At 46.2% G+C, this 140,573-nt stretch overlaps 7 protein-coding genes across 16 annotated transcripts; 4 read left to right on the top strand and 3 right to left on the bottom strand.

Annotated features, from left to right (window-relative positions):
• The first annotated feature begins 8,166 nt into the window (after window positions 1-8,166).
• On the top strand, window positions 8,167-12,290 carry LOC128418383 (C3a anaphylatoxin chemotactic receptor-like). Its single transcript, XM_053398001.1, has 2 exons — window positions 8,167-8,625; window positions 10,851-12,290. Exon 2 carries the CDS (start codon window positions 10,859-10,861, stop codon window positions 11,900-11,902), a length of 1,044 nt encoding a protein of 347 aa, XP_053253976.1. The 5' UTR covers window positions 8,167-8,625; window positions 10,851-10,858; the 3' UTR covers window positions 11,903-12,290.
• Window positions 12,291-15,779: 3,489 nt separating this feature from the next.
• PHLDB3 (pleckstrin homology like domain family B member 3) lies at window positions 15,780-53,230 on the bottom strand. Of its 3 annotated transcripts, none has more exons than XM_053397990.1 (16): window positions 52,862-53,230; window positions 40,548-40,819; window positions 38,302-38,442; window positions 37,754-37,894; window positions 35,138-35,266; window positions 34,255-34,410; window positions 33,336-33,446; window positions 32,325-32,411; window positions 30,382-30,480; window positions 28,234-28,327; window positions 26,901-27,069; window positions 25,410-25,497; window positions 23,679-23,735; window positions 20,893-21,112; window positions 18,411-18,496; window positions 15,780-16,849 (listed from the first exon to the last, which is right to left on the bottom strand). In XM_053397990.1, exons 2-16 carry the CDS (start codon window positions 40,770-40,772, stop codon window positions 16,715-16,717), a joined length of 1,938 nt encoding a protein of 645 aa, XP_053253965.1. In that variant the 5' UTR covers window positions 40,773-40,819; window positions 52,862-53,230; the 3' UTR covers window positions 15,780-16,714. The 3 variants fall into 3 exon arrangements, with proteins under 3 accessions (XP_053253965.1, XP_053253966.1, XP_053253967.1); XM_053397991.1 differs by having other exon boundaries at window positions 37,754-37,891; window positions 52,862-53,229; XM_053397992.1 differs by lacking the exon at window positions 30,382-30,480.
• Window positions 53,231-71,749: 18,519 nt separating this feature from the next.
• On the bottom strand, window positions 71,750-83,787 carry ETHE1 (ETHE1 persulfide dioxygenase). Its single transcript, XM_053398012.1, has 7 exons — window positions 83,518-83,787; window positions 78,948-79,092; window positions 77,382-77,530; window positions 76,987-77,116; window positions 75,559-75,648; window positions 73,223-73,339; window positions 71,750-72,249 (listed from the first exon to the last, which is right to left on the bottom strand). The coding sequence occupies exons 1-7, from the start codon at window positions 83,653-83,655 to the stop codon at window positions 72,197-72,199; spliced, it is 822 nt and encodes a 273-aa protein (XP_053253987.1). The 5' UTR covers window positions 83,656-83,787; the 3' UTR covers window positions 71,750-72,196.
• Window positions 83,788-86,239: 2,452 nt separating this feature from the next.
• On the top strand, window positions 86,240-95,378 carry ZNF575 (zinc finger protein 575). Of its 5 annotated transcripts, none has more exons than XM_053398004.1 (3): window positions 86,240-86,357; window positions 91,889-92,002; window positions 92,984-95,378. In XM_053398004.1, exons 1-3 carry the CDS (start codon window positions 86,279-86,281, stop codon window positions 93,679-93,681), a joined length of 891 nt encoding a protein of 296 aa, XP_053253979.1. In that variant the 5' UTR covers window positions 86,240-86,278; the 3' UTR covers window positions 93,682-95,378. The 5 variants fall into 5 exon arrangements, with proteins under 5 accessions (XP_053253979.1, XP_053253980.1, XP_053253982.1 ...); XM_053398005.1 differs by lacking the exon at window positions 86,240-86,357 and adding an exon at window positions 88,412-88,596; XM_053398007.1 differs by lacking the exon at window positions 86,240-86,357 and adding an exon at window positions 88,678-88,750.
• Window positions 95,379-96,490: 1,112 nt separating this feature from the next.
• On the bottom strand, window positions 96,491-115,517 carry XRCC1 (X-ray repair cross complementing 1). Of its 2 annotated transcripts, XM_053397988.1 has the most exons (17): window positions 115,413-115,517; window positions 114,632-114,724; window positions 111,164-111,271; window positions 110,362-110,520; window positions 109,262-109,342; window positions 109,052-109,163; window positions 107,346-107,467; window positions 105,722-105,845; window positions 104,710-104,935; window positions 103,667-103,783; window positions 103,327-103,426; window positions 102,422-102,614; window positions 101,540-101,594; window positions 101,041-101,186; window positions 100,011-100,101; window positions 99,035-99,110; window positions 96,491-98,426 (listed from the first exon to the last, which is right to left on the bottom strand). In XM_053397988.1, the coding sequence occupies exons 1-17, from the start codon at window positions 115,461-115,463 to the stop codon at window positions 98,313-98,315; spliced, it is 1,968 nt and encodes a 655-aa protein (XP_053253963.1). In that variant the 5' UTR covers window positions 115,464-115,517; the 3' UTR covers window positions 96,491-98,312. The 2 variants fall into 2 exon arrangements, with proteins under 2 accessions (XP_053253963.1, XP_053253964.1); XM_053397989.1 differs by lacking the exon at window positions 99,035-99,110 and having other exon boundaries at window positions 98,316-98,426.
• Window positions 115,448-125,827, top strand: LOC128418390 (phospholipase A2 inhibitor and Ly6/PLAUR domain-containing protein-like). Of its 2 annotated transcripts, XM_053398016.1 has the most exons (6): window positions 115,448-115,555; window positions 121,992-122,080; window positions 123,185-123,301; window positions 124,369-124,521; window positions 125,013-125,156; window positions 125,467-125,827. In XM_053398016.1, the coding sequence occupies exons 2-6, from the start codon at window positions 122,029-122,031 to the stop codon at window positions 125,616-125,618; spliced, it is 618 nt and encodes a 205-aa protein (XP_053253991.1). In that variant the 5' UTR covers window positions 115,448-115,555; window positions 121,992-122,028; the 3' UTR covers window positions 125,619-125,827. The 2 variants fall into 2 exon arrangements, with proteins under 2 accessions (XP_053253991.1, XP_053253992.1); XM_053398017.1 differs by lacking the exon at window positions 121,992-122,080 and having other exon boundaries at window positions 115,473-115,555.
• A 4,141-nt stretch (window positions 125,828-129,968) lies between these two features.
• LOC128418391 (phospholipase A2 inhibitor and Ly6/PLAUR domain-containing protein-like) lies at window positions 129,969-138,927 on the top strand. Of its 2 annotated transcripts, XM_053398018.1 has the most exons (6): window positions 129,969-130,091; window positions 133,287-133,407; window positions 134,825-134,935; window positions 135,387-135,539; window positions 137,135-137,278; window positions 138,674-138,927. In XM_053398018.1, exons 2-6 carry the CDS (start codon window positions 133,362-133,364, stop codon window positions 138,823-138,825), a joined length of 606 nt encoding a protein of 201 aa, XP_053253993.1. In that variant the 5' UTR covers window positions 129,969-130,091; window positions 133,287-133,361; the 3' UTR covers window positions 138,826-138,927. The 2 variants fall into 2 exon arrangements, with proteins under 2 accessions (XP_053253993.1, XP_053253994.1); XM_053398019.1 differs by lacking the exon at window positions 135,387-135,539.
• The last annotated feature ends 1,646 nt before the right edge of the window (window positions 138,928-140,573 follow it).

Here is a 140,573-nt window from a genome sequence, read left to right as displayed (position 1 = left end):
GTATGCGGTAGGCAACATCCCTTGGTCACCATCCCCGTCACTCTCCAATTTGTAGAGGGCAAAGGTCAAGAAGGGCTGTAGCTTGGTTGGAGACCATCTGCTCTGCATGTACATCTCAGGTTCAGTTTTCAGAAATTTCAGGTATGGATGGGTGACTCCAACCAATTCTGTTTCTCTCTGTTTCTCATTTCCCCCATCTTAAGTCCAGTTCTCCACATTTCCACCTCAGATTGTGGCAACTCCAAAAAGGGGGTTTTACAGTGATGGCTCCCTGCTTATGAAATGCTCTCTCCAGGGAGACACACTTGGCTCCATCACTTCCAACTTTGAGTCACCAGGCAAAAACATTTCTATTCAGCCAAACATTTGGATAATTTTAGATAGTGCAGCCTCCTTTAATGGGTTGCATGTGTTAAATCGGCTTTTATGTACATGAATGTTCTGAGATTATAGTTGTTTTAATTTTTGTATTGTTTACTGTTTGTAAAAAGAGAAAGAGACTAATAAGTGTAATAAATCATAATCTATGACTTGGGCGGGCTCCCCTTTTTATCAATTTACTCTTATGGGTGTAGGTTTTTCATGTGAGCAGAAAGCTCATGTAGGACTGAAGCCAGCAACCAAACCCACATGTCTGACTGACACCCCCCTCATCTCTGTTCTCCATTAGTAGAAAGAGCTGAGCAGTCTCCTTGCTATTTTGGGATGGGGCGGCCAAGGGAGGATGTCACGCTGAGTTCACAGCATCTCTCTGTGAGGCGCAACTGTAGGGTAGCTAGGAGCTTTCGTCTCAGGACATGAAAAAGGAAGTAACTACGAAACCGCTTCCTGGATGGTGAAGGTTTCACAGAGTGAGATGGAGCAACCAGACTTCCTTTTTCTTTACCTGGAAAGTTTGCGGAACCACAGAAAAAGATAGCAAAAATATGTTGGTATTGCATGAGTAGGGTACGAGAGGTAACCTTCCAGAAAAAAACCCAACCCTCAGTCTTGGGATCAAGTTACAGGTAGGTATCCGTGTTGGTCTGCCGTAGTCGAAACAAACAAACAAAAATTCCTTCCAGTAGCACCTAAGAGACCAACTAAGTTTGTTATTGGTATGCACTATCTGAAGAAGTGTGCATGCACATGAAAGCTCATACCAATAACAAACTTAGTGCTACTTAAGGTGCTACTGGAAGGATTTTTATTTATTTATTTATCTTGGGATCAAGCTTTGCATGCACACCAGTCTGGGGTTAATTCAAGCCAATGCTTGACCCTATGACCTGTTTTCCAGGCCAACAAAAGCCCTGTCCAATGAGAGTACTCCTGAGGACAAGCGGAGTGACTTTCTGTCTTCGCTGGCTGCCTCCAACCTGCCCCATCACTTCTGTGATGAGGGACAAAGGATCTGCAGGTGAACTTAAACCCAGAGCGCTTCTTGCTTAGGTGTTTCATTTCCTACTGAGCTTTAGCTCTCCAGGAGCAATGTGAGCCTGGAAGTGTGTATGAGAAAGAGCAATGCATGCTGGGAATCTTCTCTCCACAGGGCTGCCCTAGAGCAGGGCATGCTGGGAATTATCTTACTTAGCTCTGGCAGAGCAATAAATTTTGGGTTCTCTCTCTGTACAAGTTCCAATGATCAGGCAGCCATTACCACTGCCTTCCGGTGAGGTGGAGCCATTTACAAATATTACCTGCTGCTGCCAAGTACCAGCAGTTTTGACCCCATTTTACTGCCCTGCTCTTTCCCCCTGCCAAGATGCACAGGCTGATGCTGTTTGGATGCCCACGAAATGAGACATCTCATTTCTTCTTGAGCGTCTCTCTAAAGACCTGAGAGAACTTTCAGAGAGCGCCGCCACCTCCTTCCTTCCACATCACTGGAGGTTGTTTTGAGTTTCCAGGTCTGGTATTTATTGTCTATTCTGACTGGCAGCAGTCCCACACGGTCTCAGAAAGAGAAGGGTATTTTCCAACAGCTCCTATCTGATCCCTCCAACTGAAGGCAGAGCTGTCCTTAGGCAGAGGGAGGTGGCTGCCTCAGGTGGCAACTGTAAAGGGGCTGGGCAACAGAAGCAAAGCCTTGAAGGAGAGGGCTGTCACTCAGTCTGCCCAGCAACCTTCTAAACTAGCCTGTCACCTTCAGGCACAATGAAGGATGTTTCCTCATTGCCAGTATTGAAGAAGTATTTAACTGTCAGTCGAGCCAGTTTCTGTACGTGAAAGTTGTTGTGCCCTTTCCTCAGGCAGCTAAATGTCTTGGGCTAGCCCTTTGGAGATTTTATCTTCAAGGTTTTAAAAGGCACATGCTCCCCACCCCTTTGTAGTTTGATGCTTTGCTCTGGATCATGAACAATAGGTTAAAAGGTAAGTAAAGGACCCCTGGATGGTTAAGTCCAGTCAAAAGCAACTATGGGGTTGCAGCGCTCATCTCACTTACAGGCCGAGGGAGCCGGCATTTGTCCACAGACAGCTTTCCGGGTCATGTGACCAGCATGACTAAGCCACTTCTGGTGCAATGGGACACCGTGACAGAAAGAAGAGCCCACAGAAACACCTTTTAGCTTCCCGTCACAAAGGTACCTATTTATCTACTTGCACTGGCATGCTTTCAAACTGCTAGATTGGCAGGAGCTGGGACAGAACAATGGGAACTCACCCTGTCATGGGGATTCAAACTGCCAACCTTCCGATCGGCAAGCCCAAGAGGCTCAGTGGTTTAGACCACAGTGCCACCCACATCCTCATGAACAATACAATCAAGGTGAATCACATATTCATGGCAAGTCTGCCTGTCAGTCACAGACACCCGCAAACACATGCCATTCAGCTCCAGCTCCAAAAGTTGGCATTTCATGGGAATGCTGGGGCGGGGGACCTCTGAGTAATCTTGTTTTAATTTGCTTGTGGCGAAACATCCTAAAAGTAAACAGCTGCAGTTTTTTTGGCATCAGCCCTCTATGCAATGACACTTTCTTATAAACAGTGAGAGACCCTAGGAAAGCTTTCTCTTGTGCACTAGCTGTCTTCCCCCTTCCCTTCCATAACAGCTGGATGGGGCTCCGAACTTTGCTCAGGCAGCTGCACCAAAGCTTTCCTAGCTTTAAATATCACCCTTATTTATCATTGCATTTATATCCCACCAGGAGCTCAAAGTCGCATGCACAGTTCTCCCTCCCTACTCTTTTTTTCCCTACACAACAACCCTGTGAGGTAGGTTAGGCTGAGAGACTGTGACAGGCCCAAGGTCATCCAGTGAGCTTTATGCCACACTAAGGTGTTAGGGACTGTTCCCATGTCCTTCCATGTGCAAAATGTGCCGTGTGTTGTTCTAAGACCCCTTATTCCGCTCACAGAGCTACAATTTCCAGAGTGGTTTAATAGTCAATCCTTCTTCCCAGGGAACTCTAGCTCCATGAGGCTAATAGGACTCTCCTTATGACTCTCAGCACCCTTAACAAATCACAGCTGCCAGAATTCTTTGGGGGGAAGCCCTGGCTGCTTAAAAGTGGTATCATAGTGCTTTATATGGATTGTGTGAATGTGACCTTAGACAATCTCCATTACCGTTTACTCCAGCTCCAGTGTGTTGCTGATTGTAATAATAAAATTAAGGTCTTATATATATATAATAAATGTTCATAGATGTACCAACCAAGCACGTACATAGATCAGCACAGGAAGACCAACCTGAAACCATTTTGACTCCCAAACTGACCAAATGTTTTCTCTGCAAGGAGGGAGGGGGTCAGGGAGCCTTCCCATTGTCTCAGGAATTGGGAAATCACTATCTCAAAGGAATGGGCAGACTACCAGGAAAGGCAATCAGATAAGGCATTATCAGATAACCTGACAGACAGGAAAAACAACAACATTCAAATGTCTGTTGTAGACCACCTTTTCTGTGATGTAGGTATGATGTTTGTGGGGGGTGGTCTTGAGCTCCAGGGCCGGGAATTTAAAATGTCTATATAAGGGCAGGCACACCTTTGTTCTGGGTCCTCCTCCCTTCCTGCATGTGAGGGGAGCACCCTGTTGCAACAGATCAATAAAGATCAGGCTTACTAGCTGCTTTGCTTCTCAATATTCTCTGGTTGGCCTCTGTTATTTTCTCCAACCAATGGAGAACCTACAAAGGACTCTGTAAGGGCTCTTGTGTCCCCCATAAGAAAATAAGGGCAGATTTTTGTTTATTACACTGATGATGATGTCTGAACACACATGGCACTGACCCCAACCCATGTGCATCCTGTAGTTTGCTTAGAAATACTCTATATCACAGAATCATTGAGTTGGAAGGGACCCCGAGGATCATCTAAGTCTAACCCCCTGCAATGCAGGAATATGCAGTTGTCGCATACGGATGATCGAACCTGCAACCTTGGTGTTATTGTTGTAAATAAAAATATGCCCTTTTCCCTTATGGGGTATCCAAGAGCCCATATAGAGTCCTTACATAGGTTCCCTATTGGTAGGAGAAAATAACAGAGGCCAACCAGAGAATATTGAGAAGCAAAGCAGCTAGTAAGCTTGATCTTTATTGATCTGTTGCAACAGGGTACTCCCCTCACACGCAGGAGAGGAGGAGGACCCCCCAAAATGCTGTGCAAGGGCTTATAAAGACTTTTGAAATTCCCATCCTCTAGATCCAGACCACCCCCAGAAACATTATGCATTCATCACAGAAGGGGTGTAACCTAAGACGCCCCCTCAGCTAAGGCGGTCTAAAACAGAACATTTGCATGTTGTTTTCTCCTGTCGCTTTGTTTATTTCCTGTCTGGCAGGTTACTTGATTGGATTTCTTGGGGAGCCTGGGCAGTCTTTTGTAATGATAAGGCTCACACCCTTATTCAAACACAGATTAAGACAGGAGATGCAAGTAATCGACTATGATGCAAGTAATCGACTATATGGAAATGGCTGAGATGACTGGCAGAATCCGAGACCAGGGAGAAGAGTTGGTGGAAGAAGATTGGAGGAAATTTAAAATTTATTTACAGAAGTATTGTAAAATGTATGCATGCTGATGACATTGAAATAAAATGAAGGGGTTCTAGAAATAAGAGATAAAAATTTGAAATTTGGGAGGTAAAATATATAAGGATAAAGTAGTAGGATACGAATTTGCTGAACTAATTGTTAAAAAGGGATATAAAAAAGGGAGGCGTGAGGAAGTCAGGAAAATAAGTTAATTGAAGATGAATAATTAGAAAAGAGTGATTTGTGTTTTTCTTATTCTATTTTGTGTGTGTTGATTGTTCTTTTTTTCCTCTTGTTAAATGTTTGTATTTTATGTATTGTGAAAGTTTGTATTGTTGTGTTTTATATTTTTTGTGTTTTTATTGTCCTATTTTTCTATTGTTAAACTTAATAAAATATTATTTTTTAAAAAAACACAGATTAAGACAGGATTTGTGAAGGAAGAGACAATGGGGAGGCTTTTCCATTTTGACCATGCAGAGAAACATTTGCTCAGTTTAGGAATCAAAATGGTTCCAGGTTGGCTTTCCTGTGCTGATCTATGTACGTGTGGTTATGAACATTGACATATATCTAAGACCATAAAATTCCTATCACATTATCCCCCCTCTGGGGCTAGAATTTTTCTTAAAAAATTTTGCCCCACAAAAAATAACATCGTATATTGTAAATGGATGCCTTTGTATAAATATATCATATAAAAATAACACATGTTGTGTTTTGTTACTAAATTACTTGTGGCATTCTAACACTTTGGGAGATACCATTTACTCAATAGTGTTCTATGCTTTACACCTAGCAGGAAGGTACACTAATGACTGAAAAATGTAGTTGGTGTTTTGTCCTTCGCCATTTCTGTGTGTTTCTCAGGTGTCAAGCTAGCTTTTCTGTGGTTTCACACTGGCATAGTGCTACAGCAACACATCCTGTTGAATCCCCTCGAGGCTTTCATTTAACCATGTTGCCTGGCATTCACCAGAGCTGGCACAGGTTTGGACATCTCATGAGAGAGATGTCTTTGCCTTGGCCTTTCTATGTTATAAGCACCATGCTCTAACCAACCAAGCTATCCAGGCTGACTCGTGTCTGATGTGTTTTCCCTCACACCAGCTTCCATCTGATTTGAAAAAATCAGGCACAGTTAAGCTAAGGTGTGAACATTTGAAACAGCCAATGAACAAGCGCCGAGGACAACTTCAATGAATGAATGAATGACAAAACAAATTAGGTAATGCACAGTGAGTGAAGACATACTTGACTTTCTCTCTGGTGCATATAGCAACATTAAAAATAGAAACTCAAAAGGCAGTGAGGGGAAACAGAGAGTTATGTTTTAAGCTACAAATGTGTACATAGCCTCAGACTGCAAGCAGACCTCATGGCTCTAACATGCAGCCTAATCTTCAGCTATTACAGCAACAGGAAAGAGGAGCTGTTATCTAGTTTGACTGCCTATTCAATTTAGCTGCATTATCAGTCAAACTAGATAGCGGCTTCGGTTTCCTGTGAAAGCTGTCAAAAGGAGGTTTGTTTTTTTAGGGTCGTCCTTATCTGTGTTGCATTACATCTGACAGTTTATACCTGTAAATCTGTAATGCTTGAAATGACAGTGTGTTTGTGACACGCTCCTTGAAATAAATTTTAAAATTGAAATGTTAAAATGTTAAAATAAAAATAATAAGCACTCTAGCAGAGAGCCCGAGTCCGCTCTCTCCGATGCATTCATTATGGAACGGAACAGCAGCATCACCTCTTCCACAAAGTATTCCTAACAGTGGCTAAGGCTGAACAACCTCCGAAAGGACAAAGGAGCTGCTGGATCAATGGAACATACCAAACATTACTAACACAGAGACACACCTGTCCTGGTTGTTCATTTGGTGTATGTTGCATTTGTTGAATCTACAACTGCTGCCCTGGGTTGTAACCATAGTTTTAGTAAAATTACCATGTGTTTCTTTGGCCCCATCTGCCCAACATACTGAAAACAGTGTCATACTACTTTTAAGAGACATAGCTTCTCCCCAGAGAATCCTGGGAACTGTAATTTATTCTGGATAGTAGTAGTAGTATAATTATAATTAGTGGGATTATTATTGTTGTTGTTATTATTATTTATTACTCATACCCCGCCCATCTCGCTGGGCCTCCCCAGCCACATTGGGCAGCCCCCAACAGAATATTAAAAACACAATAAAACATCAAACATTAAAAACTTCCCTAATCAGGGCTGCCTTCAGATGCCTTCTAAAAGTCAGACAGTTGTTTATTTCCTTGACATCTGATGGGAGGGTGTTCCAGAAAATGGGCGCCACTGCCCAGAAGGCCCTCTGCCTAGTTCCCTGTAGCTTCACTTCTCGCAGGGAGGGAACTGCCAGAAGACTCTCAGAGCTGGACCTCAGTGTCCAGGCTGAACGATGCGGGTGGAGACTCTCCTTCAGATATACTGGTGTTGAGAGTTGCTAGGAAGCTCCTATTCAGAAAGCTGCAACCCCCAACGTTTTCCAGGGAACTGTTAAACTGTTCTGAGAACTGTAGCTCTGTGAGGGAAATAAAGTCTCCTAACATCTGTCAGCACCCTTAAGAAACTCCAGAACCCAGAATTCTTTGAGGGAAGCTAGGACTGTTTAGAATGATGCTCCTTTTAATGTATAGTGCAGAGGGGGGTTGTATTATTTCTTTCAGACAGCTTTGCTTCCTTAGAGGCCTGATTGCCATAGAATCGTAGAGTTGGAAGGAACCCCAAGGGTCATCTAGTCCAACCCCCTGCAACTCAGGAGTTTCCTTACAGGATATGTGCAATGCAGACACATTCAGCAACATTTGCTATGTGGATGGGTGCTTATGGGGAGGGGTGAACTAAAATGAAACATGCAAGAATTGTCTCTGTATGTGTGATATCTGGAGGGTCAGACCTTCCCCAGCCCCGTAACTAAGAGCAGCTAGGGGAAATTTTGCAAAAATGTTTTTTTTATAAAAAAAACGATTACAGAATAAATCAGGCAAATGTGCTTTCATTCAAGTTGCAGAATCCATCTTTTCCTCGTTGCAGAAGGAAAAAGCCACATGAAATAAATCAGGCAAATGTGCTCACATTCCGGTTGCAGAATTCAGCTGTTTCTTGTAGCAGAACTTGGCTGAACTTTTGCAAAGAGTGCACATCCAGCCCTGCCCACTGTCGACACTGCAAATCCGCTCTCTACTACAAAAGGAACAGCTCACTCCTGAGAGAAAGAATTCCTCTTCAAGACAAGCATCGGGTGAAATCTCTGTCTCCCATGAATCATTACACCCTGCAGCTTTAGGAGAGCAATTGGATTTTTTCTTTCTTTTTATTGATGCCTCGCCTTGCTTCCACAGAACTTTTCATTAGAGGGCTTCCTGCCTTTCCTGGTGCTTCAATTGGCCGCTGTTATCTCGGTCTACAAGCAGAGCTTCCCAAACACACACCAGCCTCTGTGTTCCCCCCTCTTCCACGCAAAATGAAGTAAACATATCACCAAGTTCCCCTTTTCATCAGGAGCTAATCTTTGTCTTGGCCAGAGACCAAGGTCTTAGCCAGGCGAGGAAGACAAGCAGCAACCAAGAAGTCTCCAGTTTCATGCACAAGGACACCAACGAAGGACCATAGAAGATCAGAGTCCTGCAACCTCTGACAGGTAAGGGTTGGGTCCAAGATGCTTCATCTCCTTGGACATTGTCCTGCTAGAGCTTACCTTTTCAAATCAGATGGAAGCTGGTGTGAGGGAAAACACACCACAATGGTCTTTCTCGTCTCTGTTCCAGTTGCTTTGGTCTTTTGAAGCAAGGTAAATGTGCTTTTATCGTCCATCTGGCAAGATTGTTTCTTCCCTGCATAGATTGCACCTCTGTTGTGGTCTGTGGCCACCAACATTGTGCTCTGTCTGCATTGTGGTTTGCATCGCAATGTGTGTCATAATGGCATCCCAATGTGATTTAGGTGTGTGGCCTCAGCGGCGTGCTTAGAATGGAGTGTTTGCCTCTCACTTTCCCTGTATGTGGTTCATACTTTCGTGTAAAGAAAGCTCAGCTGCGTGGAGGCAGCAACAAGGTCCCGGGTTCCAATCCTGACATTCCCGATTAAAAACAACCTCATATGGCAGAGCTGGGAAGGATCTGTGCCAGAGACAGTGGGGAGCCATAGGCTGAATGAACACCATACATTTAAAGCACTGCACCACCAAAGAATCCTGGGAATTGTAGTGTTTGAAGGGTGCTGAGAATTCCAGCTCTGTCAGGGTTAAACTACAGCTTCCAGGGCTATAGGGGAGGTGTTTTAAATGTACTTTAAATGTATGATGTGTATGCAGCCTAAGTCAATCAAAGCAGATGGATATTTCCCACTGTTCTAATAACAGAGGGACTCCCTTTTTCTGGGAAAAGAAAGATACCATTTGGCAAGGTGAGACAGCCACTTCAGGTGGCAGATTTTTTCCTCCAATTTTCTTCCTGAGGCCCCTCCCTCCCAGTCAGTTCCCTCTGTTATCATGAGTTCTCCACATTTCCACATCGGTATGTGATTAAAACAAAAAACTTGCAAAAATCCAACAGCATTTTAGTGTGAATTTCTCTCAATAGATCCTTTCCCCCCCTAACAAAGTCATTTTGCCTACTATAATGGATTTTGGTATTTGGTGTTCACTGATCTCTGCATTTGCACACACACCCTTATCCTAGCATATGCATTTCTGTACGCATTACTTGCCTGAAAAACTGCATTGCAAAATTCAGATAAATTTCAAAGGATGGTAGTGTTTGGGTTTGTATGTTGTTTATGAAAATGCAGATTAGGTAGGCTCATCTTGAAATGTGACCTGAATTGGTTTTCTAGGTGACGACGTAAGTTCAGTTCACATTTATAGGCAAATTGTATCAAATTTGCACATTCCGAAACAATACGAAAAACAAAATGCAGCTCTCCTTCTAGATATGCACTTATATGAATTTTGCAATGCAGTTTTTCAGCCAAGTAATGTGTACAGAAATCACCCGCTCTAGATCGCACAGCTAATTCTCCCCTGGTCTTCTCACTGGCCCAAATAGGACTAATTTAGCCAGGTAGCCCTGATGATCATCTAATGTTTATTGGATGAATTTCCCCCCTAAATTGATTTTTGAATTCTGAATTTATTGTTATTCACGTTTTATACTGTATTTTATGCTGTTTTTTGTTGCATCAATTAAGTGTTTTAAATTTGTTGTTAGCTGCTCTGAGCCCAGTTTTCTGAACTGGGAAGGGCGGGGTATAAATAAATAAATTTATTATTATTATTATTATTATTATTATTATTATTATTATTATTTTCATCCAACTTCCTTTTCTGGTCCCTGGGGTTTGCTGCTTTTTGGAGTATCAGACTGCATACAGTCCCTGGGAAATGCAGAAGCCCTTTAGATGATAGATGGCAGGGGAGGGGAGACCTTCCTCCTTCTTGCCGTGATTTGTTCCTGCTCCTCAAAGTGCCTACCTAATGCAGAGAGGGGTTGAGGAATTGGCAAGTGGCGGGGGGGAGGCAATTTTGAGAAATGAATCTGAGGCGTGGGCTGCATTTTGATTGGCTTTCATAGCTTGACAGGCAGGGTTACTTCCAAGTCAATCCGGCTTGAATCCGTGAAGAGTTCACTCAGCATTCGTTTGCAAGGATAATTTTTTCTTTCTTTCTGCTTCTCTCTTCTTTTTTTCCATCATTTTTTTATATATATAAAAAAACCATTTTTAAAAAGTCTCTTTCTCAAGTCACCTACAGCAGGGGCAGCTAATCTGTGGCCCTGCAGATATTGCTGGGGCACAAGTCCTCTCCTTTCGAGGTTCACATACCTGCCTCAGGAACACCTGACTTCCCATTTCTCTCTCTTTTCAAAGGTTCCATCATGGATGTCAACGCCACTGCCCTGTGGCCTACCAGTGTCTCCTTGCAGCTGCCTTCCAAAGCTAGAAGCGAAGAGAGCAAAATAATGGACACGATCCAGATCTTCTTCTACAGCATCGTTTTCCTGCTTGGCTCCCTTGGCAACGGGACTGTGATCTGGATCACAGCGCGCCAGGTCTTACGTACTGTCAATTGTGTTTGGTTCTTCCACCTAGCCCTGGCCGACTTTCTGTTCTCAGTCAGCCGGATAGTGCCACTGCTGAAGAACGCCTTCTACGAGGGGTGGCCCTTCGGGAGCTTCCTGTGCCAAGCCAACAGCTTCATCAAGTACCTCAACATGTTCTGCAGCGTCTTCCTCCTGGCTGCTATCAGCTTGGACCGAGCAATTTCCGTGTCCTACCCGGTGTGGTTCAAAAACCACCGGGGCCCCCGCATGGCGTGGCTGGCTGCTGCTGGGGCCTGGTTTGTGGCTACTGCCGCAAGCCTCCCTTTCTATCTTTACCGAAGAGTGGTAGCAGAGAAAGGTAGCACCAAGTGTTCCCTTGCCCTGGGGGACCAGGTTTCAGTGAAGTGGGCCTTGTATCTTCTGAGGTTGATCTGTGGGTTCCTGGCTCCCTTTGCCATCATTGTGGTCTGCTATGGGATCATCACAGTGAAATTGAGGAAGCGACAGACCACCTTTCGCTCCAACAAGCCTTTCAAGGTCATATTGGCTATTGTGGTCACCTTCTTTCTCTGCTGGGCACCGTACCACATATTCCTCATCCTCAAGCTGGTGGAAGTGAAGGGTCAAGGGATGTCTATTGGCCTTCCCCTCACGTCCTCTCTGGCCTACCTCAACAGCTGTGCCAACCCCATCCTTTACTTCTTCCTGGGCCTGGACTTCCGCAGGAAGCTGAGCCGTTTCAACTTGGTTGGGGCTTTCAGGAGAACTTTGCTCGAAGAGAGCGGCTACTCCTTCAGAAGGCCTAGCAGATACCAGAAGGAAGCTGCTTCATCCGTCGCTGAGCCGGTCCAATCCACAGTGGTTGATAGAGTGTTGTGAGCAAATTCAAGGTTCTGGAGACTTGTTGGCTTGTAAGGTCCATAAGTCGTTGTTTGCTAAAACAGTATTAATCCATCACATTCCTTACCAAATCAAATTTTGGACTGCCCGTTTCTGCCCCCAAATTGCGGAGTAGAATGAAATTTAACCTTGTGGTACATAGCAATGTTTTCTGAACATTTTCAACTGGGGATAGCAGGTGTGAGGTTCATGGCAGATCCATTTCTTTATCCAGGTCAGGTTTTTCATAATGCCCCGGACTAAGGACAGATAAGTCCACCCCAGGATTTATACTAGACTGACAGGGCAAGGGCAGTTCTGGAAAGAAGAATGAGAGTGCACCCTGGGGCAAGGAAGGAACTCTAGAATAAATCCCTATACCTACTAAGCTTAGTCTGAATGCTGATTCTTACAGTCTCAGGTCTCTGAACATAACTTGTGTGTGTGGTTGTTTGTGGTCTTTTGTCCTATCATTGGGTCTGAAAGCAAATGTGGAGTCACTTGAGGGACAAACAGAGTTCTGCTTTTGAGAACCAGGCTCTGGAAATGGATTGAGGAAAAGTTTCCATAGTTCAGCTTAGCAAAGCGGGAAAACCAAGACCCTTAAAAACCTGGGGAGAATGTTTGCATGGTATTGCAGATTCCCCCCCCCCTTCCCTGAGCAGTGAGACTATCCAGGGAACCAGGGCTTCCTGGGTTTAGGTGAGTCAGCATTGGAGACTTAAGGTGTTTTTGCAATAGATGCCTGCAACAACAGCCCTGCAGAATCAAAGAGTTGGAAGACCTGCTCTGGTTGACAGAAGCATGTGTGGTCTGTACCTGTGATGTACCTGTGATGGTGCAAAAAATTATTAAATACAGTCATCAAACACTGACAAACTGGAACGTGTCCAGAGGAGGGCAACCAAAATGGTCAAAAGGCTGGAAACGATGCCTTATGAGGAACGGCTAAGGGAGCTGGGCATGTTTAGCCTGGAGAAGAGGAGGTTAAGGGGTGATATGATAGCCATGTTCAAATATATAAAAGGATGTCACATAGAGGAGGGAGAAAGGTTGTTTTCTGCTGCTCCAGAGAAGCGGACACGGAGCAATGGATCCAAACTACAAGGAAGAAGATTCCACCTAAACATTAGGAAGAACTTCCTGACAGTAAGAGCTGTTCGACAGTGGAATTTGCTGCCAAGGAGTGTGGTGGAGTCTTTGGAGGTCTTTAAGCAGAGGCTTGACAACCATATGTCAGGAGTGCTCTGATGGTGTTTCCTGCTTGGCAGGGGGTTGGACTCGATGGCCCTTGTGGTCTCTTCCAACTCTATGATTCTATGATTCTAGGCTTCCTAATCCTGGGATTGTAGAAGTTGCTCAAAAGAGACACACCTCTCCCGAGGATTAAGCGACGGCTTTGCTCAACGTTTCCTAGTGCACAAAACAAGTTATTCATCCAGCTTCCGCAGCCCAAATAGGAGACAGGCAGTCTTAATCATGCAGGCTCTATTTCTGAGCTGTTTTGTTGTAGGTGTTGCTGTCTCAAGGAGTGCTGCTGGGTCACATCTAATCCAGCATTTTGTTCTCACAGTGGCCATCCGGATGCTTATTAAGGAAAGCCTGCAACAAGGATGCAAGGACAGTAGCCCTAGTACACCATTGTTTCACAGTGATATATAGGCAGTATAACCTGGCTGCAATATAACCACCATGTCTGATAACCTATTTGACCGTCTTAATCGCCTACTGAAGCTACCCAGCTGGTGGCTGGGTACCCACCACACCCTGTATCAGAAAATTCCATATTTTAACTAGGTGCTATATATGGAGCTTCCTTTAGTCTGTTCTGAATCTCCCAACATTCAGCTTCATTGGACAGGCCTGGGTTCAAGTCCCACAGCAATGGGTTACTGGAGAGGAAAAACTAGTCGAGTGACCAGGGTCACCCTCACACCAAGCCAGATACCACCTTAAACAGTCATGGCTTCCCCCCAAAAATAATGGGAGCTGGAAATTGTTAAGGGTGCTGAGAGTTGCTAGGAGGAACCTAATCCCCTCTCAGAATTACCAATTCTCACGCGCGGCTTAACATTCAATCCAACTTCACAGGGAACTCTGGGGACTGAAGTTCTGTGAGAAGAGACTCGGGGACCTTAACAAAGTACAGCTCCCATAATGCTTTGGGGAGTTCATAACTGCTTAAAGTGGTATCATAGTGCTTTAACTTGGTGTGAATGCAGCCTAGGACTAAACCAGGCATAGGCAAACTCGGCCCTCTAGATGTTTTGGGACTACAGTTTCCATCATCCCTGACCACTGGTCCTGCTAGCTAGGGATCATGGGAGTTGTAGGCCAAAAACATCTGGAGGGCCAGAGTTTGCCTATGCCTGGGCTAAACCATCCCCATTTCTCGGCACTATATGTAGGTGGTGATATTGTATGTGCTGGGTATATGCATTTCACTGAATATTCTTCAGAGGTGGACGAAAATTCTTTGACAGTTCAGGGAAAAGACAATTTTCACCTCCCAGAAATTTTCACCTTTCAGAATTTTGAAGGAAGCTGTTTTGCTGGCTCATATTGGGGGATGAAGGGAGTTGTGATCGAAGAGAGGGCAGGAAGGAAAAGGGGCAAAGTCTGTTGAGCAAAAGCAAATTGCCTATAAACAAGGCTGTTTGGGGTCAGTTAAAGATGTGACTGAGCCAAAGGGGGTTTGCAGGTCCTCTGTGCAGTGCAATGCAAGGGCCAACAATCAGCTGTTTGTCAGGGCTTGCGACATGCTATCTGTGGACCTTGCAAACAGTGACAATCAGCTGATTGCTGAGGCTTGCACAGTGACATGTGGCGTTTCACAAGCTGCAGCATCATCCGCATGGGCAGGAAAAAGGCATCACTCAGACATCTGGCAATTGACAGGTATGAGAGGAGCCATGGGACACTCACAGGAATGTGGGAAGCTGTCTTATAAACTGCTTTGAGGTTCTTTTTCAAGAGGTGTACTACTTTTATGAAATAAATAAATATTGAATGAGGCTGTTGGTCCATCCATCTCAGTACTGCTGCCACTCCAACACTTAGGAAGGCGTTTCTCCCACTCCTACCTGGAGATTGGACCTTGTACATGCAAAGTTGATGCTCTGCCACTGAGCTACGCTCCTTCCTCAGCTGCTGCTGCTCCTTCTACTTGTCACTGTGCTTGGAGAAAGCAGCTGACCAGGCACCAGAAAAGACTGAAGAGGAGCAAAACTAGCAGCCCACTGTTGGGGAGTGGGCCTGGGCAGGTGTCTCATGATTCCGAGCCCTGATGACATCAACCTTGATATCAGTCACTTGTGCACGGCAGATACGTAGTCATGGGAACAACTGGATATTCCATATAAAGTAAAGGTAAAGGGACCCCTGACCATTAGGTCCAGTCGTGACCGACTCTGGGGTTGCGGCGCTCATCTCGCTTTATTGGCCGGGGGAGCCAGCGTACAGTTTCCGGGTCATGTAGCCAGCATGACTAAGCCACTTATGGCGAACCAGAGCAGCGCACGGAAACGCCGTTTACCTTCCCGCCGGAGCGGTACCTATTTATCTACTTGCACTTTGACGTGCTTTCGAACTGCTAGGTTGGCAGGAGCAGGGACCGAGCAACGGGAGCTCACCCCATCGCGGGGATTCAAACCGCCCACCTTCTGATTGGCAAGTCCTAGGCTCTGTGGTTTAACGCCCAGCGCCACGTGGGTACCAAAATAGGCTCTAGCTAGTGCCTGGTGTACTTCCAGGCAGATGCAGGAGAAGAGCAGGATTTGACACAGAGAAGTTTGCAGGGGGAGGGAGGGTGGTCAACTTAATTATCACGAGTGAAACCTCCTTATTGCAGGAGAGAATAACTTGAGTGACATTCAGATCTGTTTCCACTTTAAAGGTTGACACAATAAATAGCCCACAGTTTTATACATAGTTGCCCCTTTAAGCAGTGTCCCAGGTATTCCAACAAAAGAAAGACCGACCGAAGCACACAATAAATACAAGGAGGTCTATACAGCGTGGGCAAGATGCCTTGCTTTTCCGCATAGGGGGTGCAGCAGTTTTTTACCCCCCAAACACACATATTAAGAACCAATTCCACAATCCAGTCAAACCCACGTGAATGCAGTGTGACAAAAACACTACTGGGGAAGGGTGGAAATGCCACATGGTTGAGCGAGTCTAAACAAGTAGCAATGATGGAAATAAGATGTACTCCTAAGGGTTCCAACCAGGACCAAATCTCAGCTGGTTGGGGCTAGTGCAAGTCATGACTTCTATAAAACCAGCAGGAGTCTACTTGTGACTCATGGAACGTCCAGCCAACTCATAAAATCCACATGAAGTCCAGATGATTTGCTTTGTTCGGCAGGAGCTACAAGTTCCAGAGAAGTTGGTTTTTATCCTTCGGAATGGAAGTCACTTTTATTTATAGAAGAGTTTCCATCTGCCAAGACATCGCCCTAAGTCTTTTCTGATAGAGGGGATACTCAAAACTCTCTTTGGAGCTGGTCCATTAAAAAACAAACATCAGTATTCAGGCAATTTGTATGAACAAAACAGGCACGGCCAACCATTCTTATTGACTGATTATCCTGTTATAAGGTACTTGGATTCCACCCTGTTGTTCCAAAGATCAGACAGGCCGCACGGCCTTCTGACCGAACATGAAAACACTTGGCCTCTCCTGTCTTGCCATCAGTCTCTGTACTGGGGAGGAGCCATATTTTACAGCAGAAGAGTCCTCCTTGGAAAGAAGTGCCAGGCCCCATAGTCAAGCATGGGGAGCCACGTGTCCACAGCAATCAAGGCCCATCAGTAGCGAACATTCTCCTCTGCCGCTGTGACAATCGCATCCATCCAGATACGCATCGCCTCCGGGCTAGGCGCCACCATGCAGAAAAGGCGGTCATAAGTCTTGACACAGAAGGTCATCTTGGGGCTGGGGCTCTGGTGGAGAGGAGAGTCAAAAGAACAATGGAAACACAAAACTTTCTCATGATGCGCTTTTTAGAAATCCAACCCTTCCTCCTCCAAGGACCTCGCGGCAGGGCACGTGGTGCTCTTTCAACACCTCCCCCCCACTTTCATTTTATCCTCATTGCCATTTTGTGGGGGGGGGGGCTCAATTATAGGAGAGCAGCTTTGCAAAGCCACCACATCTCAGTGGTTAGAGCAGGTGCTTTGCACAAACCCAATTTCTGTAGACTCCATGAAAAAAAAAATGGATCTAATATATTTGCATTTGTTAATATCATCCACTCTTTAAGCCATACTATGCATGCTGCCTCATAATACAATTTGAGATCTGGTAGTGCAAACCTTTCTCTTTCTTTTATTTCCGTTAGCAGTTTGTACTTTATCCTCGGTTTTTTGCCCTGCCGTAGAAATCTTGCCAAATCTGTCTGCCATTCTTTAAAGCAATTTAGTCCACTTATTATTGGGATTGTTTGAAAAAGAAACAACATTTTTGGTAGCACAGTCATCTTCATTGTAGCTATCCTTCCCCATAGTGACATATTTAGCCTACTCCAGATTACACTGGGGTAGATAAGGGGCAGGGAACTGAAAGCGGATCACCTAGCTTCTCTTATTTCACCCCAGGATTCTCCCTAGGTCACCCTCACCCCCATTTGCCCTGCTTCACACTGTCCTCGGGTGGTTTTTGCTTAGCTGGAATGTGGCAATTTGTTTGGTTAGTTGTTTATTATCCTGCCCAAAGGAACCAAGGGTGGCAAAGGACAACTCTTCCCAGTTTACAAACCCTTCACCCCCAGATCTACACTCCTCAATGACCGCTGCTCTGTGGCTTCCTGACATGCTTTTGGCTGCCATTTGCTTGAATGGAGAGAGGCCACCGGCTACTGTATGCAAAGATTAAGGGTCACACCTGTGGCTCCACCCACTTTTGCCCTCCTGGTCCTGCTCAACGCTGGCATATGGGCCCCAGAATTTTGCCCCTGATGTAACTTAGTAACGTAAGAACCTGCAGCCCACGTGGTCCAGCGTCCTATTCTCACAAGGGCCAGCCTGATTCCCCCAAGCACAAAAACACTCTCCCCTCTGCTGTTTCCAGAAGTGTTACTGCCTTCAAATGGGAGAGCCAGTGTGGTGTAGTGGTTAAGAGCGGTAGTCACGTAATCTGGGGAACCGGGTTCGCGTCTCCGCTCCTCCACATGCAGCTGCTGGGTGACCTTGGGCCAGTCACACTTCTTTGAAGTCTCTCAGCCCCACTCACCTCACAGAGTGTTTGTTGTGGGGGAGGAAGGGAAAGGAGATTGTTAGCCGCTTTGAGACTCCTGAAGGGGAGTGAAAGGCGGGATATCAAATCCAAACTCTTCTAGTAAAGCCAACGATAGCCCTCTCTTCCACAAATTTGTCTAATCCCCTTTTAAAGCCACCGGAGCTGGTGGCTATCGCTACTTCCTGTGGCAGCTAGTTACAACTATACTCTGCATCAGGGGATTTCACGGCGAAGAGAGTTTTAAGGGTGGTCTGTGCTTTTAGGTACCTTGAAAGCACTACGGAGATGGTCGTAGTACACCTCTTCGATGGCCTGGAAGTAAATGACGCCCTTAAGCTTGGTCTCCTCTTTGTCTGCAACGAGAAAGAAGCAGAGGGGCACATTAGGGAGCTGAGAGCGGCGTGGTAAATACCAAACAGAGGACCGGCATGAATTTCTAGGGCACATCACATTGACCCCTCCACAACACAAGCATAGAGGCATTCTCTAAGGGAATCTCGGACATTCCAGGATTGGGTGCCAGCTGCAATTCCTTAGGGAAAATAGTACTGGGTTGCAGACTGCAAAACTTTAATTTCTTCGTTTTTATTTTTTTATTTTAAAGAGAGAGTTTCTAGTCCTTATGGATGTGAAACAAGTGAATGGCTATGGCTTAAGAGAGGAAGCCTGGTGGAATTCAAGAGCCTGAGAGGGAGATGAATATGCTTTCCAGTATATTTCACTTTTGTTAGCAACTTGCTTTCCCCATGGATGATGATGATGATTTTCATTTTTTATGCTTATATGCAAATTCTCACATGCAAATAAGAAATATGCAAACAGACTTGATTTGTATGTTCTACACATACCAGCGGTTTGAGCTTCAATCGGCATGGGGAGATTAATGCCGTGGACAGACTTTTGGGATCAAAGGAAGGTGCTTTGTTGCAATAAATGGATGCTTCTGCCACCCCACCCCACCCTGCAACACAAATTGCAGGGATGTGCGCAGGATCTGGATCAGTGCTGTGGCAGAGTCAAAGGGATAAAGCCTACCCCAAGGTCCTGATCCAGATTGGAGCCATGCACTGTCAATTTCTGAAAGAAGAAAAGGCTGCTCATATGATTAACACCACATGCAGTTTGGCTCTAAGTCTGCCCATTGAGCCTAAAACTTTCTGCACTGGATGGCAACAGCTCTCTTTCCTGTTTCTGCTGCCTGAGACCCCTTTGACTGGAGATGCAAGGGAGGAATTAAAACAGGGACCTTCTACAGGCAGAGCAACTGTACTCCAACAGTACATAGCTTTCAGAACTGGGGGAGGCAAGAGCCATCCCAAGCAGCAGGTTCCGATAACAGGTGAGCACCCAAGTAGCTAATCGGGGGATAAGCAGGCTCACCCTACTGTAATCAAAACCCCAAATTACCCCATCCTCTAAAAGGTGCCAGTCTTTTAAATCTCAACAACAAACCCATGATTACATGAAACACACTCAGTAAACACACAAGACGTAACCGGCTGTACTTTTGAATAAATAAGGTATTCTGTTCATTGTATCAAATTGTAGATTTCAACGGAAGTCTCATAAAGTTCAACAAAAAAAGCAGAAGACCCAGTGGATCAGTTCATTCTCTAGTCTGTTCATGCATAAGGTCCATACAGGTATAAGTGTCTATTCCACCTGTCTGTTCATAGAGTCCAATAATCCACATGAAGGGTAATATTACAGGATAGTGGATCTTATAGCATAGTAGTGGTTACATATGAGCTTGTTCTTCTGATGGATAGCGAAACAACGCTAATATTCCGGAAAGCCTTGCCTTAGACTCTGTGAAAGGATTCTGTGGAACTGTAACAAAAGCTCTTCTGCTTTTGAACTTTATGAGACTTCCGTTGAAATCTACAATTTGATACCTTATTCATTCAAAAGTACAGCTGGTTACGTCTTGTGTGTTTATTGAGTCTTTTAAACCTCTGCATGCAAATGAAATAAAGGTAAAGGGACCCCTGATCGTTAGGTCCAGTCGCGGACGACTCTGGGGTTGTGCGCTCATCTTGCTCTATAGGCCGAGGGAGCCGGCGTTTGTCTGGGTCATGTGGCCAGCATGACTAAGCCGCTTCTGGCAAACCAGAGCAGCACACGGAAACGCTTTTTACCTTCCCTCCGGAGCGGTACCTATTTATCTACTTGCACTTTGACGTGCTTTCAAACTGCTAGGTGGGCAGCTGGGACCGAGCAACAGGAGCTCACCCTGTTGCAGGGATTCAAACCGTCGACCTTCCGATCGGCAAGCCCTAGGCTTTAGACCACAGCGCCACCCGCGTCCCATTGCAAATGAAATAAATACATCCAATTTTTTTTTAGCTTTTCATTTCTCCAGAGAACATTTATTTCAAGTTGGACAGCTCCGTAAATGCAACATAAGACAGGGTCATGGGTTCAAGTCCCACACTGGGCAAAAGATTCCTGTATTGCAGGGGGTCAGACTAGATGAATCCTCATGGCCCCTTCAATTCTCTACAATTCTGACTCTATGGACATTTTTGCATGCACTTCATGCATGTTTGGGAGTTTTGCTCCCAGGTCAGAAAGCCTTTCTTCCACCCCACTTCAAGCCATAAAAAGTGGGAGCAACCTCACAGGACCAGCCTGTTGGATCAGGCCACTGTGAGAACAGGATGCTGATCTAGGTGGGCCTCTGGCATGATCCAGCAGGGCTACTCTTACATTTTTTACATGGCGGTCGGTCGTGGACTCTCCTTCTCACCTGCATAGTAGGCCAGGACACGTTTCTGACGGTCAAAGGTGAACCACCGCTTCTTCCAGGTCTTGATCCTGCCACCCATCTTGACCAGGTAGCCTTTGCAGGACTTGTTGGTCACCCGCACCTGGGAGCAGGTGTCTACGCTGTGCCCCGATGCCTCCAGGTGTTTGCGCAGGTCGAATGTGGCTTGTTTTTGCTCCCGGATCTCGGCTGGGTTAGGATCCTGCAGGACAACAAGCATGGCAAGGGTTAAATTTGGAAGTGGGTTTTTTTTTGGGGGGTGCGTGCGTTCAGAGCAGCCTGTACTCTGCGACTGCACCATGTAAGCACAAGAAGCCAAACCGGGCACAGAATTCAGTTTCCTAAGGTTATCGGCTTTATGCTTTTGCCAAAGCAAGTTTCTAGTCCTTATGGAGGCAAAGAGCAGCTTGAAATACATGTGAGGGAAGAACACCCAGGGAGTTATACCAGCGACGCTGGGACAAAAAGAACAGGAGAGGACTGTTGTCTTCAAATCCAGCACGCCAGCTTACTCTAAGTATCTGATCTGGTGACTGTGGGAAACCGGCTAGATGGACTTTTGGCAAAGCTGTTCTTGCAATCTTATAATGAAGCCTCACGTTCTCAGGCTAGTGGGTGGGAGCTGAGCAGAATTTGCTTTTGAAGCTTGACTGCCTTGTAGAACACATCTCTCCCCACTTCCTACATGCAAATGGCGTTTCTGGTGCGGAATGGGGATGTTACTTTGGGTATGAAATTCTGGCATTAAGTGAAACATTACAGATATAATCACCAGCTTTCTTTTGGAGTTAGCCCACCTGACCGAGCATTGCCTACCTTGACTGACAGCACCTTTCAAAGCAGAGATATGTACTTAACAACGAACGAGCATAAGAACAGCGTGGCTGCCGGATCAGGCCCATCTAGTCCAGCATCCTGTTCTCACAGCAGCCAACCAGATGCCTGTGACAGACCCGGAAGCTGGACCAAAGGAAAAGAGCACTCTCCCCTCTAGCATCTGGTGGTTCCCTCGCTGCGAGAAGCCAAGTTACAGGGAACCAGGCAGAGGGCCTTCTTGGTAGTGGCACCCGCCCTGTGGAACGTCTTCCCACCAGATGTCAAAGAGAAAAACAACTATCTGACTTTTAGAAGACATCTGAAGGCAGCCCTGTTTATGGAAGCTTTTAATGTTTAACAGACCATTGTATTTTAATATTTTGTTGGAAGCCGCCCAGTGTGGCTGCGGAAACCCAGCCAGATGGGCAGGGTATGTATGTATGTATGTATGTATGTATGTATGTATGTATGTATAAATAAATATATTATTATTATTATTATTATTATTATTATTATTATTATTATTATTATTAGCATTACTGCCTCCAACCAGGGAGGCAGAACACAGCCATCATGGCTAGCAGCCATTGATAGCCTTCTCCCTCAAGAATTTCATCACTGCCTCCTGTGGAAGAGAGTTCCCCAGATTAACTATGTGCTTCACGAAGAAGTACTTTTGTTTATCTCTCTATAACAGAATTCAAATTGTAATACAATAAAAGAAACAAAGGGAGCAATATAATTACTATTGTTATTATTATTATTTATTGATTGACATACCGCTTACATGCCAAATGGCTTCTAAGTCATATCTAACTACATAGCCATTAGAAGACATCTGGAGACAACCTGGTTTAGGGAAGCATTTTATAGTTTTATTATGTTTTTATATATGTTGGAAGCCACCCAGAGTGGCTGGGGCAACTATTATTATTATTATTATTATTATTATTATTATTCTATAAATTCAATAAATAATTAAAGTACACAGTCATAGTTCCATTGGGGCATTACAACATTCTTAATTAAAATATCTCCGCTTCTGGCATCTTCAAGCAGGACTGGGAAACAGACTCTCAACTAAACCTCTGGACAGGAGCTACTTAAATAAAAAGCCAATTAAGATATTTTAAAAAATAAATAAAATAAAATAAAGCATCTGCCACAGAAACATTGCTTCCGCAGAATTCAAATTGCAATGCCATGAAATACAGTGTAAGAAATGAAAGAAGCAATAGTGAAAAATCAATGTGAGCGTTTAATGAGGGCATGCCACGGACCACTTGAAGGATGCTTGTGGGCCACTCATGGTCCACGGACCACAGTTTGGGAACCCCTGACATAAGCTAAGGCTATCAATGGCTACGATCCCATGATCTCTATTTGCTAACTGCAGCTCGGCTCTGAATACCAGCTGCAAGGCAGCAAGAATGAAAGTGTGTTATTTACACTCCTGTCCTCCTTGTGAGTTTCCCGTAAGCGCCTGCTTGGGCACTGAAGGAAACAGAATGCCAAAGAGCAGATCAGCCTTTGGTTTGACTCAGCTCTTAGGAAGAAGCACGGGCTTGCTCACATGTTCACAGAAGCTACCTCCTCTGGTCAAAAAGCTGAATTGTCGTGCAACAAGCACACAGAGTGCAATGAGACAGTGTTTGCGGGAGGGAGGCTTGATTAATTTCATTGTACACAGGTTGTACAATGACAATAAAGGTATCATTATTCTTAAATCATTTCCCCATCCCCCTCAGGTGTATGGTGGCTGTCCGGAATGCGCTCTGTGCATGCTCAAAGTCCTTCCCAGTTCACAAGATGCATACCAGAAGCAAATTTGCAACAGGCTCCAGGCTTAGTCTTGGCAAAGCCTGTTTGAGCTCAAGCCACCTTCCCGCTGGGATCCAAAGATGAAAAGGGATCGTAAAAGCTCGTTTTTGATTTTGCAGAAGTTCTCCTACCTTGGTGGACGGGGGCACCTCCATGCGTTTTGCCTCCTCGGCGGCTTTCTTGGCCTCCTGCAAGGAAAGGGAGAGAGCGGGCGATAAGCAGCGAAGCGCCAGCAGCCACAGGCATACCCCAAAAAAGACAAACATCACACGGGCACATGCACACAACCCCAAACCGCAAAAGATAAAAACCAAACGGACTCCCAGACTCCTCCCCTCACGCTCTCTCTCCGTGAAGACCAGGCGAGCAGAGAGCTGACATAGTGAAACCTGCTACTTCCTTGTCATCGGAGGCACATGGCAGGCAACTGAGGTTACTCTGATTTATGTTCGCTTTCCCCCACCGCCTGCCCACCGGCTAGACCTCACTACTAACAAAATGTTGCGGTGTTCCGTCTCAAGCAAAGAAAAGGGAGTTGAGCAAAGCAATGATGCTGTTAGTTAATGTTAGATTCTGGACTTGGCGGTCTATCGCCAAGGCTTCCTGCAGCTGTTACTGGGGAGTTTTGTGTTATGTTTGTTTTGTTTTCATGGCACAATATATTTATAGTCCTATTCTTCTTCTTTTTTAATGTGCTGCAAGTTGCTTAGAGCTTTTCTGGTAACAAGTAGCTAACAGGCCTATTGATTCATTCATTAGCTAATGAAGAGAAACCAATATGCAACTCCTAGTCATTTTTTAAACAATGCTTTGACATTCCTGTTTTCCAGGGGGTTGGGCTAGATGTCCCTTGGCAGTCCCTTCCAACTCTGCAATTCTATGATTTCCTCATCCTCCTGCGATGAGGCTATGTTTTAATATTTTAATGTTTCAATATTTTAATGTTGTATTTTAATTTTGTTTTTAAGTTGTAATCATTCAACTTGTTTTTATTATTGCTTGCAAGCCGCTCTGAGCCCGGCCTTGGCTGGGCAGGGCGGGGTATAAATAAAAATTATTATTATTATTATTATTACATTGAAACGAATAGCAGAGAAAGCATTACATCATTAAATATGTTAAATTTGTAAAGTCATGTAGCTTAGCATAAATAATTCCCCAGATTACATGAAACAGCAGGCTATGAGAGCCGCATTTGGCGGAAACCGAACTGCAGCAGAACAGAAAGGGCGTCTCTTGCGACAGAGACAGGTTGGAAGGGAAACTGCTACCTTCTTCTCTTCCCAACTTCAACACCCATTAGCATACCCAGATCTAGTGGTAGTTGAGCAGTCTGATTCCCTCTGAGCTTCATGGCTAAGTGAGGATTTGAACCCTGATCTCTCCAGCCCTGGCCTGATGCTCTGCCACTCTACAACTCTGAATTGCATTTAGGTGCTTTAGCATTTATGGCCTCATATGCAAAGAGTATATGGGTGATATTGTGCGACGGAATCCCATAATGCTGCTAATAGGGGAATCAGGTCCAATAGATTTCCTGGACCTCAGTATGCATGTCAGTTTATTAACCCACCGACCCCACTGCCTTGGCCCCTATCAAATTCTGTCTCACTCCCAAGATCTTTTTACATCAGAGAAAAATGCAGGCAATGCACATAATGTTTAGCTTGGTCCTCATGCTCTTACACTTTGGGGAATGTGTGTGTGTGTTTATGTTTGTGTTTGTGTTGGGAGAGCTGGAGAGACTTGTGGTATGTATACATGGGTGACATCTTCCCACCCACCCCAAATACCAGGGATTATTCTGAAACCAGAGGAAGGCCAACAATCTTGGCCTGGAATTCGTTGATCTGACTTCTCACCCTTTCCTGCAGCAGCCGCTCTCTCTCGGCCATGGCCTCCCGCACCCTCCGTTCCATCTCGGCCAACTGGGTGACACAGTTCCCAAGGCTGTCGGGAGACATTTCTGGTTAGTGATGGTGGAAGTGAACAAGCAAATATCAGGGTGTCGGCCTGAGCCTGTAGTTCAGGACTGGCTGACATGCTTAGTCCCTCCAGATGTCGCTAGACTACAATTCCCATGAGCCCTAGAGAGCACAGCCAATGTTGTAGCTGTAGTCAGAAACATCTGGAGGGGACCACATTGGCTGCCCTGTGGTGGTGCATCAACATCTGGAGGGCCACACACAGTTCTAAGTATTTCAAGAGACACAGCGCCTCTCTCCACCTCTCTCTCTTCCGCAGGAGGGAAAGTGGGAGATCTCATGAGTCCTGCTGGATCTGGTCAAAGGACCGTCTAGTCCAGCATCCTGTCCTCACAGTGACCAACCAAATGAGAAACCCACAAGCAGGACATGAGTGTGACAGCTCTTCCCCCTCCTGCGATTCTCAACAATTGGTATTAGAGGCATACTGCCTCAAACGATGGCGGGAAGAACATATTCACTGATCAAGCCAAGTAGACTTGCTAAGATGTATAAGACTGAATCAGATAAGTGTTGGAGATGCAATGAGGTTAAGGGTATGTTCTTTCATATGTGTTGGACCTGTAAAAGGGTAAAAGAGTATTGGGAAATAATTCATAATGAATTGAAAAAAATGTTGAAAAGCACTTCCCCCCCAAAAAAAAACAACAACCCCAGTGTCCTTTTCATTGGGGATAATTCAGACGGAATTTCCCAGGTGCCCAAAAAAGTTATTTATATATGCCACCACTGCGGCCCCTGTTTTGTCAGCCCCCAAATGGAAAATGAGCAGGGTGCCAACTAAAGAAGAATGGCAACTTAAACTGATGGAATATGCGCAGCTTGCGGAACTAACAAATAGAATAAGAGAACAAGAAGAACTTACGTTTAAAGAAGATTGGAAAATGCTTGTTGAATATATGGGGGGGGATAGTGTACACTTGAAAACGTTGGCAGCATTAAGATAAATTCAACAGTGTAAATAAGTTTCAATGGATGTAATAATGGAATACTGAATGGTTTAGTTTATGTAAAATATGCAGGGATTTATGTTATGCAAAATGAACCATGGAAAAAGAAGAAGGGAAGTCATTGATATTTTAAGGTTGTTCAAATGAATATTCTAAATTGTAAAACAGAAAATTTAATAAAAATTATTTTTAAAAAAGAACATAGCCACTGACGTTCTCCACAAATTTGTTCAATCCTCTTTTAAAGCCATCTAAGTCTGGGGCCATCACTGCCTCATGTGGACTCCCATGGTTTAATGTACTAATGGAATGGCACCTGCCGAGTGGAGAAGGCCGGAGTGCCAAGGAAAAGGCAGCTGTCAACTGGGGAGGTGTTTGTTGGGACAGGCTGAGATTAAGGAAAAACGGATGTGCTCACCTATAGGGTCCTTGGCCGGACCCTCCTAGCTGCCCCACAGCTCCTTGGCCGGCCAGCAGCTGGTAGAGGGGGTTGTTGAGACGTGAATATTGCAGGTTTGGGCTGCCTAAGTAGGGCCTGTTGCCCCCACCTGAGAGCTGTGCTGCCAGCATGCTGGGATCCAGAGCGCCTGGAGGGAGAGAGGAGGAAAGTGATTGGTTCAGCAGCTCCCAAAAGACATAGGGCACATGGTCCTCATCAGAAGACAGTGAAACAGACCATTGGTCCTCTAGCTCAGTACAACAATTGGCAGTGACTTGAACCAGGGAAATTCTGCATGCAGGGCGGATGCTCTCTCTCTCTGAGCTATGGCCCAATAACCTCCCCCCCCCCCAGAAAACCCTCTCTGGAAATCTTAATTTTTGATATAATTGGTCAACATAGGGTTCAAATCCCCACCCAGCCAGGATGTTCCCTGGGGAGCCTTGGACCAGTCACTATCTCTCAACCTGACCTACCTCACAGGGTTGTTGTGAGCTTAAAATGAGAGGGGAGAACCATGCGCACACCACACTGAGCTCCTTGGAGGAACAGTGGAGTATAAATGTACCAAACAAATAACAGGTCCATTTGTTTTCCTGCCACACCATTTAGATAAAAGAGACCGAGTTCCTGTAAAATATCTTATTTCAAACCTCTTGGTTCACTGCTTAGGTGTGGTTTGTTTGTGTTTTTGCCAGCCACCATGAAGTTCAAACCATGCCATCAGTGAAAGAATGGCTGGTGAAAGGCTAAGGAGTTGCCTCCCCCTGGAAAAATCGTGGCTTTAGGTTGTTTTGGATTACAATTCCCATCATCCCTACCAAGGATCATGCTGGCTGGGGCTGATAGGAGTTGTATTCTAAAATGCCTGGAGGGCAGAGATGGGTTTACCACTGGCTCATACTTTTTGGAGGTGAAAGGGGCTTTTCGCATCAATGGGTAAGGTGGATAGCATTCACTGTTTACTGGAATGGGTGTTGTACTTTTCACTGGATAGAAGTCAGTTTTTTGTGCTAAAGTGATAACAACAACCTCTGCAACCAAAATGTCATGTATATGAACCTTACCCACCCACCTCCAAAAACAGTATTCCTTGAATTTTCCCCTTTTTCTTGTCTCATGCTTTACGCCCACTCCAAATAACTGGTTGCTAGCTCATTTCTGGGCCCAATCCAAGCTGCTCACATTCATGTTTAAAGCTGTAATTGACTTAGGCCCCAAATACCTGAAAGACCACCTCCTTCTTTGATTGTTGTAACCCACCCTAGAACCTTAGGGTGAAGGGTAGGTAATTAATAATAATAATCTGTACCATGCATAGAAAGGGGGCGCTGTGCAGTCCTGGTCATGAGGCGTTCTCCTCTCCTACGGGGGAGACTTGCGGTCCTCTGCAATCCAATTGATCCCTGGGCAGAGAAAACAAGAAGGTAAAAATTAGGGTCGAAGCTCCCACTCCACTTCTCCCCTCATGCTTTGCAAAGAGCCAGGTTTTCATTTGTTCGTTTGTCTGTCTGTTTGTCTGGTAATTTCTTAGGCAACTTTATGAGAATTACACCCAGTAAAATCCATCACACATAAGCAACAGCACTTACCTCTTGAGCACCAGAAATAGAGGGAATGATTCAACAATGTGGAGGAAGGGTCTATTAGCCACAAGTGGCATCTAACTTAACTTCTTCCTTCAATGGAAGGATTTAGAGCAAAATATACTGTGCATCAGGAGGCTTGGTTTGGTAATCACTTCTGCTAAATGAGCCACCACAGCTGCTAGAAGGCCATGAAAATTTGTGCCCTGGGCTTTTTAGATTTGTCTGCCCACATACTACCTGGAACTAAGGGGATGCATTGGAAGCCAGATGTGAAATATATTGGCATTATTTTCAGCTCTCCTACCCCACTGGGTGCCCTTGCTCCAAATCCTTTACAGGGGCTTCCACAGCAGCTAAACCAATGTTTACAAATTGTTTCCCCAAGGCAGTGCCTTCGAAAAGAACCCCTTGTTTCTACTTTTCTTGTTGTTTGGTTAATGATTCCTTGCCAGAAGGAGGTGCTGGAACTTGGTGTGTGAAGTTCCCCATAGAATGATCCATTTAAACCCCATTTTGACTCCACCTACCCTGGTTGACCACTGGATTCCTCTGGCCAGGGAGAGAGTTTCCTGTGCTGGCTGAGACTCACAAGAGCTCCTTGGGGCCTGAGCAATAGCATATTCCTGAATTACGGATTATTTGTTGATCCTAGCTTGCTCCTTGCACCTTACTCTGGTTCGCCCTCTGGCTGCAATTTGCTCTTTGGTCTTGACTGACTGACTGATCTCATGGCTCCTGGTTCACCTCCTACTGCCTTGCAAGGCTCAGCCCCAATTTTCCCCTAGCAAAGGGCAATCTCATATTCCCAAGTCTCTGTCCTTTTGCCCCTTGAGTCACTGCCATGTCTACTAGCCACGATGACAATGCACTACCCCCAGTTGGAGACAGTAATGTTTCTGAACATCAGCAGCTGGAAACCACAGGAGGGGAGAGTGCTCTTGCGCTCAGTTCCTGTTTGCAGGTTTTGGCCACTGCAAGAACAGGAAGGTGGGCTGGATCCAGCCTCATCCAGCAGGTTCTACTTGTGTTCTTATGCCAACATGCCATCTTTGTTCCAGAATCTACCTTGCAGTGGTGGCTGGTGCCCATTGGAACTGGTAGGGCAGGAGGGCAACAGTGGAACCACAGCCAGAAGGCAGGCATGTGAGGACTGGATAAGGGCAGGCTGAGGTTGCTGAATGTGTCCTATTTGCCCTCACAGACCTCCACTGCAGCAGTTAAGCCATTGGATATCTGCTGCCTCTACTGCTGGGACGTGGGTGGCGCTGTGGGTTAAACCACAGAACCTAGGGCTTGCTGATCAGAAGGTTGGTGGTTCAAATCCCCGCGACGGGGTGAGCTCCCGTTGCTCAGTCCCTGCTCCTGCCAACCTAGCAGTTCAAAAGCATGTCAAAGTGCAAGTAGATAAATAGGTACCGCTCCGGCGGGAAGGCAAACGGTGTTTCCGTGCGCTGCTCTGGTTCGCCAGAAGCGGCCTAGTCATGCTGGCCACATGACCCGGAAGCTGTATGCCGGCTCCTTTGGCCAATAAAGCGAGATGAGCGCCGCAACCCCAGAGTTGGCCACAACTGGACCTAATGGTCAGGGGTCCCTTTATCTTTACCTTACTGCTGGTCCATGATTCAAAGCACCCTGAAAAGATGCAGATGCCCCATCCTCTCCCATCAAAGACAATGCAGATGCAAAGGAGCTATAGCAAACATCTCACATAACCTGGTTGCCCTATGGATGTTTGGGAGTTGTAGTCTGCTAACATCCAGAGGGCACTAGGTTGGGTGGGTGGGGGAAGCACAGCTGCAGAATCACGTCTGTACACATAAAAGGAAGATAAGACACTGAAAATCAGCACAGACCAACAGGACAAGACAGACCTTGACAGAACTGCGGACGGAGAAGACACAGGAGGAGGAGTCTGATTGGTCGGAACCCAACACAATGACCTTCCGGTCCGTCTTTTGGGTGAAAGTGAGCTGCAGGGAGAGACAGACACAGATAAAAGGAAGGAAGCGGTGTTTCTCCTCCCCCGCCCCCCCCAAAAACCTGAAATACTAAATCAATCCTCTGTTGCTTTTACCACCAGAACCAATCAAAAAGGTGTGAGATTTTTCAGCACAGTCCCAGCAAGCTTTTCACATGTGGTCTGGTAGCATACACAAAATTTAACCTGGTTAAACTTCCCTAAACTGGGCTGCCTTCAGATATCTTCTAAAAGTCAGGTAGTTGTTTATCTCTTTGACATCTGATGGGAGGGCATTCCACAGGGCGGGTGCCACTACCGAGAAGGCCCTCTGTCTGGTTCCCTGTAACCTCACTTCTCCCAGGGAGGGAACCACCAGAAGACCCTCAGCGCTGGACCTCCTCAGTGTCCGGGATGGACAATGGAGACGCTCCTTCTGGTATACTGGGCTGAGGCCGTTTAGGGCTTTGAAGGTCAGCACCAACACTTTGAATTGTGCTCAGAAACGTGCTGGGAGCCAATGTAGGTCTTTCAGGACCAGTGTTATATGGTCTCAGCAGCCACTCCCAGTCACCAGTCTAGCTGCCGCATTCTGGATTAGTTGTAGTTTCTGGGTCATCCATAGCCCTTGAATATAGGTTTTGCTTGGTGCCCACACAACACACTCCTCAAAATGATGTTCCATTGTATATTCCTGTTTAACTGGGATTTACCATTTCTGTAGAAAATCAGATCAGCACATAGAAATGGTGAATCCAGATTGAACAGGGAATAAGACTATAAGGATGGCATTTTGGGGAGTACTAAAGAAAATGAGCATGCCAGAGCAGCACCAAGTCTTAAATTTCAGAAGGCTGCCCCCCTCTCCATGACACTTGTGTTTGGTTCATGCACTAAAGGGGCTAACTAGGAGTGGGACCTTTTCTCTTGCCCTGGTTTCTGTGAAATTCAGAAATTCAACAGGCACAGCCTCCCTTAGATTTGCACCATTCGTTTATTCAAGTTATTTATATGCCACTTCTTTCAAAATGTTTCCAGATTGTTTTGAATACATTCTATTCTATTCTATTCTATTCTATTCTATTCTATTCTATTCTATTCTATTTTACACTGCATTGTTTTACTGCGTGGTTGCTTGCAGCCTTGGGCTTCTTTGAGGATGTTGGGTGCACAGATAGATAATGAATAAATAAGTAACTTTGAATAAATAATAATATTCATCCTGGCGTAGTTTATAATGCAATCTAAAACACAGCAATAATAAAAATGTAAGATCAGATCAATTAAAAGAAATACATTAACACAATGCACAGATTAAAGCAGGAATTAAAACAGCCACGCAAATACTTCAATGGCAATGTTTTAAAATGTGGGATCATTTCTGCCTGTTATACAGCAGCAACTTTAAAGCTGAGATCTGGGGTCCCCCTCTGCCACCCCTGTGAATTTGCACAAAAACACACACACAATCCTGGTTGATGGGAAACTTGGGTCACTCTCATACTGTCACTAATTTGCAGGTGGGATCCCATCACCAGTTGCACTATTAAAATAGATTTGGAGCTCTTGTAAAACAAACCCTTTTCCAAAAACAACTGGACTTTTTACAGTAAGGAAAGTGATGAAGAAATGCACCAAAAGGTGGGGAATAAATAACATTTGCTCAAGGTAATGTTGCAAAACATCCCTGTAAAAAAAATCAGAACGAATGCTCAATAAACCCCATAACCTCCCCACAAAACTTTATGCACACAAATCAGGATGACAACTCAATAAGCAGGCCATCTGGAAGCGGATTTGGTCTTGGATGGACACTGGCGGATGGAGAGACAAAAGGGAGCACCTGAAAGGGCTTACCTGAGTGACACCCTGCTTACTTTCAGAGGAGTCCTCTCCCCCATCCTCCGAATACTCCGGGTCCATGTCCATTAGGCGATTTTTCTCCTACACCGAGAACGACAAGTCATATATAAGGGTCTGGTGACTTCTGTTTCAGCGTATTTGAAGAAGTGTGCATGCACACAAAAGCTCATACCAATAACAAACTTAGTTGGTCTCTAAGGTGCTACTGGATGGAATTTTTTTATTTTGTTTCGACAACAAGTCAGTTTTGTAGACAGGCAAAGTCCAGTTGCAAATGTTGCTTCAGGTCAGCTTGACCCATAAATGGATCTGGTGCCCCATTCATTTCCCCTCCTCCCACCACCCCACGTCTTCCTACTGTCTGTTCACCCACAAAGAATAGGTACTCTTCAACTGTCCCAGTAAAACTGGAATACCCCAAAAATTTTGTGTGAGAACACAGTGCTTGTTTTGGGTGCCATAATCTTGCAACGCTTTTGGGGGGGCCATGATCTCACTCAGCACCCCAAAATACGCATTTTTGGGCACTGTGCTTCCATGCAGGAGCACAGCCCTGGGAAAACTGTGTCTTTCAGGGACCCAATCTCATGTACGTAACGTGACTTCACATGGACACACACCCTGGTTTTTCACCTTGACGTGTTGGAAGGCATGAGAATAGCTTCACGGTGTATTTAGTGCCCTCCCTCCTCACAATAAAACCCCTGGTCTCTTCCATTGCCATTGGGTCTAGCGCCACCTGCTGTTGGGTTTCCTTGTCTTCTGCCCCACTGAGTCCCAATGGGAACCAGCCACCACTGAAGCCTAGGAGCTAAAGCCTCTGGTTTACATGCCCAGTAAGAAGCTTAGTGGCAGGGAACTGAAAGCAAGACTTTGCATTAGTTGTTATCGTTGGGCATGAGAAGTGGACTGGTGTGGGAGAACAGGGAACCTGGGATCCTGGGTGTTTTCCTGGCTTTCAGCCAGAAATTCCTTGCTGCGCCAAGATTCCTGGGAATTCCTTACCGCGTTGAGATTCCTGACGGCCTCGCCTTTCTCTTGCGCAAATCGCTGGCTCTCGCCCACCATTTGCTCCTGTGTCAAACGGGCCTGTCCTTCCAGCCTCTGCACCGTCCTCTGGATACGGGGGAGAGAACCTGGTTAGAATCCTCAGACTTCAGGGCAACACAGAGCTCTATTGCACCTCGGATAATTATACACAGGGAGCCCCTCTTGTGTCGTGGTCAGGTGCAGTAGTAGCAAAAACACAACCCCAAGGTTACTGACTAATTAAATAACACTTAGCTGATGACTCATCTGCCTTTTCACAGACTTAACTATCACGTGTGCAGAATACCCCAAGCTAAACATGAATCTTTTTTAGAAAGCCAAAGGTGAACAGGTGAATTGTGAGCTAACCAACAGTTTAACAATGCTTCTTTATTGAAAGGAAAGGCCATGTTGTTTTTCATCCTTTATTTTATACATATCACAGTAGGAGAAAAAAGACAAATAACACCCTTCAAAAATATACTTAAGAGCCTCTAAGTCTTGATCCCTCTGATTAAAAGTTGGCACCACTAGTTCAAAGGTGACTCCTGCATCAATTGAGCAACTAAAATTTCAGTTGGTTGATCTACTGATTGGACCAGATTTAAGTGTGCAGTCAAAAGAAAACAAAAGGAAAACAGAAGTACCAGATCCGTTTGTCGTTGCCTTGGCAAAGCAGCCTGGAGCACACAAAAAACCACCCATGCTACTTTTTAAAGAATAAATGTGTAAGAAATAAATGCTGCACACATGAAAATGGCAGGATAGGAATGTCCCTCCTCATCCTGAAAAGAAAAACACTACAGCACTGTAAGGGCCCCAGGTCAGAGAAGGCTACTATAGAGTGAGACAAACCCTGGAACTCTATTTATGGGTCATCAGGACTGCCACTTACCTTCCTTTGGTTGATGCTGTTCTGCAGCTGAGTGATCTCTTGGGCCAGAGCCTGGCAGATGGCCTCCTTCTCCTCTTCCCACCGGCTTTCCCGCTCCAATTGCTGGAACTCCAGATCTTCATAGCATCTCAGGGCTCCATCTAGCATCTCAGATGTCTGGGTAGAGAACCAGAGTCAAGATAGACTTCTGGGTCCCATCGCTTATTGCCAGAAGGACCCAGTGGTCAGGGAACTTATGCTACCTGCCAGATTCCCACAATTTGCAAGCCAGTAGAAGTTTCTTCCTGGCTTGGATTTTTTTAGGCCTGCATTGTGGAGACCAGCCTTCCCCAACCTCCTGGTGCCTTCCAGATGTTTTGGACCACAACTCCCACCCAACCCAGCTGTGGTATTGGGGGCTGATAGCAATTCAAAGCCCCCTAATTAGGGAAGCCTGTCCTAGATTTCACCACTTGAGATCGTAGGTTGGGAGAAACCACATTTTGAAATGCACACCGCACAGAGAACCCTATTAGAAACATGCAAACACAAGGAGCTGCTGCCTTATACATCAAGCTCAGCACGACCCACACTGACTGGCAGCAACTCCCCAAGGCAGGAGGTGTCTCCCAACTGTACCTGGAGACACTGGGGGTTGAACCTGTGATCTTTTGCACGCATGTGTTCTGCCAGTGAACCACTGCCCTTCCCTAAAAGTCTAGGCTACAGCCCTTCTCTCCCTGATGCCTATCTTCCTATAAGCAGAGAGTTTGATGCATGCCTTCAAATCGCACCATCTGCCCCACTTGCAATCTGAAGTGGTAGCAACCAAAGAGAGAAATCACACAATCTGAACTGCCGCCATACCAGACCTGTTTCTGGCAGCTCCTTGATGCACACTCACCTCCTGAAGCTGCTTCTGCATCCGTTCCCGCATGGATTCGGGCTGGTTGTCCAGGTGGATCTGTGATTCAGCATGCTGCCGCTGCAGCTCCTCTACCTTGTGACGCTCTCTCTGCAGCCGCGCCTTCTCCTGCCGAAAAAGAGGGCAGGGAGAGCATTACTACATCTCCATGGGCAGCAAATATCCAGCCACTTTTGCTCCACCTAGCAAGTTACCAGATTAGGCGTTCCTTTCCCAACTGTGATCGGCGCTGTGATAAGTGCCGCTTGGGAGGCCAAGTTCTCACTGATGAAATAAAGGCGAAGTCCAGGCTGCAACACTTCAGAGTGCAGGCAGGAGTGCAGTTCAGGGTAGGGTCACCTGGATTCAGTCTACCCATCACTTTTGCCAGCATGGGAAGATTTGAAGCTGCCTTGTGCAAAGTCAGACACAGTGGTCCATCACATTGGTGACACCGCCCAGCAGTGGTTTTCCAGGTGTCCCTCCCAGTCCTACCTGAAGGTGCTGGGATTCGAACCTGAGACCTTCTGCATGCAAAGCAGATGCTCTACCACTGAGCTATGGCCCTTCCTCTTCTCCCACTGGGGAATGGAAAGATATAACTAGTCGCTAAGTAATCAACATTTTCCTCCTTCCCTGTGTTCTCTTCCTTCTTGTTGTGCTGTTATTCCTCACTGCTTCAGGCACTTTGACCTCCCAGCCCATCACCAAGGTGTTGTGCTCTGCTAGGAGCAGACTTTGGACATCAAGGTGGAGATTTAGCACCCTCCTGTGTGTCAGCTACCTGTTAAGTTCCTTGCACTATTTAATTACAGGTACTTATGAAGATTTCAGAAGGACAGCTTTTTACGCATATATATTCCTGGAGACAGCTTGTTGTTGTTATGCAGAAGTCCTGTGATGTGGGGTACTTGATGACAGCATTGCGTATTTATTTATATAGGAAGAAAATATCTATTGCACCTGTCATCATAAATGATCTCAGGGCAGGATGCAACCATTTGCCATTTCTTCCCCCTACCACACACACAAAAAGCTGAGAGACCTAAGACAAGCCGGGAGACAGTGGGGATGGCCTGCGTTGCAAAGGGCTGAGCTACATGACCCCTGGGTTCCCTTCCTACTTTAAGTTCTCTGAGTCTAGGACAAGAAAAAACATAAGGAGGAATATAGACAGCTGCCTTACACTGGTTTATCTAGCCCAGTATTGTCTTCACTGATTGGTAGTGGCTCTCTAGGCTTTCAGGCAGGAGTTTTGCCAGCCCTACCTAGAGATGCCAGGAATTGAACCCGGGACTTTGTGCCTATAAGGCAAATGTTCTACTAATGGGCTACAGTCCTTCCTCCATTCTGTGTGTAGGTGTGGTGGGGTTTTGTTTTCGTTTGACCAAACACCGCTTTTCTGTCAACTTAAGCTTTGCTTTACTGTATTATATAACACTAAAAGGCCAAAGTAGTGAACAATAATAGGGATGATGAGAAAGCCTTTGAATTTCAGATTCAGTCTCAAAATACAGACAAAGAGCCTCATGGCACTTTAAAGGCTAACAAATTTATTATGGCATAAGCTTTCCTGGACGACAGTGCACTTCATCAGATGTATAAACAGTTACCTTGAGTGGAAGGTATATATATCCATAACATGCGTGTGCGTGTTTTAAAGGGAATGTGCACTGAGAGGTTAATGTGCATAGCAACTGGCCATTGTGCACATTCACCAGGCCTCATGGGGAATGTGCATATAATCTTTCCAGGAAGAGAGAATAATGTACATTTCCATCAACAGACATACTCGCCAACTGCCCTTGGGGAATTTGCATATGTCGACTACATTTTGCACATTCTCTGATCAGAGGTGTGCAATCGGTCCACTGCCCGGGCTGCTTCCGGACCAGTGCCTGATCTTACATGACCCACAACGTACCCTCCCACTGATCAGCAGAGCAGTAAGAAGGACAGGAAGCTCCAGATACAGGTTAACTTTTTTCTGCAGTCCATCCTCCACCACCTTTTTTCACCTGTTCACCAATCAACTGAGCAGCAGAAGGGGGATTGGAGGGAGATGAAGAATGCAAAACTTCCCCTCCCCTTCCCACAGTCCTGATGGACCTTCCTACCATCACATGGGAGGGAAGATTCATCCAACTGGAAGAGTTACCCAGCAGGGCAAACAGAGCTGGCAGAGAAAGGGTGTGATCCTACCCATCCTACCTGTGCCATTCATCATCAGGTCAGGATAATGCTATGTGGGCGACCACACATGATCTGACTTTCAATACTGTTTGCACTCGCAGTTTTGTTTCCAATCAGTGCATACCCTGCAACTTCCTACTGAAATCACATAACAAATGTTCCTGCATTGCAGGAGGGGTTGGGCTAGATGACCCTCAGGGTCCCTTCCAACTCTGCAATCCTATGTCCCGGCTGATTTTTGCCCCACTTTTGTTGCACTTCCACCCTTCTGGACAGCAATCATGTGGAGGCATCCAAGGAGCACCTCAGAACAAACAAAAGCAGGAGAAATCCACATGTTGCAAAACACACCCACAATAAATCACCAGCCTGAAGAGGCTCCTGGAGGCTGAGGAGAGAAAGACTTAAGAGAGGAGGCCTCACCTTCTCTCTTTCGGCGTGGCACCTGCGCTCCGTCTCCACGAGGCGCCTCTGCAGCTCCAGCAGCTTCTCCTCTTCCCTTCTCAGCTCCTGCCTCTCCTCCTTCAGTTCTCCTTGCAGCAAGGCTCCTTCCAGGTCCATCTGCTGGGGAAGGGGGCCATGTCAGAGGCGAGGTGCCCAAACATCCTGACTGGCGGCCGGCCAACCTCTACACAACCACCAGGGGGCAGACGGGCAAGCGGAATCATGGGATAAGAGCAATCAAGGAATGCAGGGGAAGTTCTAACTTCCAGGCTCCCCTGATCTGATCTGACCATTAGAGAACGCTCCTGAGAGCACCTTGGGAACTAAAGACCGTGCGGCGAGGGATGCCCCGTTCTGTGGAACCAGCAGGTCCTGCTCTCTATGTATCTGTGACGTGCCTCAAGCCTTTCCCCACCTGCCTGGGTGTGGTGCCTCCACCATACCGGTTTTACAGGTGCCAATTGTCACCCATCAGACACCCCTTTCCTCGCGAAACAGGGAGGGGATTGTAGGAGACTGAGGCGTACCTCAATGTTCACCTCCTTCTTCCGGTGATGCAGCTCCTTGATCCGATTCTCAAGAGCCGAGATCTTGCTCAAAGTGTGAGTCGACCGCAACTGCTTCTCCTTCGTGCTGCAGCCAATTCTTCCTGTTTGGGGACTCTCGTACTGGAAAGGGAAACATGATATATAAATCAGGGTTTGTGTGTACACGTGCAGGCTGCGTTCGCACAAACAAAACCCTGTGGGTGGTTCTGAACCCCTCACCGTAAGAGCTTAAGAAAGGCCTATATCTAGCTGCTGGAGATGTGGCAAGGATAATGCTTCAGCTAAAACATACATTTGTACAACGTCCTACATTGAAAAAATTCTGGCAGGAGGTTATAGAGCCAATCAGCATGACTGTATGGAGCAATCTTTAATTTGCAGAGGAAAATACCCTTTTGAATTATATACGGAAGACGTGGAATCTAACTAAGGAACTCCGTACCCCTACTACGGCAAAAAGACTGGTATTGATGAACTGGGGGGGGGGGATGCAGCTCCCTTTAATAATTGAAGATATGTACAAACTTGCTGCACGTGAGCAAGTTGTGTACAAACACAGATTTGCCATGGACAAATTTAATGATATTTGTTATATAGAGAGCCAGTGTGGTGTAGTGGTTAAGAGCGGTAGACTCCTAATCTGGGGAACCGGGTTCGCGTCTCCGCTCCTCCACATGCAGCTGCTGGGTGACCTTGGGCCAGTCACACTTTTCTGAAGTCTCTCAGCCCCGCTCACCTCACAGAGTGTTTGTTGTGGGGGAGGAAGGGAAAGGAGATTGTTAGCCGCTTTGAGACTCCTTAAAGGGAGTGAAAGGCGGGATATCAAATCCAAATCCAAATGCCATATTAGATGAAGGTCTGGTTAACTACAATAACAACCCCCCCTTTTTTGTAATGTACACAATATCTTTTGTTGTTGCTGTTCTGTTTTGTTTCCTACATGGGTACTATTTCTTGTCTCTTCTTTTTGTGTCTTCTTTTACTTTGAGCACCTGTAATTTTGTACTTTTTTATTTTTCAATAAAGAATATGAAATAAATAAAGAACTTAAGAAGAAGTTGGGAAGCTGCAAGCAGGATCTGAGCACAAGAGCATCTTTCCCCTCCTGTGTTTCCCAGCAACTGGTATTCAAAGCATTGCTGCTGCATCTAACCATGGACTTCCTTTTCACTGGAGGTACCAGGTGCAAATCAAAACAGTGACCATCTTTGTTCAAATGAGGTGCTCCAGCACTGAGCTACGGTGTGTCCCAATAACTGTGCTAAAAGGTGTGGCTGAGTTTCCCTAGCGGGGTTGCAAAACTGAAACTGAAAATGTCATCTTGGAAGGCAAGAGATTAACACTAGTCCCTTCGCAAGAGGAGAGATTTTGTTCTGTCTGAACTCTTCCTCCCCGCCCTGCTCCCATCCTTTACCCCTTTGTTCAATTGGTACTTAACTAAGAGCTATGAAGACCTAAGCGTACCTGAAAACCAAAACTTCTGTCTTGGGAATCCTTCCAGTGACTACATACAGTTGTACCTTGGTTCTTGAACGCCTTGCAACTTGAACGTTTTGGTTCCCGGGCGCTGCAAACTCGGAAGTGAGTGTTCCGGTTTGCAAACGTTTTTTGGAAGCCAAACGTCCAACATGGCTTGTGGGCCCAACTCCCTTCTAGTTGGGGTTGGCAGGCCTCATCCCTGTTGATCTTCCGGCATCTACTCAAGACTTTCCCCCCATTAGCTGAAGTCTGATTGTGTCGTTTTAGTAAAAGGCAAAAGATTTGTATGATCTGAAGAGAAACCAGAGTATCTGATTGTGTGGTTTTAACTACCTTTTCTGTATTGCATTTCTTGTGCTCCGCTTAGAGACGATTGCACTTCTCTACCCGTTGTTTGATTAAAAGAAAAACATTGGGAGCTGCCTTGTCCCAAGGAGGCCCATTTGTCCGTCTATAGCTCAGTTTTGTCAACACTGACTGGCAACAGCTGTCCAAGTTTTTGAGCAGGGCACATTCCCAGCCCTGCCTGGGGATATCAGGGGTTGAACCTGGGACCTTCCGCTTGCAAAGCATATGGGGCTGGCGACCAGAGAAAGCAGAGGAAGCAACCCTAGCAAATACATATGCATATTTACCCCTGTCATTTCTGTTAAAAACACCCCTCTCCCACTTGATGAAGGAAAAGGCTCAAAATCCAATTAAGCCTCAGATGAGAAATGAGACCCTAGACATTTGCTGCCACTCACCCCATTCTGGGCACTCTCTGTGCTGCTGGCTTCATCCTCCTCCATCCCGTCACAGGAGTTTCCACCTGGACTGGAGCCGCCTTCCAAAGAAAGGGCATCTTCTATGCTACACTGGGCTGGGGACCCCTCCTTGTCTGGTGACTGGCACTTGGGCATATCCTCCAGGCGATCCTTCTCCGATTTGGTTGAAAAGGGGCACAGCTCCGCTTGGCTCAGCACCCCCATTGCATCCGAGTTCTGGAGCACCGTCACTCAACAAGGCATGATATCCGCTGCGAGGATAAACGATAATAACAAAGACCCCTTGTTATTTAGTCACCAGCATCGTCTATTTCTTTACTGACTTATGATTCTGTTTGGGAATCGTTTCCCGTGGTTTTGTAGCAGGAAAGAGTCACGCTAAAAATAATCCCGCATGTGAAAAGCAACAGAGAAACAGTTCCGTGTATATAAAAACAACAACTCATGCATGGAAACAATTTCAAATCCAATACAGGCACAGACAGGGATAAAGATCTCCGCTTGAAATGATCTTCAACAGGTGCCAGAAAGACCACAGAGGTGGTTTTTGCTTGATATATAACTGCCAAAGGATTGGTGTCACCAAGGGCTGCATTTAATGTAGAGCTAAGATGCGCTTTGCATGAGCAGACAAATTCTACTGCATGGTGGGGGCGGTGTTCCCCTCCAGGCACCCCGTAAATCTGTCCTGAGTTTTTCCCCAAGCCCAAAGCCCAAAGCGGATTTGGCGACAGTGAGGGGGTGCCTTTTGTTGCAGTGTGGTTTTAGCTCGCTGTTGTTCATTCTTTTCTTTGTGTAATTTTTTTTTAAAAAGCATTATCTGTCATTTAGTACATTCTGGACCCCAAAGGTGTGGTACAAGTATTTTAAGGCATGAATAGATAAAAACAGGTGTAATGCCCTGAACTTCTGAAACACACCCCATGAATGCTAAGTATTTTTCCCCTCCCTGTCTTACGCAAAGGTAGAAGGCCAGCCCTGTTTATTGCAACTCATTACCATAAGTTGGGCCCAAGCCCTCAGGGACTTCATATGTCAAAGTCAGCATCCCATAATGGACTCCCTGCAATTCATTCTTTTTAGGGGAAAGAAGAAGAAAAGCTTACCAGGAGCCTGGAAGCAGAAAGAAAAGGAAATTCCCATTGCACCAAAGGCCAAGGGAATCCCAACTGCTTCTCAGCCTGCTGTCGCCTTTCCTTCGCCCAAGATAATCCAGTGGCAGGGCTAGGCACCATGTTACCTTGAATGCAAAAATGCCAAATTGCCCCTAAGGGGCCCAGCATGCACATGTGATGCCACATGTCACCTGTGACGTCCCATGCATCTCCAAATGCTGGGTAGACCGGTGCCACCTTCCGCTAAAGTGTGCCAGTCCCTGTAGCATCAGGAGATGCTGTGCAAGCCGGTGTGACCTCGTGCCATGCCCGCTGGTCCCCTTGGCATCTCGAGACACAGTGCAGCCTTCTGCTGGCTGCAGGTAGGCCTGGCAGGGCCCAACACAGCTGTGGGAAATAATAATAATAATTTATTATTTATACCCTGCCCATCTGGCTGAGTTTTCCCAGCCACTCTGGGTGGGTCTCAATCGAGTGTTAAAAACAACAAAGCATTAAATATAAAAAACTTCCCTAAACAGATGTCTTTTAATTCAGATGTCTTTTAAAAATAGGATAGCTGCTAATTTCCTTGACAAATGATGGGAGGGCGTTCCACAGGGTGGGCACTACTACTGAGAAGGCCCTCTGTCTGGTTCCCTGTAACCTCACTTCTTGCAATGAGAGAACTGGCAGAAGGCCCTCAGAGCTGGATCTCAGTGTCCGGGCTGAACGATGGGGGTGGAGACGCTCCTTCAGGTATACAGGACTGAGGCCGTTTAGGGCTTTATAGGTCAGCACCAACATTTTGAATTGTGCTCAGAAATGTACTGGGAGCCAATGCAGATCTCTCAGGACCAGTGTTATGTGGACCCGACAGCCACTCCCAATCACCAGTCTACCTGTCCCATGTAGAGTGCATTACAGTTGTCTAAGCAGGAGATAGAGCATGCACCACTCTGGCGAGACAGTCCGTGGGCAGGTAGTGTCTCAGCCTGCGTACCAGATGGAGCTGGTAAACAGCTGCCCTGGACACAGAGTTGACCTGTGCCTCCATGGACAGCTGTGAGTCCAAAATGACTCCCAGGCTGCACACCTGGTCCTTCAGGGGCACAGTTACCCTATTCAAGAACAGAGAGTCCTCCACACCTGCCCGCCTCCTGTCCCCCCAAAACAGTACTTCTGTCTTGTCAGGATTCAGCCTCAATCTGTTAGCCGCCCTCCATCCTCCAACCGCCTCCAGACACTCACACAGGACCTTCACTGCCTTCACTGGTTCTGATTTAAAAGAGAGGTAGAGATGGGTGTCATTTGCATACTGATGAACACCCAGCCCAAATCCCCTGATGATCTCTCCCAGCAGCTTCATATAGATATTAAAAAGCATGGGGGAGAGGATGGAACCCTGAAGCACCCCACAAGTGAGAGCCCAGGGGTCTGAACACTCATCCCCCAACACCACTTTCTGGAAGCAGGGTCACTGAGGGACGTGGTTTGAGGAAAGGAGGTGTGGCCTAGAGTGAGCTGTGGAGGCCATAGAGAGAGTCCTGCAGGGCCACATTTGCACCCCAGACATGGGACACCCTATCCCTGACAGGTATATTGTGCTCACGTACGCAGGGCAGGACATTACACAGCACATCGGCGACAGGACTGGCTTAAGATATTTCATTGCCTGAGGCAGAAAATGAATTGTTTCTGTTCATTAGAGTTTATTAAATATTTCTAGATTTGCATCCATACATAAACATCAGCACGCGCACATTCCATGCAAATCTGCATCCTCTTTCGGCATCTTCTTTGGTGACGCCTTTCCGATTTTTGGGTGACACATGAGCAGCCGCTTTCGTTGAAAAGAGTGGCTGGGAAAGTGTCACAGCCTCACACCTTTCGGGAGCTGCTGCTGCCAGTCAGAGTAGTCAGCACTGGGCCAGACAGTCTGGCCTAGTCTGAAGCAGCTTCCTGTGTAATAGCAGAGGAGGAACTCTGGTTGGCCAAGTCTTCATTGGTGTGAGAATAATAAAGATGTTTCCTCTGCAAGATATGTGGGGTTGGGGGAGGGGGGAAGGTATGAACCTCTTAGATAACTGTAGACCCTCCAAGTGTCCCTATTTTCAAGGGACAGTCCTGGATTTACAGAAGCCATTCTGGTTTCTGATTTGATCCTGGAATGTTCCGCTTTTCCTAAGGATGTCCCTATTTTCATCAGAGGGTATGGAGTTGTGAGACCCCCAAGCTAAGGAGATAAGTAATGATACAACCTTTAGAAGACACCTGAAGGCAGCCCTATTTAGGGAAGTTTTTTTAAATGTTTAATGTTTTATTATGGTTTTATATATGTTGGAAGCCACCCAGCGTGGCTAGGGCAACCCAGTCAGATGGGTGGGGTATTATTATTATTATTATTATTATTATTATTATTATTATTATTATTATTATTATCAGTGCTTTTTTTCCTTAAAAATGTTTAGGGGTACTCTCATTTTCCTACTCATATTGAAATACTGTCCCTCAATGAGGCCAAACTTAGATTCACAAAATGTTTAGGTGTATGCATACCCGTGTGCCCCCCCAGAAAAAAGCACTCATGATGATGATGATGATGATTGAATAGGACATCCATATTTTCATCAGAGAAATGTTGGTGGGTATGCAACTGATGACCTAATAACATCAAGTTTGCTTTAGATGTCTAGTGAGAGAATTTAAGACAGGCACCCCCAAACTTGGCCCTCCAGATGTTTTGGGACTACAATTCCCATCATCTCTGACCGCTGGTCCTGTTAGCTAGGGATGATGGGAGTTGTAGTCCCAAAACATCTGGAGGGCCGAGTTTTGGGGGTGCCTGACTTAAGAGGAGTCTGGCTGCTGGATCAGGCCACAGGCCCATCTAGTCCAGAATCCTGTTCTCACAACAGCCAACCAGATGCCCGCAAGAAGCCCCCCCAGCACAGCTGCATCCTCCTTCAAATGCCCAGTGCCACATTCAGTGGAGGTGGAGAGCATTTCCATTGCGGCTGGTAGTCATCCAATAGCTGTCTCCTCCATGAATTTGTCCGGTCCCCTTTGAAAGCCTTCCAAGCTGGGGGCTGTCGCTACCTCAAGTGGGAATGCAGAGGCAGAGACCCACCACTTCAGCAGCCCACTTATCTCTCCTAGTTCTCTCTCCCGGCTTGTTTCCCTCTTCGCTAAGAGACGCTTTCACATCGGACCAAAATAACAGCAAGGTCAGATTTTTCCACAGAAGCGGGTAAGATGCCAATGAAAAGGAACTGAACACAGCCAGGAGGTCTGCAGAGGCAGCACAAGGGCTTGCCGACAGCCAGAGCGTGCCTTCAGAGACACTTCGTTTCTCATCGCTCCAGCTCACAAATGAAGAAGGGCACCGTGGAAGAACATCTCCATTGCATGCAGAAAATACTGGGTTCAGTCCCCCTGGAGACCAGCAGTGAGGAAGGCAAGGAGGTCAACAGCGGATGGAGACAGGGCCAATAATAAGCAGAGCCAACTAATTGTAGATTGACCCCAACTCTCCTGCCTGCTGAGTTCTGCAAAAGCAACACTGAGGTTAAGGAGGAAGAAGCTGACAGCCAAAGCCACCCCTTGGACTGGCTGTAAATAAGAAGGCAGGTGGATGAGGCAGAATGAGGCTGATGAGGAAGAGCTCCTTTTGTCCTCATGGACGAGGCTCCCTTGCTACGCTACCTGAGGGGAACTTCTATTTTTCAGGAAGTTTCTTGCAAGGCCGGCTGCATATCCTGTGATCACACAGCAAACAAGTTCCATGGTCCTTAACAGCTACAGGTCTCTTCCCAGCCTTTGGAATGACACGTCTTTCTGCTTGCATTTGGTCAGAGAGGGCCTGAAAGCGGGATTTGAGCTGGAGTTTGGGAAATTGGGAATAATCTTGGGCCAGGCCTGTAGCCGTTCCACCCCACCCCCTCACCCCAAAAACCTGCTGCAGAGTAATGTTTGTGCTGTCTGTATTAGTAATTATTAATTATTATTATTATTATTTTGTATTCATCTGAAAATCACACAGTGGTTCACAGCATGAAAATGCAACATGTGAACACAAGATACATAATACATAATAAAACAAAAAATCCAATAATCCCCGCCTCTCACAAACTCATTAAAAAAGAACGCCTGGTTGAAGAGAAATGTTTTTGCCCGGTGCCTAAAGATATGCAATGAAGAAGCCTGCTGCCTGTTTCCAATATACTCTGCCTGGGTTGATATTAAAAGGGCACCACAGCTTCGCTCAGGCATTTTAAAGTTTGTGATGTAGATTTTAATATTATATTCTGAAAACGGGATTTCATCTGGAGCTCACTAGATCTCAGCTCTGGCACCTCTCAGGTGGGCACTACAGTGGTACCTCTACAGTCACCTCCAGTTACGTATCCTTCGGGATACGTACGCGGCAAACCCAGAAGTATTTTTCCAGGTTTCGCCACCCGCGCATGCGCAGAAGTGACCCCTCTGGTTGCGGAAACCTCGGGATCTGAACGGAGGTCCGGAACGGATCCCACCCACAACCGGAGGTACCACTGTACTGCCATTCTAGGAGAACAAGGGGAAAGTTCATGGTGAGCTCCGGCACCTCTTTTTATAGAAAAATATCATGGGGATTTTAGCTGGGCAAAACTGAGATTAAGGTGGAGGAGGCAGACAGGCAGAGCCAGGTGGGTGAGAGCTGGCGGAGGGCACAGTCTTAGCAGACTAGTCCATACATATGTAGCAAGCTGCTAACCCTTCCCAAACATGCCTCCTCCACGGCTTCTTTTATATGGTAAGAAAGGTAAATTGTTTTATGTAAGTTCTTCTGTCAGCAATCTCGCTCAGTGCCTCACCCACAATTAGGTGGGGCCCGCCTTATTAAGTCCTGTTTTTCCAGAAGGAAGAAGTGGAATCAAACAGAGAGGAAGGAGAGTGGACTCGGCAGAAACTACATGAAAATGGGGCAGACGCCTGGAGTTGCATCCAACGTTAGTCATACTCAGAGAAGACCCATTGGAATGAGTGGGCATGGCCAATTTAGCCCCAGTAATTTTTTAGCAGCTCCGCTTAATTGGATACAATCCCTGGTTCCCAGAAGCCTTTGCGGGGTGTTCACACATTACATTCTTTGAGTGTACAATCTGTGCACCTGGATACATAAATAGTTATTGCTATTATTATTATTAATTTATTTAGTCTTCTAAACCACCATCTCAATATGATTTACATATGAGACAATTAAAAGCAGTTAGAAACACTGGTTTAATTGAGATTCGTGCATTGTAGAGGGTTGGGCTGGATGACCCTCAGGATCCCTTCAATTCTACGATTCTATTAAATACATTTAAAAGAAGACTACAGCCCTAACAAATGGGCAATCATGGTAAAGACCCATTTATCCAGTTGAGAAAGCCTGTCTTAGCAAAACTGTTTCTAATAGTTTCTGGAAAATGCAGATAGCAGCCACCTGTTGTATCTCAGCAGGAACGCTGTACAGGGGAACATTGGTTTTTGAATGTAATCCATTCCGGAAGAACTTTCTAATCCACAAGGCCAGGAGACCGTATTTAAAGGACTATGTTGTTGGACATGTAACACTGTTGGTCTAATGGAAGTATGTGAAATGTAACCGATATGCTTTGTGCCTAATTGAACCATTACGTGTAGTGCTGTATATAAGGAAACCATTACGATTGTAACTAACGCCTTATCTCGGTGGGGAGGGGTGTTATGTATTGAAGTTCTCACCCTGGCCACCAGGAGTATCGTGTATATAGTTTTCACTCAGGTCCACATCAGTTATTTTAGGCGGGAAACCCTGGGTTGTTGTTGCTACAATGTTGACAGCCGGCTGCCTATAAAAGCAGGCCGGCTGAGCTGTTTGCTGTTCAGTTCTGTTCCAGCTTACAAATAAAGAGCTGCTTTGGAGAAATCGCTGTCTCGTCTGCTATGTCTACCCACTATTCAACACTTTCGACTTCCGAAACGTTCAAAAACCGAGGATCAAAGGGCTGTCGGCAAATTCAACTGAAAAAATTGAGAAACACGCCTCGGAAGCCATTCAACTTCCAAGGCATGTTCGAAAACGGAAGCATTCACTTCCGGGGTTTTGACGTTCGGCTTCTATAACGTTCGACAGCCAAGATGTTTGAAAACCGAGGTCCCACTGTACCACAGAACAGGGGCAGCCACAGTAAAAGCCCTGCTCTGAGTCACTTGTAGAGCGGGCTTGCAATTTCAAATCTGCAGGGTGTTTAAGGCAGTCTTTCAAGCGACCTGGTCCTGAGCTGAATAGGAACTTGTACGTCAGCTGAACTAGACACACTTGTACAGTTTTTCACATGTATTCCTCCAAATGCTCCTTCTTAGCTCATCTTTCTCCTCCCTCTCTTTACTCAGTGGCAAGAGACCACAACTCTAAAGCTGCAACAGCATCCTTTGCATGTGACTATGGCTCAGAAGCTTCTTTGGCCAACTCTGATTTGATCTACATGCTGACGTAGCGTTTTGTTATGAAAGATTAAAACTGGCCTCATGTTGTTTGCATGCGTGGCAAAGGTATAAATCCCTCTGCTTAAGAAACAAGGGGAGGCGGTGTTTGTAGGTGAATGTTTAATCTGTGCCGATGGCTTGAGTATAATTATTCTTATGGGATACTGATTTATCCTTTTCTTCACCTCGCTTTTCCGAACAAAGGGCCCTCAAGGCAGCTTAGAAAGATAGCAACATCATACATACTGTAAACCCATTTACAAAAGCACAGATACCAAAATGAAAACAAAGAACGGTTGGCAATGCAGGCTATGTACACGCCATACGTCCAAATTGCATTTAAGGCACATTTTTCCATCAGTATCCTGGGAAATGAAGTTTGTCAAGGGTGCTGGGAATTATAGTTCTTTGAGATGGAGCTACAGTTCCCAGGCTTCTTGGCGGAGGGAGAATGTGCTTTAAATGTGCAGTGTTGTGCGCAGCCTCAGATAAGGTGGGTTGGCAACTAAACAGGAAGGGAAAAACCAGATTATCTTGCTCCTGAGCCTTGAGTGGCAGGTTGAATTGCAGAAAGAAGGCAAACCTTTCACAGGATGAAGATTTAGCATTATCGCCTGCTAATGCCTGCAAATTAAGGCTGCAATCCTAACCCCAGTTCCCTGGGAGTAATTCAGTTGGTCTTACTTCTGAGTTTACAAACAATTGCAGCCTTACTGCCTCTAGGCTGTCTGAAGCAGCAAATGACTTGTGTACGGACAGTGCAGAGAAAATAAAAGTAATGAGGCGTCTGTCAGGGCAGCAAAAATTACACATCAATAAATAAGGAATATTGTCAGGATTGTGCTGTACACTGCTGAAGAAGGCACAGGAGCAGGGCTAAATTGGAAATCTGGCAATTCTAAGTATTTTGGTGCGAAAGAGCTTGTGCTAAGCTCTCAAAACCCAGAGGAGTAATAATAATTTTTAAAGATTTCTTTGTTCATAGTCCACAAGGAAATTGCCTTGCAGACTCTTTAAGGAGAGAAAGGGGGTCCATAACAAACAAGGCCCTTATCCTGCTAGGTTTCTGCCTCATATCTGACAAAGAAGAAGCCTAGAGCCAAGCTTTTGAATTTTGAATTATGGTGCTGGAGGAGACTCTTGAGAGTCCCATGGACTGCAAGAAGATCAAACCTATCCATTCTGAAGGAAATCAGCCCTGAGTGCTCACTGGAAGGACAGATCCTGAAGTTGAGGCTCCAATACCTTGGCCACCAAGTGAGAAGACTCCCTGGAAAAGACCCTGATGTTGGGAAAGATGGAGGGCACAAGGAGAAGGGGACGACAGAGGACGAAATGGTTGGACAGTGTTCTTGAAGCTACCAGCATAAGTTTGACCAAACTGCGGGAGGCAGTGGAAGACAGGAGTGCCTGGTGTGCTCGGGTCGATGGGGTCATGAAGAGTCGGACACGACTAAATGACTAAACAACAACAACAAAGCCAGACTCTCTAGGTCAACATTTCCTAAACTTGGGTCTCCAGCTATTTTTGGACTACAATTCCCATCATCCACGACCACTGATCTTGCTAACTAGGGATGGTGGGAGTTATAGCCCAAAAACAGCTGGAGACCCGAGTTTAGGAAACACTGCTGTAGGTGAATATCTCAAAATCTAGAAGGGTTCAAATAAAAAAAGAAAGAAATCCTAACAAATACTCTTAAAACACACACAAGCACACACTCTTCCTCATAACTGCAATAAAAACTGCTTCGCCCCCTTCCCTCTCCAACCCATTTTCCTTTCGTCACTTATCTTTCAGATGGCAAGCTTGTGAGCAGGCACCATGGTATTTTAAGCAGTCATATGAAACCCATTCTGGAAGGCTTTTAAAACTGAAGAGCAGGTTAATAATAATAATAATAATAATAATAATGCTCTAAATAAACAAACATAACCCAAAAGGGACCTTTAAAACTCGCTGGAAATTTGGCTCATTGCCTTCTCCTGGAGTCTTAAACGGCACCCCTTGGACTCCCTTAGCCCTTGGAAGAAGGAAAACCCACCATCCAACTTCCCAGTTTATTCTGTCAAACCCGCAGAGAACGAGTGTTACGTGTGCTTGCTTTTGCTTTTGCTGTTGCTTGACAGAAGACAGCTTGGTCAATTAATCATACGTCTTGTTGAATGGGGTCCTCACTCATTTGCATATCAACTAACACAGCCGTCCGGATTTTCCTTTTTTAAACACTTCCCAGTTCACCAGCAGTGCATCCATCTATCTGTGTGTCACGGCACATCAAGCGTCAGAAAGGATTTCCTTCTGTGTAAGAGAAAAACTTGCCTGAAACGCATGGAATTGTGGAACTAAAAGGGACCTGTCCGTGGTCTTCTCATTGGCATCTGGCTGGTGACTGTGAGAATAGGTTGCTGGTCTAAATGGGCCACTGACCTGATCTAGCAAACTCTTCTTACGTTCTTTTGTAGGTCCAACTAGGGAGATCCTAGCTAATTAAGAACATAAGAATAGCCCTGGCTTGGGTGGCCAATGGCCCCTCTATCTAGCTTCCTGTTCTCACAGTGGCCACTCAGATGCCTGTAGCAAACCCTCAAGCAGGACTTGAGCACAACAGCATCTCTCCCCTCTTGTGGTTTCCAGCAGCTAGCATTCAGAAGCACGACTGCCTTCGGTTGTGGAGGCATTGCACCGTCATCGTGGCTAGTAGCCACTGATAAGCCTTCTCCTCCATGAATCCGTCTAATCTTCTTTCAAAGCCATCAGAGCGATTTCCATGTTTCACTGTGTACCATGTGCTTTCGTCATTGCAAGGCCCCCCACTCCTGGGAAAAATGGGACATTGCTTTCTCCCACTTGCCATTTCCAGCAACTGGCATTCAGTGCCATGTTGCCTTTGACAGCAGAGGTCAGAGCCGATGGCCACATTCCTAGAGCCTCCAAGCATCCCTATTTTCCAGGGACAGTCCCGGATTTCCAGAACCCATCCTGCTTTCTGTTTGATTCTGGAATGTCCCGCTTTTCCTTAGAATATCCCTGTTTTCATCAGAGAAAAGCTGGAGGGTATGGAGTTATGAGACCATCCCAAGTCCAGGAGATAACGAACTATACAACCTTTAGAAGACAGCTGAAGGCAGCCCTGCTATAGGGAGGTTTTCCGATGTTTAATATTTTATTATGTTTTTATATATGTTGGAAGCCGCCCAGAGTGGCTAGGGCAACCCAGTCAGATGAGCAGGGTATAAAATAATAAAGTTGTTGTTGTTGTTGAATAGGACGTCCCCATTTTCATCGGAGAAATGTTGGAGGCTGTGCATTCCCCTTGTTGGGGGCTGCATGTCAACTGTGGACAGGGCCAAAGCCAGTGGAGGCAGGGGTACCCCTTTTGCCACCCCTTCTCTCTCACCCCTCCGCATCCAGTGAATGTCCAGGGGAAGGCCAGATTGCACGTGTCAGAGGTCTGAGCTGACCACTTGCAAAGAAGCTTCCAAAATCAGACCGAGGGCCATATAACATTTGGGCGTGGGCTGCCCACGCCTGCCATAAACTAACAGTGGAGTACAACATAAGGGTTTGGCTGCACTGACCTGATTTTTGCTGTGCATTTAAAGTAGATCCCCCCACCCCATTAAAGAATCCTGGAAACTGTAGTTTGTTGTGGGTGCTGGGAATTATAGCACTGCAGAGAGTACACTACAGCTCCCAGGACTCTCTGCCAAGTGCAGGAAGTGGTGCAAGCAGTGCAGGGGTCAGCAAACTTTTTCAGCAGGTCAGCAAACTTTTTCCACTGTCCATCAGACCTTGTGGGGGGCCGGACTATATTTTGGGGGCGGGAAATGAACGAATTCCTATGCTTCACAAATAACCCAGAGATGCATTTTAAATAAAAGCACACATTCTACTCATATAAAAACACACTGATTCCCGGACCATCTGCAGGCCAGATTTAGAAGGCGATTGGGCCGGATCCAGCCTTAGTTTGCCTACCCATGGTATAGTGTTTACACTGCACCAGACAAGCAGGAAAGATCCTATTCTGGTTCACGTCCAACCCCACTTATGGCGCAACACCGGTGACCTTTTCCCTGTACCTGGCACGCTCTTGATCTTCAACCCCTCCAAAATTAACCCCTTTCCGCACCACCCAAGTGATACAAACACACACCAGGTCCTAAGGTTTCCAGGAAAAGCACTCCCACTTGCTTCTAAAAACAATCCCTTTCCACAACCCATATTTTGAGACCCTTCTTGCGTACCATAGAACTGACACTCTTAACCTCTGCACACATACACCCCAATTCCTATATGGAATCTCCCCCCCCCCCATGGTGTTTGCAGACTGCAAATCCCACAAACAATCCGTGCAGCGATGGAAAGTTTGTCACAGTTCAAAAAGAAAGAAAAAAAGTTGGCTTCCATCAGCTTCCCACCATTTCAGATTCTTTCAGTCTGTCCTGAAAGTCATTTTAGCCTTCATTTGATAAGATTCCAGAAATGGGGGGGTAAGCCCCCTATTGCTTGCCCTTTCCTGCCCCTCTCCCCAAATTTAAACTTGACTACAGGGGAGCAGGCAAAATGCCCCCATTTGGAGAGAAAACAAACCCAGAAAAACGACAATAATAAGCACATTTGCTCCCTATTCCTCCCGGGGGGGGGGGAGCCACACAACCTTCCCCACTAATTCAAGGTCAACACTTCTTGACACTCACTTTCTTCTGGGCCTTGTCACTCCGGGGGTGTAAAGAGGGGGAATCTGTCCCAAAGCAAAACCTTCAGTTTCTTGGGGTGGAGGGCAGGGTGACCCCGGCGCCTGGGTCTTCAGTCGATCCCAGGAGAGGAGACCACAGATAAGTGAAACACAAGCTTCCAAGTTTTAGGGCGCCTCCAGTCCAAGCAGATGCTGTCCCTTGTGATCCCAGATAGGGAAAAATGATGGTGGCGAAGATGATGATGGGTGTCTCTCCCAGGTTGTCCTAATGTCCTTCCTGGTTCCCTGAGTGTCCCTCCCTTGCTCCGCCCCCATCCTGGATCGTTCCCGTGCCTATGTCACCCAGCTCCTGGCTTCCTCTCTGCACCACCCTGGCTCCTTGCTAACTCTAACAGCTAGCTAGCTGCCTGTCACTCACCTGGATTGACGAGGAGGCTTTCCCCCCCGATGCTCTCGGGCTATTGGACAGAGAGGACCCCCTCCGGTTTCAAGGCGCGCGCGGGCGCGCAGACCCCTCGTGCGCTGAGCTGCCGGAACGGCTTCTTCTGCTGACTTTCCGCTTGCAATGTCGAGCCTGCAAGCGGTTCTCCTCCTGCCTTCCTGGTGTTCAAACAAGTTTTACAACCCTGCTCGCTGGCTTTGGCTTTTGCTTTGGAAAAACAAAAGCTGTGACATCAGAGGCCGAAAGAAGCGGGGCGGTTGCGGGGGGACGACCCCGCCTGCAGGGAACCAGCTTTGAGATAGTGAAACCAGGAAAATCCCACGAGGCCAGAAGTTTGAAGCTTTCCCAGCTGAGAGCAGCTGCTCCTTTTATTATTACGAATGTCAGTGGGGGTTTTTTCTGGGAGAAATGGTGGGGGAACTCACCAGAAGTTAGTTAGTTAGTTAGTTAGTTAGTTAGTTAGTTAGTTAGTTAGTTAGTTGGTTGGTTAATTTGTTTGTTTGCTTGCTTGCTTGCTTGTTTGTTGCGGGGGGGCACACACACCCCTTAGTAGCTAAGTGTAAGATGTGATTAATAAACTCAAGCAGACAATGATCTGGATTAGAAATGGCCGCAACTTTATTGATTACAGATATAAGTGGATTTTTGGTTCAGGCATTGGGTTCCAGCCCCAGCAGACAAAAGTTAATTATTATTTAAATTTTAAAAGGTAAGGGAACTCAGTTCCCCTGAGTTCTGCTAAAAACAACAACAACCCCTGACTATTATTATTAACAGCAGCGGGACTTTAATAAAATCTACCATTCTTTTGTTCCTTCCCAGCTGTGCCAAAACCCTTTTATTTCTTGGTTGTTTTCTTTTTTATATATGATCAGTTTTTAATTAAAAGTTTCAGAATACAATAAAAGCAAAACAATAAGAATTGGAAAGAAAGAGCACGGAAAAAGAAAGAAAATGAAGAAGAAGAAGAAAAGTAAAATACAAAACCCTCTATGAAGATTGTATCTTTTTTTTAAAAAGAATATTTATTAAATTTTCCAATTTTTTAAACAAACAAACAAAAAACAGAACAAACAAAAACATTAAAAAAACATAAAGTTCATAAATCATACATTTAAATAACAAATTTCTCAGACCTCCTCATACTTCTCCTCCTTGTATCCCAATTAAAGTTATTTGTTCAGCAAATCCTTCATTTAAAGCATTACAGCTTATAACATTACCTTATTTTTCAAACCCTTTTTTCCCATCTATATTCCTTTATATCATTACAGCTGGAAACCACTCAGTTTCAATCCAACACCATTTAACTTTCCTGTATCTTTACTCTTCATCCACACAAAGGGAGGCAGGCCATCCCAGCTCACATCTGGGCACTCCCCCCCTCTTACCACAGCCTCCCACCCTGGAAGATCCTCTCTGCCCTGCATCTCACACATTCTATGAGTCTATAACTTGTTTGGCAGGCAGACGTTCAGCAGGTGAAGCTTCTCTTGTAGTGCAGGTGGAACATGTCATTGGTATGACCAAGCCTCCCAAGTTTATCTCCAGGCATCTCCAGCACAAAGATTTAGCAGCAGCTGTCCGTTAATAAACTGCTTGGCAGGAAGACGTTCAACAGGTTAAGCTGGTTTGTCTTGTTTTTGCAGAAAGAAACTGTAGTTCAGTGGCAGTGTGAGTCTTTTGTATGCCTAAGTCTCCCAAATTCAATCCCTGGCATTTCCAGTTTAAAGATCATTACTTCAGAGAGTTGAGGGTTAGATTGCAGGGATAGATGATGCAATGCACTCTGGACATTGATGGACTCCCATCAGCCCCAGCCAGGATGGTCAATGATCGGGGTGACGGGAGTTGTAGTCCAACAAAAGTCTGGAGGGCACCAGGTTGGCTATCCCTGCAGGGAAAGTTCCCAGCCATCTGCTAGAGGCAGAGACCAACAGTCTGCCTGACGCTATGGCAGCTTCCTAAGTTCAAAACCTTTGGAGTACCTCTCAGTCTTGCTGTTCCCTTCGCTCCACAGTGGTTAATTTCCTAATGAGACAGATGCCAATTATGCCAGGGCAGAAGGTGGTTTGAAAGCAACACCCTCTCATTTACTCACCTGTCCCTCCCCTTCAGATTGCTGCTGGCAGTTTTGCACAGTGATGCACAGGGGAAAGGCACTCTGTCGGTGCTCAGAGACACATTTTCAGTCATTATGTCTTACTGATCATTTACACCCATGAAAGCCTGCTTTGGTGTGATGCCAGCACAGTCCTTAAAATACACAACAACTCATAACCAGCGTAGTGTAGCAGACTGAGTGTTTCGACTAGGACCTGGGAGACCAGGGTTCAAATTCCAGCTCAGACATGAAACTCACTGGGTGACCATGGCCCAGGCACTTTTGCCTCTCAGCTTAACCTGCTTCACAGGGTTGTGGGGAGGATAAAAGCAGGTGTTGTGGGGGAGGAAGGGAAAGGAGAATGTTAGCCGCTTTGAGACTCCATCGGGTAGTGATAAAGCAGGATATCAAATCCAAACTCCTCCTCTTCTTCTTCTTTTCAGCTAGAACTTGCCAGAACTCGGTTCTAGCACCTCTCAGGTAGGTGCTATTGCCATTCTAACAGAACAAAGAAAGTGTTCATAGTGAGTTCTGGCATCCCTTTTCCTAGAAAAAATAGCACCAGAACCAAGTCTGTCATCTTGAGCTCCACAGAGGAAAGGCAGGGATGCAAATGTAATATACAAGCAAGCAAACATTTTTGGAGAGGCAGTGTGATGTAGTGGTTAGAGTGTGACCTTGAGCCAGTCACAATGTCTCAGCCCGACCTTCCTCACTGGGCTGTTGCAAGGATATAGCAGGAGGGGAGAAAGAGCTTTGTTCATCACCTTGAGCTCCTTGGAGGAAAGGTGGCATATAAATGCATTAATAAAAAGAAAATTAAAAATTCATCCTGATTTCTTTGCAAGGCGATTAGACCATGTGGTCTATTTAATGAGCTGGTTTGTTTGCAAATGGCAGAACCACGCCAGTTCCCTGTGAGAAACCTGTAAGTAGGACTTGAACACAAGAGCAGTCTTACCCCTCTGTGGTTCCTGGCAACTAGTATTCAGAAGCATTACAGCCTCCCACTGTTTGAAAACCTTGCATGGACTCTACCACTTCAGACTAGATCATATGACGGGGGCGTGGCATGTTGGAATTGCTCATCCATGGGGTGGAGGGCAGAAAATATACGTAGAAAACTTGTGTGCTGTTAGGCTTTTCCTTGACATTTTGTTTTTCCAGATGGACAAGTTTTTTTGTTTTTTTTAAACATGAGAATAATAATTTTAAAAATGAGGGAGTATTCAAATATGCAACTCCCCACCCCGCAAAGTAGTACAGTCCAGGAAGTGCTGAACCACTTGATTCTGTTGATGGCAGAATTGGTAGCCTATTGGCTGAGTCTTGCAGCCTGTGGGAAATCGAGTTGATAAACCTCAGAGCCATAAATGTCTGTCAGTTTCCTGAAGTGGGTTTTGCGTGTGTGTACATTTTCAAGCTGTCTTTCTTTCATTATATAACTCTTCTGCCAGAAGCTATATAGGCTGAAATAATATTTGATCTTCTGCTTGGCACTTGGAAAGATTGACATGCAGGGATGGAAAATCTGCAGTCCTCCATACATTTGCTGGACTACCACTCCCATCATCCCTGGCCATTGGCCATGCTGCCTGGGGGCTGATGGGAATGGGATTCCAGTAGCTGCTGCAGGGTCACAGGTTCCCCACCCCTATTCTTAGGGAGAGGGCAGAGAGCAGAGTTTATTGGCACCCCGCATTTAAAGCGCTATGTTCCACTTAGAACAGTCACGGCTTTCCCTCAAAGAATTCTGGGAGCTGTCGTTTGTTAAGGGTGCTGAGACTTCTTCGGAGGGTCTTATTCCCCTTGCAGAGCTACAATTCCCGGAGTGCTTTAACAATGCATCTCTCTTTCCAGGAAACCTGTGAACTGTAGCTCTGTCTGGGGAGTAGGGACCTTTAGAGCAAATCTGTGGACAGTGATGCAGGTTGCAGGGGGCGTAGCTTAGTGGTAGAGTGCATGTTTGTGCATACAGAAGGTCCCATGTTCAATCCCTGGCATCTCCAGTTAGATGGATTCAGTAAAAACAGGGAACAGAAGAACTGTGGCTCTCCAGATCTTAGAATCAGAATTGTAGAATTGGAAGGGATCCCAAGGATCATCTAGATTCTAGCCCAACTCCCTGCAATGCAGGAATCTCAGCTAAAGCATCCATGACAGATGGCCATCCAACCTCTGCTTAAAAACCTCTGAAATATACTCGGAGTTCTGTAGTGATTTCATGCTCTTTACTGCAGCTTGTAAAACAGTGATTGAATCCCCCCCAACCTCAGGCTTTTATATACATTGTTTACACAATGAGTCCTGTCTGATTGGCTGATTCTGCTTCCCTCCTGGAGCCTGATTGGTCTTTTCCTGCAAACCAATCAGTTGCTGCATTCTAGGATCCTACTTGCCTATTGTTCTAGGATCCAAGCTTAGTACATAACAGCCTCCAAGGAAGGAGAGTCCACCACCTTCTGAGGGAGACTGTTCCACTGCCGAACAGCTCTTACCTGTTGGTTCTTGTTGGACTGCAGCTTTCATTATCCCTTACTATTGGTCATACATGCTGAGGCTGATGGGAATTGGGAGTTCAGAGACACCTGCAGAGTCACAGGTTCCCCTACCGTGTGGTACAGGCAGGTGATGAGAAAGACCTCTATTGAAGAGTCACTGCCTGTCAGTGTATTAGGCAGTCCTGGACCAGATGAACAAGTCATCTGACCTAGTGCTTCCTGTGTTCTTTGCAGACTCATTGGGATGATATCAGAGTCCTGTTTGTTGTCCTTTCATGTTCGGTTATCTTTGTTCTCACAGCACGGTCCACGGCTAAAACCATAACACTGGCTGGTCAGGAAAACGGATCTGGGGCCTAAGGGTCTTCGCACCATTTTGCCTCCAATGTCAATAGAAGCAGGTATTCTGCTGATACAGATAGATCGCCCTGTGGGACACACACAAACACACAGAGCACTCCGCCCTGTCTGCCTCCAACCCAGAAATAATACCTGAACAAAAACAGCCACTCCCCTCTGTCACAACAACCGCTCGGGAAGCACCATGTCTTTGCAGACAGAGAAATCCTTCCGGCAGAGATGGAATGCTGGGTGGCACTCCCAGCAGTCAGGGAAACCGGAATTGTCAAGGCACCTGTGAATAGCTCTAGGTCCCTGTGTTGTTTTGAGGCGCATGTTGGCGCTTGCAAACTGTGCTGCGGGGAACCCTAGAGAGGTTCCTTAGAGTTTTATCTGAGCATTCCTCAGTCACTAGGTGGGACATGGCAAATAAGCTTCTCTGGAAAAGCACTGACATGCCCCCCAACCATCCACCCTATTAACCAGCATAACGTAGAGGTTAGGGCATCAAGCTAGGAATGAAGAGGTGTGAGAAACAGCAAGCCAGCCCATGCAAATTGTTTAATGGAGGGAGGGGAGGCGCTTCACACAGCAGTTTAGCAAACCGCTCTGTGAAGTGCCTCCTCACTTTAAAAGGGGCGGGGCTAGGGAAGAGATGGGAGTGGCTTGGGGAAAGTTGTGGGGAGAGAGGCAAGGGGCAGGTGGGGTGTAAAGGGGGGGTAAGTGGGGCAGACAGCAACAGGGTAAGTGCAGTTATTGAGCTGGAGCAGCAGCCCCAAGTTATAAAAAAGAAATTTGATGGGTTGCTTGCAACTGTAGCCATACCTAGAGCAGACCATTTGAAAGTAATGGAGATGACTAGCATTTGATTCAATGCGTCTACCCTGAGGACGACTTAGTTGCCTGCAGCCCATTAGAACTATTTAATGCATTTTTTAATGCTTCTTCTGCTTGTGTGTTGTAGGGTTTCTGTCCTGACTCTTCCCTCAGTGGTTCCTTAACCTCTTCATTGCCCACTCTTCCAAAAAATTCTAGCTGTAATAATAATAATAATTTATTTCTTCTCTATTCCCCACCCATCTGGCTGGGTTTCCCCAGGCACTCTGCGCAGCTCCCAACAGAACTAATGCAAAAACATCGACCATTAAAAACTTCCCTAAACAGGGCTGCCTTCAGATGTCTTTTAAAAGTCAGATAGTTGTTTGTTTCCTTGACATCTGATGGGAGGGCGTTCCACAGGGCGGGCACCACTACCGATAAGGCCCTCCGCCTAGTTCCCTGTAACCTCACTTCTCACAGTGAGGGAACCGCCAGAAGGCCCTTGGAGCTGTATCTCAGTGTCCGGCCTGAACGATGGAGGTGGAGACGCTCCTTCGGGTATACAGGACCAAGGCCGTTTAGGGCTTTAAAAGTCAGCACCAACACTTTGAATTGTGCTTGGAAACGTACCAGGAGCCAATGTAGGTCTCTCAGGACTGGTGGTATATGGTCTCGGTGACCACTCCCAGTCACCAGTCTAGCTGCCACATTCTGGATTGGTTGTAGTTTCTGGCTCACCTTCACGTAGAGAGCATTGCAGTAAGCGTTCTGGCGAACAGGATCAACCAGGACACGAAAACAAGTGCTTAAAATGACAACAGGTACATGCAGGCGGAGACTTGCTTTCTTTTCCTCTCCATCCCACCCAAAAGCCTCACTGTGAGTTATCACAACTCCACCATTTCCTGTCTCCTTGGAATATTTTGTCAGGAAGTTTGAATTTTAATTCCCCGCTGGGGCTGACCCCCAAACAGCGGATCAGCCCAGACATTCCCTGCCCTTCTAAACTAACTCTGTCCCCAGCCATGGTGCATTACAGTCAATGTTTCTCAAACTACCCTTCCTTGGCTGACTCCTGTGGTCCCTCCTTACCCGGTAAGTCCCAGGATGTAATAATTCCATCTGAAGATGGTGAGAGCAGTTTGACAATGGGACTCATTAGCTACAGGGCTGATGGGCTCTCCCTTGCTGGCAGCCTACAGGCACAGGGAGGGCAGCCGTCCGTTGCGGGTTCCCTAGCTCAGCATCTCGTGCATCGACCATGGACATTGGACCAGAGAGTCTACAAGATCTCCTCCAAGCCCGTGACTCTGTGATTCATGTAACATTGGCAGCTGCATTTATTAATAATATCAATATTTTATTAAGAGAGTTTCAGTTTTAGAAAATAAAGTGGCGAAAGGAAAAAGGAAAAAAGAGGGAGAAGAAAAGTGAAAAAAATAAGAAATATATAATATGAAGCAGTAGCTATAATCAGTTGCATTTCCATAGAGAAATATATAGATAGCTGAATAATATTACTGTCCTACTACATATATGATTATTAATAATCTAGTATATTCTGTATAAACTCATTCCAAATGTCAATATATTTATCTGGAAAAGCCTATAAGCGGGCTGCATGGATGTTACTGGCCCAGAGATGGAAAGAAGATAAAGTCCCTACCAGAGAAGAATGGCAGATGAAGCTAATGGACTATGCTGAAATGGCTAAAATGACCGGAAGAGTTAGAAATCAGGAAGAGCAAAATTTTAATAAGGAATGAGGAAAATTTATGACATCTGAAATACCATTGTAAACAGCTAAAATCGTTAGTAGGATTGGAATCTCACTTGTAGGTTGAATTCAGGACATAATGGAAGAGGCAAAGGATTTGGAGTATCATAAAAGACGCGGGAGGAAATGATTAATAATAGGACCCACAAAGGGCAGGATGGAAGTCCAAGAGATTCCTTGGAATCTTGTTTTTATTACTTATGTTTGATAGACCTCTGTAAAATTTTAATTTGAAAAACCAAATAAATAAATTTTCAGAAAAGTCTGTAAGCGATCCGTTCACATGGTGCAGGTGTTGTCATGCTGTCAGTTCATTGATTAATGGGGATCAAATCTTTATTCTTCCAATTCATCAATACCAGTCTCTTGGCCACAGTTTGGGCATGTCTTATACTGAGTCAGACTGTTGGGTCCATCTAGTGATGCCTACACTGACTGGCAGCAACTCTCCAGGGTTCCAGGCTGGGACTCTCTCCCAGTCCTGCTTCCGAGATGCCATCGGGGACTGAGCCCAGGATCTCCTGAATGCAAAGCAGATGCCTTTCTGCTGAGCGACGGCCCTTTCCCAATTCATGGAAGTCCTGGAGGTGACATGGCAATCAGGGTCGTGACCCCGCTGCTCCCGTTCAACCATCCCATTGGCAATGTGACTCACAGTCTGCAGAGCCCTGAGCCGCCCTTCGACTGAATGTTTGTGAGCTGATTGCCAATACGATAGCCAGCAATGCTTTCAAATGCTTACCGCACCCCAGAAAGTTCACCGAGGGCATGATGGTGACATCTGTCTCCTGCTGTCTCTCTCCACGAAGCGTGAGGAAGAGGAAAATGGTCCTCTGTGGTATACTACCCCTGAACATGGAAGCTCCATTCCTAGCTGAAATATACTCAGAGTCGAGAGTGGATTTCATGCTCTTTATTCAGCTCATAGTGGTGGTGAGGAATGGAAGTTCCCCCACAATACCTGCTTTATATACATTATTTACACAATGGGCTGCACGTGATTGGCTAATTCCGGGATTCTCCTGTAGGCCAATCAGGTTGTGGATTCACTTCCATCTGGAGCTGGATTGGGTGGCTCCTGTGGACCAATCATACTGCTGCATTGTTCTAGGACCAATCAGACTGCTGCATTTTGGATCCTATTGTTCTAGGACCAATCAGACTGTTGCATTTTGGATCCTATTCAACTCAGTACATAACACTAGCCATCACAGTAAAAGGATTGCTGGGGGGGTGGGGGAGAAAGCTAAATTTCTCTAACCTGGGGGTAGAGGGACTGTTGTTGTTTAGTCGTGTCCGACTCTTCGTGACCCCATGGACCAGAGAACGCCAGGCACCTCTGTCCTCCACTGCCTCCCGCAGTTTGGTCCTCCAAACTATCGACTAGCCATGATGAATATGTTCCACAGTGTCAGAAGTATTATGCCTCTCCATACCAGTTGCAGAGAATCACTGATGGGCAGAGTGCTGTTGCTCTCAAGTCCAGCCTGTAGGCTTCCCACAGGCACCTGGTTGGCCAAGGTGAGAACAGGATGCTGGACCAGGTGGGCCATTGGCCTGATTTAGCAAGACCATCTTATGTTCTTACGTTGTTGGACTTCATCAGCTGCAGGCAGCATTCCTTTAAAGCAGTATCATGCCTTTTCAATCAGTCATGGCTTCCCCCAAAGAATCCTGGGTGATGTACAGACCCTCAAAGTGACTCTATTTTCCAGGGACAGTCCTGGACTTAGAAGAAGCCATTCCGGTTTCTGATTCAATCCCAGAAGAACATCCTGCTTTTCCTTAAAGGTAAAGGTAAAGGGACCCCTGACCATTAGGTCCAGTCATGGCCGACTCTGGGGTTGCGCCGCTCATCTCACGTTATTGGCCAAAGGAGCCAGCATACAGCTTCTGGGTCATGTGGCCAGCATAACTAAGCCGCTTCTGGCAAACCAGAGCAGCGCATGGAAACACCGTTTACCTTCCCGCCGGAGCGGTACCTATTTATCTACTTGCACTTTGATGTGCTTTCAAACTGCTAGGTTGGCAGGAGCAGGGACCCAGCAACGGGAGCTCACCCCGTCTTGGGAATTCGAACCGCTAACCTTCTGATCGGCAAGTCCTAGGCTCTGTGGTTTAACCCACAGCTCCACCCGCATCCCTTTTTTCCCTTAGGACGTCCCTATTTTCATTGGACAAAAGTTGGAGGGTATGGAGTTATCCTGTGTAGGGAAGGTTTTTTTTAATGTTTAATGATGTTTTTATATGTGTTGGAAGCCACCCAGAGTGGCTGGGACTACCTAGGGTGGAGTAAAATTGTTGTTGTTGAATAGGACGTCCTTATTTTCACTGGAGAAATGTTGGAGGGTATGGATGTAGTTTGTTAAGGATGCTGAGAGTTGGTAGGAGGCCCCTATTCTCCCCACACAGCAGCATTTCCCACAATTCCCTGGGAAGACAGATGAACTGTTAAACCACTCAGATTTCTTTAGCTTCAGCAACAAACAAATCCAATGATGGAGAGCCTGTGGCAGCGCTCTGGATGTCGTTGGACTCCAACTCCCATCAGCCCCAGCCAGCATGGCAATGACCCATAGTCCCAGGGTTGATGGGGGTTGTACTCCAACATTAACTGGGGGGTGGGTGGGCACAGATTCCTCATCCCTGTCCCAGGCCAACTGGTGCAGATCAAAGGTGGGAACCTTCATCCCAGGTTCTCGTTCCAGCCCCTGGGGAAATGAGACCCTGAAACAATTTCGCAAGGCATTGCAGGATCTCACCGCCTGGGCTGTGGGAAAAAACCAAAACATAACAGAAAACTCGCGTCCTTCTCAAGCCAGCTATGCTGAGTTGATGGCAGATCGAAACATGCCAGATCTTGCCTGGTTTTGCTCTTGTTTCGCTGCCTTTTGGTTTCCCTTGGGAAATGGCTGGGAAACTCAGGCCTGTCTAGGGAAAGTTGTGCAGGTGGGGAAGAAGGCGGGGAGATAAACAGCTTCCCACCAGCTTCTAATTTATATATATTTATATAAAACCAGGCAAGGAGGCAAGGAGGACAGCCCACTCCCTTTGAGTATTCAGGCAAACAAACTGCCACCAATCACAAATGCAAACCTTGTTGATTTTATCTTCAGTTCCTTCATCACTTCCCCCTGCACTTAATCTGGGTTTTGAGCATAAGAACATAAAAGCCTTCTGGATGAGGCCAATGGCCCAGCTAAACTAGCATAAATTTCCACAGTGGCCCGCAAGCAGAATTCAAGCACAAGAGCCCTCTCCTATAACTGGTATTTAAGAATTATTGCTGCCTCCCACTGTGGAGGCAGAACATAGCCATCATAGACAAGACAGCCACTGCATTCTAATGGATTATTGTATATTGCTTTTTATTGATATAAGTTGTTTATTTTAAAGTTATGTTTTTATTATGGCTTTTTTTAATTGGATCAGATAGTGATTAGGTGTGTGATCTTTGCTGTCTATTCTGTTGTTTCTCCCACTTGAAAACCGCCTTGCATATAGTAATATAGAAAGGTGGTGGTATACAAGTTAAAAGTGAAATGAAACATGATCTTCCATGCATTTGTCCAAACTTCCTTTAACAGCCATCCGAGTTGGTGGTCATCTCTGCCCATCCTCCCGTGGGAATGAATGGGAGCCGTGCTGGCAGGATACACTTCTCTGCATGTTCAAAACAATCCATTTGTGAGATACAATCGGGACATCCGTCGGCATGCAGAAGCACAACTCTCCCCAATTGCCCCATGGGTGACAACACTGGGTGGTTCTGCTGGAATTATGGAGTGAGAAGCTGGCAGACAAATTCGTCACCATGGCCAAAATGGTAAAGTGGAGAGGGAAATGAAGAGAGAACAGAAAAAGCACTCTGAAGGATGCTGCGCTGTTCAAAGGGAGCAATTCACGTAGGGTGCACAGTGCAAAACCTTGCTCAGATATAAGTCTCACGCTGTTTAATGGAGCTTTGTTTGGGGTATGGATGAGTGTCGTGGAATAGGGTTTGCATTTTCATGTGAGATGGCCTAATACTTCACTGTAACACACCCGTCCTTCGAAAATTGCAGTTCTCAGAATTTTGTGATGCTGTTCTTCAACCAAGAACAGTGTATAAAGATGCGTACATTAGGGGGAAGAGTGCAGAAAAATGCATGTGCTAATGAATAGAAAACATGAATTGGGGGAGATTGCTTGATTAAACAAATGGGCAAAATTGCTTGCAAAAATGTGAATATTAGGATAAATGCGCAGTTTACCTTTCACAGAGCTACAATGCCTAGCAGCCTTAACCAGCTTCATTCCTAGGATTCTTTCAAGGAAGCCATGTGCTTGAAATGTTTGGTGTGTATGTGACCAGGGCTGGTTTCTTATAGTACAACCAATCCCTTTAAAAAATGACAGTCCATTTATTTATAATGGTCTATTCTATGACCGATATTCAGAAAGAAACTTTGTATAAATATATAAAATAATACCAAACAAAACAAAGCAGATACCCATCACAATAAACGGATTGGTAATTGTAATGCCGGGCATAGAGAGCAAAATTGTGAATTTGCTACAATTATTCCCTGGTAAAATTTACATGCTGCTCCACAAAATTTAGCAGCCCTGGAAGATGTTGACGTGCTCTGATTTGAAACGAGTAAGTAAACACAGAAAGTATCTGATCGGCCTGGGAATCTCTGTAGAAAGGGTTAGATAAAAATGTTACATACATCACAACAAAAATAGAAATTTGTAAGTACGTGAGTTAGCAATTCTGCCTCTCCAGACTGACAGAGACATTTATGTTGACAATAGGGGATTTTTTGGAAACTCCCCTCCAGAACTAATAATGGAAGAATATTTAAATACACTAGAGTAAACACAATAAAAAAAAACCCAGACTTTTTGTGATTTGGAAAGTAACGAGGAAATGCACTGATGAGTGTGGAATGACCAAAAGTTTCATGGGAAGATATGTAAACACGCCACAAGCAAACCCAAACGAATGAACATTGTCACAAAACTGCCCTGTAATCTGTTGAGCATTTGTTCTGACATAGTCTATGCACTGTGTAAGCTTTGTGCAAACAAATCAGGATGGGTGCTGAGTAAACAGGTCAGTGGTGGAACTGACTTGTTCCACCTCTAGAAACTGGAGGTGTCTGGAAACTGGAGAAGTTTCTTTAGCTCTTAGCTGGGCTGGCCTCTAAGAACAGTTCTGGCTATTATATGACTGATGTGGCACCTAGGAATATGGATTATTTTCCCCAGCCCTGCCCGCATCTGTCATGCAGGAAACTAAGCCTGTTTTGCTTTGTATTCTTGCATTCTGGCATGTTCTTGGACTCGGCCCCAGAACCTCTTTTCCATGGCAGGAGCCACCCTTAAACATGTGAAGTAAAGAACATTGTGTTTCTGAGCATACACAGAGTGTGACCCCCCCTCACTACTGAGTAACCAAGAGCCCCTGAATGGTTAAATATCAGGGGATTAAGGGATTCACGGAAGAGATTGGAACTCGCAGGCAGGCTTGGGCTGGGCCTCATTACGTCACCATTTAAATTCTTAACAGCAGCTGTTGACTTAATGCTCCCCTCTTAACCAACAAGATATCTGGAGAGAGAGAATGGTTTAGAAGTGGGGGGGGTCAGTGCCCCTCTAGATGTGGCTGGACTCCAACTCCCATCATTCCTGGCCATTGGCTCTGCTGGCTGGAGCTGATGTGAGTTGGAGTCCATGCAGTTTTGCTGCTTGAATAATAATAATAATAATAATAATTTATTATTTATACCCCGCCCATCTGGCTGGGCCTCCCCAGCCACTCTGGGCGGCTTCCATAAAAACCAAAAATACAGTAAAATATCACACGTTAAAAACTTCCCTGAACAGGGCTGCCTTAAGATGTCTTCTGAATGTCAAGTAGTTGTTTATCTCTTTGACATCTGCTGGAAGGGCATTCCACAGGGCGGGCGCCACTACCGAGAAGGCCCTCTGCCTGGTTCCCTGTAGCTTTGCTTCTCGCAATGAGGGAACCGCCAGAAGGCCCTCGGCGCTAGACCTCAGCGTCCGGGCAGAATGATGGGGGTGGAGACGCTCCTTCAGGTATACTGGACCGAGGCCGTTTAGGGCTTTAAAGGTCAGCACCAACACTTTGAATTGTGCTCGGAAACGTACTGGGAGCCAATGTAGGTCTTTCAAGACCAGTGTTATATGGTCTCGGCGGCCGCCCCCAGTCACCAGTCTAGCTGCTGCATTCTGGATTAGTTGTAGTTTCCGAGTTACCTTCAAAGGTAGCCCCACGTAGAGCGCATTGCAGTAATCCAAGCGGGAGATAACCAGAGCATGCACCACTCTGGCGAGACAGTCCGCAGGCAGATAGGGTCTCAGCCTACGTACCAGATGGAGCTGGTAAACAGCTGCCCTGGACACAGATTTGACCTGTGCCTCCATGGACAGCTGTGAGTCCAAAATGACTCCCAGGCTGCGCACCTGGTCCTTCAGGGGCACAGTTACCCCATTCAGGACCAGGGAATCCTCCACACCTGCCCGCCTCCTGTCCCCCAAAAACAGTACTTCTGTCTTGTCAGGATTCAACCTCAATCTGTTAGCCGCCATCCATCCTCCAACCGCCTCCAGACACTCACACAGGACCTTCACCGCCCTCACTGGTTCTGATTTAAAAGAGAGGTAGAGCTGGGTATCATCCGCATACTGATGAACACCCAGCCCAAACCTCCTGATGATCTCTCCCAGCGGCTGCATGTAAATGTTGAAAAGCATGGGGGAGAGGACAGAACCCTGAGGCACCCCACAAGTGAGAGCCCAGGGGTCTGAACACTCATCCCCCACCACCACTTTCTGAACACGGCCCAGGAGGAAGGAGCGGAACCACTGTATGACAGTGCCCCCAGCTCCCAGCCCCTCAAGACGGTCCAGAAGGATGTTATGGTCGATGGTATCAAACGCCGCTGAGAGATCCAGCAGAACTAGGAAACAGCTCTCACCTTTGTCTCTAGCCCGCCGGAGATCATCAACCAGTGCGACCAAGGCAGTTTCAGTCCCATGATGAGGCCTGAATCCCGACTGGAAGGGATCCAAATGGTCCGCTTCTTCCAGGCGTGCCTGGAGTTGTTCGGCAACCGCTCGCTCAATCACCTTGCCCAAGAATGGAAGATTTGAGACTGGGCGATAGTTGGCCATCGTGGCCGCATCTAAAGATGGTTTTTTAAGAAGCGGTTTAATAACCGCCTCTTTCAGCGGGTCTGGGAAGGCTCCCTCACGGAGGGAAGCATTCACCACCCCATGAAGCCCATCGCCCAGTCCTTCCCGGCTAGCTTTTATAAGCCAGGATGGGCAAGGATCCAGGAGACAGGTGGTTGGTCTCACTCGTCCAAGCAGCCTGTCCACATCCTCGGAGGTAACAGATTGGAATTGATCCCACTCAACTTGACTAGACAGAACTCTAGCACTCTCCCGCCCCGGCCCTGCTCCCACGGTGGAGTCTACTTCTTCCCGAATCTGAGTGATTTTATCTGCAAAAAACTTTGCAAAATCATTGCAGGAGAACATGTGGCCCATAGTGGGCCCCGATGTTGCAGGTGGTTCCGCTAAATTGTGAACCACCTGAAAAAGCTTGAAGCTACAACAGCAGCACAGAAGGGACTTGTACTCTTTCTGGCGAACCCCTGAGCAACCACATCACTCTGTACAGCTGGAAGATCAAGGGGCAAAGTATCCAGCTGCTGATAACAGGAACTAAGGGCAGTGGTGCACCCTGGGACACAGGAGGGTGCGGGGAGAACAGAGAAGAGAATCATATCCAGTCAAAACACCGCAACTTTAGGGTTCATTAGGTCAGGCCTGGTTGTACAGGACAGTCTGCAACAGGGCTGGGAGGGCTTGAGGGATAGGAATAATAGAATTGTAGAGTTGGAAGGGACCTGTGGATCTAGTCCAACCCCCTGAAATGTAGGAATATGCAGCTAGCCCGTATGAAGACTGAACCCACAACCTTGCCATTATCAGCACCACATTCTAACCAGCTGAGCTAACTGGATACTACAGTGGTACCTTGGGTTAAGTACTTAATTTGTTCCGGAGGTCCATTCTTAACCTGAAACTGCTCTTAACCTGAAGCACCACTTTAGCTAATGGGGCCTCCCGCTGCCACCGCGCCGCCACAACACGATTTCTGTTCTCATCCTGAAGCAAAGTTCTTAACCCGAGGTACTATTTCTGGGTTAGTGGAGTCTGTAACCTGAAGCGTATGTAACTTGAAGCATATGTAACCCAAGGTACCACTGTAGAAGAAGAAGAAGAGTTTGGATTTGATATCCCGCCTTTCACTCCCCTTCAGGAGTCTCAAAGTGGCTAACATTCTCCTTTCCCTTCCTCCCCCACAACAAACACTCTGTGAGGTGAGTGAGGCTGAGAGACTTTAGAGAAGTGTGACTAGCCCAAGGTCACCCAGCAGCTGCATGTGGAGGAGCGGAGATGCGAACCCGGTTCCCCAGATTATGAGACTACTGCTCTTAACCACTACATAACACTGGCTCTCGTACTTTGTTGTTCTGTTGTTTGTTTGTTTTACTAGTGCCCAGAACGGGTTTTTTTTATCCAGTTTTTATTCTATTGCCATCTTGTGCTTCCCTCCAACTCCTTGGTCCTTGGAATTACCTTAGATGAAAGCCATGGAAAGCTAGTTGTGCTGCTTTTGGGGAGCTCATCCTGCTGAGAGGGGCCCAAGATCTCTGCCCCAATGACTTGCCCAAACCATTTAGGTTCCCTGAGAGAGAGAACTCTGAACACGACACAATGAAAAAGTCAGAAGGGCTCCCTCTGTGCCCCACCCCTTTAAACACTTCAAACACAACATCTAGCAGCAAGCAATACGTTCCACATTCTATCCACAACTTCTGGAAAACCCCAAGGCTGCAAGGAAACCCAAGCTGGAAAACCCCAAACAGCACAATAGCATTTGAAAATGAAACAGTCAAGTTGTGATCTGGCAGCTTTCCACCCCAGCAGTTCCTTCCAAGAGCCCCAAACACAGAGATGCTACATCCCCTCCTCTGCTTGTTCCTCCTCTGGTTCCCTTAACCTAGGCTTCCTCAACCTCGGCCCTCCAGATGTTTTGAGACTACATTTCCCATCAACCCTGACCACTGGTCCTGCTAGCCAGGGATCATGGGAGTTGTAGGCCAAAAACACCTGGAGGGCTGAGGTTGAGGAAGCCTACCGTAACCCACCCGCCCACTTCCCCTGCATACTGGGACCACAGCAAGGTGTTTGATCCAGACATTGATGTTTGTTTGTTTTTTGTAGATTTTCTGTTTCTGGATGCTCCCAAGTCAATATTTGAGAAAGGAGAGGAACAATATTCATGCAAAACTCAGTCCCGGATGAGGAAGCAAAGAGTGCACATTCCCAGAACCATGTCTCCGCTCATATTTGCAGACAACCACCTGCCCCCATGGCAATGTCATCTTTAAAATGCTTTTAAAAAAAAAAAAGGAGTCATCAGAAGATCCAAGAAATGCCTTTCAGAAAAGCTACCTGTTATTGTTAACAGTTGCTGGCAAGTCACCCCAGTGAGCAAACAGTACTATCTAGCGGTTAGAACTTGCAACTACAAGCCAGCACAAGTCTCTGAGCCGAGACTTGTAATGGCCAAAGATTATTATTTCAGCCCCTTCAGCATGAACAAGGGTGCATCAAAAAAAGAGAGGTCTCTTCTTCCAAGTAGCTTACAGTTGCAACAGAGATGGCCACCAATTTGGGACAGCTTTATAAGGGGGTTTAATAAATTCATGGAGGACTATGAATGCCCAATAGCGATGATAGCTATTGCTCTGCCAGTTGGAGGCAATAATGCTTTTGGATACCACTTGCTGGGAACCACAGGAGGGGAGAGGGCTCTTGTGTTTGTAGGTTTCCCAGAGGCATCTGGTTGGCCAGTGTGAGAAGATGCTGGACTAGGTGAGCTGCCGGCCTGATTTAAATTATTGGGCAATGATTCCCATCCCTCTCCGCCAACATGGCCAATGGTCAGGAATGATGGGAGTTGTAGGCCACATCCACTGGAAGAAGCAAAGATCACCAGTGTCGAAGCAATGATTCTTCAACATCAACTTTGTTGGACTGGTCATGTTGTTTGGATGCCTGATTATCGTCTTCCAAAGAAACTACTCTATTTTGAACTTTAAAATGGAAAGCGCATTGCTGGTGGTTAACAAAAGAGGTTCAAAGATGCTCAAACTCAGGACGAAAGGGAGAAATGCGCTAAGAGGTAGGCTCGCTTGGCAAACCCTCACCGTGGTCAACTCCTGCCCGGAAACCAATGTCCCCATTGTGGAAGGATGTGTGGATTCTGAATTGGCCTCCACAGGCACTTACGGACTCACTGTTAAAACCGTGTTCATGGAATACAATCTTACTTGGCTACGAGTGATCGCCAAAGAAGAAGTAGTAGTTAGATTGTGTAGTGTAGTGCTTAGTGTGCAGGATTAAGGACTCTTGAGATCAGGGCTCAAATCCCTACTTCAGTACATGATTGCCAATGGGGTGATCTTGGGCCAGTCACTGTCTATCAGGCGAACAGAGTTGTTGTGAGTATAAAACGAAAAGCGGGGCAGGAAGTGCTTATGCCACCATGAGGTTTTTGGAGGAAAGGTGAGACAGAAATGTGATGATAATAATAAATTAAAGCACACTGATTCCACCAAATGCTTCTGGAAAGTGTAGCTTAACTGTCCCAGAACTACAATTCCCAGCACCATTTGCAAACTACAACTCCCAGGTTTCCCGTGTGTTTTAAATGCATGGTGTGGATGTGACCATTGGCTAACACCATCCGCAAGGACAAGATTTCCCATTGCTGCTCCAGAAAAATCAGCCCCATCCTATTCAGAAGTGAAGCCGACTAACAACAAATGCATTTTATTTTTTCTCAGCAACAAGAGTTTCTCAGGCACAAAACCCGAGTTTTCAGAACATTCACAGTGCAAGAGACTCTGTCTTCTGGCAAGGAATTTTGAGGCCCAGCAGAAATCTTGACACAGTGCATACTTGGAAAACAAAAACATCACGTGGGTCCTGGTTGAGCTGGGAATGTCCAGCCAGTGCAAATCAACAAAGAAAAGTGGGCCACTGAGGTCATGGAGCTGGAATTAAGAGGTTGATGATCACAATAGGCAGGATGATCAGGAACCAAACCAAGTTAGGGTGTATCTGAAGACACACACATCTTTCCAAATAAATCACTGTCATCTTCCTTCAGAGTGTAACAAGGAGATGGTTTGTACGCCATGAAACCATCCCATTGCTGCAAGGGATGCCTTAGGTCATCTTTGGGAAGTCAGAAGGTGCACCTAGGCAGCTACATCTTGGACCCCACACTTGAGATTAGCAGGAACTGCGAAATCTGCAGGAGATGAGGGGGAGCAGAAAGATTATTTCCCCTGAGTTCCTATAGGAATCACCCTCCCTCTGTGGCTGGGCACAGAACCCAAGAAGTCATGGCTGCCCACCCCTCAGACCAGCCACCAAGCACCCCGGCAGCCCAGCCTAATTCTGGTTTACTCTGAAGCAAGTCCTACAGAGAGCAACATAACTTGCTTCCAAGTTAAAGTGCCAAAGGAATTGAGCCAGAGAGAACACCCATCACACCCAACCGTCGGGGATGATGTGAGTTGTAACCCAGCCAGTGTGGTATAGCGGTTAGAATGCCAGACTAAGACCTGGGAGACCAGGTTTCGAATCCCCACTTGTCCAGGACAATCGCCAGGTGACCTTGGGGGCCAGTCGCAGCCTCTCAGCCTAGCCTACGTCACAGGGTTGTTGTGTGGATTAATTGAGGAGGGGAAGAACCACGTACACCCCCTTGAGAAAAAGGTGGGATATAAATGCAAACAAACACACATCTGGAGGGACACCATACTCAGTGGGACACCTATACTCTGTTTAGTCATACGCAAGTCCCACTGTGTTCTATGAGACTTACACCCTAGAAAGTGTTTGGGGGGATTTCCAGCACAGGAAAAGCCAATCCCTTGGATATTCCTTAAGGGAAGTGCTGTGGCTCAGGTTTGATCTTTGGCATCTCTAGGCAAGGCTGAGAGTGTTACTCCTGCCTTAAATCTCGAAAAGCTGCTGTTGGCCAGTGTAGACAATGCTCAGCTAGGTGGACCAACCATCTGGCTCAAGATAGGGCAAGCTATCTTGGCCCAGCAAGTGGAGGAGGTTAGGAAAACAAGATAATTTTCTGCACCGTTTCCAAACCACAGCCCCCAGGATCCTTCTGAGGAAGACACAATAGCGAGCAGATATTGGCTTGCAGCTGAGAGAAGGCAGCCTCCAGATCAATGCTGCTCCGCTGAACCAGAAACCAGCCTCACCTATTTGTTTTGGCTTGGGTAGATTCAGGTTGTTCATCAGTTCAACGAAGGCCTCTCGGGGCAAGGTGAGGCGAGGATTCAGGGTTTTTTCTTCCTCTACTGTAGACACTGTCTGGCCTGCAAGGGAGGAGGAGATGCATCAAGGGAGGCTAGGACAGAAAAAATAGAGTCTCGTGGCACCCGAAAGGCTCACATAGATTTATCGAGACAAAGCTCTTTGGGCCTACCAATGTGGGAATTATCTTCCTCAGTTGGCAGGCGGACATTTTGAGATTTGTATAGCACAGACTTTGGTCTCATTCAGGAGTTGTACTGTCGTGACTATAAACAAGCAGGCAGCCCTGCCACCAATATCCTTGCATGCTCTGGCCCTTCCTGCTCCACCTTGGGGCTCCTCACATCGCTTAGCTCAACACACTTGCAACCCTCCCTTTCCTGGCCAATGTGGCAAAGTCTCTGGTGGAGCAATGGGGCCTTCGCTAGCCTCTTTATGCATCCATCTCAAATGCCTGAACAGAGCTACTGCCTCTCACATTCTATGATGTCTCGACACCACTTTTACAAATGTTTCCTTTTACACCTATGTTTATGTGTCCCTGTAAGTATATTGTAACTTTTTGACTTTCCCCCTCAACCCCCCCAATGATTTCCTGCATCAAAAAGGGATGGACTTTATGGTGCTTGCAGCATAAGGAAAGACAAACCACAATCTCGATTTATGACAGCCAATAAGAAGTGATGTGCATTGTACAAGTAATTTGCAAGCTCTATTTTTCCTGTATTATAATAAATGCTATGCACATTACATGACACATTATAGTTACATATGCAAAAAATTGACTTATGTATTGTGGGGTGACCTGTTTTCAAAAGATTTGGAAATGAAAGTTCATTCCTTTTGTTTTTAGCCAAAGGTTCATCTAACTACACAACAGGAACATGAGGTTGTAAAAAAGTTGTAGCCCTAATGTGTATATTCTGTGTGTGTGTGTGTGTGTGTGTGTGTGTGTGTGTATGTCAGGTTACACCCAGACCAACCTGAGCCCAAATCAAGTCAGGGTGTGGGGGTTAATGTCTAAATAGAGTTCTTTTAAAACCCTAATTAGGCATACAGTTAACGCTCAACATCAAAAAAACGAAGATCATGGCCACTGGTCCCATCACCTCCTGGCAAATAGAAGGGGAAGAAATGGAGGCAGTGAGAGATTTTACTTCCTTGGGCTCCATGATCACTGCAGATGGTGACAGCAGTCATGAAATTAAAAGACGCCTGTTCCTTGGGAGAAAGGCGATGGCAAACCTAGACAGTATCTTAAAAAGCAGAGACATCACCTTGCCAACAAAGGTCCGTATAGTTAAAGCCATGGTTTTCCCAGTAGTGATGTATGGAAGTGAGAGCTGGACCATAAAGAAGGCTGATCGCCGAAGAATTGATGCTTTTGAATTATGGTGCTGGAGGAGACTCTTGAGAGTCCCATGGACTGCAAGAAGATCAAACGCATCCATTCTGAAGGAAATCAGGCCTGAATGCTCACTGGAAGGACAGATTGTGAAGCTGAGGCTCCAATACTTTGGCCACCTCATGAGAAGAGAAGACTCCCTGGAAAAGACCCTGATGTTGGGAAAGATGGAGGGCACAAGGAGAAGGGGACAACAGAGGACGAGATGGTTGGACAGTGTTCTCGAAGCTACAAACACGAGTCTGACCAAACTGCAGGAGACAGTGGAAGACAGAAGTGCCTGGCGTGCTTTGGTCCATGGGGTCACGAAGAGTCGGACACGACTAAACGACAAAACAACAACTAACCCTAATTAAGCATATGGCCCACCCTCACTTACGACTGCACTGAAGAGGGCAGGAGGGTTCAGTTCTGCTGAGTGCTGCTTCACCAGCATACTCTCATGTACGAAACACACTAGCGAAGCAGTCCTTAGTCTGGAGACTTTTATTTAAAGAAGCCTTCCTATGAGTTGATTCCAGCCATGCACACTGTGAACTGTAGAACAATCTGCCTTCCTTTCTATCTATATACTGCTCAGTTGCATACTGATGTTTTAAATCCTCGCACATCACTTTTTTGGGGATATGAAGTGGTTGATAAAATTTCATTCAATAAAAACAACACCACAACACTTTGTGCATCTGTTGAAGGGGTCTCCAGTTTCTAGCACAGTAAATCTATCGGTCTCTAAGAGAACCACAAGGCACTGTGTTGATCGCAACAGAGATATTTAAGGAAAATGAGGAACTGAGCAAGAACATGCATTGTCATCCAGTGTCCGTTGTACCATAGTGCTGCCCGCCCCCCGGCAGCAAATCTAAGACCCCGACTTACCGGTATAGTCATGGGCAGGGTAGATTAGGCAGTGGCCAGGGAGTGTGAAGATTTTTTCGTGGACCGACTGATACAGGGTATCTGGATTGCCTTGGATGAGACAGAGAGTCTTACTGAGCTAAGTTTCCTTCAACATCAGCTATTTTTGCCAACCTGATTCTCTAGGACAGCTGCTTTAGACAAGGGTCTTCAACACATTCCTTCCATTTGTTCAGTGAACACATAGTTAGGCAGGGGGACGGAGAAGCACTATGCATATGGGCCCTGCCTCCAACAGTATGCCCTCTGGCCATGCCCCTGACACCTATGCGTTAAGCATTAGTGCAAAGAAAGCATCTATGGAGCATATACTGGGGCACCGGCTGCCTACCCTGTTTACCTATTTGCCCACTGACCTTTCCCCATTTCTGACCAACCACCTTTACACCCACCCCCTTGTCACCCATTTTTAACAGTGGGAGGGGGGCCTTTAGAGGAGCTGACTAAAACACTCTGTGAAGCACCTCCCCCTCTGTTAAATGTCTGCCATCAGTGCTGCTTCCTCGCTCTCCTGCCTGCTGTTTGTCATGCAGTTGGTGTGGCTACCTGAACTGCACAGCGTGACGACAGCATTAGATTTTTATGTATATAGGAAGAAATGTGTAGTATATAGGAAGAAATGTGTAAGGCTCTTTCATGCATCCGGAACCCTAGGCAATCTGCATTTCTGGATGCATGGAAGTTGCATAAAAGCCCATTTCACATTAATGGGATGTGTGTGGACATTAGGAGGTGACCAGTGAGGTCCACTCCGGGCATTAAGTGTTCATTCGAAGTGGGGAGGAAGAAAACACATACACCCCTTACAGGGTTGTTTTTTTGCAGAGGTGGCTGCACATTTCTACACAACAGCTTGTTGTCAATCTTATCCACAACACCCACATGGTGTTGTCTTCACCATCCCATATTTTTCCCCTTCAAAGAGACTTGCTCCGGAGAGCTACAATAAACAGAGTGGTCTAACAATCAGTCCCTCTTCCTCAGGGACTCTGGGAATTGTAGCTCTGTGTGAGACAAGCAAAGGGCTCCCAAAAACTCTCAGCACCTTTAACAAACTACTGCTCCCAGAATTCTATGGGGAAAACCATGACTGTTTAAAGTGGTACCATGGTACTTCAAATGTATGGTCTGAATGTGGCCAGGGAGAAATACAGTGCTATTGTAGGTAGACACATTCAGATTAAGGCAAAAAAAAAAATGGGTATCATTTGTCAAATGGAACACGGCAGCCCATGTCTCCCCATAAATCTTGAAGCTACCCTCTAATACTGATGGTAGCCATTAAGACTGACCCAGATCTCATAGCTCCCTCCCCTTTGCAACAGATCAGAGTCCACCCTGGTATGACCACCCTCCCTGGTTATAACTGGATCCACAAGGCCTCTGTACCTTGCTGGAAGTCTGTCCGTCCACAGCCCCGGATCAGCAAGGCATCGCCAGTGAAAGCCATGCCTTTGTCATTCAGCACATACGTCAGGCATCCGTCTGTGTGCCCAGGGGTGGAACGAGCTTCCAGGGCCTGCAACAACAGCAGGGTGACATGCCATGAGACTCAAGCCTTGGAATTGCCAGTGTGATATAGCGCTTAGAGTGGGAGACCAGGGTTCAAATCCCCACTCAGCTGTGAAACTCGCTGGGCGGCCTTGAGTCAGCTGGAGTCTCTCAGCCTAACCAACCTCGCAAGGTTGCTGTGGGGGTTAAATGAGGAGGGGGAGAGCCGTGTGTACCTTGAGCTCCCTGGAGGAGAAGGTGGGGTGTAAAATCAATCAAACAAACAAACTCACAAAATCCCCAAATTTGAGGGTGTGCCCTTCCTGGATTAGGAGGTCAGCAGAGGCGCCACTATGTTTGGAGATGACACTTCGGCAGCCTGGGAGAAGCTTCTTCAGCAATCCGGTGCCTGTGATGTGGTCTGCATGGCAGTGAGTGTTGACTGAGAAAGAGGAAAAGAAGCTTGAGGTTCTTATTGCAAGACACAAAAATCAAAGCATTTAACAAAGAAGTGGGGAGCCTGTGCCCCGCCCCAGATGTTACTGGGACTCCAACTCCCCGTTGGTCTCAGCCAGCAATGCCAACATTGAGGGATGATGGGATTGGTCCTCTAAATATTTCTGGAGAACCACAGCTCTAACGCCACAGTCAGGCCAGGCCGTTTTGCCGCCTCAGGTGCCAAAATGCCTTGGGCCAGTGTGGGTTACCATCTCCTTCCTGATTCAAAGGTACGATTCTATTATTCTACTCTTCCACTACCTAGTGGTAGAAAGTGGAATATGTCATTTCTTTTCTGTTCCATTTTAACCTAGCAATACCCAGGAAGGCCAGGTTTGACCAAGCTGCTCTTGGGAGCTGAAAAAAATCCACTTTTATTTTTGCAATTTCATTATATGTACAGTCGTACCTCGGAAGTTGAACAGAATCCCTTGCGGAAGTCCGTTTGACTTCCGAAACGTTTGGAAACCAAAGTGCGGCTTCTGATTGGCTGTAGGAAGCTCTTGCAGCCAATCAGAAGCCACGGAAGCCCCATTGGACGTTCGGCTTCCAAAAGAACGTTAAAAAAACCAGAACACTCACTTCCGGTTTTTGATTGTTCAGGAGCCGGAACGTTCGACTCCCAAGGCATTCGGGAGCCGAGGTTTGACTGTATTAAAAATTAGTTTTTATTAAAGATGTTATTGTGTTAAAAAAAACAAATAAAGAAGTACAAGTACATATAGCATCTCTACTCTCAATTCACAGAGTCTTTCCCACACTTCATTTACATTCCATACAAGACCCTATTGTCATAGATGTTGTGCAGTTGAGGGGGGAAGGGAGAGAGGGAGGGAGCAAGCAAGGAGGGAATAATGAGGTTTTGTTCTACTTCCAAAAAAACAAAAACATCAAAGTGATTTACAGCAATGCACACACACATGCAATAAAAACCAAGTAAAAAATTTAAACCACAGATCATTTGCTAACCGTTACAGGGGATGCTTTCTTAATTGTCTGCATAAGCCTGGCAGCATAGCTGAGTTTTCATCAAACATTTAAAGGTGGAAAAAGAGGATGCCGTGCTGAATCTCTCTCGGAAGAGCATCCCATGGCACTGGGCCAAGGCATGTTTTCACACTGATGTCAAATGAGTGTGACCATCATGGAGGGTGACCAGCAATGCTCCTACAGGTGATCTGAGTGATGAGGCTGAGCCGTAAGGGTCCAGGTGGTACCTAGATTAGCCAGGAACTAAGTTGCCCAGGGCGTTGTAAACAAATGCAAGGATATTCTGAACCTGTGGGCTTCCTTGGGAGCATGTTACACTACTCCAACTGCCTTAATCCATCCAGGACCGAAGGAAAACCTCCTCCTCTCACCTGCATATACTAAATTCAGACCAAGCTGCTTCACCAGTGTCGAATCCCTCTTGGCTGTCTCCAGAACTGGGTCTATTAGAACCGCCTCCTTGGTCTTCAAATCTGCCAGCAAGTAGGTATATGTGGAACTCTCTGATTCAAAGAGCTGGGGGGGAAATGCAGAGATATCTGGTTAGTCCATTAAAGGCAATAGGTGGGAGCGTCTGAGGACCCCTTTCCCCAAAGCAGCCCCCTCCTCCAGTGGCTCTTGTGCTTAGGAAGAAAAGGACCCCTGCCCCTAATAACAGCAACAACCGGGGTATGGGTGCGCAGTCACACGGAGAGGAAGCTGGAGGCCGTAAGCCAAAGGCAACATGAAGTGCATCAGCGCATAGGCCAGAGTGCCTCCACACCAGGCCTAGTGGTTAAAGCAGGAAGCGGGCTTCTAATCCCTTGCCCTGGGGAATCTCTTGATTTATATTCTTTCCAAATTAACATCCACAAATATACTCCCGCTACAGAAAAATATTTTACGTGCCCTTGTGTGTAAGGCGTTGGATCTTTTAGCGTTGGTTCTTTTATGCTCCGGGTCTATTTTATTTTATTTCGCAACATTTATATATACAACTTGATTGTAAAACTAAAGTAAACCGCAAAGCGGTTTACAAAAGGAAAAAAACAAACAATGAAATAAACCAGTTTAAAACAACTATTTAAAAGATTTGAAAAAAATTATTTACAATCAATGATAAACTAAAATCCAGATTAAAACACCCACCAAGCGTTCTGGATAGCTTTGCCTAAGCAAGCATGTTTTTAGCAGGAGCTGTAAAGAGTACAGTGAAGGCGCCTGCCTGGTGTCAGGGTAGTATTAGGGAGGTGCCTTCGTTGCACTGCTTTAAAAAGGTAAAGGTAAAGGGACCCCTGACCATTAGGTCCAGTCGTGGATGCCTCTGGGGTTGCGGCGCTCATCTCGCTTTATTGGCCGAGGGAGCCGGCGTACAGCTTCCAGGTCATGTGGCCAGCATGACTAAGCTGCTTCTGGCGAACCAGAGCAGCGCACGGAAACGCCATTTACCTTCCCGCTGGAGCGGTACCTATTTATCTACTTGCACTTTGATGTGCTTTCGAACTGCTAGGTTGGCAGGAGCAGAGACTGAGCAACGGGAGCTCACCCCGTCACGGGGATTCGAACTGCCAACCTTCTAATCGGCAAGTCCTAGGCTCTGTGGTTTAACCCACAGCGCCACCCGCTTTAGGCACTAAAAACAAACAAACAAATCTTTTGTTTTGGCCAGCCTATCCAGACATGTGATTTTTATTCCATATACTTGCTTTAAAACAAAAAAAAAAAAATCTCTTCTGGTCTTTCTGCAGTTTTAAGAAGTTACATACATACACCCATTTAAATTTTTTGACTGCGTCTGACTTTCTTATTAAATATTTGCACCATTTTATGTAAGCTGCTTAAAGATTCTTCCTTCTTTCTTAGATTAAATAGTCAATAAATTGTGTTAACCGACTAAATAAAAATACCCACATTACATTTGGTATTGTATTATTTAGGAAAGTTGCTTGCCTGCCCATTCTCTATGCATTGGGACACCTCATGATGTATTGCAGCCAAATTCTGCACGACGGCACCTGAGATGAGGGAGCTGGTTTTTGACTATGCTTGAATATGCCATTTTGAATCAAGATGTTGGACCGAAATTCTCAAAGGTGTGCTGCCTTCTTTGAGTTCTTACAATCCCAGAGATGCACTGGGTTTGAGGCTCTTCATATAAAATGAAGAAATGGCCATGTTCTTTTAAATGTGCCTAACTGCTCCCTGCTCCCACATCGCTCAGGTGTAACAGTTTTCCACTTTTGCCCAATTTGGCTACTCTCCAGATCTTAGCAAGGCTTTCTTCCAATGGCACAGCACTTTATATTCCTACCACTGACTTCTCTATTGGTATTCTTGATGCAGGCCGTAAGTTCCAGACCTACTCACAGAAGAACTTGCTTCCTAACATTGCTTATATCCAAGCAGGATGGACCCAGGGGTCAAGAAGGTGCAGTTAATCATCAAACCGATTACAGCCCCAAGAATCTAGCAGACACTCCAGTACTGTGTTGCATTTCGAACACAGTTTGCTTGTTTTATCATCCTGAAAGTTTTAAAAGTCTGCATAACTGTAGATAAAATGGCTGCAAATTGTTCCGGCGATTCAGAAGTTCAATCTGAAATTAAGATAAGCTTGTTGGTATCTCTGGTATCTTTTACAGCATGGATGCATGCTCTGTATTATTTTATTGGTATTATTCTTACAAGGCCTTCAGCTAGAACAATAAAATAATCGTGTATTATGTTGTTGTAAACCAACCTGGGACCTTATGAGGAAGGGCAGGTAAAAATAAAAAAGGGGGGGATCAGGGATTTGGAGTCCAGCTTTGCTGTTGTTTTAAAAATGTCAAGATGGTCAACAATACAAGTGAGACAATAATATGATAACCTAAAAAAGGGACCATACACATCAAAACATTTAATTTATGGTAATTATTTCAAGAGAAATAGATAACAATTGCGTTTAAGAAAGCACAGTAAAATGAAAGATAATGTATTACAACTTGGCAAAATAAATGATAAGTAAATAAACATTTGTATTATACCTGATTATGCAGGATTCTATCCAATGCTAGTCCAGTCTGGACTCTGCATTTAAAGCAGAATAGCACTATAGACAGTACTGGCTTCCCAGTCCTGGGAGCTATAGCTTGTTAAGGGTGCTGAGAGTATTTGGGAGACTCCCATTCCTCTCCCAGAGCTCCGGTTTCGAACTTGGTTTAACAATCAGTCCCTCTTCCTTTGGGAGCTCTGAGAGTTGCAACTCTGTCAGGGGACAGCGATTCTCATGACCCTTAACAAACTACAGCTCCCATTATTCTGTTGAAGGAAACTGTGACTGTGGTATCATGGTGCTTTAGCTGAGTCTTACTTCAACGTGGTACACACAGCCCTGTCTCCCAGTATCCCTCAGCATCTGACACCTTAATTTTAAGGCCAGCTTCGGCCGCAGTCAAGCACATATATGCTTACATTTCGGGTGCAGAGGGAAGAAAGAGAAAACTAGGATGCACTCCTATATGCTGTTACTTATTTATTATGGGAAGCCTCTTATGACCTTGGGCCGCTCACTGCCTCTCAGCCAAGAGAGCCAACTTGAATCTTTGGCAATCACTCGTAGCTGAGTAAGATTGTCTTCCATAAACACGGTTTTAACAGTGAGTCCGTAAGTGACTGTGGAGGCCAATTCTGGATCCACACATCCTTCCACATAGGTTTCCAGACGGGAGTTGATCATGGTGAGGGTTTGCCAAACATACCTTCCACTTAGCATGTGTCTCCGTTTTGTCCTGAGTTCGAGCGTCTTCAAAGCCCATGACACCTTTGGTAAAGGCTGTTCTCCAATTGGAGTGCTCGCAGGCCGGTATTTCCCAGTTGTCAGTGTTTATATTACATTTTTTAAGATTTGCCTTGAGAGAGTCTTTAAACCTCTTGTTGACCACTGGCATTACACTTTCCATTTTAAAGTTCAGAGTAGAGTAGCTGCCAACTTGAATAAAATATGGGGGGCAGGTAAGGCCCACTCCACATAATCTATCATAAGACATACTATTTAAATGGCAATGCTTATCAACTTTTGGGGGGGGGGGCTGGAGCCCTCAAATATTTTATTGGGAGGGTTGAGGGGACCTCGGTCCCTGGGGGTTGGCTTGTATGTGCTCATCTCGGCCTAACAGGGTTGCTGTGAGGGTTACATGGGAAAGAGGAGAATGATACACACCACTTGGAAGAAAAGATTGCATATAAATGTACTTGTTGTTAGCTTTGAAAAGCAGGGTAGAAGTTACTCGGAAGGAAGCTCTGTGGAACTCAGCTGACTTTGAAGCCTACGTGCCCAGGAACAAGTGGCGAAAAGGAAGATAAGGCATCCAGGAAACGGAACCCAAAATCCCAGCTCCTCTGCCCCCACAATGTAGCTGCCCAGAGAAACATGCATGCATGCTGATCCCACAACAACACCCCTTGGAAGTACCCTAGGCTTCCAGTTATCTGGAACAGCAAACAAAAATCCAGCCATTGGAGCTTTTCAGCAGAGCTTTCCAGCTGCACACATACTGCACATTCAAAGTGCATTGCCCCCCTCCCTTTCCTTAAAAGAAAGAACGAACCCTGGGAACTGTAGTTTGGCCCTCAGAGAGCTGCACTTCCCAGCACCCTTAACACAACTACACTTCCCAGAATCCGTACATGTGTGTTTATGTGCTTTAAACGTACGGAGAGGGCAGCTTCGCAACTGTAAAAGTTCTGCTTGCCTTGCAGACCTGCACAGAGGCAGAGGAGCCCTATGGGATGGGAAACGTTGGCAACCCACAGAAGCACAAACACCCAAACACCCAAACCAACAGTACTGCCAACAGTACATTGAAATAAATTCAATGTAAGGTTGCTGCTGCTGCTATTGTTTCAAGAGCGGGGTAGAAGGGTCCCGATCCTGCCTGCCACCCTTCGGGGTGGAGGACGGGGCGCCTCGGATCAGCTCACCTGTCGGAAGAGCAGCCCCTGGCGCTGCGCGGTGCGGACGCAGTAGCATCGCCGGGGAAGGCTGGCCCGGGCCGGAGCGGCGCCCAGGACCCGCAGAGCAGCCGCGGCTGCAGCAGGGCATCTCCGGGACAGAGACATTGGGCGCGCCACACTTGGTGGAAATGAAAGGAGAGGAGCGACGCCCTTTAAAAGTTCAGAGGCTGGGTCAGGAGCGGCGGCGGAAAAGTGGGCGGGCTGCGAGCCTCCTTAAAGCGCCACGCACCGGCAGGAGCCCTCTCCTTGTTTTGGCTTTTCCTGCCAACCGATGAACCTTTCTATGAATGCAGGAGCAAGAGCTGGCGTGCCAAAAAGTCCTGTTTAATGCTACTGTAATCACAAGCTTTACTGGCAACAAACTCTTAACCTGGGCTTTGGTCCCAAGGGCAAAGCAGAGAACCCTTGCCACAAGTCGCGATAAGAGCTAGAGAGCCAACTTGTCCAGATAAACACACTCTAGGAATGAGAGTTCTTATGGACTCCACCAGATTGACTCCACCAGATGATTGATTGCTCAGATAATACATTCCAGAGAAACCCATTTGGCGGAGTTCACCCCCTTCAACACACATTCATGCACAGTCCATTCATGCACACATGGGTAAGAATGAAGAACCTTCAGCGTTTTGCTTTGCAGTGTATTATATCTTCCTTTGGCTAGGATTTATTCAATCCTCTTCCTGCCTAAGGTTCCTACCTTTCCCACCTTCTGCAGTCACTGATTAGTACTGTCTTAGGGACTGGCCACTGTGAAGTATTTAATTGAATCAGAGCACAAGGCTAAGACGCACTGTTGAATGCTATTTGCATGTGTGTGATTATTTGCAAAGGTGTATGTTTAAGTCTCTGGCTGGCTGGGACATCACCAGCACTGCACTTTGCAGCATGCATTACCATTCTGTAAGCAAATTAAAATAAATTAAAAAATAAGGTTTTTAAAAAAAGGGGGGGGGGAGAGCCAAAAAATCTGGGACTTGGGCCTCCCACCCCTGAAATGCAATGCACCTGTCCCAGGTGCTAAGACTATAGCTAAGACTATATATTCTTCCACTCACAAAGTAGGGTAGTCTAATCCACATTCACAAAGTGGGTATATCATTCATATCAATGAACTACCATCACTATAACACTTTTAAAATCAAAGGTAGGCAAAGGCACCTGGCTAGCTCAAAGTAGAGCTGAACCGGCAGGTGTAAAGTCTACGTGCAGGGAGGTTCTCGTAAACAAGAAGCCTGCAACGATTACATGCTATCGTTCTTTGTGCAAAGGGCAGCCTCGTTTTTCTGTTTTACAACGCTAAAATGTGTGTACTTAAGCTACATGGATATTACTGCAGTTTGCTGTGTGACTTGGGGGACGCTGTGCGAGCACTAGAGGGTAGGGCATGTCTGTGTGTAAAAGGTGAGGCAGTGGGATTTGTTGGTGCAATACAATATGGAGGGACATGGATATACATAGCCAGAGCACACAGTCGAGGTGTATATATACATTAACGTTAGGGTGGGGAGCTGGAAATCTTTAACTAGTGCAATTACGCTTCAATTTCAATGTTTAACATTGCCATTTTCTATAGCCCAAAGGGCAAGAGATGTACAGTATTCTTGCATGAGATGGGGAAATACATTTTAATTTAATTTATTTTATTTTTTGCATTCTGTGGGTGGGTACTTTTGATAAAGAGAGAGAATGGGGAAAGAGGTTTTACCCGCAACACAGCAGATCATGGTAGAAAAAGTGGTCTCTTATTGGGCTTCCTTCCTTATTTATTCCATTCATATCCCACTTTTGTATCCAAGGAGTTCAAGGGGCATACATGGCTCTCCGCCTCCCTCATTTAATCCTCACAACTACCCTTTGAGGTAGGTTAGGGTGAGAGGCAGTGACTGGCCCGAGGTCACCCAGTGAGCTTTGTGGCCGAGTGAGAATTTGAACCCTCTTCTCCTAGGTCCTTTTTGGACCAACTAAGCACTACACCACCACTGACTTACACACAGCCTTCTTTTTTTGCAGGTAGAAATGCCCCTATTCTTTACTTACTTATTAAAAAGGCTGCAAACTGACATTCCCTGTTTTATCTAGGGGGTGGGGCAGGGATGTCTGTATAGGAGGCGGAACAGGTTAGGGCAAATTTCAGCACCAAGTCTAAATGCCTAGCTTTCATCCCTAGTAAAAACGGCCTTGATCTAATGTGAGAATATTCTGGAACACAGAGATTTTCCAAAGGCGATTGTATATAATAATGCTCACACATCCATCCATCCTAATACAGCATCAGTAAATAGCTCCCACCCTTTTAAAACGTTGACCCGCTCCTAGAGTATGACTAACCCTAGCTTGAAACACAGAGATTAACGAGGGGAAAGAGCTGCTGCTCAGTGGCTGAGCATCTGCTTTGCATGCAAAAGGTCCTGGCGTTCAATCTCTAGGCTGGGTTGGGGAAAAAACCCTAGTCTGAAATCCTAGATGGCTTGCTGCCAAGGCAGTGTGGACAATACTGAGCTAGATGGACCAGTGAAAAGCAGCTTAGATGTTTGCGTGCCAGGAAAACGCTGCATTTACTACACGTCCAGGCTTTTCTACCCTGGACAGCATAGAACTCAGAACAGCAGCTCATTGGCCAAAAAAAAAAAAAAAAAGGCGATTAGGTTTGTCCGTCTCCAGCCACCGTTAAACGTCGTTTATCCGCGCTCCTCTGTGGGCGAAACCATTCGGCGGAGGGGTGAATATGAAATCATCCCTGGATGTGGTTCTGCCCGGGCGTGCTCATTTTGCCAGCAAGGCTTGCTCAGTTGATTCTGCTGCAGGTAGTTCCTCTTCTGTTCCGTATAGATTGCTTCTGGTTTTTGTATAATCGGCTTCCTTCGGCTGCTTGTGATTTAGTCTTTTTTTAGAAATATATTTTTATTTTCGCATTTTCCCGTCTGTTTGCGCGCGCGCGCACTTCTAGGCAGCGCGGAGTTTTGCATTTCAATGTACGGTACTTTCCAAAACTAAACCAAATTGAAGAGCTCCTCGCTGCTCCCGTTGCCTGTGCTTCTTCAGCTTCATTCGCCTAGTGTGCTTTCTAAGAAGCAGCTTAATAATAATAATTTATTATTTACATGCCCAAAGCATAAAAATCTATGCGTAAAAGAAAAGCGGGAGAATAATACAGTACTTTAGAAGTTTTTTTTTTAAGCCAATGCAAGAAATTGCACCCACCCCCTTGATGCAATATGATCTTCCAAAGTGGGTCTCTCTGAAACTCTGGCTTCTTGATACTTGAAATGCTGTCTGTTTTTAAGGGTCCTGGGACATCATGGCCTAAAGGCATCTTGTTCCAATAGTCTCGGCTCAAGTTACGCAGGTTCTGGTCTGGTCAGTGTCCAGACCATGAGGAATGTTTGGGAAACACCTCCCCTGGACTTCCATGGAAGAAAGGCGGGGTAGAGGTGTAATAACATTTCCTTCCTTCCAACACCGCCTTTCCTTAAAGTCTGCAGGGCTGCAGCCTTCATAGTAAGCAATAATAATGCAGAGAAAAGGTGGGCCCCTCTCTTCCCTGAAAATTAGCACCACCTTCCCTGTCTTTCTCGAGTTAAGGAGCAGGCATTAAAGGAGTAAAATTCTGCAGCCCCAGGGCAGACTTAAGGACCAGCTTCCTCTCTTTAGGAACGGAGGCTGCGAAATAAAACACCCACGCAGCCTTCTCACATCCAGGTTAGTCCTCGAGGCAAGTACCTTGCTGCATTCAATGAGCTTCCTGCTTTCTTGGAAGGAAGGAAGCCACGTTCAAATCAATGGGCCCTTAAGCGCAACCTGGCCGGCAGTGCCACATCGTGGAGGAACTGAAGCCACGCACATTTCCATCCTGAAGGAGGTGCGTGTAAGAGGTTAAGCCCAGAGTCTCCCTACTGCTAGGTAAGCCTGGTTAGGATATATAAAAAATCCTTTCAGTAGCACCTTAGAGACCAACTAAGTTTGTTATTGGTATGAGCTTTCGTGTGCATGCATGCACACGAAAGCTCATACCAATAACAAACTTAGTTGGGTCTCCAAGGTGCTACTGGAAGGAATTTTTTTATTTTGTTTTGACTATGGCAGACCAACAGGGCTACCTACTGTAACTGTCAATGTTTCCCTTTTTTTAAGGGAAATTCCCTTATTCCGAATAGGATTCCTCACAAGAAAAGGAAAAAGTTGACAGCTATGCTACCTACCTGTAACTGGTTAGGACATGGCCTTGAACGGAGAGGTGGTGGTGCATCATTATATAGCGCTGGAGTCCTAAGGACATTTATTGGGCAGTAAGATCTAGCGGGTCTTCTTTCCGAAATAAGTCTGCATGGAAGCACCTGGCCACATGTATATAATTGCTTAAGCTATAAGTGGCCCTGAACTCAGCCGGGCTTACTTCCAAGTAGCCCTACTGCATAGGCTGGTAGCAGCATCCTCTGACGTCCAGAGGGGTTTTGTTTGTATATTTATTTAGTAGGTCTTAACTAACCAGTAACCATGCATGCGTAAGATTTTGCAAGAGTTTGCTTTCAAGTAAACATTGCTAACGAGTATTTTTAATAATAATAATAATAATAATACTTATCCAGCTCCCCACCCCCTTCGCCCAGCTCAGAGCAGACCCATTGGAATGAATGATTTCTGTTCTAAACAGAATTTAGTTGCACGATGGTGGGGGTCTAGGTCTGCAAATTGAAGAGCTCCCAGGGACGGCCGTTTCCGTCATCGCGACCTCATCACGTTTATTAAACCCCCCCCCCTCCCCAACACACACATACCCCTACTTTGCAAAATAAATAAATAAATACCGGGGAAGGCGCGGATTGGCCGAGGAAGCTGCGAGTAAGGAAAGACCCCTCCTCGCCAGCCAGCCAGCCGGATTGGTGCTGCTGCTGCTGCGCCCGCCCGTCGCTGGGGACCGGCCTGGGAAGGGATGCGGTGGGGCGCACGACCTGGCCCCCCGCGGGGACAGCATGACCCGGCGCGATCGGCTCATGAAGGGGAGACCCCAGAGGCAGCCTGAGGCCGGGGGAGGCTCCCGGGCCGGTGAGTGGCGTCTGGGGGGAGCGAGGGGGCGGGCGGGCAGCAGGAGGAAGGCCCAGCTTCTCAGCTGCATACATAGATGCGGTGAAAAGGCGAGGGATGCCCAACGGTGGGGTGCCAAAAAAACGGGGAGTCCCCGCTGCATTCGGATTTGAAGGTGGTTTTGCATTTGCTCCAGGCCTTGGCGCGTCCGGGTGAAGAAGGGGGCAGTTTTTATTTTCCTCTCCGCCCCTCCCCCCCAAAAAGACTAAACAGGTTTGAAAGCACACACCCCAATATGGTGTGAAGCCGGGTGCATTGCACCAAATCCAGATTTCCCTCGGTGGTAATACGAATCATATTTCAAGCTCCTGGTCTCCTGTCCACTGTCTGACTGGTTTTGGGGAAGGAGGGCCAGCTCTAAGGGAAGGGGGCTGCCCCATAGCAGCAAGAGCTGTTGTCTGTGTTACTGGGAAGTAAATGCCACTCTGCTTCATGGGCTTACTCCCAGGTAAGTGTGCAGAGGATGGCTGCCTTGGTTGCATTTTTTTTTAAAAAAAATCTTTGATGAAAACATTGTGGTTTGTGGCTGGTGCAGACTCTACATCCTGCACACCCTCTTCTTAAGGAACTAGGTCAGGGGGCTCATGCTTAAATGATTTGGGCCCAGCACCAAACAACTCCTTTCCACCACAATGCGCTTACTCAAAAGTAACACCCATGGTGTCCAGTGGTGCTTGCATGCGGATAAGTGTGTCGGATTTCATACTGTGAAACTGAACTTCCCTGGAAAGCCAACAGCTTGCTCTTTAAACATACTGTATATATAAGCTATTTATATATAATAGTTTATATAAGCTGTTTTGCTTGTAATTGTTGCATATACAGACATTTGCCTTGCTAGATCCTGAGGCATCGCTCCCCCCTCTAAAAATAAAAAGGCCTGTTCTTGAAAGAGGTACCTGCCCAAGTCAGAGCCGTTCTGAAGCGACTTACTCAACTGAGTAAACATATGCAGTGATGTGATTTCTGCGAATTACTGTTATTATTATTATTAGTAATTGAATTTCTATCCCGCCCTTCATCCGGGCATCATGTGGTGGTTTACAATATAAAAACACAAAAAATACGCAACAGAACAAACGAAACACCAGTCCTTTTTCTCAAGGAGCTCTGGGAACTGTAGCGCTGTGAGGGGAATGCGTTGCCAACAACTCTCAGCAGCCTGAACAAACTACAGTTCCCAGAATTCCTTGGGGGAAAGCCATGACTGTGTGAAGGGGCATCTCGGTGCTTTAAATGTGTGGACGTGGTCCCAATTCATTGCTGGCCTCCCAACTGTCTCCAGTGCCAGCCAGCACGGCCAGTAGTCTGTTTCCAGCAGATATTGTTTCTGCAGTTTCCTGCCATCAGGAAGGGAGGATATTGGGGTCCGGCCCTCTTTTCATAGGGCACCATCTGATCTGAAAGCTTTCCCCTGTAATACTTGGTTTGCAAATGCTGTTAGTTTTCTTTCTCTGCCTTATCCACCAACTCCTCCTCTCTGGCCTGTATTCCAAGTGAGTTTCCATAGCAACTCCACACTTAGGCCAAGAGCAGAATCGAGCAGTAATTGGATCCTGGGGCCTTTCGGGAGACATGAAGCCATGAGGGAACCCTGCGATTGAAGTACCATTAGTTAACACAGTTCTAATCAATACGCTGCCCGCCTGACCCGTGGCAAAACCAAGGCCAAGCCTGTAAATGAGGGCGCAGGAATAACCAGCCCGTTTGCCTGCGCATCCTCGTAAAGGTTGTGTGAGGCTTGGAAACGGGGAAAGGCCTATTTGCACAGATCTGGCCTCCCTAGTCACCTCAAGCTGCTTCTCGCTCGCCATAGGCGACCAGGCATGGGGCTGTTTACAAGCCTGTACAAGATGTGAGGGGACTGGATTTCTGCATTTTATTTTTAAAATTAAACGTTGTTGTGAGTGATGGGAGCAGGGTGGCAATACATTTTCCCGTTGCTATATATTTCCCCGTTAAATCTCTACAGTGTTTGTTTCATTAAGATTAATTAGCAACATAATAAATGGGATGCCAGTGCTATATCGTGTCCAGTTGGCAGCTTCCAAGGCATGCTGAAATGAGCGTATTAACAGATTTTCATTTGAAAAGAGAAGTGTGTGCAATTGAGCTATGTGTAAGTATTTCGACAAGAAATAATCTGGTTTGATTGTAACATTCTCCTATGTTGAGCGTGCTTTGTTGTGTCCCCCCCACCCCCGACAATCAAATATGTCAGTTCAAATTTTATTTATCAATGTTATTTATTAAATTTGTATACCTCCCTATACCCGTAGATCTCAGGGCAGTTACCATTCTCCCTCCACCCCACTAAATACTTTCTTTAAAAAGCTATTAGGGGGAAAAAACACTTTGGGGCTACTTATGCAACATGCAAAATAAATATAGGGTGCATATTTTTAGAAATGTTGTTGACGAAATGTAAGTCAAGCATGCTCAATCGAATCCCAATCGCTTTGGGGCATCAGGACATCAGGTCCCAGAAAGCCCACATCACTGGCAGGAGCGAGCAGTTTTTATTCGAAGAGCAGTGCCAGGGGGTCGCGGGCAGTGTTTAATTTTTTCTCCCTGCCCTCTTTTCCCCAGACAAAGTCGCCATCACTACTGCTACTGGTAGTAAAAAATGCATTCCTTTATTCTACCCTCCATCCCTTTCAAACAGGGCTAATAACTTCTGGAGGGAAAATCTCCAGTGGTGGTGGCAGCCTTCAGCCCACCTTGTAGCAGGTCTGCTCCTCCAATCAAAATCGGAGCCACTTAAGTTGGTTTTTGGTTTTTATTTTTTTAGGGAATCTTAACAACTCTTGTTTTGCACACAGATGCCTTGTGCCTAGGGCCAAGTGTCCAGCGGTAGCACCAGGAATCTGTTACTGGGTGCCAAATCGAGGTTCTTAGCGAGGAAATAAATATATAAATACATTTTTTGTGTTTTGTTTTGTTTCAAAAAGCCCCACCAAGTTCCTAGTCCTTAGGCCTAGATAAGTAGGCTTGAAAGTGCACAAGCAACCTCCCAGGCCAGAGAGTGAGTGGCTCTGTAGGGTTTCTAGCAGCCATGGACAAGGTTTCAGTCTCCCTCTGCCCCCCACAATGAGCGGAAACGGAACGAACAATGTGAAATGAACATCTGACTGGATGTGTTTCTGTCTTGCGCTTCTCAGAACATTGATTCCCGCGTTTCTCTTTATATATTCTATCTTCACGATGGATGACCGTGCCACGGTGATAAAACCATTTCCCTCTGTTTGTGCAGGTTACATTCTCGCCCGACCAAGCCTTGTCCTGATGCTGGAAAGGGGGGAGCAGCCTTGCATGAGCAACAGCAAGATCATCGTGGGCACCAACCCTCTGAGCAGCAGTGTTGCGGGTAAGGGGGCGTCTAGAAAGCCAGCCTGGAGCATCCTGACCTGATCTCCTAGGACTTAGGTCATGTGCACACCATAAATCTGAAGCCCTGTGATATCGCTTTAAACAGCTATGGCTTTCCCTCCAAAGGGAAATGAATGAAGTTGAGACACTTGGATTTAAAATAAATATTGTTTAACAGAAAGTGGAGAAGATGGGTGTTAACCATGGAGTGATGCCTTAAATAAATTTTTAAATGTAACTGGAAGATGGAAAAAGGGAATTTTTTTCTTTTTCTTTATTACTTCTTTTTTCTTCCGTTTTCTCTCTTTCCCCTGCTTCTTTCTTTTTCTTTTCTTCTTTGGTGTTCTCTGTTTGGAAATTTTATTAGGGTCCAGGGATTGTACACTCTTGAGGGTTGTAGATGCTTGATGGAGGGGGCCCTGGGTGGGAGGCGGGGAAATATTGGGTGACAGGGAGGATAAAGATCCCAGGTGAGAGCTGGGAGGGCCTATGACCATCTGCAGTAAGGGTTAAGAACTACTTTTAAGAGAAGACTTTGTATGCTATTACAGTGGTACCTTGGTCCTTGAACTTAATACATTCTGGGAGTCCGTTCGACTCCCAAAATGGTTCGAAAACAAAGGCGTGTTATGAAATTTTTTTAATAAAAGTATTAACAACTAGAGTCCCCCCCCCTGCAAAGAATCCTGGGAGTTATAGCTTGTTCAGGGTGCTGAGAGTTCTTAGGAGGTCTCGTTCCCCTCCAAGAGCTACAATTCCTAAAGGGAATTAGCTATCAGTTCTCTTCCACAGGGAACTACAGAGATTGTACAGGTGGGTGGCAGCAGGGTGCATCAGTCTCCCCAGTCCATGCGTTTAGTGATTGGACTGATGAGAAGCTAGAGAGGTGGGGCAGAGAAATGGCTAGGAGATGCGGGAATGGCCTCCGGTTGATGAGGATGCCTGGCTTCTGACACCCTCCTTTCCCCTCCCCTTCCAGACTCGCAGGCCCTGAAAGAGAACGCCAAGTCGCCTTCACCCGCGGCTCTGTCTTCGCCGCCCGCCACGGAGTCACCCAAGCCTGCCCGGCCCCGCCGCCCCCGCCCCCCGGCCGTGCTGCCCTCTGAGCGCCCCTACCAGTGCAAAGACTGCGGCAAGCGCTTCGTGTACCGCTCCAAGCTGGCCACGCACCAGTGGACCCATTGCGCCGAGCGCCCGTACAAATGCCCCGACTGCCCCAAGAGTTTCAGCTACCCGTCCAAGCTGGCGGCCCACCGCCGCACGCACACCGGCGAGCGGCCCTACCCCTGCACGCTCTGCCCCAAGCGCTTCGGACACCGCTCCAAGCTGGCGGCCCACCAGTGGATCCACACGCCCGAGCGCCCGTACAAATGCGCCGACTGCCCCAAGAGCTTCTGCTACCCTTCCAAGCTGGCTGCCCACCGCCGCACGCACACGGGGCAGCGGCCCTACCCCTGCAACCGCTGTGGGAAGAGCTTCTGCTACCCGTCCAAGCTGGCCGCCCACCAGCAGATCCACGCGGCCGCTGCGGCGGGGCGGCCCTACCCGTGCATGCGCTGCAGCAAGAGCTTCCGGCAGCTGCGCAACCTCACGCTCCACCAGCGGGTGCACGAGGACGGGGAAGTGGGGGATGACTTGTCCCAAAGCAAAGGCCACAGCAACGGAGAGAGGCCGTAGAGTGGAGATCTGAAGCGACTGGACAACGTGGGGGTGCGGGGAGGAAATTGGCTAACTTGGATGCTTGGTGGGTGCGGGGGGATCATTGTAAATAACGGCAAGGGAGAGGGGGTTTGGGGTTTACACAGAGATGCGCTTTGAGGACCCATAGCAGCTCAGCTCTTTTGTTGGGGGTCTTGCCGCTGTTTCCCCCCCTACAGTGCCAAGTCGATGTGTGTGTACTCTCCGCCTCCCCATAGCCCAAGCTGTGTATACCATGCTGAAAAAAAAGCCAAAGTGTGTGTGGTCAGAGAACCCCGGTTCAGCCCTCAGAAACGGCATATTCTGCAACCTGACTAACTTGTGCATTGCTGAGATGTGCGCCTAGGAGGGGCAGAGCGCCACGGCCTGCAACCTCAGCACCCCACTGATTCTGCAAAACAAGCCCAGCCACCTTTGAATCCCAATTTCACAAGAAGCTTGCATAAATTCATAGAAAATGGATGGATATGCACAAATCTTCCGGAGAGCAGAATTCTGCCATTGCTTTTTACGACCTCCGACCATTGCCCAGGCTGTCTCTTGTCTGTGTTCAGTTGGTGCATGCTTACATTGGAATGCAGAGATCAGCATCTTCACAGTCCAAGGCTCTGCTAAGTTAGGCCTGTCAAACTTGGCATTTTCTGGGTTGTACAACATCTTCCTTCTGTGGCTTATCAAACCCTGTTTGTGCCTCTGGCCTGTGGCTAAAGGGGGACAGTTTTAACAACCTGGCATGCCACGCACACACTGGTGTCACACAGTGTGTGCAATAGAAGTTGCTAGTCTTTATGAAGGCACAGACAAGTTTGAAAATGTGGTTGTGGCATCTGCAAAATTGCCAGGGGTAGCTTAAGCCGAAATGGCAAGAATCCATGAATTTTGGGGTGTGTGCTCGCACACTACATTCTGTACAGTGGTGGGCCCTCCCAACAAGTAGCAGTAGAATAATTTTGCAAATGTTATGTGTTGTGTTCATCTGCCATTTTTTAATTTTTGCTTCAGTTGGCATGGAATCTTACCTCTCAGCCAGCTGCTGTAAAAACTGGTGGCTCCGGGCTTCTGTCCCTGATCACATCAAAACATGTCCCTAGCCATTTACAACATGTACTGAAAACTGCTTAAGCACACAGATTTCTAGTGCTGGATTTGGACGGCTGGATTTCCCACCCCACCCTCCATCACTTGGTTTACACAACTTTTACTGCCCGGTTCCTTTTGCTTCTTCCGTGTGACCGTTTCACCACATGCCTAGAGAGGCAGTCCCACAAACCTGCCTTCCTTTGTTACGCCTCCCCCCTCCACAAATTCCCCACTTTTGGGGGTTACTGTCTTGCCTCTTGGTTCAAATGTTGGATTTCTAAGACGCAGTGTGCTCCAATCTCCCACTTTTTAGACACATGTCCACCTTTCCACCCCGCTTTCTTGGATGGATGAATTCTACACACACACTCCTTGTCCTTGTACCGTTTGCCAAAGCATCTTTTGCCTTCTCACCCCACCCCCCACACCAAAGGCATTTGTTCAGATTGTTGCAAGGGAGGCGGGGAGGGGGGTGTTGATTGATCCATGGTATGTTTGTAGTTGATACTAAAAAAAAAAATGGGACTCCCCTGGGAGCCTGGAGTTTTTTTGTCTTATTTTTCTTGGAAAAAAATAATAAAACCTATAAAAGTTTAGTTAACCGGGTTAAGTTGAGCTTGGAGCATATGACAAATGCAGAATTTTGGGGAGCAACGCAGTAGACAGGTGTAGCATCATTGGCCAAAAGAGGGATGTGCCCACTTTCAAAGCATTTTGATACGAGAAACAGGTAGCTAGATTAAATTGGATGTCCATTAGAGCCAAAAAGGCAGTTACTTAACTGTTGTTGCTGGTACAGATCAAAGCACTTGTGCCTAAATATTCCAGATTTTGTAAGCGTTTTAAAAAAGCACAGACCCAAGTCAGATATCTCTTTCACACATTAAGTTAGACAGAGGAAGGTGGAGGGAGACAAATAGTGATGTCAATCCTAGGGGTAATTGCCTTGGCTTGAACTTTTAAATGGTTTATACAAATAGTTTGTGGGTTTCTAAGTAATGCAATTATGTCAGAAAGAAGAGAAGCATTTGGGGCTGTATGAGCAGGACAGAAGGAAGGCAGGGAATGGAGACCAGTCGTTTTGCTGTGTGTTCAAGCAATTCCACACCACCCTCAATTGCCACATTATAAGCCTAAACTGCCACTATGAACATCAGGAGTCTTTAAAAGCTTAGATGCATGACTTCTTGTCCAGAACTGTTGAGACCCTGTTAGAAATCATCATGTGAATATTCTGACACCTGTTTCTTCACAGTAAGATCTTAGGAGGTTGTTACAATCTCTCTGTTCTGTGGCGCAGAAGAGCAGCTCGAGACTGAGATTTTGTTTTCATTTCATTCATTTTTTATTAAAAAAAACACCCCACAACAAACCAGATTGGAGGGGGAAAGAAGACATGAATACATCCCTGGAGGAGATTTGTCACAACTTTTGGAACCTCATGCAAACTGTAATGAACCATAGGTATAATTCATTTCTAAAAACCAAGAAGCCCTTAATCTTGGGACATGTGAGCTGTGATGCAAACTTGATACAGTTTAAATGCTACGCCTCCCCCACCCCCATAGCAACCCTGAACGTGGCAGATTTTAGAAGGGGTGTGTGTGAATTCTCATTGCACTCCCAAAGCTAGTTCCCCTCTGGTGAGTAGTCAAGATAGCTTATTAAAAAAACACCATTGCCCTTTACTGTCACCTGAAAGCCAAGTGGAGAACCTCTGTATTGGAGATGTTCTATACACTGGGGCCAAAGAGTAGAGTCCATAGAAATGGGCCATTTGCAGCCCTTTCCTGAAGCTGGGAAGCTCCTGTGAGCAATCAGCTTATTTACTGTAGTTTATCCATGAACGTAAGGACAGAGAAGAGTTGCTGGCTTGATCCCCAGCGCTGAGGGCAGCACCAATGATGTGGGGGAAGAGATGGGCTGTAAAAACGAGGTAGATTATTCAAGGCCTCTCAGTCCAGTTCACAGCCAGGGAAAAGCAGGAAGGAACATGCAATTTTGGTAGGGTCTGGGGCTGAACACTACTACCCCCCCCCGAAAAAAAGCTCACCGGGAAGCTGAACTAAAGGGTGGGTTTTTCTGCTGTTTCCCTTCCAGCGAAATCTGAAGAGAGTTCTTTGCCCAGGGTAAAAAGTAAAGAGTGGAACTGACAACACCCTGCTGAAATGAATCAAATCATAAGACAATTAACTCCAGCTGCTTTTTTTGCTTCCTATAGGAGAAATCTGAGGCTTGGGCCGTAAGAGCTGCAATATAAAACTTAGTATGATTTTAACAGTCATAGTGTTTCTCCCAATAGCAACCCTGAACACTGTTTAAAGCGGTTGTGTGTGAGAACGCTTAGCATTAAAACATCTCTGTACCTGGCCCAAGCATGCCACTTAGGATTCTATGCTCGGTCACCGTAGGGCGTCTACTCCAAATACCACATGCTTATAACGGAGCTGTGTAAGACAGCGCAAGTACGCTGAGCTTAAAAAGGAATGTGAACTCAGGGACTGGATATTACACTGCGGGCCTCATTTGAACATGATTTTCCAGAGGTGGTCGTAGAAATGCAGGTGAGCAGAATGTCAACCAACATAGTAATGCACACTTGTGAGTGGTTAATTCCTGAATTCTAAAAACGGGCTTGGATTTGCCCCATGGTCAGGCCAGCATACCACTGATGGTTCATATGCTCAGGTTTGCTGAATCTGCAGATGGAGGAACAAATTTCGTCTGCAAAAAATGGAAGCTTGTGATGGGGTGGCCTTAGTCACAAAATGAAAAGGGGTCAAGGAGCAGGAGGCAAACATCAACTCCTGTAAAACTGGGAGCAAGGCAGAGCTTGTATAGAGGGACAGGTGCCTCCGTTCTAAGGACAACGTTTGTGTCAGAATATCCACCTTGAAATGGCCAGTGTCCTCAGCTATATACATATAAAGACAGAGAGATAGAGTAAAGTTTACTGACTGGCAAGAACACACAGAGCCTCCTAGGAAGTGATGGGGGGGAGGGGAAAAAGCGAGAAAGAAAAAGAATGAAAGGAGAACCAGGGTCAGGAGAGGGTCCCAAAAATAAAAGGATTGTTTGAAGGATGCATCTTGCTTTCCCAGTTGCACCCTCGCCCCTTATTAGTCCAAACTAAGTTCCCACTCCACTTATTAAGCCCTTGAGAGAGTTGACACTAGCCCCAATCCAGAGCAGCTCACCACTGCCACTGTGCACCATGGAGGCTTTCTACACTGACTTCTCCAGAGCAGCTCGAGTTATTTCTGAAAATGAAATCGTGTCCCATGTGAGCTGGGGTAGCTACTGCTGGAGCAAGCAATAGTAGAAAAAAAGGCCCTCAAAATCCCAGCTGCGTCTGTGTGTGAGTGTAGAAACAGGGCTGCTGGACAAGGCCCTTGAGAGGAAGGAACGTCCCAGTGGAAAACAAGTGAGAGATAGCATGGTGTCAAGTGGCCCCAAGGAGAAGGAGAGCTGTTTGCTCCAGAGGGAGTATACAGGACCCACAGGGACGTGCCTGCAGGGAGGAGGCTGGCCTACACTCGTGGTACCACAACATAGGGCTGGTGGGGGATCAGCTTCTGCCGCTGGTTGCAGTTGTAGATCCAGCGGGGGCGCACAAAGGAGAGGTTGGCATTCTCGTTCAGAGCCTGCAACAGAAAGGAGAAAACGCTGGCACTTTGAAGTCCCTGGCCCCACCCCAAAAGGCGGAGCCAGTCCATCCTGATGCAATGCCTACCTGCTGTGGACTAGCACAAGCATTTAAATGAGGTTGCCCCGGTTCACATTTTATCTTGGTCACAAAGCGAGAGACAGCGGGGTGCTGTGGTTAGATCCAGGTTTCCCCACTCCTGCTGACACTCTAATTCCCTACTGAAGCACAGAGCTTGCTGGTTACTTTGGGCTAGTCAAAGATGGGCAGGGTATAAGTAAAATTAAAACAACAAAAACAAACATCAACAAGGAGTATTATTCGTCAGCCTCAGCCCCCACCTCTACAGCAATGTAACATTAAACATGTGGGACTACCTTACTGGGTCATTGCAAGGATGCTGAAAAGCTCTTGAAGCATTTCGAAAGCATAAAATGCTAAAAAGTGCTACTACGATCATCTGTTTCTGCCACAGTTGCCTTTGGAACTGGCCTCCTGTGTTTATCTCCATCCGTTATCTACGGGGCCATCTGAAAAGTGTGTCATGGCTTACAGAGGATGGGGCTAGACCAGTGCAGTCCTACACAGCTGGCAGGATGAGCTCACCTCCTCAAATGTGTCGTCCCACTCTTGAGCTGTGATCACATAATTCACTCGCTCATTCATATAGTCCTCCACTTGCCTGCAAGCAGAAGAGAAGCATTCCCCTCACAATAATTTACAGCCACCTTTTCCTCCTCCCCTAAGAGCAGAAAGAAGTGATCTTGAAATACACTTGAGATTGCAGAATTGGCACAAATGGCTGGTTCGCATGACATACTAAGCCAACCTGGCTCACCCTCCAGATGTTTTGGTGAGTTGGCTGGGGCTGATGGGAGTTGTGGTCCAAAACCTCTGGGAGGGGGGGTGCCAGGTTGGCAAAGGTTGTACTAAGCCAAACTTGAACATATGGGTTCTTAGGGAGGACCTTGCACCCACTTGGCTCCTTCTCCCAGGTCACCTTTGCTGCCACACCAAACTAGGCAAGGTTTGGCTTAGCATGGCCTCTGAACCAGGACTTGTGGCTAAACTCTCCCTCAATTAGCCACAAGCTATAGCCAAGGTTTGTTCTAAATCCGACATCTCATGGGCTTCCTCTCACCAAAAAAGGAAAAGGAAAGAGGTAGATTGTATCCAGACCCACAGAAATTAATGGATATGACTAACTTAATTTCAATGGGTCTACTCTGAGCAGTATTTTTAAATGGGTTGATAAGTTTGTATGCAAGTATACTGTGCTAAATGTTACAGTATATTGTTTGAATTGTGCTTTTTAAAATTTAGCCAGCCCTGACAAAATGAGTATGATATAGTCAAAGCATGTTAGGCATGAAGGAGTGGACAGTCAAGACTCTACGTAGTTTCTGGTTTCTCTCTTCCTAGAGAAGCATCCTTACAGAAAAATATGGAATTGTGTTTCGAAATTTGGCTGCTAAACTCAGCTTACACTCTTTTGGGGGCTACCTCTGATGACAGCATGCATTCAGCACGCCACTTGGGCCACAGCAGGCACCTACTGCAATGCCACCGCAGCAAAACTCACCCGTTAAAAGCCACAATGTACCGGTTCAAGAGGCGTCGCTCTTGAGAAGGGAATTCGCCATAAAGGAAGAAGTGTTTGCCCACGAATAAATCTGGCAAAGACAGAGAAGAAGCTGAATGAAGACTTGAAACCCCAAACTCGCCCCATAAATGAACCACATAATTTCCAAGCATTATGTCTATTGATGCAGTTCAAGACTAGAGGGTTGCATCTAATTAATTGATTTCAATGGGTCTACTCTGAGTATACTAACATTGGATGCAAACCAGGAACTCTCAGGTCCTAGTCTCATCTATACCAGCAAGGGAAGAAACAGCATGGTTGCATCTCATCTCCTGACTTCATTTTTCCAGTCTTTCCTTGCTTTTAGAAGTCATGAGGCCTCCTTAGCAGAGAAGGGAGAAAGCTGGGGCTGCCCACCAGTAACTTGCTACAATAAAACTTATCATTAAATAATTTGCATTAAATAAGTCTCAATATATCTCAGAGATACTGGCGGGGGCGGGGGGGGGGAGATAACCCACAGCTTTAAAAAGCTACCACTCTGCTGAAAAGAAAAGGTCATCTTTAATATTTTTTTCTTAACTTCCTTTAATAGGAATACTCAAAAGTATAAGAAGAGCCCTGCTGGATCAGGGTAAGTCAAGCATCCTGTTCTCAAAGTGGCCACCCAGATGCCTGTGGGAAACCCACAAAGAACAGGACCAAAGCGTGGGAGCACTCTCCCCTCTTGTAGTTTCTAGCAACTGGTATTCAGAAGCATTTCTGCCTCTGACTGGGGGTTAGTGGCCATTGATAGTCTTCTCCCCCACAAATTGGTCCAATTCTTTTTAAAGCCATCCAAGCTGGTGGCCTCCTGTGGCAGCGAGTTCCATAGTTTTAACTACGCACTGCATAAAGAAGAAACAAAATAGCTGCACAAGATGAACGAGTCTTTCACTCTCAGCCCCAATGAGCAATCCATCCAAGTGGGTTAAACAACAAAAGCTTTAGCTGACTGATCAGATCTAAGCTCACAGTCCTGACATACCTGGTAGCTCTGGGATGGGCTGATCTGGTTCCTCTTTTTCTTCGACATCCGTATTCTCATCTGTGGAGCCACCATACGGATCGTCGTCTGGCTCCGGGACCACCCTCCGCCCCCCTTGTTGCTTTTTGCGGTGCTCCTCTTCCACTCTAAAGCCATGAGGAAATGGGAATATGTTGGCACAAAGGACCTGATATCCCCGCCCTACAATCAGCATCACGCTTCTAGTCCTCAAGGACAAAAGTGTACATTGGCCATTACAACTGAAGGCTTAGAAACCAGGGAACGTCTGCGCAAAGGACTTCCACTGATGGGGTACAGCCTCTCCCCTTTACACCACAGCTTCAAGTCCTGTTCCACCAATCTCTAACCATCTTCTCCTATATTTGCTTGCCCGCTGGCATCATAGGTACCCAGCCACTATTCCAAACCCTTTAAAACAAAAAATCCTTCTTCCATCCCTGAAGGCACGGCTTACAAAAGAACCATTCACTTGACCAACCTCCTCAGCTCATCATCAGTGTCACCAGAGCCCTCATCTCCATTGTCTCGAGCACCTGAGGTGGGGAGAGGGGTAGAGAAGGAGAGAGAAAATTAGTACAAAGGGCCACTACTGTGCCATTACATTTGAATGGGCAGATTAATGCAGCCCCTGACTCACAACACAGGAGCACTGCCTGCTCCTTCCAGCTCCTTCTTAGCTGCCAGGGATACGGGGTTTCTTTACAGCATTGCACAAAAAGCTGAAAGACAGGTGAGCAAGTGGCAATGGGAAGCAAAGAATCAGAGGCTTGGTGGCTCAGGAAGGGAACACTCAAAAGGCCTGCTGGGGTCCAGAGATAAGACCCACAGCTTGGACAGCTCAATTGGTGCTGATAATGCCTAGGTTGTGGTTTCATCCCTGGATTGAACAACTAAGTGTCCCTGCATTGCCTTGCAGTGTGTTGGGCTCAGTTTGGCCCTTCAGCTGTCTGGGCCCAAAGTAATTAGGGATTTATATGCTCAAGTCAGCACCTTGAATCAGGCCTGGTATACACAGATAGAAATGGTTTATAAAACTGCCTAGTAACTTGAGCTTCATGTAGTGGAACTGATCAGCAGACGGTTCAAGATTGCTCCTTTAATCATCATCATTTCATGGATTTCATTACCCAGGAGTGCAAAAAATGGGGGGTGGGGGGTGGCCATCACATTTGTGCCCCATTTGTGAGCTTTCCAAGCGGCACCTGTCTGGCTGCTGGTGGAAATAGGATGCTCAATGGGAAGGACCTTTAGCCTGACCCTGCAAGGTGGTTCTTATAGGAAGATGAAGCAGGAGGGAGGAGTCTGAAAGTGAGCTCTCTTGCTCCAACATGCAGGTAGAACCAGGGCTTCTCAGACCTACCTCTGGGATCCTCGTCACTGCTGGACGCTCCAGAGTCGGCTGCTGGGGCCTGCGAGTTGTTATGGATGCCGCTGCTCCGAGAGGTAGTGGGCTCCTCCTCTTCTTCAGAGGATGCCCTCTTCGGTGCCCTGGGTACAGCTTTGGGGCTGGCAAGGGTCTTGGGCTTGTGGTTGGAGCTGGGCACGTCAGCTCTCTGTCAAATAAAAGCAGTGCTCACGTCAGAGCAGTTCTCCCCTTCAATCTCATGAAGGAGAGGATGCCTCTAAGATGGCACCTGCAATCTTATCCTTTATTAAAAAGGTATACAGCACAGAGAATTTTAAATGCATTGCCCAGTTAACCAGGGAACACTGTCGTCTCAGTTAATTAAAAAACCTTTTTGAACAACAGAAACAACTGACCTGCTTCAACTCAAAGTAACCAACACCACACTTTGGGGGGGGGGGGAGTTTTATTCTCTAAAGCAGTGCCACAGTTCAGTTTTGTTTCAAAAACCACATGTGGCGTCCCCTCCTCCCCCCCACAAAAAAACCCTTCTAAAGGCAAAAAATTGAGAGACTTCTGGGGATATATTTTTTTTCTGATGCAGACAGAAAATTGTTAATGTAAAGTGGCTCAAATATCAGGATACTGTTTACTACCATGCAGGTAATATCCTAGGCAGATGGCAATGTAGTAGGTTTACTTCTGTGTAAATTACGCAATGAGAAGTAAACACAGGGTTTGATTTTACCCCCTTTCATTGGAAGAACCTTATAGGAAGAACCCTACTTTTCAATCAGAATGTGTGTGCAGACATACAGCCCTGATCTATTAGTGCCAGTGGGGCGCTAGCAACTCCTCTCAGGACAAAAGAATTCTGCCAGAGCTGTGCCTACTCCATATGAACCAAGGTGCTCTATTACCTGCGGATGTGCAAGGGGTTTGTGGTGTCGGGCAGGGGTGTCTTCGTCGCTCTCCTCCTCCTTCTCACTGCTGGAAGATTCTGGGCTTACCATCAGGTAGCTGGCAAAAGGAACACACCCGTTGCAAAACCAGACGTAGCTGAAACCAAACCTCCCATCCCAATGCAGTGGGGAGAGGGAGACTCTCTCGATTTTGTTGGACTCCAAATCCCATCAGCCGCAGCTACCAGTGGATGACAGGAGACTGGAGTTTTACCACCGCAGGTTCCCCATCTCTGCAATGCTGCAAGGATCCTTGACAGAGCGGCCTTTTAGGCTCAGCCCCCACCCGCCAACTCACCGCTTGCAGGGAAGGCACCGCTTTGTGCGGTAACAGTCCAGGATCCACTCCTTCCGCACAATCGTGCCCCCGAGCCCTTTCACTTGGCTGTACTTGGGCGTGTTGGCAAAGGCACAGCTGGAAGGGGAGAGAGCACAGCAGGGCACTCAGGGCACAGCAACATGTTTCTCGCTACTAACCAGTGCTAAGAGCAGAAGAACTGGCAGAAAGCACAACCGGTCGCTTCAAAAGGCAGATTGTTGTGGTGGAAATTCGAATTAGTTCTAATGCACTCAGCTGCAACTTTAACCCTTGAGCAGACCTGCACAGGATCAGGCTGTACATCTATGTAGTTCCTTGTTGGTTAGCAGCCCTAGTTTACTGGAGCTACCCTGCAACCGCCTATAGCAGCCAGCATTAACCTGATGCCTGGAGATGTGTTGGACAGCAACTCCCATCACTGCCAGCCATGGCTGTGAGGCCTGGAGGCTGATGGGAGTTGTAGTAAAAATATATATAGGTTACAAGGTTGATGCAGGTTGGTGTCTAGCAACTTTCCCATGTGTACGGAAGGTAGAGTAATACTTTTATTTTAAAAAAATCTGGGATTAATATTATTGTGCTACTTATTTTAATGGGCCTGTGTTAAAATCACATGTGCAATGCTGATTTGCAAATTGTTTAGCTTGTTGCTATTGCATTTTTATGATGTGTAAGATCTCTAAGCTTCCTTTTGTAGGCTATATTAAAAAAGGCGGCAGCCTGTGAGAATTATAAGCAGCAGCAACAGCAGCAGCAGAGGAACTCTCTCCTGCTACCCCATTTCCAAGACCTGGCAAAACCTGATCTTCTTTGGGGAGATGAGGTACAGGGAAAGAAGTAGTTGCACGTTTTTATGTACTTCTCGTACCAAAGACTTGTTATGTTTCTGGTAAAGCAGCAAGTCGACAAGATACAAACTAATGACTGGTTGAAGCCTTCAGGACTGTACAGTCGTAAAAATCTAGGGGTCGGGTAGAGAGAAACAAAGTTTTAGAAGGCACAGGGAGATCCAGGACACCTACATGAGGTGAGTGCTGTCAGGGGTCCAGTCTGGTCGGTACTTTGCACCCATCTCTAGGGCTTTGTCCCGCAGCTCAGAGCGGAATGGATTCTGGAAGCCACTCAACACGAACACAGTTCCCTGCAGGAGACGCTGGAAAGACACGTTTGCTGTCCCCTCTGAAGGCTGAGTTTGTGGAAGCTTTTTGGAAGGTGGTGTCTTTGGGGAAGGTAGTGCTGAAGGAGAAGCTGGTAAAGGGGGGAAAAGAGCAAATCAAAGTCATTTAGGAGGAGGAGGGGATGCACAGATCTGTAGCTATTCTTCCATACGAATCAATCAAAATGTGATGCTGGACAAGCTGTGTCCTAATCCCTGTGCAAATAGTTGCTGGAAGTGGGTGATTCTGCATGAATATTGAACTAGGAGCAGCATATAACATCCTGCTATCTCAACATTCTGTTTTTTTAAAGAACTAAGTTTCTAGTCCTTATGGCTGTGAAAGCATACTGGCAACAGATGGTATTGCTGGATGTCAGAAAAGCATTTGGGAGGGGGTGGGGAACGAAAAGGGATTTCCAGCAGTTAAGAACTTCAGTCTCTTCCGTAGTATCAAGATCATCTGCAGAGGTCAATGTGCCCTCAAGGTGTGTGGTTGTCAGGGACCAGCCATGTAAAACCTTGATAGAACTATCTTCCAAAAGCCTGAACAAATAGAAAAATCCTTAACATTTCTCAAGAATGCAGCTAAAAAGGCAGACTATCTGATTTCTGTAGGGAGGGAATTCCATAGCTGGAATACTACCACTAAGAACGAGCATGGGCATATTAAAGACTCAGGATGCAACCCCATGCACACTTAATAAGAAGGAATGTGGAAGCATTTAACTGCTGAGTAAATGTGTTAAGATCTGCACTGCAAAGTTACTTATCAATGCAAGTAACTTACAGTAACCCCAAGTTTAGCCTCCAACTTCTCCCAGTGTATGAGAGGACTCCCAAGGCCCATTTTCAAACTGCAGCCCCCGCATACACACCTTTGAGTTTCTTGGAGGCTGGCTGTGCAGGGCGGGCAGTATCGGGCTGGGGTTTATTGGCTGCAGATGAGAGACCAGAATTTTCCTTGCTGAATTCAAACTTCCTCTTGACCGGCGTGGGCTCCTGTGAGCAGAAGGAAACATGCAGTGCAAAACAATGCAGGCCTACTAAAAGGTAAGATGCCCAGATGCCACGGGGACTTACTCATGGTATAAGAAGGCAACCTGTGGCTTTCCACATGTTGTCGGGCTCACAACTCCCATTAACCTCAGGCAGCATGACCAGTGGCCAGGGATGATGAGAGGAGTAGTCTAACAACCACATAGAGAGGAAATGCAGTGGATCATGGGATGGGACAAACCTACAGTAAAGATTTGTATACTTCAGGGGTTGACTTGCTCCTGGTTTGTTTGTTTGTTTTTAAATTACATTAGCAAAACAACAAACCTATGGTTATGTGAAACATACTCAATAAACACACAAGATGTAACCGGCTGTACTTTTAAATAAATAAGGTATACTTCATTGTATCAAATAGTAGATTTCAACGGAAGTCTCATAAAGTTCAACGAAAAAAGCAAAAGACCCAGTGGATCAGTTCATTCTCTAGTCATGCATAAGGTCCACACGTCTATAAGTGTCTATTCCACCTGTCTGTTCATAGAGTCCAATAATCCACATGAAGGGTGGTTACAGTTCCACTGGGTCTTCTGCTCTTTTCGTTGAACTTTATGAGACTTCTGTTGAAATCTACTATTTAATACAATGAAGAATACCTTATTTATTTAAAAGTACAGCCAGGAGTAGCTAAGCATTTTCAGACCCATGGCAAACCGTCTGGCGACAGGGCAACGTGTAAAAGTGAGCTTGGCTAATCCTCCATCCAAGCACACATATTGGCGGCCTTAAAATGGGGCCATATAAAAACTTCTGGCATCACAGAATCACAGCTGGGGACATGCAGGAGATGCCAGTGAAAAGAATATTGTTTTTTGATGGATAAATTTGAGGGTACGCAAAAATAAAACAAAAAACCTTTTTGGCATCACAATGAGCAATCTATAGGAGCAGTCAGTAAAAAGTTTTTAAATAAGTTTTTAAAAGATATTTTCATTTTTTTAAATGGGGAAAATTGGAATCTTGGAGGAGAATTAAAAAAGCTCTCTTGGAGGGTCTGTACACAGGTCTTAGCCTTAAATCTTAGGGTCTCATCTGCTGTGCAGGGGATGATAATAAATAATAATAATAATAATAATAATAATAATAATAATAATAATAATATCAGTTTTCCTTAAAGCAGGGGTGGGGAGCCAGTTGCCCTCCCCATGTTCCTGAGCTCCAACTCCCATCATCCAACCATGTTGGCTGAAGCTGAGGGAAGCTGTAGTCTGACAAACATCTGGAGGGTCACATATTCCCCACATCTGCTTTAAAGGATTGCTGTAAAGATTACAACTAAATAATGAACGTGAAGCAGTTTGAACACACAAAAGTACTATAGAACTATTAATCAGAGCATAGGTAGTTAAAACAATAAAGGAACAACTAGCAGCCCTACTTTAGGCTAACACGCAAGGATAAAGTTTGGCACCCAACCTATTCACCCAGAAATCAGATTTTAACCTTGGGAGAGGCTTTGGTGGTGGGTTTTTCGGCGGCTGATGGCGAAGGATCGGGGGAACTGGACACGCTGGTTTGCAACGAGGCAGCAGCATAACTGGGTGAGGGCTGGTTGTTCTGAGAGGCTGCAACAACAGTAATGAATAATCATTCTCAATGTGTTATGAAATGCAGTGCTGATGCTATGAAGTGTGCATGGCAGAAGAGCCAATTCGGGTTTTCTGTTTGTTAAGGAATGCTTTTTCAGGGATGGCACGAAAAACCTTTTGTCGTCACAGCATTACAGTGGGAGCACACAGAGCTTTGCATGTGAATGTCTGGTTCAACCCAGAGACAACAGAAAAGCGACCTCTCTGCCCCACCGACACAAACTCGCTTAAGACTCTCCTTGCTAATGGCTATTAGTAACAATGGGTAAATGGAACCTCTATGTTCGGTGGCAGTATAATAATAATAATAATAATAATAATAATAATAATATTGATACCCCACCCATCTCACTGGAAATATGTGTTTATAATAATGTCGACGACGGATGATATCCCTTAAATCAATGTATGTTTCTGATAAGATTTTTCGTTGAATGTTCTTATTTTTTCTTTCTTTTTTATTATTGCTATTTTTCTTATTTTCTTATCCTTTTTTCTTTTCCTTCTTTAATGTGTTTCAATATGTGTATCTTTTATTGTGCAAATAAAGCGTATTAAAAAATATTAATTGCTATTAGAAATAAATGAATACATTGCTGAATAAAAGAAAAGAAAAAGAAAAGCCACCTCTCAGCCCCACCGACACAAACTTGCTTAAGACTCTCCTTAGTAATGGCTATTAGTAACCATGGGTAAATGGAACCTCCATGTTCGGTGGCAGTATAATAATAATAATAATAATAATAATAATAATAATAATAATAGTATTGATACCCCACCCATCTGGCTGGGTTTCGCCAGCTACTCTGGGCAGCTTACAACACATAAAAAATTGAAAAACATTAGACATTAAAAACTTCCCGATACAGGGCTGCCTTCAGATGTCTTCTAAAAGTCAGATAGTTGTTTATTTCCTTGACATCTGATGGGAGGGCATTCCACAGGGTGGGTGCCACTACCAAGAAGGCCCTCAGCGCTGGACCTCAGTGTCCAGGCTGAACAATGGGGGTGGAGACACTCCTTCAGGTAGACTGGGCTGAGGCCGTTTAGGGCTTTCAGATACCATTCAATACGAGATCCCAAGGAGCAATGGTGAGAGAGTGCTGTAGCTTTCATGCCCTTCTTGCGAGCATCTCAAAGGCAGCTGGTTGGCCTCTGAGGGAAACAGAAAACTGGATGCAATGGACCCATGGCTTGACCTAGTAACCCTCATTATTAGCCAGCTGGAAGCAATATACCAAGCGTAGGGCCTTCTCTGGCCTCAGAACCTTCCCCTGGCCACCAAGTCATTTCCCCAGACCGCACCCCTCACTGACCCTGAGTGGTTTTGAGCAATTGACCTCTGATAATGTTTATTCCTTATCTGAATGGAGGCTAGAGAGAAGTGTGCACAGAAACTAGCCTACTGTACAAAGATAAGACTTATATTCAGGGCCCCGTCCTCTTTTGCACCTCTGCCCCCATAATGGCATGTGGGTCTCAAACATCTGCCCAGAAGGGAAATGCAGCCCTTGAGTTGGAAATAGTTCCCCACCTATGATACTGTGGTACTGTGGCTACCTTTAGGTGGAGAGACGAGGGGTTTGCTGGCACGGCTGAAGAAAAGCGCGCCGGGTTTCAGGGAGTCGTTGTCGTCTTCCTTGACCTTGAACTGCCCCAGCTTGGTGAGCTTCTGAATACACAGAGCAGGAAGGAGAGAGCGAGGGTTTCAAATCAGCCAAGGAATGGCAGTAAAAGAGGGGACAACATTCAGGTCATTGGAGCACTTACTGGCGAAGCGGTTTTGGAATGAACCTCGTCATTTTCTGGAGGAGAGTGGAATCTCACAAAGGAGAGGCCATAAGTCAAGGACTGAGAAGGAAAGCAAGAAACTCAAGTAAAGGAGTCAGGTTTATCTATCAGGCAGTCCCAAGCACTTGTCGGCCCCTCCTCCCAGGCGGCACCTCTCTCTTATCATCACCACACACTCCTCAGGAACCAAAGACATCTCAGTTAACAGAACCTGCTTACTGGTATGTTAGGCGTACATCAGACTGACACCACCTACCAGGAATTGCTCCCCTTGTAAACAATCACCCTGATAAACAGTTGATACTATATTTTTCATGCCAAGAATATGCACAACTCTGGAGTTTACATGTTCTTCTGCTGGAGGTTAGCCCAAGTAATGCTGTTACGCACTTACTTGGAAGTAAGTTCCACAACTCATTGGAATTTCAGAGTAAACATAAATAGGAATTTGCTCAAAATAATATCCCTATACAAGAATTTAGTTATTTCCATCCTACATTAATGTTCTCTGATTTCACCTCATCTCTAGATGGGGAACCCATAGTTTAACTACCTAAAGCAGTTAAAAAATTGCATCCTCTGTTCACCAGATTAGTAGAGATGCTAGCCATCAGCCTTTTCATGCTGCTGTTGCTGTTATGATTTTTGGCATTTGTACAGCACTCCATAACATAAATGTTCTTTGAGCATTTACAATAATCATTTCTATTGCAGAATGCAAAGTACTTTACCCTTTCTCAGCTTCAAACCACTCCTGTAATACCGGCCAGAATGAAACCCATTTCACAGATGGGCAATGGAGAGAGATGGTAACTAACCCGTGACTGGCTAGCACAGCCTTCACCAACCTGGTATTCTCCAGGTATTTCATACTACAACTCCTGTCAGCTCCAGTCAACATGGCTGTGCTGGCTAGAACTGATGGGGGCATGTTGTAATCCTAAGTAGCTGGAGAGTATCAGGCTAATGAAGGCAAGCCTAGTAAGTCTCTTACCAAACTGAGAAACGAATGCAGGAACTCAAGCCTGACACTGGCCAGCATCCCTTATATCCTGTATCATTTGTACTTCCACACAAACCTTGGTATAGGGCTGGGTACAGATGATTTTCACCCGGTCCCACTTTCTCTCAGCTGTGGCCTTCACAAGCTTATCTGGTCCAAACATACGAACCCTGTTGAGGTTGGTGCCACTCTTGCTCTCCGAGGGGGACATGAAGGAGGATGTGACCAGCAGCACCTGAGGTGAGAGGGAAAGGACTGGGGTGGAGGTCAGGGTGCACTGCAGGCTTAAAGGAATTACATTTTAGCCTCTAATTTGACAGATGCCAGCCTAATAGGATTAAAATATGTGTTCACAGAGGTAGGAGGTGGTGGTGGGGAACTAGAGAGGAACATTGAGTCATATTTATGGCTTCTGATGAAAACTGCCAAATGCACAATATACAGGGTGCTCCTCTCTACCCACATGCCCTCCATGTCTCTATGGCACTTTCTTTGACTTGTCTAACATTGTTTTGCATGTGGCTGCATTCAAGTGGCCCCTAGCCTATGCTGCTGGACTGCCACTTATGTGTGACTCTGGTCCCCACTCCCACTATCTCTAGGTTTGGCCTTTCTTTAAGTAGGTTTAAGTACCACTTTCAGCCTCTGTGAAATGGACCCCCCCCCTTAGTAGACTGCTTCAACCCCACAGACTAAGAAAATAGTAGGGGGGTGATGTTCTACACCAAATGAGACAGCCCAAACAAATTGCAAGGAGGACACAACTCTGATCCTGCAAAGCCCCAAACCACCAGCCTTTTGTTAAAAAACAGCTTGCTTTCAGGTTGGGTGAGGAATGAGGCCCTTCCACAGTCTCTCACACACAGGCACTCGCTCACCTCATAGTTCTGCTCACTGGAGGAGGCAGAGCTGCCAGCCAATACTTCAACAAATGCGGAGCCTTCATTGCCAATGTCGATGCTGTGAATATGCTCCTCTTTTTCAAACTGTGGGGAGACACGACAGCCTCAGCCAAGGGTTAGGAAACACACAGAAATGTTGCCTTTCAGCCCAAGCTTCTAAAGTTTCTGACAAATTGAACACCGTGTCCCATTCATGCATGATTGCCGATATGTATGTATGCATGCATATACACTCACTTCATACCAAATCAAATCTTACATCAGCCTTCCCCAACCCGGTGCCCTTCTGATGTTTTGGGATTGCAACTCCCATTAATTTCAGCCAACAGACTGTCTTATTCCAGAGAACTGTCTACTCTAACTGGCAGTGACTCTCCAAGCTCTCACACAGAATCCTTCCCTTCCCAGCCCTGGTGCCCAAGATCCTTCTAACCATAGAGAATAGGGATTGAACTTGGAACCTTCAGCATGCAAACAATGTGCCCTACCAAAGGGCTACGGCTTTCTCACTGAAGGCCTGTTTTTGTTGTGGGAAATATGCAGTGGGGGTGTCAACCACTGGTGGTCACAATGCACAGCTGCTGGGCTGCATTCAGACTTCCGACTGCAAGTGATCCACCAAGCTATGACATAAAGATGAGATGCTAATCTGCTACCTGGTTTTGAAGTTGACCTCTCAAGACTGCTTGCATGACTTCCCAAAACAGGGCTTCTTCCTCCCCCCCCACCCCCGCCAAGGGACAGATGGGTGGCAAAAACAGCTCAATGGGTAATAATAATAATAATAATAATAATAATAATAATAATTTATTATTTATACCCCGCCCATCTGGCTGAGTTTCCCCAGCCACTCTGGGCGGCTCCCAATCAGTGTTAAAAACAGTACAGCGTTACATATTAAAAACTTCCCTGAACAGGGCTGCCTTAAGATGTCTTCTGAATGTCAGGTAATTATTTATCTCTTTGACATCTGATGGGAGGGCGTTCCACAGGGCGGGCGCCACTACCGAGAAGGCCCTCTGTCTGGTTCCCTGTAGCCTCACTTCTCGCAATGAGGGAACCGCCAGAAGGCCCTCGGCGCTGGATCTCAGTGTCCGGGCTGAACGATGGGGGTGGAGACGCTCCTTCAGGTATACAGGACCGAGGCCATTTAGGGCTTTAAAGGTCAGCACCAACATTTTGAATCGTGCTCGGAAACGTACTGGGAGCCAATGCAGATCTCTCAGAACCGGTGTTATGTGGTCCCGGCGGCCACTCCCAGTCACCAGTCTAGCTGCCGCATTCTGGATTAATTGCAGTTTCCGGGTCACCTTCAAAGGTAGCCCCACGTAGAGCGCGTTGCAGTAGTCCAAGCGTGAGATAACTAGAGCATGCACCACTCTGGCGAGACAGTTCGCGGGCAGGTAGGGTCTTAGCCTGCGTACCAGGTGGAGCTGGTAGACAGCTGCCCTGGACACAGAGTTAACCTGCGCCTCCATGGACAGCTGTGAGTCCAAAATGACTCCCAGGCTGCGCACCTGGTCCTTCAGGGGCACAGTTACCCCATTCAAGACCAGGGAATCCCCCACACCAACCCGCTCCCTGTCCCCCAAAAACAGTACTTCTGTCTTGTCAGGATTCAACCTCAATCTGTTAGCCGCCATCCATCCTCCAACCGCGTCCAGGCACTCACACAGGACCTTCACCGCCTTCACTGGTTCTGATTTAAAGGAGAGGTAGAGCTGGGTGTCATCTGCATACTGATGAACACCCAGTCCAAACCCCCTGATGATCTCTCCCAGCGGCTTCATATAGATATTAAAAAGCATGGGGGAGAGGACAGAACCCTGAGGCACCCCACAAGTGAGAGCCCAGGGGTCTGAACACTCATCCCCCACCACCACTTTCTGGACACGGCCCAGGAGGAAGGAGCGGAACCACTGTATGACAGTGCCCCCAGCTCCCAGCCCCTCTAGACGGTCCAGAAGGATGTTATGGTCGATGATGTCAAAGGCCGCTGAGAGATCCAGCAGAACTAGGAAACAGCTCTCACCTTTGTCCCTAGCCCGCCGGAGATCATCAACCAGCGCGACCAAGGCAGTTTCAGTCCCATGATGAGGCCTGAATCCTGATTGGAAGGGATCCAAATGGGTAGTGTGGACATGAGGACCTGGCAACCCGTTGAGCACACCCAAGCCAACATAGTATCATTTTTGAAGCAATGCAACCACAGTAAGCCAAATGCCAATAGCAAACCTAAGTCAAGTTGCAACTAAACACATGCATGAGGTTTGTTATTTCCCAATGCTACAAATATTGACAGTTCCCACAGTACGTTTTCCCTTCACAGCCACATATAACAACAACAACAATAATAATACCTTTATTGTCAATGTGCAACCTGTGTACAATGAAATTAACCGAGCCTCCCTCCCCCCTGCACAAACACTCAATCTCATTGCACTCTCTGTGCTTGTCACACAACACACCAACCCCGAAAGTCAGTTGTACTATATTATTTTCCGTTCAGCAGCCTAACAGCCCATGGATAGAAACTGTTACGACTGATTATACTTTTATATCTCTCCTGCCCGAGGGTAGAAGATTAAAGAGGTGCTGACCAGGGTGTGAATCATCCCTGAGAATTTTTCTCGCTCTCCTAAGGCAACGATCCCTTGCAATGTCATCTAGCATGCTCAGGGAACAGCCCATGATATCATGTGCTGTGTTCACCATCCTCTGTAATGACTTTTTGTCTGTGGCTGTCAAGCCAACGTACAACATGAGAGGACACTTTCTATTGTGGACCCAAAGGAGGAGGTCATCAATTGTTGATTAACATTGTTCTTTTGCAAGACCCTGAGGAAGTGGAGTCTCTGTTGGGCCTTCCCAGCCACCTGAGTTATATTGTTTTTCCAAGTTAGGTCTTCACTAAGGTAAACTCCCAGGAATTTAAAGGAAGAGACTCTCCACACAACCCCCCCCCCCGATATACAACAGGGCTAGTTCCCCTCTCTTCCTCCAAAAGTCCAACACCATCTCCTTTGTCTTGCTAATATTTAGGTGCAAGTTATTCTCTAGGCACCCTGTAGATACTTTGCCTGCAATCACCTGGAGACACAATAGCACAAATCAGGGTGTATGAACATATTTCCACCAGCAAGCTCCATCACCATGCCAACATCCTGTCCAGCTGTCACTCTCTTCAAAATCAAGACAGCTGTTATCTAAGCCTACAACCTGATTCAGTTTAGCTTCCTTCCAAGTAAGGTATTTGCGTAGCCAAGAAAGAACTGCAGCTGTTTACACAAGAAGCTAACTGCGCAAGCCAATCCCAGGCATTTTAGCCCCAAAGAAATTGCATCACACGCTTCTCGCCCCGTTTACATTCCTAACAGTCCTGCAAGGTGCTGGTGGGGAAGCTGAGGCAGATTTCAAACGTTCAGGAGGTTAACTAAAACTCACCTGTAGTATGGCAGAGATGTGCTTCTCCCCAGCCTGCGCAGCCTTCCACTTGCGATAGGTGTCGGCCTTAAGCAGGTTCTCAGCACAGTGCGTCTGGGGGGTGGGGCGAGAAGAAAGATGAGATGAGAAGGGTAAAAATGAAGGGGCAGGAAATAATCTCTCATCTAGAGCAGGAATTACTTGCCCACATCATCCGCACTGTGATTTCTTCAGCTGCACACACACTGTACATTTAAAACACAATCTGCTCCTCTCGCTTCCAAGAATCCTACAAACTGTGTAGTCTGCCCCATACAGTGCTACAATTCCCAGGACCAACTGCAGTTCCCAGGACCCTTGGATGTCCATATGTGTGTTTTAAATGTAAGGTGCTGTTCTCCCCATCACTCCCCACCCCCTCCACTGGAACTGTAGTTTGCCTCACAAAGAGCTACAATTCCCAGCACCCTGAACAAGCTACAGTTCCCAGGACTCTTGGGTCTACGCTTTCCATGTATGGTGTGTTGTCCTCTCCATCACTCCCCACCCTATCACTTCACCCTACATATGGCCTCACTCAAAAATCTCCTCTGGTCTCCTATGTCTTAATTTATCACCCACCTCTCTCTCCCCCCTCCAGAATGGGCTCTTCCACGCTCCACCAATCAAAACCCAACTCCTCCCGACCACCCCCATCCTAGATATGAATGGTTGCGCCCAACCGTCGAGGGGAAATAACGGAACCACCCTCCCCTCCCTCGGCCACGGAGCGTCCTTTTTAGAAAGGCGGCCTCGCCCTCACCGGGTCGGAGCTGCTGGCAGACACCACATGTCGGATTGCGATCTCCGGCATCTCCCCGCCACTTTCTGTCACCACCGTGACCCGGTAGCAAAACTCCCCTGGCCGGCCGGAAGCTTTGGATCCCGAGGACGCTCAGCTCTATGGTATGTTCCCGCTCGCCCGCCGCTCATAGACTCCTCCCACCTGGACGAGTCCGCCAGGAGCTTTTGCGCAGGCGCCTAAGGGCAAGGCCGCGTTGGCTCGGAGGCACGAGCGCCCCCTGCCGTCGTTTCTTTTCTTTTTTTTCTGTTCGAGTCAGGTTTTGCTTCCCTACGGGAGAGTCCCGCCTGCTCCTGTAAGCGCATGCGCTCTCGCTCGCTCTCAAAGCGTACGCTAAACTGGCGGGAAATTTCTTATTAATTGCAAGCAAGAAAGCAATAAATAAATACCAAGCGCAACCCTGCGAAATAAATAAATGATATAACATTCAGTTCCTAATGTATTCAGCACTTATTTAGATGTATTAATTCAGTTGTTACTGCCACATGCTTAGAAAGTTAAGGAGATACCAATCTGCTTTAACTTTAAAGTGTTGTAGATTTTTCTCATTTCCCCCATGCTTTTTACCTTTTTTTTTTGCAAACCGTGCTGTCGCTACAGTCAAGCAGCGTGCAAATTTTATGATGAGAAAAAAATAAAAAAGCTTCCTATTTGAAATATGTTCGTTTGATTCATTATTAACGCTATTATTAACAAAACCATCGTCTTAAAAAAGAAAAAGCAGGTGACAGGAACTGGCTTCATGAGGTGTGAAAGCAAAGCCATTGCTTTCTATTGCTTCCTCTTTGACGTTTTACAATTAATCCGAGCCTTTAGAAGAGAGTAGAGCTGCTTTTCCATGGATGGAAGGGCAAGCACCCTTGCCAACTCATGACCCAGGGGGCATTGAGGCAGGTGGACTCGGGGGGAAGATGTGTGGGGCACCATGTTGGAGACACCTGCCCCAACTGAATACACTTAAGACCTACTTCCTAGTGCTGTACAGTGAAGCGAGCGGGCAGTGCTGGATTTACGTATAACCTAAACAAGCTATAGTTTGGGCCCCATTCTCTTGGGGGCCCCCAAAAAAATTAAAGCAAAAACAAAACTAAACTAAACTGGATGTACATTTCCAAAATTGTATTTCAGTTCAATAATTACTTTGATAAAAGTAATTGTTATGTGCAAATGGCTTTAGATACCTATTAGGTCAATCAATTACCATATAGCATATATTCAACGCAAAAAACAGCAACAATTTGTTGTTGACAAAGGACAGCTGGACATATAAAGGGCCCCATTACCTTCAGTAGCTTAGGGCCTCATCAAACCTAAATCCGGTCCTGGAAGCGGGTGGCGCTGTGGTCTAAACCACTGAGCCTCCTGGTCTTGCGGCGGTTCGAATCCCTGCAATGGAGTGAGCTCCTGTTGCTCTGTCCCAGCTCCCATCAACCTAGCAGTTCGAAAGCATACCAGTGCAAGATGAGCACTGCACCCCATAGTTAATTTTAACTGGACTTAACCATCCAGGGGTCTTTTACCTTTACATATTCAGTATTGCCTAAATGGGCAGCTGGATGTCAGAGTAGATGATCCAGTAGCATGAAAGCTTTTTTTTGGGGGGGGTGGCAGGTACTTTGTCCAGATACCAGATGGATCAGACCTAAGAAACCCCACTGTTTGTCTCCTGCCCCAAACGCACGTGCCAACAGAAACAACTCTATCAGCCCTCAATCTGAGCTTGTTTCTCTTGACTCATCCACTTCTACTGTTACCCGATTCCTTTTGGAACAAGCTTCAGCTCAATTCCTCCCTCAGAGTCTCTGCCCAAGCACTCGGCCCCTTTCAGAATCTGGCAACAGGCTTGCCTCCTGGAAATAGCATCCCATTGTGTGCCTCTTTGGGGCCATTACGTCCCTCCAAGCTTCATTTACGAACATAAATGCTGAGCCATCCTTCTGCAACCTGATGCCCTCCAAAAATTTTGGATTACAGATCCCTTCAGCCCCAGCAATGCAGGCTAGAAAATTGGGGAAGGCTATAATAAGCACCCTCGTTCAAATAATTTCATAAAAGAAACAGTCGCTTCCAGAGCAGGTGCTCCAATGCAAAGGAGGTTGGGAATCCTGTTCCTTTAATAACAATAATAATAATGAAAATGAAAATGAAAATAAAAACAAAAATTTATTTATATCCCACCATCCCCAGCCGAAGCCGGGCTCAGAGTGGCTAACAACAATAAAAGTAACACAGTTACATAAAATCACAATCAATTAATTGAAATGCATTCTAAAATCAATTCATTCTAAAATCAAAATCAAATTAATGGCAACCATTGGGCTAGAGTTCTATGAGGAATACCAAAGGAGGGGGTCAGAGTGTGCCTTGGCCAAAGGCCTGGAGGAACAGCTCTATCTTACAGGCCCTGCGGAAAGATGTCAAGTCCCGCAGGGCCATAGTCTCTTGTGACAGAGTGTTCCACCAGATCGGGGCCACAGCTGAAAAAGTCCTGGCTCTGGTTGAGGCCAGCCTAACCTCCCTGTGGCCTGGGATCTCCAAGATGTTTTCATTTGAAGACCGTAAGGTCCTCCGTGGGACATACCAGGAGAGGTGGTCCCGTAGGTATGAGGGTCCTAGGCCGTATAGGACTTTAAAGGTTAAAACTAGCACCTTAAACCTGATCCTGTACTCCACTGGGAGCCAGTGCAGCTGGTATAGCACCGGGTGAATGTGATCCTGTGGCGAGGAGTCTCGCCGTGGCATTCTGCACTCGCTGGAGTTTCTGGGTCAGTCTCAAGGGCAGTCCCACATAGAGTGAGTTGCAATAATCCAGTCTGGAGGTGACCGTTGCGTGGATCACAATGGCTAGGTCAGGGCGAGAGAGGTAAGGAGCCAACTGCTTAGCTTGGCAGAGATGAAAAAATGCCGCCTTTGTTATAGCTGCAATCTGCGCCTCCATGGAAAGGGAGATGTCGAAGATTACACCCAAACTCTTAACGAATGGTGCTGGCACTAATTGTGCCCCCGCAAGAGATGGGAGTTGCCCCCGCAATCCCATATCATCCCGACCCAGCCAAAGGACCTCTGTCTTCGAAGGATTTAGCAAACTTGCAGACAAATTCCCCCACCATGGTTGCTCATGCTTCATTTGTGAGCATGTCCGAAAAAATCGAGTCTAATTTTCAACCAGAAAAGCAGACTAGAAAAATGAACGCAAATAAAACCCATATAAAATCTGAGGCAAAAAGGTTGAAAATTAGAACACCAGACAAAATTAAAAATGGAACAACTAGGCCTGGACTCAAGGGAAGGTGTGGATGAGCCCCAAGAGATGGGAAGGTAAATGAGCATTTATTGTGCAGAGTGCAAATAGTTAAAAGCACGACTAAATGACCACAATTGCCAAATTAAATAAAAACACAACAGAGGGCAACAATCTTTCTGATCCTCAGCTGCTAAGGTGTATACAGCCTTATTTGCCAGTTGTAGCCTTATTTGCCAATTGTAATCTCTTAAGGGGGATGGATTTGAAGTAGGGGCCTTTCATTTCTGATCCCACTGCCAGTCCAGACTGGGTTCAAGGGTCCCTTACCCAGCAAAATGCTCTCTGGTGGGCCCCCATCTACATGCATGTCTGCCACAGCAGTCTTATGGCTCCACAGTTTGAGATAGGCAGCTGCAAGCAAACCACCATGGCAATTACAGTGGTACCTCGGGTTAAGAACTTAATTCGTTCTGGAGGTCCGTTCTTAACCTGAAACTGTTCTTAACCTGAGGTATCATTTTGGCTAATGGGGCCTCCCCGCTGCCGCCGTGCCACAGCCACACAATTTCTGTTCTCATCCTGAAGCAAAGTTCTTAACCCGAGGTATTATTTCTGGGTTAACAGAGTGTGTAACCTGAAGCATCTGTAACCTGAGGTACCACTGTATCCACAAAATGCCTCTGCTGTAGTGTTGCCCCAGGGCATTGTGGGCGATTTGAATGTTGGACTTGCTCACAGACGTAGCTGACTGGAGTCGACGGTGGGCCCAGTTGAAGGGTGTTATGTGCTGATTCCATTATGGCCCCATTTTCAATAAGGCACTTCCCAACCTCAAGTATTTGGGGTGTCCTTCAAGGATTTTTACATCAAGGTCATGTTAATACTTGACTGACATCCATCTTTGAAAAAGAAAAACACCCAATCTTGTTTGAAATAACTCCTCCTTCTCTTGGAGACAGCCAACACTAATGGATCACCTTCATTATTCTTCTTTTTAAAAAAGTGACCCTGGACCATTGAACCACTGAAATTGCAAGCAAGTAACTGGAATCCCTCCAATCTCAGTGCCTAACAATTGGTTCTGTGTTCTTTTACTTGAGTGTGCATATTTATTGTTCCTGAGCAGTCTGGAGGTCAATCAACATTTCAAGGTTTTATCATTAGGGGTGGGGAATCTGTGATGTTGCTGAACTGCAAAGTGCATCATTCTTGACCATTGGCTAAACCACTGGCTGGGGCTGATGGGAGCAGGAGCCCAGCAACATGCCTAAGGTCCATCCTTGTTTTATGTCAACAGCAAGGAACCTACCGTAGTTGTTGCTCCATAAGACACACCTGATCATAAGATGCACCTAGTTTTTAGAGGAGGAAAGAAAGAAAAATGCTCCCCGTCCCAATTTGACAGAGCGCGTGAGGGAGAAAGATCCCCCTCCGCGCTGGCTCCTGGCTGCTCTCATGCAAGTCACAGAGCACATCGGACGAAGGGAACTCTAAAGAGTGTTCTAAAGCCCTCTTCCCCTGCCTCGCCTCTCCCCACCCCCTCGTGCGGGCGGGGGACGTTTGCGTGAGCGCTGCCATTAGGACACTTGCACAGGCCACGCCCCCGCCGCTCCGGGAACCAAAGTCCCCAGCTCCACCGCTGCCAGGAACCACATATTCGCTCCATAAGCCACACAGATATTTCCCCTTACTTTTTAGGAGGAAAGAAGTGTGTCTTATGGAGCGAAAAATACGGTATGTTTGTAAGCTTCACTAGGCACTTGGCTGGCCTCTGTGAGAACAGGATGCTATAACAGATAGGCTGTTTTGGTCTGATCCAGTAGGGCTCTTGCATACTGTAACCTGACCTGAATCCATGGGATAAGGATTCTGTGAGACATCAATTAAAATAAGCCAATTACAGAGTTGACTTTTGCTTGTGATGAAGCTTTCTTATGAATGGAACTCAGCACTGAAACCATGACTCAACATCTTGGGGGTGGGGGTAGGAGAAACAACCCAACAACAACAACAAAGTTATTTATTTACATTTTTTATTGTGTATGTGTCTGTCTGTCTATCATCTATCTATCTATCTATCTATCTATCTATCTATCTATCTATCTATCATCTATCTATCTATCTATCTATCTATCATCTCTATCTATCTATCATCTATCTATCTATCATCTATCTATCTATCACCTATCACCATTGTTACCAAGGCACCCAAGATAGTTCACAAGTTTAAAACACTAATGCAAGTACTTTATATAAAACAAAGATTGACAGAGCCCTCTTATGCCAACTGGGAGCTGATGGTATGTGTGCTGCCCTGCTGGGGTGAAAAGCAGAGCTGAGCCAAAATTTCTCAGAAGTGATGTTACTGAGGGAAATCAGAATTTTCTCTTTTCTTCACTCTTTTTCTCAAATCTCGGGCGATAGAGCATGAAACTCTTACTCTCAGGGTTGTGGGATCAAGTGCCACGTTTGGAAAAAGATTCCCGCATTCCAGGAGGTTGCACTAGATGACCCTTGTGGTCCCAATTCTACAAATCCATGATTCTATGAACAATTTCTCTCTTTCGTTGCCCAGGAAAAGGGTGGAGAATCTTGGGAGAGGTCTTTTCCCCTTTACAGCTCTTTCTGTAGGCAGAGACTATTCCTTGTGAGGAAGGGCTGTAGCTCAGCAGGAAAGCATCCTCTTTGCATGCAGAAGTTCCCAATTTTAATCCCCAGAGTCTTCACATGGAGCTGAAGGAGACACCATTCCTGAAACCCTGGAGAACAGCTGCCAGTTTGTGTAGACAGTACTGAGACAGATGGACCTGGGCATCTTGCTATGTTCCTAATCAAAGGGCTGTGTCACCGTTCCAAAAACTGAAGTGAAAGCTCAGCTCACTGGGACTCAATCCCAGCAGTGTTAGAAGACCCTTTCTATTTAAAAGAAAAAGGAGTGTGCTTTTAGATAGAGAAGCATTCCTCTTTCCATCAACTCTCTTTGTATCCCACAAGTTGAAACTCAAAGCTCCCAGCTTCGTTGCCAGGAGTGGGAAAGGTCGGAGTGGAATGAAGGTGGCTGTGTGCTCCCTTGGCTAAGGGAGAGCGAGCGAGACCCAGCTGGCTCACAAAAGGACTCCTTGAGGCAGTCAATAGACAAAGAGGATCAGCTGTCAAGGGAGCTTGGGGGCTGCCCAAGGATTTTAAGTGCCTCTCATCAAAAGCAACAAGCCCGACGCCAAGCTTATATTTACCCGTTCACCCCCTTATGTAACTGCTGCGGCTTATATACTCCCACTTGGACTCTTTATTGATAGAGGCAACAGCTCGGCAGAGATCCTGCGTCCCATCACGATGAAGACTCTGTTCAACCTCGGCCTCTTCCTGGCTGCTCTCCTGGGTAAAGGTGAGTCCATGTCATGGCGGAAATGCTGTTCCCTGACCTGCCTATTTGGTGTAATAATAATAGTAATAATAAATAATTTGTACCCTGCCCATCTGACTGGGTTGCCCCAGCCACTCTGGGAGGTTAGAATTAAGTACAGTGGAACCTCGGAAGCCGAACGCCATAAACTCAAACATTTCAGCTCCTGAATGATCAAAAACCGGAAGTGATTGTTCCGGTTTTTGAATGAATTTCAGAAGCCGAGCATCCGGCGTGGCTTCCGATCGGCTGCAGGATGCCTTGGAAGTCAAATGTTTTGGAAGTTGAACAGACTTCTGGAACAGATTCCGTTCAGCTTCCAAGGTACATCTGGTATGTTGTAATTTGGATTCAAAGACCCATCCATGCTACTTTCTGGTTTGGAGGTGTGTGGCCAGGGTCCCTAAGAAGTGCCTGCTGGATCAGGCCAATGGCCCATCTAGTCCAGCATCCTGTTCTCACAGTTGGCAACGAGATGCTTGTAGGAGTAAGTCTCATTGAATTCAGGGAGGCTTACTTCCCTTAACTGGGTATAGGATTCTGCTGCAACCACGGATGACACAGAAGGATACTCACAAAGCCCTACAGCCCTTGTAACACCCTCCTAGAGTTTGGATTTTGGATTTGATATCCCACTGTATCACTACCCTAAGGAGTTTCAAAGCGGCTAACATTCTCCTTTCCCTTCCTCCCCCACAACAAACACTCTGTGAGGTGAGTGGGGCTGAGAGACTTCAAAGAAGTGTGCCTAGCCCAAGGTCACCCAGCAGCTGCATGTGGAGGAGTGGAGACGCGAACCCAGTTCACCAGATTACGAGTCTACCGCTCTTAACCACTACACCACACTGGCTCTCTAGGGACCACAGGATTCCTTCCCAAGTTAGTTGAACTTAGTTCGCATTAAACGCAATGGGAGAGAATGCCACACTTTTGATTTCAGTGGCCCCTGAGCCCAGCTATCTCAGTCTGGAGGACTGAGTGCATCCCCTGTGAATGCAAATATTCTGTTGAGTGTCCTCATTTCTAATTAACTAGCCTCATTCATACAAGCTTGTCTCCTTCCGCTTTCTCCGCTCCTTTCCGCAGGCTCCTGCCTAATCTGTGAGACCTGCATCAGCCCCGGTGAAGGCTGCACTGGCCTGGCTCATCCCTGCAGAATGAATGAAGACACCTGCCTAACCATCGTGGGAATGAACTCTTTGGGTAAGTGATGCAAAGAGGGACACGCAAGTCCCGCCTTGGCCCAGTAGAGGGAGAAAGGGGGTCTCTGATTCCCGCAGATTTTAGGCTTCAAGAAACATTCGTTTCCTTTTCCTGTGTGCTATCCATAAATCTTCCTTTGAGCTTGCAAGCTTGCAGGCATATTTCTTTCAGAAGTCTGCAAGGAGGACATGAGGACAACAGTGATCTCCTGCTATTGTTCCCCACAGGCAACACCTGCACCTTCACTGCATTCTTTTCAGCACTTGCTGAAGACATTATTATTTAGACAAGACTACCCAGATGTTAAAAAGAATTATCTGAGTTTTAATTGGTTTTAGTCTATTCTGTTGTGGTTTAAATTTCTTGTATGCTGTATTTTTTTAGTCATTTTATTTTTTTATCTTTTTTGTAAACTGCTTTCAAGTTTCCTTCCCCCTACAATCAAATATGAAAGAAATAAAATATTCATTTAAAGCAGTATCATAATGCTTTTAACAGGCATGGCTTCCCCCAAAGAATCCTGGGAGCTGTAGTTTATTAAGGGTTCTGAGCTCTTTTAGGAGAACCCCTATTCCCTTCACAGAGCTGCAGTTACCAGTGTTCCTTGGGATGGGAAAACCATACAATCACAGAATTGTAGAGTTGGAAGGGACCACGAGGATCATCTAGTCCAACCCCCTGCAATGCAGGGATCTTTTGCTCAAGGTGGGGCTCAAACCTACAACCCTGAGATTAAGAGTCCCACGCTGTACCAACTGAGCTATTGATGGTTAAAGCTGAATTGTAGCTTTGTGGAGGGAATAGGGGGTCTCTCCTACCAATTCTCAGCACTCTTAGTGCAGATGGGGTCTAATATTCAGTGGCCTGATCCTCCGTATTGCTCCCACCAAGGTCCTCTGAGGCAAGAGGGCAAAGCTGAGCAACTGGTACACACACGTTGTGATGGGATGGGAGCAAGCTTTTCTTGCTGATATTTTGCAAATGTTCTCAAATCCTCAGCCTTTGTGCAAAAAAGAGAAAAATCTACAATGAACCAGCTCTCTTAATGGCTGTTTTTCATTTTCCAGGTGGTGATGATACCACAGAGACCCTCAAGACCTGCATTGCTGCTGAAGATTGCTATTCTGGTTCCATCAGTGTCACCACCAATGCCGGGCTCCACCTTCAGAGCATCTCTAGCTGCTGCCAGGATGACCTCTGCAACCGTTGGGAACTGACCTGTATGGAACTCTCTGCTTCTCTCCTCTGAGCGGTTTTTCCTTGACCCGTGCTTTCTAGGCATGAGTCCCAGCAGCTTTCCCCTTGTCCCATTCCTTTCTCAGGGAAAGCCTGCTCTTTCACTTTAAACTGGAGCAAACAACAATCTGGAGAATACCCAAACTGCTGTTTGCTCCTGTTCAGCACTAAAGAATCATTTTACGACTTCCTTGTGGAACGTCCTCCCATCAGATGTCAAGGAAATAAAGAACTACACAACTTTTAGAAGGCATCTGAAGGCATCTAAAGGCTGAGGAAACCCAGCCAGATGGATGGGGGTATAAATAGTTGTTGTTGTTGTTGTTGTTATATACATACCCCGGGGGTAAGCAGCCTTCACAGTACCTCATTTCCAAACCCTGCATAGGCCAAGGACCTCTGGTATCTTGCACTGCTCAGGGATTGGGGTGGCAGTTTGGGAGCGACTGGGCTTTACATGGGTTTTTCTCCGCAGTGCCGCCTACGAACCTCACCTCCAACGGACTGCAGTGTCCAGCTTGTTCCGTCTTTGGTTCCAACCACTGCAAGGGGACTGAGATGCTGAATTGCACTGGAACAGACAATCGCTGCATCATGGTATCTGGGACGCTGAATGCTGGTATGAGTAAAAAAGCATATATTGTAGTACTCTGTCCTCTGTCAATTGATTTCAGTCACATAATGCACAATAAGAAGCAACAGACACTAAAACTATGATTTCCAACAGAGTGGCCAGCCCTATTTGCCAGGTGGTAAAAATAAAAAAAAAATAGAAGACCCCACACCCCCAGCCCTGGAGGTAGTCCTAGTGCTACCTAGAGATTGAGTCTGGGGCCTTCTGCATGTGAAGAAGATGTGCATTTGCCACTGAGCAAAACCCTTCCCCATCAAGCTTTGTGTTGCTAACCAACGTCATCCTCTGCCCGCAGGTGGTCTTCCCTCTACGTTCACAGCAAGAGGATGCAGCACAGAGACGGCCTGCTCATTGCCCCTGGGGACGGCCCTTTACTCAGCAGGAGTGATCTTCAACCTTGACAAGGTGTCATGCAGCCCGGCCCCCAAAGCCACAGAAAGCCACTAAGGGGGAAGAAGGTGGTTCAGGAACAACAAGCCCTGTGAAATGCCCAAGGTGGCATCCAAGCCATTCATCTCAAGCCCTCTTAGGCCAATTTAAGAGTCACTGCTTCCCCCAGGGAATCCTGGGAACTGTCATTTGTTGAGGATCTCCTAACATCTCCCAGCACCCTTAACAGCTCCCAGGATTCTTTGAGGCAAGCCATGACTCTTTTTTTTAAAAAAAATATTCTTATTGAAAAATATTAACAACATAAATTATGAATCAACATAACCAATTACATTTCCCCCCTTTTTATTCCCCCCTCTCCATCTCCCCCCCCCGAGACTTCCCTCAGCTCCCCTCTCTGATTTGTTTATACATATTTTTCTCTGCATATTATAGAATTGTACATATCATTACCTTATCCATCATATGTTCTACTAATAAATTTGTGGATGTTTATTCAAAGCCTGCCAAGAAGTTCAAATCATTTTCTTGTCCTTTTAAATTCTTCCTTGAAGTCACTGTTGTCCTTCTCATGTAGTTTATATGTCAACTTTGCCAATTCCGCATAGCTCATCAGTTTTTCTTGCCATTGTTCTTTCGTTGGGATTTCCTCATTCTTCCATCTTTGTGCTAACAAGACTCTTGCCGCTGTTGTAGCATACGTAAAAAGATCCTTTATTTTTCTTGGTGGATCTTGTCCTAAAATCCCTAACAAAAATGCTTCCGGTTTTTTTTTTACAAATGTCATTTTAAACGTAAGAGCCATGACTCTTAAAGTGGTATGAAAGTGTTTGAAAGGTATGGCATGGTTATGATCCGGGGATTCCATTGCCCTATTGGCTTTCCACCACAGTTGGATGGAAGCAATGCTTCTAAATACCAGTAACTGGATGCCACAGGAGAGGGCTCTTGTGTTCGAATCCTCCCACAGGCATCTAGTTGGTCACTGTGAGAAATGGATTTTGGACTAGATGGACTACTGGCCTGATCCAACAGGCTCTTCTTATGTTCTTATGCTTCTCTTCCTCTCACTGTGTTTGGGGCATGATTCCCCCCCCCCATATCCTTCTGCATTGTCCTTCAATAAACTGGCATGGAAAGTAGCAAAAATAACACACGTCATTTTTACCTCCTCCGCCTCTCAAGGCCTGGCTGGGGCCAGGGGAGACTGGGTTTTGACCTGGTCCAGGAAGCTGAAATCTAAAGATATCTCTGTAAATTTTCTTGTGTTGACTGGAGAAAAGCAGTCACATACCAGTAATAAAAAGTGAGAGCTGGAGTGCGGGGAAGCAAGGAAAGAGGAAGAAAATTTCTTAGGTTTTAGGCCAGTTCTTCTATCAAAGCAAGGGGGAAAGAAAACAGAGCCACCCTTTGCTTTCCTTGTTATTTTAAAAATGTCTTAATCATTTTAAAAATAAAATAATAATAATAATAATAATAATAATAATAATAATAATAATAATTTTACTGTTTATACCCCACCCATCTGGGTGGGTTTCCCCAGCCACTCTGGGCAGCTTCCAGCACATATAAAAACATCAAACATTAAAAATTTCCCAATGCCTTCAGATGTCTTCTAAAAGTTGTGTAGCCCTTTATCTCCTAGACATCTGATGGGAGGGCATTCCAAAGGGAGGGTGCCACCCTGTTTATAGAGGTTCTTAAGGTTTATAGAGAAAAAATACAAAACTTAATATCTTTTCCCTTTTAAAAAAACAAAACACAAAAGGGGGAGGAGATAGAAATAGAAAAAGGAAAAGAAATAAATAATAAAGAGTAAAAAACTGGTTAAAAGAGAAAGATAGAAAAAAATAAGATTAAGAAAATATGTGGTGGACCTGTAAAAGGGTAAAAGAGTTTTGGGAAATGATGAGGTTGTGATGTGATGATGCAGGAGGATGGTGATAGAGATGTCACCACTGAAATGTCACCACTCACATAACCAACTCCCTGCCCCCTCCCTCAAATGTGCAAACAAACTTTCACACTAGCAGTGACTGTGGATAGATAAACTTTTTTTCTTTTCTTTTTTAAAAAAACGTACTGGATTTGTTGCAAAACAGGAAACCTGAATTAGATGGGGAAATATGATGGGGATGCCAAGGGGACACTAGAAAAAGCTTGCATGCATGAGCACCACCACAATAAACTGCCAGGTGGAAGCAGTCCATATGATCACAGAGCCAAAGGTCTAGTCTAAAGGTCAGGGACTCCAGATGGAGAGCAGGCAACAGCCAGGTAGGGCCAGGAGCTACAGGTGCTGTTTCCAGCATTTAAGAAGACCAGAGACAGCTGGTTCTCATCGGTGCCTTCTGCTCTGTGACCTTGAAGGCTGGTCAGGTACAGGTGGAGTCGCCTTTGCCTTCTGCCCCTTCAGGCTGCTGCTCAGAAGGAGAAGGTGAAGCTGACTCCTGGTCCATGACACTTTATTGGATATTTTCTTTGGCTGCAAATCATTTCAGCCCTTCTTTTATATATATAATAATTCTTAAACTTTCTGTTTTATAATTTAGAATACTCATTTAAACATCCTTAAAATATCAATGACTTCCCTTCTTCTCTTTCTATGGTTCATTTTGCATATCATAAATCCCTGCATATTTTACATAAACCAAACCATTCTGTATTCCATTATTACATCCATCAGAACTTATTTACACTGTTGGGTTTATCTTAATGCTGCCAACGTTTTCAAGTGTACACAATTCCCTCCATTTATTCAATAAACATTTTCCAGTCTTCTCTAAACGTGTGTTCTTCTTGTTCTCTTATTCTATATGTTAAAGTCTTCAGGCTGCACATATTCCATCAGCTTAAGTTGCCATTCTTCTTTAGTTGGGACCTTGCTCATTTTCCATTTTGGGGCTAACAAAACAGGGGCCGCAGTTATGGCATACATGCATAACCTTTTTTGACACCTGTGAATTTCCATCTGAATTATCCCCAACAAAAGACTCTAGGTGTTGTTGTTTTTTTGAAAAGTACTTTTTTTAACATTTTTTTCAATTCATTATGAATTATTTCCCAAAGCTCTTTTACCCTTTTACAGGTTCACCACATATGAAAGAATGTTCCTTCAACCTCATTGCATCTCCATCTTTTATCTGATTCATTCTTATCCATCTTAGTAAGCCAACTCAGATTTGAATACCATCTGGAAACCATTTTCAAGTAGTTCTCCTATTTGGCCCTTCTTTTAGTGGGAGGCAATGTATAAATTGAGTAACAGCAGTAGGGGATTGAACCTGCCTCAGGTCCGTTTTGAATCGTGACTAGGTTGCAGTAGCAGGTCCAACTGCTGTGGGGATGGTGGTGTAATATGGACTCCCCACAACAAGTCCATGAAGGCACTGATGAGACATGGACAGACTCCTGCTAGACACAGGAGGCTAAAGCCCCAGGCTACAGGTCAGAGTTGGGGGACCCTGTTTCAGTACATCAGCCTCAGCCAGAATGGCCATTATTGCTGTTGTTGGTGTGTTTCTGTTTCAAGAGACAATGACGTGTGCAGGGCCGTCTTACCCATAGGCGCTAGGAGTGCAGGGCACCCGGGCGTCGGGCTCTCAGGGGCGCCTGGCCGAGAGTCCGGGGCCCAAGAGTTGAGTCTGGGGAAGAGCCCACCCGTCTGTCAGAGTGCTGTGGCAGGCTCTTCTGCTGTGGGCACCTCTGTGCCGTGAGTTCGGGGGCGACCGAGCCAGCGAGACACTGAGGCGGCCAGCTGGCTCCACCCTCCTGCACGCCTGGGACTGGGCAACCTGGGGAGGGGGGGCACCGGGTGGATCTTTGCACCTTGGCACCACATATGCTTAAGACACCCATGGGCATGTGCCTCCAGGGGTGAAGACAGACCACTGCTTTAGCAGCACCAAAGTAGCCTCCCTGGGGCGCAAGCCTGGGCAACATGTAGGGAAGTCCTGGGCTACCCAGACAACAAGACCCCCCCCCTCACAGCCTCGTTCCAAAGGAAAACAGAGCAATACTTTGGCCTTTCTTCAATGCTTTTTTCTTTTAGATGTACCAAAAACAAAAAACCGCCCACGCCTATTCAACATAACATCTATTAGCAAACAAAATCGAGGTCTCCAGTGATTGTTTTTGGAGGGAACATGCGTGGGAGTCAGGGTTGGGAACAGGGTGACCAAATGGCCGATGTTGCCTAAAAGGTCTCTCCAAAAACTGGCATGAGATCAATTGATAACAACATCTCTCACAAACCGCAGCCTCTAGTTTCTTATTTCCTTGTTCCACTGAATCGGAATGTCCCGTTCCCCTTTCTCATCGTTACTGCCACCCCATCCCCCGCCAGCTAGGCTCACCTCTGCTTCTTGTATCTCCTCCCTCCCCACAGAGAGCTGGTACTTACCCTTTTCTGCACAGTGCATGCATCTATAAATACAGGCAACATCAGCCTCACACTTTGCAGCTGAGCCCTTCAGCAACAGGCATCAGTTCAACAAGGAACTTGAAGATCTAGGAAGCGGAGAAAAACAGGTAAAAGATGAATCCTTAGCAGATAAAATACTTGTGAGCTTCCCAGTTAAGGCTGGTTGATGTTTGAACAGGGTTTGGGGTAAGGCAAATGTGACCTTAACGAAAGAAAGAAAGAAAGAAAGAAAGAAAGAAAGAAAGAAAGAAATTTTGATTGATAGTTGAAGGATTTAGTCATTCCACCCTACCTTACAAACAGTCATCCTTAATCTTATCAGTGTTGTTTGATTTTACAACACATAAAGTTGTTGAAGTGCATGAGCAGTCCCCTCAGCCAGCATACAGTTGGATCTGGCCAAGTTAGCTTTCGTTTATCCCTTCATCCCTTCCACCTATGAATAAACAGAACAGCTATTGATTAATAAATGTTTTGTAGATTTTTTTTTAAAAAAAATATTGCTGGAACACTTGCTGTTTGATTTGCTGCTTGATGTTACCTGGTGCACACTGAACAATAATACATGATGCTGATCCTGTTCTCATTGTAGTTATTTGTTTTGGGATAAACCTTCTGATTTTCTACAGAAAAGTTATTTTATTTTTCTTTTGAACAATAATTGCATTTTTTTGTATTTATTGCTTGCAATTTATGTTGTTCTTTTTTATCTTGCATATCTGGAATACACACACAGAGAGAGACACACACTTAAATATTCATGCTTACACATAAACATTTCCCAGCTCAGTTTGTGTTTCCCAGATTTCTCTTACAGCTAACTCTTTCCATACTAACCTGTGTTCTGAGGGATACAAAGTTTCTGGAACTTATTCTAGAAGAATGGGGAACCTTTGATATTCCGGAAGTTGCTAAACTCCACCACCAACATGGCCAGTGGTTAAAAATGATGGGAGTTGTAGTCCAACAATGTCTAGATGGTTGCATGCCTGCATGCCTGCTCTAGGTTGTAGGGTCAGTGTATGCAAACCAGCTGGTGCATTTGATTACTTATTAAATTTGTATACTGCCCTTCACCCGAAGATCACAGGGCAGATCACAACATGACAATACAAAATGAGAACACAAAATACAGAATAAACCAACGAAAACCATAGCAAAGTGATTCTGAACCTGGGTGGTTATGCCAGTTCCATTTTTATTGAACAGCCATTGCATAAATCTTAGTGTAATAAATTAAAACCCCAGATTCGAAAATCAGTTGGGTTATAACCAACCATGGCTCAGAGTAGGCACATAGAACCAAGTCCAGTCATGATCATTAAGCCCAACACTTCTTCTCTGAGTAGGAGGTGGTTGGATGCAGCTGGCTCTCTTCAGAGAGCTCTGTGGCACGAACAGTTACATCTTAGCTTAATACATTCTGCTTTGTGCCTTTGCCAAGTGATAAAAGAGCTGGCATTCTGAAGTGTGGGCAGCTGCCCAAGCTGACCAGTCGATTCCTGGCAGAGCACTCTGATCTGAATTGCAAAATTGAGGAACTCAGTCAATGCTCTTGGTCTCAATTTACAGCTTGGAATCACCAAAGTGGAGAGAGATGATTGCTTAAGCCAGCCAGTGCAACTACCATAGCAGAAAACACAGACAAACCCACAGTGAGAGTGAAAGAAAAACATACAAGAGACAAGACAGGAAGCAGGCAGAGGGTTCAAGGGGAAAGCTGCATGGACACCAACCATTTAAAGCACATTCATTCCTCAGAAGAATTCTCACAGCTACAGATCCCAGCACCCTTAACAAACCGCAAGGTGTGTACATAGCCAAAGAAGGGACAGGCTTCTGAGAGCACATGTCACAGGCGAAGGGAACAGTAGGCATGTGAGTCACAGAATAAACTTCCATTTGCATCCATATTAGGAAAATGGTAATAATAATAATAATAATAATAATAATAATAATAATAATAATACTTTCATTATTTATACCCCACCCATCTGGCTGGGTTTCCCCAGCCACTCTGGGCAGTTCCCAACAGAACACTAAAAACAGAATAAAACTTCAAACATTAAAAACTTCCCTAAACAGGGAATGACCGCTCCCCGCTTAAAACGGGGGGCGCCCTTTGCGTGGACGCGTGCAGCCCCTGGATCTCGAGCGGCTCCAATAGCTTAGGCTTGGCCTTGCCTTCCCTCAGGTGGGGTACCTGGAGGTCTCCGCCTACCTCAGTCATTTGCCCAATCCCACCTGGGGGAAGTGTTGCCAAGGAGACCAGTCCAGGTAGGGGAGGGATTACCTGCCCACACAATAGAGGGAGGATCTTACCTGGGAATCCTCACTTGGCTCCAGAGCTTCTCCCACCCTACCCACCCTCAGTTAATGTCTTATTTTGAAGGTTAACTTTTCTTCACAGGTTTCGCAGGTTAACTTTTCTTCACAGGTATGCGGGCGCTGCTACGTAAGGTCGCTGTTAAAGGGCCGGAAAGGAATTTCCCTGCATTGGCAGGTTTCGCCTTTCCCGTAGCAAAACGTCACAACTTTGGCGGTATCAGGCCTTGGGCGGAATCCTTTAGTCCATCTTCCTCTTTGCGGCGGCGATACCAGGGTTCCCCGTTAAAGGGGTTTCTGAAGGGAGGCTTTGGCCGTGCGCCGAAAGGTTGTCATTGCTCTCCCCTGCGGCGGCGGCGTAACGGGGGCGGCTGTCTCTGCTTGAACATATGTTCTCCAGAGCCGGCCCATCCCCCCCACACACACTGGATAACCCTGATGCTCCCTAGATCCCCGGCTGGGGACTGGGGAGGGAGAACGCCCAATGCCTGAGCCAAGGTCTACCCACATTTGAAATTCAATAAAGTTGTGGCCAATTTAATCCCATAGCACGTTGTCTCGAGTCGTTATTCCGCATGACGGGGGGACCGCGGGGGATCTGGGGACTCCGCCTGTCCACGCAATGCCAAAAAGCCATATCAATTGTTTTTCGTTTTTTTTTTTCAATTGGGTTTTATAAACAAGAAGAGTGTTATGCAAACAAGTATACCAAGTTTTCTCAGATCAATTGTTGATGTTTCCTATGCACACTGAACAGGCAAGCCACATTCCAGATTAAACGTTAATCAGTTGTGTTAATGAATATGCCGAGTGGGCTCATATCATTCCACAGGATTTGAGCCACAAGGTGGTGAAAACCTCCAAGATATTAGAATGAAGTTTTTCCCAGTCTCGCCTGACATCCCTTTGGACACCGTTGTCCTTCTATGCTGTACTGATTCTCTCTTGCTGGCTTAACCTGTCCCTTACCTTTTCAGTCCTGCGGCTGCAGAAACCACCCGACCTTGGTGTTTGGCCATTGTTGAAGCCAGACCTTTCCGGTTCCCAGAGAGATGAAGCTGTTTCTCCTCCACCTTTCTGCTGCCCTTGTAGCTACAGGTGAGGCCAACACGAAGCTCGTCGTTAAACTATGGAACTTGCTCCCACAGGAGGCAGTGACGGCCACTTGTTGTTGTTTAGTCGTTTAGTCATGTCTGACTCTTTGTGACCCCGTGGACCGGAGCACGCCAAGCACTTCTGTCTTCCACTGCCTCCTGCAGTTTGGTCATGCTGGTAGCTTCAAGAACAATATCCAACCATCTCATCCTCTGTCGTCCCCTTCTCCTTGTGCCCTCCATCTTTCCCAACATCAGGGTCTTTTCCAGGGAGTCTTCTCTTCTCATGAGGTGGCCAAAGTATTGGAGCCTCAGCTTCAGGATCTGTCCTTCCAGTGAGCACTCAGGGCTGATTTCCTTCAGAATGGAGAGGTTTGATCTTCTTGCAGTCCACGGGACTCTCAAGAGTCTCCTTCAACACCATAATTCAAAAGCATCGATTCTTCGGCGATCAGCCTTCTTTATGGTCCAGCTCTCACTTCCATACATCACTACTGGGAAAACCATAGCTTTAACTATACAGACCTTTGTTGGCAAAAACTCCATGGACGGCCACTTAGACGGCTTTAAAAAAGGATTAGACAAAATAACAGAGGACAAGGCTATCAATGGCCACTGCCCATGATGGCTTTGCCCTGCTCTTGTGGTCAGACGCAGTAATGCTTCCGAATGCTGGCTGCTGGAAGCCGCAGGGAGGGGTGGTGGGGAGCGCTTGCCAGTTTCCCACAGCAACTGAGAAATTCTGTGAGGAGGATGTAAGCAGGAATGAATCCATGCATCTCACCTGGAATTATTTGAATGCAGCAGCTAGACTGGTGACTGGGAGTGGCCACCGAGACCATATAACACCGGTCCCGAAAGACCTACATTGGCTCCCAGTACATTCCCAAGCACAATTCAAAGTGTTGGTGCTGATCTTTAAAGCCCTAAACGGCCTTGGTCCAGTATACCTGAAGGAGCATCTCCACCTCCATCATTCAGCCCGGACTCTGAGGTCTAGCTCTGAGGGCCTTTTGGCAGTTTCCTCCCTGCAAGAAGTGAGGTTACAGGGAACCAGGCAGAGGGCCTTCTTGGTAGTGGCACCCGCCCTGTGGAACACCCTCCCTTCGGATATCAAGGAAATAAACAAGTATCTGACTTTTAGAAGAGATCAGAAGGCAGCCCTGTTTAGAGAAATTTTTTATGTTTGATGTTTTAGTGTATTTTTGATCTTCTTGGGAGCCGCCCAGAGTGGCTAAGGAAACCCAGCTAGATGGGCGGGGTATAAATAATAAAAAATTATTATTATTATTATTATTATTATTATTATTATTATTATTATTATTAAATTTTAAAAGCATACTTTAAAATTTTTGAAATAAAATAATGAAACAATGTTGCTTTCTCTCCTCCTCTCCATCCCTATTTTCTTTTTCTGCTAGCAAACTCCCTAAATTGTGTCTGTACTGAAAGCCCAGCATGCAGTACTGGTACCTGTTCAATTCCAGGGTCAGAAGCCATCTGCATAACAGTGGCCCAGGAGAATAACATGGGTAGGTATATGAGTATTTCCCTTGTGCTTGCACCTATAGCCCGCTCAATTCTGGGCTACATTCGCAGGAGAAGCTTCCAGGACCAGTCCAATCCAGGGAAAACTGAACTACCAGGCCCGGCCCTGCTGTTGGGCACATGAGGCTTTTAAAGGAGGCTCTGTTTCACGCTCTCCTACCTCCTGAAGTCAGGCAGGTACTCACAAAGAACAGGGGTGGGTGAATCAGCCTGTTTTCACTAATGCAGGAAAATGTCTGCCTTGCAGACGGGTCCCCTCACCCCTTTAGGATTTTCCTCCATTTTTATGTGTGCAATTCTGCTCCATCCAAATTGTCTTCAGCAATGGGTGGCAGCGGTGACATCTTGTCCTTTTCCTAAGGCAGGTACCACCTTGTAGGCACATTCCCCAACTCCATTATGATTCCCCTCTGTTTCGTTTTGTTTTTTAAACAGGAGGAATCGCTGCCACAGGAATATCCAGGGACTGCCAGCAGGATTCTCAGCTTTGCAATGAAGCTGTCTCTGTTACTGTGGCTGGAGGGTATTTTACGAGGACCGTTTCCAAATGCTGCGTGACAGAAAACTGCAATAATACTCCCCTTGAATGTATGTGAAGCGAGGTCCAGACCTTGATAAGTTTGCTTTGGGAGCGGGGACAGTTAGCCAAGGACATTAGGACTGTGGCACCTGCCTTTGTGTGAACAAGGTCTGAGGTTCATCCCCAACATGCCCAGGCAAGACTGGGAAAGGCCTCTGTCTGAGACCTTGGAGAGCTGCTGCCAGTAGTGTAGACAATACTGGCCTAGATAGTCCCATGGTCTGACATGCTTCTCTGTTTGCTCTCACAGCACCAGCCCTTTGCCACAGCCCACAACAAAAGGACCTGTTGCTAGTTTTCCATTGAGTGGCTCTCAATGGCAAAGGGGGTTAATAATCCCTGATGGCTAATGATTTATTTCAACAGCTTCTCCCCTGCCTTTGTATGCCAAGTGCCTGTACGGTGGCTCAAGACAATCAAAGGCTTGATGTCGCTCTCTGACCCTTACAATGTCACAAACGTAAGCTAATGGTCTGGGTGTCAGGCAGCAGAGGAACCAACCCCCACGGCAGGTTGCCAGGAATGGACAAGACAAGGGAAAGTTCTTACCAACTGCGTTTTGTTCAATAGTCACAGAGAGATGCTTAGAAATGCTGCCTCTAGGAATAATGACATTTCTGCCAGTAAATCTCCCCTTCCCTTCTCTTCAACTTCCTCATTCGTCATTCCTTCCATGGATGACACTGAGGGCCCTTTGCTTCTGAGCCCTTTGCTCTCCTAATTTGAAGGCTCACCAGGTTCTGGGAGAAGGGGGGCGGTCTGGAATGCTTTCTAGTGATAATGTACACACACACACACACACACACACACACGGGGGTGGGGGTCCAATAGATCGAGAAATGTTGGGCATATGGATGAGGTTACTACTGAATATGGGAATTGAATTGGGCCACAATTGGCTGGCAGGCCAGAGGATTTCCCCACCCCTTGGCATGCACAGCTGCTTCTGTCTGAGTGTTTTGGGCTTCCAAGAACTTGGGATTCATTTATTTATTCCCAATTGTACCCTCTTTGACAATTATTGAAGGTGACCCGGAAACTACAACTAATCCAGAATGCGGCAGCTAGACTGGTGACTGGGAGCGGCCGCCGAGACCACATAACACTGGTCTTAAAAGACCTACATTGGCTCCCAGTACGTTTCCAAGCACAATTCAAAGTGTTGGTGCTGACCTTTAAAGCCCTAAATGGCCTCGGCCCAGTATACCTAAAGGAGCGTCTCCACCCCCATCGTTCTGCCCGGACACTGAGATCCAGCGCCGAGGGCCTTCTGGCGGTTCCCTCACTGCGAGAAGCCAAGTTACAGGGAACCAGGCAGAGGGCCTTCTCGGTAGTGGCGCCCTCCCTGTGGAATGCCCTCCCACCAGATGTCAAAGAGAACAACAACTATCAGACTTTTAGAAGACATCTGAAAGCAGCCCTATTTAGGGAAGCTTTTAATGTTTGATGTATTAGAGGATTTTAATATTTTTTTTGGAAGCCGCCCAGAGTGGCTGGGGAAGCCCAGCCAGATGGGCGGGGTACAAATAATAAATTATTATTATTATTATTATTACTGTTTTATTAACGCGGTCTGCTTTCTCTCTTTCCTGCGTCCCTCCAGTACCACCCAGGAACCTCACCAAGAATGGAGTGAATTGTCCCTCCAGTTTTGTACTTGGCTCTAACCGCTTAGAAGAACCCGGGACTCTGAATTGCACAGGAGATGAAAATAATTGCATCTCTGCGGCCGGGGAGCTAACTGCAGGTAGGACTCACTTTAAGCTCCTATTGGGTCCCAGAGCACCTGTGTTCTCTAGTATTGCAAAAGACGGACGTCTTGCATCTACTCCCCTGGAGAATTCAAACACTAAGTCTCATAACTGAGCAGCTCCCTACCTTTGGAGAAGCAAATTTCTTTCACCTATTTTGTCAGCCAAGAGAATCAAAGGACCATCCCTTCCTAACAGCTGCTGCAGGAAAGTCCACCCCTTCTCATTTTGGTCTGTTCGGAATAATATGATTAATTTTTCTGCTGCTCCAGAGAAGCGGACACGGAGCAATGGATCCAAACTACAAGAAAGAAGATTCCACCTAAACATTAGGAAGAACTTCCTGACAGTAAGAGCTGTTCGACAGTGGAATTTGCTGCCAAGGAGTGTGGTGGAGTCTCCTTCTTTGGAGGTCTTTAAGCAGAGGCTTGACAACCATATGTCAGGAGTGCTCTGATGGTGTTTCCTGCTTGGCAGGGGGTTGGACTCGATGGCCCTTGTGGTCTCTTCCAACTCTATGATTCTATGATTCTATGAATATTAATACTAATAATATTCCCTTTTCCTAGTCCAGGACTCAAGACTTTCGCAGAAAAATTAGAACAAGCTAAAAACATGAAAAGTCAATTATAAAAATGTAATTAAACACTAATAGAATTGATACTGTACTCTTTGCCAAGCTGCAGCAAGATTCCAAGAGATACCAGGCACTCACCCATAGTCCATGCTCCTTTGGAGAACTGAGACCCTGCAGAGACTGTCATGGCTTCAAAAAACATGCTTTATTCACCTATTTACACCTTCAGTCTGCATGGAGTAATAATAATAATAATAATAATAATAATAATAATAATAATTTATTTATACCCCATCCATCTGGCTGGGTCTCCCCAGCCACTCTGGGCAGCTTCCAACAAAGTATTAAAAATACAATAAAATACAAAACATTAAAAACTTCCCTAAGCAGGAAGTCCATATCTTACAGCATGGTTATTTCAATAGCGGCTTGTCCCCGACACCCAGTGCAGCAGGCTGCCCAAGATGGACCCCAGTCATTCTTCTTCCTTCTCCTTCCCAGAACACATTCTTCTACAGGGACCCAGGCAAAGGGCCTTCTCGGTAGTGGCGGCTGCCCTATCGAATGCCCTTCCGTCAGATATCAAACAGATAAACAACTATTTGCCTAAAATTGTGTTGGAAGCTGCCCAGAGTGGCTGGGGTGACCCAGTCAGATGGGTGGCATAGAAATATAATAATAATAATAATAATAATAATAATAATAATAATAATAATAATACAGCTTTTTGTTTCGGAAGGTATGTGTCAGGTATGCTGACCTTTTAATGGGAACTGAATCAACTTTTGTCTCCATCTCTATTCTCTGCCTTCAGGAGATGCTGCCGCTCTTCCCTTTATAGCATCAGGCTGTGCCTCAGCAACTGCCTGCAATTTGCCTGTGCAGACGTACCTCGTTACTGGAGCCATGGACTTCCTCCTGAAGAAAATCAAGTGCAGCCCAGCCCCAGCCACCAACAGCGGCTGAAAGGAGCAAGCGGGAGCAACTTCCTCCACTTTTTGCAGGGTCACTGTGATTCTTTGTCATGCCCTGATGTGAATTCTTTGAATAAAGTAGCATGAAAAAGAATGCCCCCCTCAAATCGCTACCCCAGTTGACATTGCTTTAAAGCAGGCATGGAGAACCTTTGGCTCCAAACTACAATTCCCATCAGCTCCATCCAGTAAGAATGGCCAGTGTCCAGGGATGATCAGAGATGTAGTTCAGCAACAATCTGAATGGCCAGAGCTTCCTCACACCTGCTTTACAGTTAGGAAGTTACATCTGATCTGCTATAATTATCAGGGCCGTCTTACCCATATGCGCTAGGGGTGCGGGGCACCCAGGCGCCAGGTTCTCAGGGATGCCAGGCTGAGAGTCTGGGGCCGAGAGTTGAGTCCGGGGAAGAGCCCGCCCGTCGGTTGGAGTGCCGTGGTGGTCTCTTCTGCTGCGGGCGGCTCTCCACCCCAACCCCCCGCCCTCCTGCCCAGTGTCTGACGGCCGAGTCATCATCAAAGTCTTAAGGTGCCACGCCACCAGGGGACCAAAGTGAGCGGGTGTTTCAGGTCCCCAGACGGGCTTTCACGAGCCGCCTGCAGAGGCTTGCCACTTGGATGCCCGGTGGCTGCCAGCCTTAACTTTCCTCCTTCCCTTTCTCTGCCTCCCAAATTTTAGGCGCCTTGTTGGAGATGGAGGGCAACATATGAGCAGGGAGGGAAACACAGGCGACAAAGAAATCAGTTCAGCAGAGTCCCTGGCCATTTTATTTGATTTGTAACCCGCTCCCTGTTGCCAACACCTGGCATCCGATCGAGCTCCGGCTGCAGCAGCTCTGTCCAGAAGGCGGCAGTGACAGGGTGTGTGTGTCAGGCAGATTTTTGCACCCCGGCGCCACATATGCTTAAGACAGCCCTGATGATAATATAGTCATAGTCCTTCCCCCCCTTTCTTTCTTTCTTTCTTTCTTTCTTTCTTTCTTTCTTTCTGAAAATAAGTTTCACTTTTCATGATTAAGCTTAGGTAAGCCTAAATGCTTAATCCTGTTACATCTTTACTTAAATTGTTGTTGTTGTTTAGTCGTTTAGTCGTGTCCGACTCTTCGTGACCCCATGGACCAGAGCACGCCAGGCACTCCTGTCTTCCACTGCCTCTCGCAGTTTGGTCAAACTCATGCTGGTAGCTTCGAGAACACTATCCAACCATCTCGTCCTCTGTCATCCCCTTCTCCTTGTGCCCTCCATCTTTCCAAACATCTGGGTCTTTTCCAGGGAGTCTTCTCTTCTCATGAGGTGGCCAAAGTATTGGAGCCTCAGCTTCAGGATCTGTCCTTCCAGTGAGCACTCAGGGCTGATTTCCTTCAGAATGGAGAGGTTTGATCTTCTTGCAGTTCATGGGACTCTCAAGAGTCTCCTCCAGCACCATAATTCAAAAGCATCAATTCTTCGGCGATCAGCCTTCTTTATGGTCCAGCTCTCACTTCCATAAATCACTACTGGGAAAACCATAGCTTTTACTATACGGACCTTTGTTGGCAAGGTGATGTCTCTACTTTTTAAGATGCTGTCTATGTTTGTCATTGCTTTTCTCCCCAAAAGCAGGCGTCTTTTAATTTCATGGCTGCTGTCACCATCTGCAGTGATCATGGAGCCCAAGAAATTGTTGTAGAACGTACAATTCACTTGTGGGTTAAGACTTGCTTGTCACCTGATCTAGTTCAGCTTTCTGTACCCTTTTAT

This window comes from Podarcis raffonei, chromosome 8, assembly GCF_027172205.1.
Source record: "Podarcis raffonei isolate rPodRaf1 chromosome 8, rPodRaf1.pri, whole genome shotgun sequence".
Taxonomy (NCBI): Eukaryota; Metazoa; Chordata; class Lepidosauria; order Squamata; family Lacertidae; genus Podarcis; species Podarcis raffonei.
Note: the sequence above shows the minus strand (reverse complement) of the source record. Positions and strands in the feature narration are given on the sequence as shown.

Bases quoted from the DNA above. Each gene is read 5' to 3' on its own strand.
- PHLDB3 (XM_053397990.1), bottom strand. From the start codon at position 40,772: ATGGGGGTGCTGAGCCAAGCGGAGCTGTGCCCCTTTTCAACCAAATCG. The intron at 33,447-34,254 runs GTAAGTGGCAGT...CCCCGTATCCAG, and splicing joins ACAGCATCAACCAAAGGAAG to AGGACGGTGCAGAGGCTGGA. The intron at 16,850-18,410 runs GTACCTAAAAGC...CCTCTCCACCAG, and splicing joins ATCTCCGTAGTGCTTTCAAG to AGCCCCAGCCCCAAGATGAC.
- ETHE1 (XM_053398012.1), bottom strand. From the start codon at position 83,655: ATGTCTCTGTCCCGGAGATGCCCTGCTGCAGCCGCGGCTGCTCTGCGG. The intron at 77,117-77,381 runs GTGAGTTTGTTT...CTGTTGTTGCAG, and splicing joins CCCTCAAATTTGGGGATTTT to GCCCTGGAAGCTCGTTCCAC. The intron at 72,250-73,222 runs GTGAGGCTGGTT...CATCTCCTGCAG, and splicing joins ACCCAAGCCAAAACAAATAG to ATTTCGCAGTTCCTGCTAAT.
- LOC128418383 (XM_053398001.1), top strand. From the start codon at position 10,859: ATGGATGTCAACGCCACTGCCCTGTGGCCTACCAGTGTCTCCTTGCAG.
- ZNF575 (XM_053398004.1), top strand. From the start codon at position 86,279: ATGAAATCATCCCTGGATGTGGTTCTGCCCGGGCGTGCTCATTTTGCC. The intron at 86,358-91,888 runs GTAGTTCCTCTT...CTGTTTGTGCAG, and splicing joins CTCAGTTGATTCTGCTGCAG to GTTACATTCTCGCCCGACCA. The intron at 92,003-92,983 runs GTAAGGGGGCGT...CTCCCCTTCCAG, and splicing joins TCTGAGCAGCAGTGTTGCGG to ACTCGCAGGCCCTGAAAGAG.
- XRCC1 (XM_053397988.1), bottom strand. From the start codon at position 115,463: ATGCCGGAGATCGCAATCCGACATGTGGTGTCTGCCAGCAGCTCCGAC. The intron at 101,187-101,539 runs GTTGGTCAAGTG...TCATGGCTTTAG, and splicing joins ACTGATGATGAGCTGAGGAG to AGTGGAAGAGGAGCACCGCA. The intron at 100,102-101,040 runs GTATGTCAGGAC...TGTCTTTGCCAG, and splicing joins GCCCATCCCAGAGCTACCAG to ATTTATTCGTGGGCAAACAC.
- LOC128418390 (XM_053398016.1), top strand. From the start codon at position 122,029: ATGAAGACTCTGTTCAACCTCGGCCTCTTCCTGGCTGCTCTCCTGGGT. The intron at 122,081-123,184 runs GTGAGTCCATGT...TCCTTTCCGCAG, and splicing joins GGCTGCTCTCCTGGGTAAAG to GCTCCTGCCTAATCTGTGAG. The intron at 123,302-124,368 runs GTAAGTGATGCA...TTCATTTTCCAG, and splicing joins CGTGGGAATGAACTCTTTGG to GTGGTGATGATACCACAGAG.
- LOC128418391 (XM_053398018.1), top strand. From the start codon at position 133,362: ATGAAGCTGTTTCTCCTCCACCTTTCTGCTGCCCTTGTAGCTACAG. The intron at 133,408-134,824 runs GTGAGGCCAACA...TTTTTCTGCTAG, and splicing joins TGCTGCCCTTGTAGCTACAG to CAAACTCCCTAAATTGTGTC. The intron at 134,936-135,386 runs GTAGGTATATGA...TTTTTTAAACAG, and splicing joins GGCCCAGGAGAATAACATGG to GAGGAATCGCTGCCACAGGA.